This window comes from Loxodonta africana, chromosome 5, assembly GCF_030014295.1.
Source record: "Loxodonta africana isolate mLoxAfr1 chromosome 5, mLoxAfr1.hap2, whole genome shotgun sequence".
In the NCBI taxonomy this organism is placed as follows: domain Eukaryota; kingdom Metazoa; phylum Chordata; class Mammalia; order Proboscidea; family Elephantidae; genus Loxodonta; species Loxodonta africana.
Window position 1 is genome coordinate 69,979,824 of NC_087346.1, and position 144,179 is coordinate 70,124,002.

The 144,179-nt window shown below is 40.2% G+C and overlaps 2 protein-coding genes across 2 annotated transcripts; both read left to right on the top strand.

Annotated features, from left to right (window-relative positions):
• Positions 1-37,227: 37,227 nt before the first annotated feature.
• Positions 37,228-85,589, top strand: HPSE (heparanase). Its single transcript, XM_003414108.4, has 12 exons — positions 37,228-37,500; positions 48,364-48,509; positions 51,323-51,448; positions 59,801-59,974; positions 63,626-63,794; positions 64,293-64,340; positions 64,852-64,945; positions 65,412-65,518; positions 66,785-66,899; positions 72,563-72,681; positions 74,297-74,443; positions 79,845-85,589. The coding sequence occupies exons 1-12, from the start codon at positions 37,271-37,273 to the stop codon at positions 80,002-80,004; spliced, it is 1,635 nt and encodes a 544-aa protein (XP_003414156.1). The 5' UTR covers positions 37,228-37,270; the 3' UTR covers positions 80,005-85,589.
• A 23,137-nt stretch (positions 85,590-108,726) lies between these two features.
• COQ2 (coenzyme Q2, polyprenyltransferase) lies at positions 108,727-131,310 on the top strand. Its single transcript, XM_003414111.4, has 7 exons — positions 108,727-108,994; positions 113,054-113,220; positions 121,094-121,215; positions 123,564-123,649; positions 125,627-125,760; positions 127,643-127,831; positions 129,951-131,310. The coding sequence occupies exons 1-7, from the start codon at positions 108,742-108,744 to the stop codon at positions 130,113-130,115; spliced, it is 1,116 nt and encodes a 371-aa protein (XP_003414159.3). The 5' UTR covers positions 108,727-108,741; the 3' UTR covers positions 130,116-131,310.
• The last annotated feature ends 12,869 nt before the right edge of the window (positions 131,311-144,179 follow it).

Genomic DNA, 144,179 nt, shown 5'->3' on the forward strand with positions numbered 1-144,179 from the left:
AGCCAATATTGGTACATTATTATTAACTAAGAGCCACAGTTTGCATTGCGGCTCACTTATGTTGTACAGTTCGGTTCTATGAGTTTTGACAAATACATAATGTCACGTGTCTACCATTACAGTATCATACAGAATAGTTTCACCTTACTTTTGGTTTTTAAATAATATTTTTTGTGGAGGAAAGAGCTCTCTTTTTATAAAACTAATATTCACTGCCGAAAAACTAGAAAATAAAGAAACGCCCCAAAAAGGAAATGTTAACATTTTGCCATCTAGAAATAACACCTGCTAACCCTTTGGTATACAGTCTTCTGGTCCTCTTTTGCAAACATACACAGTTTAACAACGCAATCGAACGTGTTGCCTGTTAGTCCTGTGTAAGAGAAAGATCACGGTGAACATCTGTTGTTCAGACATACATAGTTCAGCAGTTACTAGAAGCTAACAAGAGCAATAGTGATCAGATCTTTTTAGCAGAATCATCCATCCTCATTAAGATAATGCTATAGGATGCTTGTATTTGTGCATAGTCAAGCCACCCAGCCAAAAATTAAAAAAAAAAAAAAAAAGACCTTTCCAAAGTCTTCAAAGAGGGAAGAGGAGAAAAGAGATGGAAGCTAAGGTCTTTTGAATCATGACACTGAGCTAGGCCCTTTACTCACAACAGTTTCTTGGAGTTGGTTTTTATTAATGCATTTTTACAAACAGCAAGCTCAAGGCTCAGAGGTTAAGTAATGGGTCCGATAACCTGAGCGTGTATTTCATTTGAGGGACTGCTTTTATTTAACACGCTTGCTTTTATTTATCAAACGTGTTTATTGAATGAATGCTATGTGGCAGATTCCATGCCAGACACTGAGGATGCACAGACAAATAAGAAATTGCCACTGGCCTTGAGGCATTACAGCCTAAGGAGAAATCGAAGCAAGCCTGTGATTATGTCATGACAAGTGCTATGCTAGAGACAGTACTGTGTGCACGGAGGCAAGCGCTGTGGATGCCAACTGCCAGGTCTCTGGCTGGATCCGCCTCTCTACCACCACGATCACCATCACCACCACCTCCACTACCATCACCACCACCACTATCACCACCACCATCATTTCCACCTCCACCACCTCTACCCACCGTCACCACCACCTCCACCACCACCACCACCACCTCCACCACTACCGTCACCATTACCATCTCCACCGCCACTACCACCACCATGTACAGTTGCCTTTAAGTTGACTCCAACTCATGATGACCCCATGTATGTCACAGTAGAACTGACACACAGGGTTTTCAATGGCTAATTTTTTGAAAGTAGATCATTACACCTTTTTCCCGAGCTGTCTGAGTGTGGGCTTGAACCACCAACCTTTCAGTTAACAACCAAGCATGTTAACCATTTGCACCACCCACGGATTTAAGTGTTAATCACATATAAATATTTCACAGCAACATCTAGACTAGTGTTTGACCAAACAACTGGACACCATAGCCTAGCCAAGCTGACAGATAAAATTAACCATCACGATGTCCATTTTGCCTTGCATGGTCCTCACCACTCCCTATTATTACATCTGGCCAGCTTCACTCATGTGCATTGCCTTCCTTCTTCCTTCGTCCTGTAGGCATTTGAGCTTGTGACCTCTGATTTAAATTTGATGGTGTAGGGTGCATCCTAGGGGAGGTCAGTTTTGAAGTATGAATGAACAGACATTAGCTTGGGGAAGAAAGGATGAACAGGCCCACTACATAGCATGGAGACATGAATGGCCACATGGCTATAGCAAAAAGTGTATGCAGAGAAATGGGAAGAAAATGAGATCAGAAAGACATTCCCTCCTCCCTTCCTTTATTCATTTATTGCTATACTCTAGCAATTGTGCCAGGAGCCTTGTGGGAACCATTCATGCCAAAATATTCAGAACTTTCTCCTAAAACCCACCCAAATCCACTGGCATCGAGTTGATTCTGACTCATAGTGACCCTATAGGACGGAGTGGAACTGCCCGATAGAGTTTCCGAGGAGCACCTGGTAGATTCGAGCTGCCGATCTCTTGGTTAGCAGCTGTAGCACTTAACCACTACGCCACCAGGGTTTCCTTCTCCTAAAAGATATTGGGAATTACCGAAAAAGTTTTAAGCCAGAAGAGTTGAGAGAAGAGCAGTCTAGACTGTTGTGAACTGGTGATGCAGAAAGAAAACATCATGTACGAAACCTTGAGATTAGAAGGGGCTTTGTTGCAGGAGCTGAAAAGAGGCTAGAAAGACCAAGTGTGGTTGAGAAAGAGCAGACTGGAGGGAGGTGAAGCTGGAAGTAAGAAGAATCTGACCCCATGGCACCTTTAGGATTTTAGTCTATCCAATAAGTGTTGTGAAGTCATGGAAGGGTTTTAAGTAGGGAGGTGGCATGACTAGATTTGCTTATGAACTGTATCAATCAGAACCAAATCTGAGACAGAAACCACACAGTAATTTGAGCAGGGAATATTTAATATAAAGAATTAATAACAGGATTGTAACTATAAAGATGGGGCAGTGGTGGTTCAATGGTAGAATTCTCGCCTTCCATGGGGAAGACCCGGGTTTGACTCTGGCCAATGCATCTCAACCGTAGCCACCACCTGTCTGACAGTGAAGGCTTGCATGTCGCTATGATGCTGAACAGGTTTCAGCAGAGCTTCCAGACTCAGACTAGGAAGAAGGTTTTGGCAATATACTTCTGAAAATCAGCCAGTGAAAATCCAATGGTCCAATCCATAAACAATCATGGGGATGGTGCAGGGCCAGGCAGCATTTTGCTTCATTGGGCATAGAGGTGCCATGAGTCAGGGGCCAACTCGACAGCAGCTAACAACAACTATAAAGATGTAAAGAGAACTCTAAAGAATACCCTAGAACTAAGGGAGAATGCCCAAGGAAAGAACAACTTAAAAGGGGGTCCTTCCCCAAGGCAAGGGTTCAGGCCTCATAGGAGAAAGTATAGTTGCAGCCCACTGATGGCAGAGAAGTCTACAGGGTTGCCTCCAGCAGAGCTCATCAATAGTCACTGAGTGAGGAGGAAACACCCCACCAGGATAAGCCGGAAGAAGCTGGTATGAGGACATACAGACAGAGCACAGGCATCCGGAGTCTGCTCGCTGGGAGAGTGGCATGAGGCCAGGCATGAGTGTGTGAGATCTGCATCAGGAGGGCCACAGCAAGGTGTTTACCACACTGGTAGTAGGGCTATTAGCTTGCAAGGGGCTGTACCCTCTGGGTGCACAACAGGGGCAGAGTGCCACTGAGTGTCCCCAAATGTGCACCTCTGGCAGCCATGCAGTAGGAGCAAGAAGAAATAAGATAGAAGAACCCAAACCAGAAGAGAAGCCCCTTCCTCTTGCGATGTCCTTCTAGCGCCCTCTACTGACAGAGCCTAAAAAAGGCTCACTGCAAAGGAGAAATGTTTAAAGGGTCCAGCCTATTATCACAGAGCAGGTAATGAAGGATGGATTTGGAGCTGAGAGGTAATAAATTGAAAACTAGCACACCCACTCAGGTCGTTTTTAGACACTAAACTTTCCTTTGCTTGTTTTCTCTTTCTCTTGAGTGTTTACAAAATTCACCAAAAAATAAGCAAAGGAAAAGAGAATAACATTATATTTTCCAAATAATGTCTCTTTCATTATCATAAAGAAAACAAAATATCATTATTATCCCCCCAAGATATAGAAGAGAACATACAAAGCACCATATAATGTTTTTTCATGTTCTCTTTCCTGTGTTGGTTGACCTTCAAAGTTAATTATAAATCTAATGTGCTTGCTCTTATGATGTTAGAGCTGAGTGAACTCATCAGCCAAAGAACTCATTTATACTCCTCAATCTTGCAAAAAAAATCCAAACCACTCACTGGTATTATACACTTCCTGTTCCTATATATTAATGAAATAGCTTTGCATTACTAGTATTGCTGGCTTTTTTTTTTTTTTTTTAGTGTTTTAATCGTGCACTTAGATGTACCAGAAAGGCTATTCATTTTCTCCAGTGATCAATAGAAAAATGTTCTAAAAATCAGCAATTGTCTCCATCTTTATGGGGTGATTTTAGAAATTATTTTTATTATATTCTTCTATTTCTGGGAACATTATCATTTAGAGGATTAATGGTAATTAGTGAAAACCATACCACAGTATATTTACTGAAGGACATCTTTAATGTTACTTTATTTATTTATGTCTACTTTTGTGAATGAAACAAATGCTTTAAAATATTTGTCAATTTGATGATATAGATGCATCTGGGTAAGTAGGTTGGGAAACGTTGAGTCTTTAAATACTGGTGCCTTCTCTGTAGTCACATTCAGTGGCCTGTTCTCAGTCCTCATTCTCTCTGATCCCTTTGAAATGCTTAATTCTGTTAATCAATCCCACATTCTTGTCTATCATCAGCTGCTTTGAAGGCACTGGCTCTCTTCTTCTCTGTTCTGTCCGCTATACTATACCCTCTGTTTGCTCCTCTTTCCGCTCTGACCTGACCTTACACCAGACAGTACTTTCTCTCCTCCTTTTCTCTATAATCATAGGATTAAAGTGCATCTTGCTGATCTTAGGTTCCAAATTCCTGAGCCTAAATCACTGTTCCCCAAAGGTTTACATGAACACCCAGAGAAGCTCTCACATCCATCTGGAAGTTCTCCCTGCAGCTCCGGACCAGGAATCATAAAACCTGTACTTAAGTCCCAGGTTTATTCACTCCTCATGTGAGCTCAAAGGTTTCACTTTGCCGCTCTGAACCTCAGTTTCCAAATCTATAAAATGGGGATATTGATACTGCCTTGTGAAGATTGCATGAGATCGTACATGTGAAAGCATTCTGTGAAGGAATAACTCCCTTTTATCAAAATCTTATAAAATGCAGGCATTAAGGATATTTTGTACTTATTATTTAATTTGATTCTAACAACAACCCTGTAAGTTATATATTATCATGCTTATTTTACAAAATGAGAAATACTGGGGCTTAGAATGCGTAAGTACCTTGCTTAAGGCCATAAAGCTAGTACTAGGGCTGAGATTAAAACCCTCTCTGCTTAATCCCAAAGCTGACCCCAACACACCAGTCAGGGTCTTGGTTTCAGGTGACAGAAATCGACTCTGGCAATTATAACAGGACAGCAGATAACAAGTGGTGATGGTTTATAATATTGGCATGGAGCCTGAGGACCAGACTTGGCGAATTAACTGGAACAGTTAGCTCCAGAGAACCAGAGAAAGTGTATAAAGTTATCTTTTAGCCATAACACTTGGGAGGGACACTGTAGAAACTGCTGATGTCTTCAGAGGGCAACCCTGCAGTTGCCATGAAAAGCTACTTTGCATCACTTTTCTGAATTGTCTATATCACTTGCCAGAAATTCAGACTGGTTTCAGAAGAGAACGTGGAACCAGGGATATCATTGCTGATGTCAGATGGATCCTGGCTGAAAGCAGAGAATACCAGAAAGATGTTTACCTGTGTTTTATTGCCTACGCTAAGGTATTCGACTGTGTGGGTCATAACGAATTACGGATAACATTGCGAAGAATGGGAATTCCACAACACTTAATTGTGCTCATGAGGAACGTTTACATAGATCAAGAGGCAGTTGTTCAGACAGAACAAGGGGATGCTGAGTGGTTTAAAGTAAGGAAAGGTGTGCAGTAGGGTTGTATCCTTTCACCATACCTCTTCAATCTGTATGCTGAGCAAATAATCTAAGAAGCTGGACTACATGAAGAAGAACGGGACATCAGGATTGGAGGAAGACTCATTAACAACCTGCGTTATGCAGCTGACACGATCTTGCTTGCTGAAAGTGAAGAGGACTTGAAGCACTAATGGAGATCAAAGACGACAGCCTTTAGTATGGATTATACTTCAACATAAAGAAAACAAAAATCCTCACAACTGGACCAATGAGCAACATCATGAAATGGAGAAAAGACTGAAGTTGTCAAGGATTTCATTTCACTTGGATCCACAATCAACAGCCATGGAAGCAGCAGTCAAGAAATCAAACAACGCATTGCATTGGGTAGATCTGCTGCAAAGGACCTCTTTAAAATGTTGAAAAGCAGGGATGTCACCTTGAAGACTAAGGTGCTCCTGACCCAAGCCATGATATTTTCAATTACATCATATGCATGTGAAAGCTGGACAATGAGTAAGAAAGACCAAAGAGGAATTGATGACTTTGAATTATGGTGCTGGTGAATATTGAATATACCATGGGCTGTCTCGGAAGAAGTACAACCAGAATGCTCCTTAGAAGCAAGGATGGTCTTATGTACTTTGGACATGTTGTCAGAAGGGATCAGTCCCTGGAGAAGGACATTGTGCTTGGCAGAGTACGGGGTCAGCGGAAAAGAGGAAGACCCTCAACGGGGTGTATTGACATAGTGGCTGCAACAATGAGCTCAAGCATAGCAACAATTGTAAGGATGGCTCATAACTGGGCGGTGTTTCGTTCTGTTGTGCATAGGGTCACTATGAGTCAGAACCGACTCGATGGCAGCTAACAACAACAACAGGTGAGGATCAGATTTGCAGAATGTCCAACATTTCTGCCTCACAAAAAGAGGGCATTGTGACTTGTTAGGCAGGGACTCTCAGTTTCTTGCACACAACTCCTGCCCCTACACACACACACACACACACACACACACATCCTCTGTCTTAGTTATCTAGTGTTGCCATAACAGAAATACCACAAGTGGGTGGCTTTTCACAGTAAAGTAGGCTAAAAGTCCAAATTCAGGGCATCAGCTCCAGAAGAAGGCTTTCTCTCTCTGTTGGCTCTGGAGGAAGGTCCTTGACCTCAATCATCCCGTGGTTGAGGAGATTCTCAGGCTCAGGGACTACAGGTCCAAAGGATGCACTCTGCTCCTGGTGCTGCTTTCTCGGTGGTATGAGGTCCTCAACTATCTGCTTGTTTCCCTTACCTTCCATCTCTTGAGAGATAAAAGGTGGTGCAGGCAACACCCCAGGGAAACTCCCTTTCAGGGAGGTGACCTGAGTAAGAGTGGTGTTACAATCCCACTCTAATCATTTTATACGTAGAAGTACAATCACAAAATGGAGGACAACCACTGAAAACTGGGAATCATGGCCCAGCCAAACTGATACATATTTTTGGAGGATACAATTCAATTTATTACACTTTCCCTTTCCTTTCCTCCCTCCTCAGGGGATGAAGTATGTTTTCTCTTCTCCAAGCTAGCCCTTTTATCTGCTTTCTGAAGCACATATCTTCCCATTTTCTCTATCTCTCCTCTGATTTCAACCTTTCTCACCTTACTTAGTGTTTTCTCTCTGCATATGAAGGTGGGCAAGTCTCCCCCTTTGCTACTGTAGAGACTCATGCCATCCAAGGGCTGGGCTCTGCCATAAATTCATAATCACCAGCCTCAAACAGGCCTCAGTGCTGCTCAGAAATCATACTACATTTCTCTGATCTACTCCCTCACCAGACAGGTTATTTCAAAGTTCTACACCTATCAAAGCCCTGAAGAATGTAAGGATCTGTTCCCTTCCTGGAATGGAGAGGAAACCTATCTTACCTGCCTGGGAAGCAAAGGACAAATGACTTCACAAGCCTCTGCCACAAGGACCAGTCAACCCCAACTCAGGGTGATCGCATGTGTGCCAGAGTAGAGCTGTGCTCCATAGGGTTTTCAGTGGCTGATTTTTCAGAAGTAGATAACCAGGCCTTTCTTCTGAGGGATGTCTAGGTGGACTCAAACCTCCAACCTTCTGGTTAGTAGTGAGTACTTTAACTGTTTGCACCACCCAGGGACCCCACCAACCACAAGGACTGGTAGAGAAATGGAGTCTGGACCCTGGAGGATAGCAGAGAAGACTAGATCAAAGAGGAAAGCAGATTTGCAAGTGACCTTCCTAAGCTGCCTCCAGACACACTAAAAATATAAAGATGTTTTGCATTTTCCTCTGGACTAAGACCATGTTCAAGGTTGCTGTGAGTAAAATTCAGTTCTTTGTGGTAATGGCCTGAAACTATACACAGGCCTTGGGTAGAAAGCAGCACAGGTATAAAAGAACACAGTTTTTTGTAAAGGAGGCATCATCACATGTCAAATGAAGAAAGGATGGCATATTCAGGAGGTGGTGTTGGAATAATTGGTTTAAAATTTAGAGAAATAGAAAATGTTTATCACCTGAAATCATACTAATGTAAGTTCAAAATACTTTGAAAAGGTGCAAATAAAAGGAATAAAAAATATAACTGAATAAATAAATTGCAGAAGAGTGGACATATTTGGCCACATTAAAATGTTTAACTTACATATGTAAAAATAAAATTAGATTTGGAAAAATATTTTGGAGCAAATAAGACAGTTCAAGAGTTAGTGTATTTATTATCAAAATTGTTCATGTAAATTGGTATGAAAATTATGCCAAAAACACAATAGCTTAATTAGTAAAGGGAATGAGCAAAAGAGATTACAATTAATGAACATATTCAGACTCAAAACGGAAATCTTCACAAAAGAGGTGACCCTTGAGTTTGACCTTGAAAAATGATGGGAAACTATCAACATCCAACGAGCTTTGTAACCATTAGTCAGAGTTTGTTTTTAAAGAAAAACAAATGACTTTTTGACAAAAATGAGTAAATGTGAAACACTAAATATTAAGTTGTTTGTAATTTTATATCTGGAGCCCCTGGGTGGCAAAAAAAGTTAAGTTCTCAGCTACAAACCTAAAAGTTGGTAGTTTTTGAGTCCATTCAGAGGCACCTCAAAAGAAAGGAATGGCAGTCTACTTCTGAAAGATCACAGCCATGATCAAAACCCTATGGAGGGCAGTTCTACTCTGAAGCACATAGGTCACCATAAGTTGGAATCGACTAAGCAACTAATAAAAGTGTAATTTTATATCTATAAAATGAACACAGCCAACAAACTAATTTGAGCCTTGTTCAAACAGGAATGGGTGCTAGATGCAATCTGGAAGTTGTCTATATTGCTTTGATAGGGTTTTGTGGTGAGCGATAGGATCGCTACAAGTTGGAATCAATTCAGCAGCAACGGGTTTGGTTTTTATTTTTGGGGGCAATCTGAGGGCAACAGATTAGATGCATTGAATGACCACTCACTGTTGCTGTGGCATTTTTGCTGAGATAAGCCCTGGGACTGCAGCTGCCTCACATAGACAGCTACACAGCCCGCATACCCATTCCCTTCCAGTGCCCCTTCAGGAGCTGCAGAGGTGGGAAAACCAAAAACTATACTTCCCAGGTTTCCCTGCAGCTAGGATATGCAAAGACCTGGACTTAGAAAACCAAAAGAGAAGAATACCCTTGGTATCTCTCAAGCTGAAAGACTTGAAGAAAATTTCAAGCCTCGAGTTGCAATAGTGAAGGATTTTATGGGCAAAAACTGGAACAACAGAGGAAGCATCAAAAGAAGATGAAAGAAATACACAGTCACTGTACCAAAAAGAATTGATTGACATTCATCCATTTCAGGAGGTAGCGTATGATCCAGAACTGATGGTGTTGAAGGAAGAAGTCCAAGCTGCACTGAAGGCATTGGCCAAAAACAAGGCTTCAGGAATTGACAGAATGCCAACTGAGATGCCTCAACAGGTGGATGCAATGCTGGAAACACTCACTTGACTATGCCAAGAAATTTGGAAGACAGCTACCCAGCCAACTGACTGGAAGAGATCCATATTTATGCCCATTCCAAAGAAAAGTGATCCAACAGAATGCAGAATTTATCAAGCAACATCATTAATATCACACACAAGTAAAATTTTGCTGAAGATAATTCAAAAACATTTGCAGTGGTACATCAACAGGGAAATGCCAGAAATTCAAGCCGGATTCAGAAGATGTCATGGAATGAGGGATATCATTGCTGATGTCAGATGGATTGTAACAAATTATGGATAACATTGTGAAGAATGGGAATTCCACAACACTTAATTGTGCTTGTGCAGAAGCTGTACGTAGGCCAAGATGCAGTCGTTCAAACAGAACAAGGGGATACTGTGTGTTTTAATGTCAGGAAAGATGTGTGTCAGGGTTGTATCCTTTCCCCATACTTACTTAATCTGTATGTTGAGCAAACAATCTGAGAACTGAACTATGTGAAGAAGACTGTGGCATCAGGATTGGAGGAAGTCTCATTAACAACCTGCAACATGCAGATGACATAATGTTGCTTGCTGAAAGTGAAGAGGACTTGAAGCACTTACTGATGAAGATCAAAGACTACAGCCTTCAGTATGGATTACACCTCAACATAAAGAAAACAAAAATCCTCACAACTGGACCAATGAGCAACATCATGATACACGGAGAAAAGACTGAAGCTGTCAAGGATTTCATTTTACTTGCATCTACAATCAATACCCATGGAAGCAGCAGTCAAGAAATCAAATGATACATTATATTGGACAGATCTGCTGCGGAAGACCTCTTTAAAGTGTTAAAAAGCAAAGATGACACTTTGAGGACTAAGTTGTGCCTGACCCAAGCCACGGTATTTTCAATCACCTCATGTATGTGTGAAAGCTGGACAATGAATAAGGAAGACAAAAGAAGAATTGATTTATTTGAATTATGGTGTTGGTGAAGAATATTGAATATACCATGAGCTGCCATAAGAATGAACAAATCTGTCTTAGAAGAAGTACAGCCAGAATGCTTCTTAGAAAAGAGGATGTGAGGCTTCATCTCATGTACTTTGGACACGTTGTCAGGAGGGACCATTCCCTGGAGTAGGACATCATGCTTGGTAAAGTAGAGGGCTGGCGAAAAAGAAGCAGACACCCAACGAGATGAATTGACACAGTGGCTGTCACAATGGGCTCATATCAACAGTTGTTAGGGTTGTGCAGGACTGGACAGTTTCATTCTGTTATACATATGATCGCTATGAGTCACAACTGACTCAAAGTCACCTGAAAACAACAACAGGATTCTGGATGTGAAATAGGTTCTACCAATAAGATGCATGTCCGTCTTCATCTATTGCTACTTGCTACCTGTGTGACCTTAATATTCTTAACCTCCGTTTACCTCACTTTCCTCATGTATAAAATGGGGATGATAACAACCCATACCTCATTGGGTTGTTGTGAAAGCTGAATAAATTAATTCATATAAATTGCTTACACTGGAACATAGTATCAACAGTGTTAGCTTTATTATAGTCATTTTTATTGTTGTCCTTGTTTTTGTAATTTTGAAGGTAGAAGTGAAGTATAGGCCATCTTCCTGATAGTCAGCTCTTTTCCTCTGGTAAGCACTGTCCTGGATCCATTTGTACAACACGGTTCTTGTACCCATCATTATCTTCATGAAGGTTCAGAGACAGTTCGTCATGGCTATAGAGGTATGTCCTTAAAGTCAGCATGTCCTGTGTCAGCCCCTGATTTCCTGGCCCGCCAATTCTGTAATATGTTCTTGAGAATCATCCCAAAGGCTCAGCCTGGAGACACTCTTCCAGCCCCTCCAGCAATTTGGTAAGCCCTGTATTAGAGTCCTTTCTGCATAAATCATGTGGAGTGTGTTTCCTACAATTGAATCCTGCGTGATCTGCACATGTGCACCCCTTTCTCGACTTCCCTTTGCCCCATTTCCAATTTTGAACATAAACAAGAAAACTGGTCTAGGAAAAGGCTTCTGCAGGCCAGATCTGGAGAAATATAGAGCTGTGTTAATACTGGCAAAGCCCAGCCTGGAACGCACGTCTCCATTCTCCTACCAGTGCTTTCCTGCTAGGTCAGACTCCAGGGAAGTGTGTGGGAAGTGGATTTCTTTTCAGTGGCCTGTTTAGATGAGTTGGCTGGCCCTGGTATAAGGGTCAACTCCTGCTCCCTCTCACCCCTTTCCCATCTCCCCATAGAGCCACAACAGCCGAGAGAGGGAAGGAAAAAAGCTTACTCTCTGTTTGTGTGTTGGCCACTCCCTCTAGCGGTCAGGGGCCATTTCTCATTGATTGTGTGTCCCCAGTGTCTGCACATTCTATTATATGCTCATTAAATGTCTCTTGTAAGATCCGAACTGAGCTGTTGAGCTGAGTATATTATGTTATAGAACTCACAAATCTCTACTGGAAAATGAAACTTTCTCAGGAAATCAAGGGAAAATTGCAATGTGATTATTTCTATGCATTTTCAGTTTGGTATTTTGGTATAATTAGGTTGAGTTAATTGTGTACTCTATTTGCTTTAAGGCAGGAATGCAAAACTAAAACAAACACAAAGTAACACAGTACAACTTAATTACCGTGTTTGGACCACAAACTTTTACCTTTCATTTAAGATTGCATTGCTTTTCTCCTAAATATGTTAGTTTTTTTTTTTTTTAATAGATTCAGATTGTGTGACTAATATTTAGTAAAAAGCTTTTATTTCTTAGTCAGGGTTCTTTGGTTTACAAGTAAGAGAATCCCAAGCAAAGTAACCTAGGATGAAAGACAGAATTTATTATAAAATGCAGGATATTTCATAGATTCCAAGGACAATCCTTGGTTCACAGGGTTCTGGAACCAGGAGCCAAAAGCTACTGAAAGTCAGGGCAACTGCTCTGTCTTTCTCCCGTGCTTATAGGTTCTCATCTACCTTCTTCTTTTTTTTTTTTTTTTAATTGTACTTTAGGCAAAAGTTTACAGCTCAAGTTAATCTCTCATACAAAATTTTATACACATATTGCCATGTGACTACTAGTCAAAATCCCCACAATGTGACAGCACACTCCCCCTTTCCTCCCCAGGTTTACTGTGTCCACCTAACTAGCTCCTGTCCCTTCCTGCCTTCTAATCCTGTGTCTTGGCAGGAGCTGCCCCTTTGGTCTCGTGTATCTGCTTGAACTAGGAAGCATACTCTTCACGAGTATTATTTTATGTTTTATAGTCCAGTCTGATCTTTGTCTGAAGAGTGGTCTTTGAGAATGGTTTTAATTCTGGGTTAATATAGTGTCCGGGGGCTATGGCTTCGGGGGTTCCTCCAGTCTCAGTCAGGCCACTAAGTCTTGTCTTTTTTTGTGAATAAGAGTTCTGTTCCACACATTTCTCCCACTCCATCAGGGACTCTCTGTTTTGTTCCCTATTAGGGCAGTCATTGGTGGTAGCCAGGCACCATCTAATTTTTCTAGTCTCAGGCTGATTGGAGTCTCTGGTTTATGTGACCCTTTTGTCTCTTGGGCTAATATTTTCCTTGTATCTTTGGTGTTCTTCATTCTCCTTTTCTCCAAGTGGGTTGGGACCAATTGACATTATCTTAGATGGCCGCTCGCAAGCTTTTTTTTTTAAAAAAAAATAATTTTTATTGTGCAATAAGTGAAAGTTTACAAATCAAGTCAGTCTCTCACACGAAAACTTATATACACCTTGCTACATATTCTCGATTACTCTCCCCCAATGAAACAGACTGCTCTGTCCCTCTACTCTCTCTTTTCCTGTCCATTTCACCAGCTTCTAACCCCCTCTACCCTCTCACGTCCCCTCCAGACAAGAGATGCCAACATAATCTCAAGTATCCACCTGATCCAAGAAGCTCACTCCTCTCCAGCATCCCTCTCCAACCCATTGTCCAGTCCAATCCATGTCTGAAGAGTTGGCTTCGGGAATGGTTCCTGTCCTGGGCCAACAGGAGGTCTGGGGGCCATGACCACCAGGGTCCTTCCAGTCTCAGTCAGAACATTAAGTCTGGTCTTATGAGAATTTGGGGTCTGCATGCCACTGCTCTCCTGCCCCCTCAGGGGTTCTCTGTTGTGTTTCCTGTCAGGGCAGTCATCGGTTGTAGCCGGGCACCATCTAGTTCTTCTGGTCTCAGGATGATGTAGTCTCTGGTTCATGTGGCCCTTTCTGTCTCTTGGGCTCGTAATTACCTTGTGTCCTTGGTGTTCTTCATTATCCTTTGATCCAGGTGGGTTGAGACTAATTGATGCACCTTAGATGGCTGCTTGCTAGTATTTAAGACCCCAGACACCACTCTTCAAAGTGGGATGCAGAATGTTTTCTTAACAGATTTTATTATGCCAATTGACTTAGATGTCCCCTGAAACCATGGTCCCCAGATCCCTGCCCCTGCTACTCTGGCCTTCAAAGCATTCAGTTTACTCAGGAAACTTCTTTGCTTTTGGTTTAGTCCAATTGTGCTGACCTCCCCTGTACTGTGTGCTGTCTTTCCCTTCACCTAAAGTAGTTCTTATCTACTATCTAATTAGTGAATACCCCTCTCCCACCACCCCTCCCTCCCCCCTCTCGTAACCACAAAAGAATGTTTTCTTCTCAGTTTAAACTATTTCTCAAGTTCTTATAATGGTGGTCCTATACAATATTTGTCCTTTTGTAACTGACTAATTTCACTCAGCATAATGCCTTCCAGGTTCCTCCATGTTATGAAATTTTTCACAGGTTCCTCACTGTTCTTGCTCGCAAGCTCTTAAGACTCCAGACACCACTCACCAAAATGGGATGCAGAACATTTTCTTAATAAACTTTGTTATGCCAATTGACCTAGATGTGCCCTGATACCATGGGCCCCAGACCCCCGCCCCAGACACTCCGTCCTCAAAGTATATGGTTGTATTTAGAAAACTTAGCTTCTGGTTTAGTCCAGTTGTGTTTACTTTCCCTGTATTGTGTGTTGTCCTTCCCTTTACCCAAGATGATTCTTGTCTGCTATCTAGCTGGTGTCTCATCTACCTTTGCATTGCTCTGCATGTTGCCTTTATTCTCCCTGCAGATGGGCTCCTCAGCCTCTACAGACATGTGGTGTAGGATGGCTGCCCCCCAACAGTAGCCTCAGAACACCCAGTTGAGTACCAGCAGACACTCTCCAGTATCTCTAAGTCTCGAATTCAAATTCCCAAGAAAGAGTGTCCAAGCTTAGATTACATTCCCATCCTTGGTTAATCAACTCTGGCCAGGAAATGATAGAGGTCATTAGTATAAAATTATTGTACAGAATCAACTGCTTGAATGGGTGGGAGGAGCAGTTCTTTGAGGCAAGAGGGGTGGCTAAACCTACCTTAATAAAGTGATGTCCCTAGGAGGGTGGTGGGGGGTGACACCAAAATGACTGCCTATAAAACATTTGTGCAGGGTTTCAACAGAAATTTATTATTTTTTATAAAAATATACCTGTAGTTGGTTATAACAACAGAAATATTTTTCGTAAACCCAGTTTACATGTATCAATATACCTACAAGGCTAAAAGTTTATGCTAGTTTACTTTTTTAACCTTCCAGTGCTTTCTGGTCAGAGCTGTCATTATCTCCCAAATACAAAGACACTTCAAATCAAGTGGTTTCATCTGCAAGTGCTACAAGCAGGCGCTGTTGTTTTCGTTGATGATGGTGTTTTTGGAGTCGCTGATTTTATCAAATTATCTGGTGTTTTAGCTAAAATATTGGGGGTAATTAGTATTTCTGAATCTATATCAATAACTATAGAGCCCTGGTGGCACAGTGGTTAAGAGCTCGACTGCTAATCAAAAGGTCAGCTATTTGAATCCCCCAGCGCTCCTTGGAAACCCTGCGGGGCAGTTTACAGGGTCGCTGTGAGTTGGGATTGACTCTACAGCAAGGGGCTTTTTTGATTATAAATAATTTTTTTGAGAATGAAGTAGTAATTAAAGGAATAGAAGGAGAAAAATCAAAAAAGGCTCTGCTCGGTTACTAATATTATAACTAATAATGTCATTCAATGTAGAAAGATTTTACACAACAGTTTTGTTGTTAGTGTTCATATAGTCTAGAAATATTACATTGAAGGAATTTGCAACTGTATTTACCACATATTTAGTCGAGGTGTTCACTAAGTGCTGAAATCCTTATTTGTTCCTGTTTATTTTTACGGTATTATTTCATTTATGAATATATTTCCATATGCATTTGTCTACAACTTTTACATTATTTGGGCTATTATTGATTATGCAAACCTAACCATTAAGTTATTTCATATAACGGTAAAGCTGAACATTAAAATGAACATAATTTTGATGTAGTTTTTAGATGTTTTAATTTCGAATTCTATTGTTTTCTCACTGAATTTTCACTTGAATCGCATGAAACAAACAAACAAACAAACCCATTGCCATCAAGTCAATTCCAACTCATAGCAACCCTATAGGATAGAGTAAAACAGTCCCATAGAGTTTCCAAGGAGCACCTGGTAGATTCAAACTGCCAACCTTTTGGTTAGCAGCTGTAGCTCTTAACCACTATGCCACCAGGGTTTCCACATAAACCTTTGTAAATGTGAATGCATTTGGTCAGTGCCTATTATATTGTAATTTAAAGGTGTAATTTTAATTTTGCTGGTTGTTTATGTCACTCCTACTGCCATTACATTCAGTGATGTACGGGAACCGCGCTTTATGAGTAACATTAGTACAGAAACATTACTAGGGATTTTGCATGGTCTGGTACTGGAGGGGAAACTCTGGTGGCATAATAGTTAAGTGCTACAGCTGCTGACCAAGAGGCTGGCAATTCAAATCCACCAGGTGCCGCTTGGAAACCCTAAGGGGCAGTTATGCTCTGTCCTATAGGGTCCCTGTGAGCCGGAATTGACCGGACGGCAGTGGGTTTTTTTGTTTTTTTGGTACTGGAGGAAGTTCATGGTGGGGGGGTTGACACCATGAGTTACTGCATTGGGTGACACCAGCCCTAGTGACAACACTGCCTTAACGTATGCATGAAAATATCCCCAGGAACAAAGACTTTATCAAGTGAAATTAGCATAACTAATGTGAAAATACCATAACACTTAAACTGCCTGCAGCCAGGAATAGCATGATCTCCACATTAAAAAAATGATGCTCTTTGCATATGAATATGTATTCTTATACCCAGCCAGTGCCATCAAGTCGAATCCAACTCATAGCGACCCTATACAGTAACTCAAATTAGCTCAGTGGCTTTAGTATTTTCCTTATCCAAGCAATATGATATGGCTACTCTGAGAATAGTTACCAAAGTAACTAGAAAGTTAATTAATGAGATAAATAAAAATAGAATTCTAGATGTTGCTGGGCGGCTAAATCATGCTCAGGAAGCGAATTAGGTAATTTGGAAGGGGCATCCATTTATTCAGGCCACTAGGGCACCACTTAAGGAATTATTAGTTCTGGTAAATGAGGGTGAATCGGACCCTAGTGACTGAAAGATTTGAAGCTGCTTCCAAAAGCTCTAACTTGCACCCAGGGAGTAAAAAGAAGAACCTGGATGGAACAAATAGCTGGATAAATAATGCAAAAGCAGGGCCTGGGCCACAGTGGAGGCCATATTTGAGCAATGACGTACTGATGGTAAGTTGTGTTTTATAGGAAGGTAGACATAGCAAACTGATTGACACAGGGCTCTGACACTGGAGTGCCAATGCCTAGGACATGTGCCATAAAAGAACAAGGACTTCACAGATACACATCTGAGTTTGAGCTTAGAACTGAGGCCCAAAAATGGCAACTATGAGGTCTGAGCAAGATGTGCGGACTCCTACTCTCACTTGGTGCATGGTTTCCCTGCTTTTCATAACCTGTCCTCCTCATGTCTCTTCTGAAGCAGGGTCCCTCCAATGTGGCAATATATATTGTTAATGTATTTTTTTTTTTTTTATGTCCTCACTGGTGGCTCTTGTGCACAGGGAGGGGGTTATTTTCATTTTTTAAATTAGTATTAAAATTCTTCAAAATCCCAAAACTCAAGAAAAGTTTTACACACAGAAGAAAACAATCTTATATGGTTACATGGGAGGGGAGAGGTTGGGAGGGAAATCACTAACTAGATAGTAGACAAGTGTTAACTTTGGTGAAGGGAAAGACAATACACAATATAGGGGAAGTCAGCACAACTTGACCAAGGCAAAGTCGCAGAAGCTTCCCAGACACATCCAAATTCCTTGAGGGACTGAGTTACTGGGGCTGAGGGCTGGGACCATAGTCTAGGGAAACATCTAGGTTAATTGGCATAACATAGTTCATGAAGAAAATGTTCTACATCCTACTGTGGTGAGTAGTATCTGGGGTCTCAAAAGCTTACAAGTGACCCTCTAAGATACTTCTATTGGTCCCATCCTGTCCAAAGCGAAGGAGAATAATTAAAAAAAAAAAAAGACACAAGGGAAATATTAGTCCGAAGGACTAATGGACCACGTGAACCTCAGCCTCCACTAGTGTGAACCCAGTAGAACTAGATGGTATCCGGCTACCACCACTGACCTCTCTGACAGGGACCTAAGTGGGAGAAAAATGTAAAACAAAATTCAAATTCACAAAGAAAGAACAGACTTACTCATCTGACAAAAATTGGAGGAACCCCGAGACTGTGGTTCTCAGACACCCTGTTAACTCAGAACTGAAGCCACTCCCAAAGCCTACCTTTCAGCCAAGGATTAGGTAGGCCTATAAAACAAACAATAACACATGTGAGGAACGTGCTTCTTAGTTCAATCAAGTATATGAGAACAAATGTGCAACACCTGCCCAAAAGCGAAGACAGGAAGGGACAGGAAAGCTGAACAAATGGGCACAGGAGACTGGGGTGGAAAGGGGGAGAGTGCTGACATATTGCCGGGATTACAACCAATGTCACAAAACAATTTGTGTATAAATTTTTTAGTGAGAAACTAATTTGTGCTGTAAACTTTCACCTAAAAAAGCACACTAAAAAAAAAAAACAAAAACCCTGCAAAGCAGTACATGTGCATTTTACAATGGTTAAATGAATTCCTTTCTTTATTAAGAAATAAAATTTAATAATCCTTCAAAAAATTCTTCAAAATCTTAATTATTTTTAAGTTTTTAAGAAGTAAGCCACAGTTTAAAAAATATATCATTCTTTTTATGAATCTAGAAAATTTTAACATTCATTTTTAAGGATGACTTTTAATTTAATTGAGTAAATTTCCTTGAGTATCTCAAAATATATTTATACATTTAACATATTTGGTTTTCCTTTTAAGTACTGATTAAACAAACAAAACCTTCCTATGCTCTTCATAAGTTAAAATATAATAAATTAAACTTACAACACTTTGACTCAAAATCACAAGCTAAAATAATAATTCAGTTATACATTTAATTGGGAATTACAAAGCTAAAATATTACTCCGATTTGTAGGCCAAATTCTCTTAAATATCACTTAAATGTCAAATATGTACAGTTTCCTTAACCTCAAAATATTTATGTATACGTGTGTTTCTCCTAAACGCTTCTATACTTAAAGCCTTCTGAGGTTGAAAGAATCTTATCCACCAAGGAAACATTAGGTCATTCCACACTATTTGGGGATTGCCTTCTCAGATGGTTGAGAGGTTTCAAGGTTGCATAACAATCAAAGGTTTCTGCCTAGGTCTGGACTGCAGAAAACCAGAGCAGCTTTTCTTGCAACCCTGATCTACACTGAGTCCTCTTTTTTATAATTATTCTACTTTTTTTCTGACATAATTTAAAGAGAGGTGGCCACTTACAGGACAGACTTATTCATTAGGCAAAGGCCCATGATACTTATTGTTTGTTTTGTTGTTACTGTTGTTGAGCCAGCTTCAATTCTTGGCAACCTTATGTATAACAGAATAAAAATTGCCCTGTCCGGTGCCTTTTTCATGATCACTGCTATGTTTGAGTCCATTGCTGTGGATATTGTGTCAATCCATCTCACTGAGAGTTTTCCTCGTTTTGGCCGACCATCTATTTTATTAAACATGATATCCTTTTCTAGCTACTGGTCTTTCCTGATGATGTGACCAAAGTAATCCAGTTGAAGTCTCGCCATCCTTGCTTCTAAGGAACGTTCTGTTGTATTTCTTCTAAAACTGATTTGTTCATTCTTCTGGTAGTCCGTGGTATATTCAATATTCTTCACCAACACCACAATTCAAATGCCTCAATTTGTCTTCTGTCTTTCTTTGTCATTGTCTAGCTTTCACACACATATGAGGTGACTGAAAAGACCATGGCTTGGGTCAGGCACGTCTTACTCATCAAAGTGACGTCTTTGCTTTTTAACACTTTAAAGAGATCTTTTGCAGCAGACTTGGCCAAGGCAATACAAAAAAAAAATATGCTGTTTGATTTTTTAAGGGCTTCTTCCATGGGTATTGATTGTTGATCCAAGTAGAATGAAATCATCAACACTTTTAATTTCTTCTCCGTTTATTATGATGTTAATTATCAGTCCAGTTGTGAAAATTTTAGTCTTCTTCACATTCAGGTGTAATCCGTCTTTGACCTTCATCAGTAAGTGCTTCAAATCCTCTTAATTTTTGGCAACCAAGGTTGTACCATCTGTATATCGCAGGTTGTTAATGAATCTTCCTCCAATCCTGATGCCCTGTACTGCTTCATATCGTCTGGCCTCTTGGGTTATTTGCTCAGCATACAGATTGAATAAGTAAGGCAAAAGGACACATACAAACTTGCCACAGGCCTTTTCCAATTTTGAACCACACAGTAACCCCTTGTTCTGTACAAACAACGGCCTTGTGATCCTGTACAGTTCTGCATGAGCACAATTAAATGTCCTGGAATTTCCATTCTTCACAATGTTATCTATAACTTGTTGCGATCCATAAAGTCTGATGCTTTCATGTAGTTATAAAACACAAATAAGCATCTTTCTAGTATTCTCTGCTTTTGGCCAAGATCCATCTGACAACAGCAGTGATATCGCTCTGTCATGGATTGAATTATGTCCTCCCAAAATGTGTGTATCAATTTGGCTGGGCCTTGATTCCTGGTATTGTGTGATTTTCCTATATGTTGTAAATCCTGCCTGTATGATGTTAATGAGGGAGGATGGGCGGCAGTTGTGTTAGTAAAGAAGGACTCTGTCTACAAGATTGGATTGTGTCTTGAGGCACTCTCTTGAGATATAAAAGAAAGAAGCCAGCAGAGAGACAGGGGACCTCATGGCACCAAGAAAGCAGTGCTGGGAGCAGAGAGCATCCTTTGGACTTGGGGTGCCTGTGTGGAGAAGTTCCTAGTCTGGGGCAAGACTGATGAGAAGGCCGACAGAGAGAGAAAGCCTTCCTGGGGAGCTGACACCCTGAATTTGGATTTCTAGCCTACTTTACTGTGAAGAAATAAATTTCTGTTTGTTAAAGCCATCCACTTGTGGTATTTCTGTTATAGCAGCACTAGATGACCAAGACACCCTCATTCCACATCCTTTTCTGAATGCAGCTTGAACCCTGTCAATGAACAGTTGCAGTTGTTTTTGAATTATCTTCAGCAGAATTTAGCTAGCATGTAGTATTAAGGATATTGTTTGATGGTTTCTGCATTCCATTTGATTGCCTTTCTTTGGAATGGGCACAAATATGAATCTCTTTCAGTTGGTCGGCTAGGTAGCTGTCTTCCAAATATTTCTTGACATAGACGAGTAGGAACTTCCAGCATTGCATCCATTTGTTGAAGCATCTCAGTTGGTATACTGTCAATTCCTGGAGCTTTGTGTTTCACCAGTGCCTTCAGTGCAGCTTGAACTTCTTCCTTCAGTACCATTGGTTCGTGATAATATGCTACCTCCTGAAATGACTGAACATCGACCAATTCTTTTTGGTACAGTGACCCTGTGTATTCCTACCGTCTTTGATGCCTCCTACATCATTCAGTTTTTTTACCCATAGAATCCTTCAGTATTACAATGCTTTTCACTATCATGTTCTCAAAAATGTCCAGTGCAGTTTTCCAGAGGGTAAGTGATGTGTGAGGTCATAACAGGTTGACTGCAGATGGTCTGAGAATCCAGCTGTCTTCTATTAAGCCAGACATTAAGAAGACATATGAATATAAAATAATGCCAACCTTCTCTCTAATTTTTTGCTTTGGAAAATATAGTTATTTTTCAAAGAATATGTTATTTATATTAATAGGTGTCTTAGTCATCTAGTGCTGCCATAACACAAATACCATACATAAGTAGATGGCTTTAGCAAAGAGAGATTTATTTCCTCACAGTAAAGTAGGCTAATGGTCCAAATTCAAGGCGTCAGCTCCAGGGGAAGGCTTTCTCTCTCTGTCGGCTCTGGAAGGAAGTCCTTGTCCTCAATCTTCCTGTGGTCAAAGAGCTTGTCAGGCACAGAGACCCCATGTCCAAAGGACATGCTTTGCTCCTGGTGCTGCTTTCTTGGTGGTATGAGGTCCCCAACTCTCTGCTTGCTTCCCTTTCCTTTTATCTCTTGAGAGATAAAAGGTGGTGCAGGCCCTACCCCAGGGAAACTCCCTTTACACTGGATCAGGGAGGTAAACTGAGTAAGGGTGGTGTTACAACCCCACCCTAATCCTCTTGATATAAAATTACAATCACAAAATGAAGGACCACCACACAATACTGGGAATCACGGCCTAATCAAGTTGGCACATATTTTTGGGGAGACACAATTTAATCCATGACAATAGGAGACATTTGTCATTGTTATTTTAAAATGAGTTAGTAAATAAATGTATTTTTTTATTTCTCAATTTTAATCTGTAGTCTGTCAAATATCGAAGGATATAAAGGACATTAAAAAAATTATCTGGACTCCCAATTATTTTCAATAGTGTAAAGCTATCTTGAAACCAACAACTTTTAAAACTGTAGCTCCAAAGTTTTATTCTGCCACACATCTAATATGGTGGGAAACTCTGTAGCCAGTAAACTAGAACATGATAACATGTTGATTGAATGGAGAGGTATCCTCTTTATTATTAAATGGGTATGGTGTGGCCCCATTTTTAATAAAATAAATTAGTGAGTGTGCCCACAGGAAAATGTATGGAAGGACATATATATCAAATTAGTGCTAATTTCTAGGCTGTAAGATTACAGAGTTTTTGTTTTGTTTTGTTTTGTTTGAGCCCTGATAGCATAGCAGTTAAGAGCTCAGCTTCTAACCAAAAGGCTGGCAGTTTGAATCCATCAGCTGCTCCTTGGAAACCCTATGGGGTAGTTCCACTCTGTCCTATAGGGTTGCCATAAGTCAGAATGACTCGATGGCAGTGGGTTTGGTTCTTTTTTTTTTTTTTTTGAGTCCTTTTTTGTATAAATATCCTACTTTTTTTTTTTTTTTTAAGAGCATGTATTCATTTTATAATCTGAAATAAAATAAAGTTATTTCCATTTTGGAAAAAGACAAAACATCTTCCCTCAGGAAGCATCAGTAACAAAGAGAAGAAAACTGAAATACCAAAAAAACCCAAAACCCAGTTGCCATTGAGTGGATTCTGACTCATTGTGACTCCATGTGTTTCAGAGTAGAACTTTGCTCCACAGGGCTTTTAAGGCTGTGACCTTTTGGAAGCATATCACCAGACCTTTCTGTTGAAGAGCCTCTAGGTGGGTTCAAACCAAAAACATTTCGGTTAGTAGTAGAGCACATACTCATTTGTGCTACCCAGGGACCCCAACTAAAGTACAAAAAAAAAAAAAAAAAGCCAAAAAACTCAGGCCAGTTGCCTTAAGTCACAAAGGCCTTTAATTTAGTTGATCACCCTGTTTTGCAAGATTCCTGGTAAGTAGAGGCTTGGACTGCTTCTCTGCACAAACTCTATCCAGAAGCTGCAATTTATTCTTAATTTGACCCTTTTATTTTTAATATTAGAGTCTTCTTACTGGCCATCTCACCATATTCTCTCCTTTCCAATTTAAAATAAGAAAATTCATGTAGACAGTCTCCAACTTTCACACAACACATGCTGCATGTGTATGAGTGAGGATAATCTGTGAGAAGTTTCCATATTATGAGGAGGACTCTGCCTCCAGAGAACTAAAAAAAAGAGACTGGTAAAATCTCTACTTGCCTCTCATCTTTTATACAAGCCTGATGATATATTTCTAGAATTTTTTTTAAATGACCCTATAATTTATTTTTGACTTTTTATTGTGGAAAACTTCAAAAATATGCAAAAGTATGTGATTCCTGTTTTCATTCATCTATTGCTGTGTAAAAAACCACCCCAATCTGTGGTATAAATCAAGAATGATTTTGTTTATGCTCATGAACCCTGAAGATTAGGAATTTGGACAGTACATAGCAGGAATGGCTGTTTCTGCTCCACAATGCCTAGTCCCTCAACTGGAAAGACTGGAATGGCTGATGTGACTTGAGTCACTAGGGCTGGAGTCATTTGGCAGTTTCTTCACTCATATATCTGGTTCCTGGGCTGACTTGAAGGCAAGGCTTAGTTGGGACTGTCACCTGGAGCATCAACGCATGACCTCTCCATTTGTCTTGGACTTCTCACAATATGGCAGCTGGCTTCCAAGAAGGGGCATCCTGACAAGAAATATCTGGACAGCAAGTGTACCAAGGGAATCAGGTGGAAGCTGCATAGCTATCTATGACTTGGCCTGGGAAATCACTTCTAATGTACTGTATTAACTGAAGGAGTTATAACCTTAATATTCAAGGAGATCAAGGGCTTCATACATGAAGAAAGCAAGATGTCATTAAAAAGACAAGAAAGAAAGAAAAGACCAAAATGGGTGTCAGAAGAGACTCTGAAATTTGCTCCTGAATGTCCACTAGCTAAAACAAATGGGAGAAATCATGAAGTAAAAGTGCTGAACAGAAGATTTCAAAGGGTGGCTCAAGAAGACAAAGTATTGTAATGACATGTGCAAAGACCTGGAGTTAGAAAACCAAAAAGGAAGAACACTCTTGGCAGTCCTCAAGCTGAAAGAACTGAAGAATAAATTCAAGCCTCAAGTTGCAGTGTTGAAGGATTCTATGGTGAATATATTAAATGATGCAGGAAGCATCAAAAAAAAGATGGAAGGTGTCTTAGTCATCTAGTGGTGCCATAACATATACCACAAGCAGATGGCTTTAACAAAGAGAAGTTTATTTTCTCACAGTTTAGTAAGTTACAAGTCCAAATTCAGGGTGTCGGCTCCAGGGAAAGGCTTTCTTTCTCTTTCGGCTCTGGAGGAACGTCCTTGTCCTCATCTTCCCCTGGTCGAGGAGCTTCTCAGGAACAAGGACCCTGTGTCCAAAGGACATGCTCTGTTCCTGGTGCTTTTTTCTTGGTGTTATGAGGTCCCCAGCTCTCTGTTTGCTTCCCTTTTTTTTTTTAATCTCTTGAGAGATAAAAAGGTGGTGCAGACCACATCTCAGGGAAACTCTACCTTAGATCAGGGAGGAGACCTGAGTGAGGGTGGTATTACAATCCCACCCTAATCCTCTCAACATAAAATTGCAATCACAAAATGGAGGACAATCACACAATACTGGGAATCATGGCCTAACCAAGAAGACACATATTTTTGGTGGGACACAGCTGAATCCATGACAGAAGGAATACACAGAGTCATTATACCAAAAAGAATTGGTTGATGCTTAACCATTTCAGGAGGTAGCATATGATCAGGAACCAAAGGTACTGAAGGAAGAGATCCAAGTTGCATGGATGGCACTGGCGGAAAAACAAGGCCCCAGGAACTGACGGAATACCAATTGAGATGTTTCAACAAACAAATAGGGTACTGGAAGTGCTCACTCGTCTATGCCAAGAAATTTGGAAGACAGCTACCTGACCAGCTGACTGGAAGAGATCCATATTTATGCCTATTCCCAAGAAAGGTGATCTATCCCAATGCGTAAATTATCAAACAATATCACTAATATCACACCCAAGCAAAATTTTGCTGAAGATCATTCAAAAGCAGCTGCAGCAGTACATTCACAGCAAATTGCCAGAAATTCAAGCCAGATTCAGAAGAGGACTTGGAACCAGAGCTACCATCGCTAATGTCAGATGGATCCTGGCTGAAAGCAGAGAATACCAGAAACATGTTTACCTGTGTTTTATTGATTATGCAAAGGCATTAGACTGTGTGGATCATAACAAACTATGGATAACATTGAGAAGAATGGGAATTTCAGAACTCTTAACTGTGCTCATAAGGAACCTTTACATAGACAAGAGGCAGTCATTCAAACAGAACAAGGGGATACTATGTGGTATTAAGTCAGGAAACGCGTGCATAAAGGGTTGTATCCTTTGTCCATACTTATTCAGTCTGTATGCTCAGCAAATAATCCGAGAAGCTGGACTACATAAAGAAGTATGAGGCATCAGGATTGGAGGAACACTCATTAACAACCCATGTTATGCAGATGACACAACCTTGCTTGCTGAAAGTGAAGAGGACTTGAAGCACTTACTGATGAAGATCAAAGACCACAACCTTCAGTATGGATTACACTTTGACATAAATAAACAAAAATCCTCACAACTGGACCAGTAAGTGAATCATGATAAAAAAGAGAAAAGATAGAAGTTGTCACAGATTTCATTTTACTTGGATCTACAATCGATGCCCATGAAAGCAGCAGTCAAGAAATCAAAAGACACATAGCATTGGGCAAATTTGCTGCAAAAGTTCTCTTTAAAGTGTTGAAAAGCAAAGATGTCACCTCAAAGACTAAGGTGTACCTGACCCAAGTCAAGGTGTTTTCAATCACCTCATATGCATGCAAAAACTGGATGATGAATAAGGAAGGCCAAAGAAGAATTGATGCCTTTGAATTGTGGTGCTGGCAAAGAATATTGACTATACCATGGACTTCTAAAAGAACAAATAAATCTGTCTTGGAAAAAGTAAGGCCAGAATGCTCCTTAGAAGCAATGACAGCGAGACTACGTCTCACATAGTTTGGACATGTTATCAGGAGGGATCAGCCCCTAGAGAAGGCCTTCATGCTTGGTAAAGTAGAGGGTCAGCGAAAAATAGGAAGACCTCCACCAGATGGATTGACACAGTGGCTGCAACAATGGGCTCAAGCATAACGATTGTAAGGATGGCCCAGGACCGGACAATGTTTTGTTTTGTTGTGCATAGGGTCACTATGAGTCAGAACTGACTCAAGGGCACCTAACAACAACAACAACATTCAAAGAGGAGTCCTTGGGTGATGCAAATGTTTAATATGCTTGGCTGCTAAATGAAAGGTTGGAAGTTCGAGTCTACCCAGAGGTGCCTTAGAAGAAAGGCCTGGTGATCTATGTCCAAAAAATCAGTCTGCGGAATGGCTATGGAGCACAGTTGTCCTCTGGCACCCATGGGGTAGCCATGAGTCAGAATTGACTCCATGACAACTGGTTAATGGTTTTTAATATTGAAGGGGAAGGGACATAAACCAACTTTTTTATTGGAGGATGGAAAGGTCCAATTACAGAAGAACATGTGGGATCATTGAGGCAATTTTTAGAAAATAAAATCTACCACAACCATTATGCACTCATCATCAGCTTCAATCATTGTCAACTCAAGATCAAGCTTGTTTTATCCATGATCTTTGCACTTCTTTCCTTCCTCTGAAATTATTTTGAAGCACGACTCAAACATTATATCAGTTTATGCATAAACATTTCAGCATATATGTCTAAAACTTAAAGATTATTTAAAAATAGTCACAACGCCATAATCCCACCTTAGAAAAATTAACAATAACGTATTTAATATCATTAAATATCTAGTCTATATTTCCCTGATTGCCTCATAAATACTTTTTAATAAAGCTTATTTGTTTGAGTTGGGATGGGAATAAGGTTATTTCCAGCATCTCGAATAGGTTCTCTAATATAATTATTTTTCCCTTCAGAAGTGGTTGCACATTTGACCCGCTTAAATCTGAAGAGCTTCAGTCTGAGAATGAAGATATATCACTATCGGCACAACTAATGATTTCCCACCTGGTTGCAAATGAAGTAAATTAGTGAGACCCATGTTTCTTATCATTAGTAGTTTCCATTTGCTATCCATTTTATGAAATGAAGGCAAAGTATAATACCCTATTCAAATAATTGCACAAACATTCCTGAACTGACTATTCAATAAAAGCTATAGAAGCAATTTCCTACCCATTTGGGGGAAAATTCAACAATTACAAAAACTAGGTCCCTAATTCATACCTTTCACACAAATTCCATATGGATTAGAGACCAAAATATAAAAATCAGAACGATGAAAGTATTAGAAGAAAATATACCAGCTGCGGTCAAAGCCACTTCCAACACATGGAGACCCCATGTGTTTCAGAGGTGTGTTCTATAGGGTTTTCTTTTTTAATTTTATTTTGTCATTGCTGTTGAGAATATACACAGCAGAACATACACCAATTCAACTGTTTCTACATGTACAAGCCAGTGACACTGATTACATTCATCAAGTTGTGCAACCATTCTCACCCTCCTTTTCTGAGTTGTTCCCTCCCCCATTAACATGAACTCACTTCCCCGTAGGGTTTCTATGTACTCTTTCGAGTTGCTGCTGTCACTTTGATCCCATATACATCGTTCTTAAAAGAGCATAATGCTCAAGACAGATATTTTTTTACTGATTAAGATAAATTACTGTTTGGTTTTAAGAAGACTTCAGGGAATATTTTTGGTTTAAGTTTTAAAACATTGTTTCAGGGCAGTAGTTTCAGGGGTTCATCTAGCCCCCATGGCTCCAGAAAGCCTGGAGTCCATGAAACTTTGAAATCCTGTTCTGCATTTTCCCCTTTTGATCAGGATTCTTCTATAGACTCTTTGATCAAAATGTTCAGTAGTGGTACTAGTATGCAAGAGAAATGCCAAGCCACATGAAGATTGCCCAGGAGCAGAAGCTTAGAAGAGACAAGGAACTCCTCCAGGGTTAACAGAGAAAGGAAGCCTTCCCCTAGAGCTTGTACCCTGAATTCAGACTTCTAGCCTCCTAAACTGTGAGAAAATAAATTTATGTTTGTTAAAGCCATTTGCTTGTGGTATTTCTATTATAGCAGCACTAGGTAATTAAGACAGAATTTGGAACAACTAGTTTAGCAGGTCAGTAAAAAAGAGGAACACCCTCAAAGAGAGGGATTGACACAGTGGCTGAACAATGGGCTCAAGCATAGCAACAATTGTGAGGATGTCACAAGACCAGGCAGTATTTCGTTCTGTTGTACACAGGGTCGCTGTTGAGTTGGAACCAACTCGAGGGCACCTAACAACAACACAGTTTGGAGAGCAACTGTCGCATCTAAAAAAATTTTCAATGGGCCCACTCCATTATGTAATGCTTCCACTTCTCTGTATTTAATGCCAGAGAAATACTCACACATGTGCAAAAGGAGGGTAATTGTTTTTGATGGGGAGAATTTTTAAAATTTAAGTATTCATTCATGAAGGAATGGGTAACTACATCACATATACAAATCTATATGCAATTACAGAATACCATAAAGCACTTAAAAAGAATAACGAAGACCTGTATGTCCTGATCCAGAAAGATCTCCAAAATGTTGAGTAAGAAAAGCAAATTAGAGAACTAATTTTAAGGTATGCTACAATTTATACAAAACACACATGCACACATGTTTGCAAGCATTGTCATGTATCAGAAATCAGCACATTTTTTGTATAAAGGGCCAGGTAGTTTACAGTTTAGGCATTGTGGCAAAATTGAGGATATTGTGTAGATGCTAACATAACAAAAGGGAAAGCAAATTTCCACAAATTATTAATTGACAAAATTCAAAAGGTAATAGTCATAGTTGAGTACAAGTCTTTTTAATACAGGCCTATCCCCAAATCGGGAATGGAGTTCTCTTTTGGAGGATAGTGTTTTGCTTAATTGAAGTTCAAAGTTAATGTTCCCTATTATCAAATTGATTGCAAATGTTCATATGTTGAAAACATGCTTAGCTCATAGAATATATAAAACAGGAGGCAGGCTAGATTTGGTCCACGGGCCATGGTTTGTCAGCCCCTGCTGTATATCATCTATGGGTACACGTATACAAATGTAAATGTGTTAGGAAAGGAGTAGGAAGGTGCACATCAGACTTATAAGAGTACTGTTTTTTTTCTGGGTGCTAGAGTGGGTTACAGTGGGAATGGAGCCCTGGTGGCACAGTGGTTAAAAGCTCGGCTGCTAACCCAAAGTTCGGCAGCTCGAATCCACCAGCCGCTCCTTGGAAACCCTATGGCGCAGTCCTGCTCTGTCCTATAAGGTCATTATGAGTTGGAATTGACTTGATGGCAACAGGTTTTGGTTTTTAGAATGGGAGAGAGGAGAATCACTGGGGACTTTAGTCTTACCTGTAATGTTATAATTTTAAAAGGAGAATGTATTAATGAGTTATTTTTCTTTTAACTTCATGGATCCTTGATTACTCTCTAAATATTTATTTTTACTGTACAATTGTACTTCTCCTGGAAAAAAAAAAACTTCCCATTACAATTTTAAGCACCATTTTAAAAATACAAAAGTTATATATTTCTGTTTAACAAACTAATACTACTTACTGCAGAACATTCAGAGAATATAGAAAAGTATGAAAAAAAAATTGATAATGTCAACACCCAAAGATAACCCAAAACAAACCAAACCCACTGCCATCGAGTCAATTCCGACGCACAGCGACCCTATAGGACTGCGTAGAACTGCCCCATAGAGTTTCCAAGGACTGCCTGGTGGATTCGAACTGCTGACCTTTTGGTTAGCAACCATAGCACTTAACCACTATGCAACCAGGTTTTCCACCCAAAGATAAACATTGTATATTTTGAAATTTTTGATATTAGTCTTTTAAAGTCAGCATGTAATTAGTTGCCACGGAGTTGGTTCTGACTCATGGTGACCCCATGTTTAGCAGAGTAGAACTGTGCTCCATAGGATTTTCAAGGGCTGAGTTTTTGGGAGCAGGTCATCAGACCTTTCTTCTGAGTGCCTCTGGGTGGGTTTCAGTTGACAGGCAAGCACTTAAGCACTTGCCCCACCCAAGGACTCCCAAGTAACTATGAATGAATGAATAAATAAATGAACAAACAAGCCAGGAACTAATCGTTTTGTTCAGGCTGAATGAAATATTACAGCTAGCCCAGGATACCTTCACCAGAATCACAGGGAGCTGGTGAGAAGCCACAGTGCCCCAGAGGAAGCAGGGATGTTGTTACCAGAAATGTGAAAAGAGATGCCAGATGGGCAGCAAGAATAAAAGCAAATATCTCCCCTTTAGCATTTTGGTTTTTATGCTAAGAATTATAGGGGGAGGGACAGATAAAGAGAATACAGAGGATAAAAAAAGGCATGAAGATTTAAAATCTATACTCTGAAAGCATTGATACAATTTTAGTGATGCATTAGATTTGGAGATAAGGCAGAGTGACAAGCATTACCCTCAAATTTCTGGCATAATTCATTGGGTAGAAGGTGTTGACATTTACTAAAATTAGGACTCTGGAGGATTATTTAAATGATGCCTTGGGAAAAGACCATGAGTGAATCTGGTTTGTCCAGGACTGTCCTGGGAACCCCCTCCCAGTTCTGGGCACACCTGGGTGGTTGGCCACTCCTATTTGAGATGCCTGTGAGACATCCAAGTGGAAATGTTAAGCAGACAATGGTGTGTAGAGGATGAATCCACAGAGGAAACCTCTGGACTGAAGAAAATGTTTGAGAGTCCATAGCATGGCGATGAGATTGAAGACAAAGGAGTGAATGAACTCACGTAGGCACTCATGTAGGCAAAGAGTAAGTAGGGAGAAAAACAAAGGGCTTTGAATAGAGTTCTGAGGAATTCCAACAGTTAGCAGTTGGTGTGTGGAGGAGAAGCCCCAGAGGAATATGAGAGATAGACCAGAAAATGAAGAAGTACATGAAAGGGAGGAATCAAATTGAGCAAGTTAACTTAACATTTATAACCTTTGCTTTCTACATATGAAAATTAGGATTATAGCAATATTTACCCTGCAATGTTGTTATGATGATAAATGATATCCACATAACTATTGGACAAGTGCTGAATGTCTCAAATTCAGTATGTCCAAAGTGAACTGACAATCTTTCCACCTAAACCTGGTTCTCTACCACTGTTTTCTGGCCTCATGATTAGCACCGCCAGTGATCCATTCAACGATGCAAGTTAGAAATTCAGGGCTTATTCTATATACTGCCCTCTTCTTGGCCATTTAGAGAGAGCCAATCCAAGTCATGTTTATCTTATGAGTTTAGCTATTAACCTCTAAATATTAAAAATAAAAAACACTCTCGAACCCTTCTGTTCTGCATCCCTACCACCCTCACTCTATTCCAGGCTGTCCCATCTCTTGTCCAGATCTCAGTGACAGCCGCCTCTCTTCTGACCACATCTGCTTGCCCACCTTCTTCCCTTTATCCTCACTACAGTTTGTTGACCACTCCAACATATCCTTCAGACGAAATCTGGAGGCAAACAGTAACCAATTACAAGGGTTCAGTCACTAATAGTAAACTCATTCTGTCTCAAGTACTGTTTCCTACACAGGCCACCTCCTTTATTAACTCCTCACTGAAGCCAACAAAGCAGGAAATACTTCATCCTACTTCAGAGCACTTCATTTCCTGAGAGGCTCCAATACTAGCTGACTCCTGATCAAAAGTCAGAACACAGTTGACTCTAGTCTACATATAATATTGTTGTTGTTGTTAGGTGCCGTTGAGTCAGTTCTGACTCATAGCGATCCTATGCACTACAGAACAAAACACTGCCTGGTCATGTGCCATCCTTACAATTGTTGTTATGCTTGAGCCCATTGTTGCAGCCACTGTGTCAATCCACCTCGCTGAGGGTCTTCCTCTTTTCCGCTGACCCTGATTTACCAAGCATGATGTCCTTCTCCAGGGACTGATCCCTCCTGACAACATGTCCAAAGTATGTAAGATGCAGTCTTGACATCCTTGCTTCTAAGGAGCATTCTGGTTGTACTTCTTTCAAGACAGGTTTGTTCGTTCTATTGGCAGTCCATGGTATGTTCAATATTCTTCGCCAACACCACAATTTAAAGGTGTCAATTCTTCTCCGATCTTTCTTATTCATTGTCCAGCTTTCACGTGCATATGATGAGATTGAAAATACCATGGCTTGGGTCAGCACACCTTAGTCTTCAAGGTGACATCTTTGCTTTTCAACACTTTAAAGAGGATGTTTGCAGCAGATTTATCTAATACATCTTTTGATTTCTTGACTGCTGCTTCCACTGGTGTTGACTGTGGATCCAAGTAAAATGAAATCCTTGACAACTTCAATCTTTTCTCCACTTATCGTAATGTTGACTATTGGTCCAGTTGTGAGGATTTTTGTTTTCTTTAGGTTGAGGTAGAATCCATACTGAAGGCTGTGGCCTTTGATCTTCATTAGTAAGTGCTTCAAGTCCTCTTTACCTTCAGCAAGCAAGGTTGTGTCATCTGCATAACAAAGGTTGTTAATGAGTCTTCCTCCAATCCTGATGCCCCATTCTTCTTCATATAGTTCAGCTTTTTGGATTATTTGCTCAGCATACAACATATAATATTAGACTAGGATATCTCCTTGCTGTCTCCCCACTCAACCCCATTACAATTTCCTTTGCTAGAACTTTCTCTTCTCTGTCCCGTGTTTGTCAAGTCTTTCTGCTGCTTACATTGTTTATTCATTCAGTTTACTTTATTAAGTGTTTTTGGCACTAGTATGATTAGAAGGGTTTTCCAGAACCTTGATCACTTCAGAGACAGGTGACCAAATCTGGGCAGATGCCTTTCTCTGGGGACTTTTGAATAATCCATCAGCCTACAGCACGGTACTGAGCTGTCTTCCTACCTGGTTATTGTGTGTGACTACAGTCTATATCTGTAGAGAAATGCACATCCATCTTCTATAGACAGGACTCTATACAACAAAATAAACAGAACGTTCAAAGACTGCCTTTTAAAAATACAAATTTGATTATGTCACATCCCCATCTCTGGCTTAAAGCTGTTTCAATAACTTCCCATTGCTCAAAGAATACCACAAAGCCCTGCACTGGTGGCCCGTTTCTATGCTCCCCTGACTCTCTCTGATCCTTCTCGCAATTCTCTTGTTCTCATGTTCCCTCATGCCCCAGGATCTTTGCACATGTCATTATCTTAGCCTTGAATGATTTCCTCCTATCTTTGCCTAGTTCTTTATTTTATTTTTTTGGTGAAAAGGTACACAACAAAATGTGTGCCATTTCAACAAATTTTACATGTACAATTTAGTGACATTGTTTAAATTCTTTCAGTTGTATAACCATTCTTGTTATTCTTTTTCAAATTATTCCACCACCATTAATGTAATCTCACTGCCCCCTACGATTCTTATCTAATCTTTTGAGATGCTGTAGTCAATTTGATACAGCATAGATAATTCTTTGAAAGAGCACAATGCTCAAGGCAGACATACTTAACCCAGTGCCATTGATAAGGTTCAACTGTTGATGGTTCAGAGCAGACCTCAGGGGATAGTTTTTGTTTGAGGTAACCTTGGAGCAATAGTTTCAGGTGTTTATCCAGCATGAATGGCTCTAGAAGGCCTAGAGCAGATTAAGACGTGCATTCCATTTCCTCCTCTAATTCCTGTCTCTCCTTCTTCCTCTTCTGCTCCAGGTGAGTGTAGATCTATTGTAGTTTGGATGGCTTCTTGCCAGCTTTTAAGACCCCAAGCACTAAGCAACAAACTGCTTAGTTACTTTCTACTCATATTTCAGATCTCAACTCAAGTGTCGCCTCCTAAGGAACTACCCCCTACTCTGAACATCTTCTTTGGAGCACCTACCATAATTGCAATTTTACTTTTGTGTGATTTTTTAAATATGGTCTTCCTCCCCAGTAAGACTGGAAGTTCCAGAGTGCAGGGACAATTCCTGCTTACTGATTATTATTGCCTAGCTCAGTGCTTGGCAAGTGGTAGCCACACAGTGAATATGTGAATGAATAGATGAATAAATGAACATGTAAAAGCGCCTTGATAAACAGTATGTACTCAATAGCTGTTAGCTTCCTTATTTCTAGCCCTACTTAGAAATCAAATCCCGTTCCCACTTCTCTAATGCCAAATGGTAAAGACCAATTGCAGTCAATCTCAAATCAACGTATCTACTCTATTTCCAACTGCACATGCAGTATTTCTTCCTGACCCTAACCATCTGGAGTTAAGTCAGATCTCAAAAGTCAAAAGGCACAGTCCTTCAGACTGCCAAGTCTGCGTAAGACTTCAGAAGCCAGTCACAAGTTGGGAGTTTCCACAACACCCTCACTTCTGACCTGCTGCCTACAAATTCAGGATTTTCCTACTACTCCTTCAGGATACCAGCCACAAACTCAGGTCTCCTCCAGGACCCCTCCACTTCTGACCTGCTGGCTTTCACTACTCCCTCAGGTTTGATAATTTGCTACAATGACTCACAGAACTCATGGAAAGCACTATACACACGATTACAGCTTTATTCTAGTAAAAATAATACAAAAGAAGAGACACATATGGTGAGGTTGTGGCGGCTTTCTAACTTGGAGTTTTCATGTCCCAAAAAGCAACACGCTGTCCTCCACATATATCAACGTCTATCACCAACCAAGAAGTCCCTGGAGCTTCCATGTCCAGAGACTTTATTGGGCCTCATTTTTTTTTTATATAGGTATGATTGATTGAACTCAACTTTCAGTTCCCTCCCCCAAAGAAGTCAGGCTGATATCACATGGTGGGCCTTTCTGGCCTCGTTAGCCCCCACCAGAGAGGACCTCATTAGCATAAACTCCTTGGTCATTGGGGAAATTCCAAAGTTTTAGAGGTTATCTCTCAGGAACCAAGGACAAAGATAAAATTATTTGAGTAAAGTTAAACCATTTACCCTACAAGTCCCTAGCACCTATTTACTTTTACTTTATCCATGTTTTAGAGTATAGTTTGATCACCAAAATATTAAAACTAAAACTTAACTTTAGTATGTCATAACCCAGTACTTAAAGCAACACACTATGTATGCTGTTTACAGAGCCTGGAGGTAACCAGTCATGCCAAAGAGGGATGTTCATATCAGGAAAATCTTAATTATCCTCATTTTACATATGAGGACCCAATTCACACTTGAGACATTAACTTATCCTAGTGTCAGAACTGAGACATGAATGCAGTTACACAACCCTGAGCAGATGGCAGCTTGTCTCAGTTGAAATGTAACTTCCTCAAGTAAGCTTTCCCTGAACCTGCAGGTGCTGAAGTCTCCCATGACACACTCTCACAGTACCCTGAACTTCGTAGAACTCAGCACATCTGCTATTATTGTGACTGTTTGCTCAATGTTAGCCTCTTCTGCTACATTGTAAACGCCATGAAAGCAGAGTTGAAGTCTGTGTTGTACATCTCAATTCCGACACTTGAACAAGTTAATGTCTCATGTGCAAAATGGGTCCTTATGTAAAATGTTAACATGTAAAATGAGGATCCCCAAAATGAGGATAATACGCACTTTTCAGGGTTGTTGTGAGAATGAAGAGATAATATAGGTAAAACACCTCTCACTAATCAGTTGCCTTTGAATTGAGTCCAATTCATGGTGAACCCCATGTGTGTCAGAGTAGAACTGTGCTCCACAGGATTTTCAATGGCTGATTTTTCAGAAGTAGATGCCCAGGCCTTTCTTCCAAGGTGCCTCTGGGTGGACCTGAACCTCCAATCTTTTGATTAGCAGCTCAGCGTGTTAATAGTTTGCAAATGCGCTAACTGTATGTTATATATTAACACATGCATCAAAGGCAAACAGGAAAAGCAGAAGATAAATGTACAGCAGGGACAATCCACAAACGCTCCAAATTCAAGGGGCAGTCACGACCACACACTGTATGAGGGCTGGCTTGGTCTCTGGATTTCAGATGTTGGAGCACCTGACATGTTTTCATGAGAACTTGATAAGGAATTTTTGGTGGCAGATCTCTTTCTAGCTCTACTTTAGCAGGTGCAGGCAAAATTAAGATGCCTGGGACACAGCCCTCTGGCCAATGGACCCATGGTCAATCAGATTTTGGCAGTCTCAAGTGACAAACATGTGTTTATAAGCCAGATGGGAGGGGAAACCACGAATGTCCAATTGCAGGCATTAGTTGAGGGTGGGAAGAGGGAGACATAATGTCACCTGGACGGGACCTGAAAGAGGGAGACTGGCACAGAGTCACTGTGTATCCTGAAGGCCAATCCAGGATGCTCACCGCTCATGCCCGGGCACTCCTTGGGCGCTTGGAACTGGGCCATCTCAGCAACCTTCAAATGGGTGTGGGTGACTTCCTAAGTGGACATGACCGCAGCCGAGGGGAAAGCCAGCAAGGAAGTGGGAGTAACTGCAGGGGGAGGGCGGGGCGTGGAGGACAGGGAGCAGTGGGAGGGATGTAGGGGAGGAGCGGAGGGGTGGAGGCGAGGAGGAAAGGGAGCAGCGGCTAGGCGGGAGGAAGTGCGCGAGGTCTGCCTTCTCACTCGCGGCCGCTTGTGGGGCGGTAGCCAGGTGACCCCGCGATGCTGCTGAGCTGGAAACCCGGGCTGCCGCTGCCGCCGCAGCTGCTGCTGCTCCTGGGGACGCTCGGTCCCCTCTGCCCGGGCGCCCTGGCGGGACCCGCGCAGGCCGAGGACATCGTGGAGCTGGACTTTTTCACTGAGCGTCCGGTACACCTGGTGAGCCCTGCCTTCCTGTCCTTCACCATCGACGCCAACCTGGCCACGAACCCGCAGTTCCTCACCTTCCTGGGGTAAGCGCCGACCCCCCGGGCCCCGTCTCCTCTCCTGTCCTCCTGACGCCTACACCCGCCCTGCCAACCTGAGCTGAAATAACTTCACACTCCGCCTCGGGAACCTCCCCGCTTCTCTCTTCCTCTCCACTGACTCTCTCTAGGGACGCCCACTCCCAAACCGCCCTTTCCTTCCTCCATTCATTCAAGAGCAAGAGTGGGCTGAACGCCTCCAAAAACCAAACCTTTGCTGCCCATTCAGATTCATAGCGACCCTATACCTACCCGACCCGACCCTATAGGACAGAGTAAAACTGCCCTGGAGGGCTTCCAAGGGGAGGATGGTGGACTCGAACACTGCCGACCTTTTGGTTAGCAGCTGAGCTCTTAACCACTGCGCCACAACGCCTCCACAATGGCTGGGTATTAAGAGGAAATTTGGTAAAGAACTGCCCACCTGCCTCGGCCTCGCGTCAGGGGGCGGCACCCCACTAAATGGACCTGGGCAGCTGTGAGAGCTTGAATTTGCTGCTCAGTGTAGGGACAAAATTTTGCATCAGGCTTCCGTCTTTTGAACTCTGTTAGGCTGATTAAAAAAAATAAAAGTCAGATGGAGAAGTTCTCAACGTTACTCCTTTTATTTAAAAAACCAACCAACCAACCAACCAACCAGAACTACGTACTAAATAAACGAAACCTAGGAGACTATTGCAGTGACTTACAGAGCCCTAATAAAAAGGTAATTATCCAAATGAAGCTGCAATACGTAGCACTCTTTAACAGTTGTGATTTTTTTTGTTTTTTCTCACCTGAGGAAGACCCTGGTGCAGGTTATGGCCCCTACCCGGGTGTGCTCTGGCTGACTCCAAGGTAGTCGTGGGGTGGGGGTGGGGGGCTAGGGCCTGGGGGGAGGCTGCAGGGAGAGGCTCCAGTACCTCCAGGGATGGACACTTCTCAACCAGCCCTGGCAGACGAGAATCTCGAGAATCTCGGTTGTGGAAACTTAGATGCTGCCCTTCTTGTGCCAACGCTGTTAGCTGCCATTGCTAATTTTCATCGTTTATTCTGCAAATAAAGTGGGCAGCCTAGTAGTTAAGAGCTTGAAAGTCATAACACCCCGGCTTGATTCTCAGCTCTGCCAAAGCTGAGTGACTAGGTTTTTACAGGTTGCTTGGCAATCGCAAGCCTCAATTTTTTCATCGGTAGAATGGAACTTCTAAAACTTACCTGGTAGGATTGCTACGAGATCTGACGATGTAATAAGTACCTAGTACAGTGTTTGACAGAGTAAAGTGTTCAAATCTAAATTTAAGCTAACTGAGCATTTCTGGGATATGGTGAGAATTTGCTAACCCTTCACCAGTTCTCTGTGTCTTGTGGCAGTGGGGAGAGAACTTCCTGGTGGAGAGGAGTCCTCAATTTTTGTCCTTCTCTTAGTGATGGGAAGTGCTGAAATACGGGCTCCAGATCTGAGGACTCCAGGGCTAGCTTGGTGGTAGGGGAGGATGATGGGGAAGAGTGGGTCTGAGGTGCCTTCCTCCAAACAGAGATTCAGTAATGTCCATTTATGAAATGTGAGAACTCAAGTCCTCTTCTGCTACAGCACCCAGTATGTACTCCCCTGACTCCCTCCATTCCAGGAAGGGCATTTGGGGTTTCCTCCCTAGAGAAATAAGTGCAAAAGAAGAAATCGTGTATGACTTTCAGGGTCCAGGCCCGATCACTCTCCGGTCAAGTCCATCAGTTGACTAGCGCTCCATACCCCAAACACAGACACACATACAGAGCTTCCAGTTTGCAATGTAATTTGCTCTTCTTAAAGCATGTCTCTTAATATCCTACTAAAAAGAAAAAAAAACAAAAAACAAAAAAACAGTTACTGTTGAGTGGATTCCAACTCATAGCGACCATATAGGGTAGAGTAGAACTGCTCCATTGAGTTTCCAGGGAGCAGCTGGTGGATTCAAAGTGCGACCTTTCAGTTAGCAGCAGAACGCTTAAACACTAGCGCCACCGGGGCTCCTAATATCCTATAGTACTTCCTTTTTTTTTCTAACCCCTTATTTTTTAAAGACTGGAGGATAATGAAAAACCAGGAGAGTATAGCATGCAACTAGATAATCTGATTTACAAAACGCAGTTTATTCCTATTCATATGGGCCTCCCGCCCAGACTGGCTCTGGACCCTCTGCAGGCCCCTTCCCATGGCAGAGGCTGTATTCTATGCCTGCTCCCTGGGAGTGTCTGCAAGCACATCGACATATTCCCTGCTGACACCTAAAAGACTGCAGATCAAAGAGCTGTGGGAACACCCTCTCCTCACCTAAGACCAAGCTTCCAAACTCTGGCGTGAAGCTCCATTTCCCTAGGACGGTTAGCACTGTGCCGAGAGTAGAAGACTCCAGTCTCACAGGATCAAACTAAATTGAATATGTGTTCACAGGAGCAAATATGAGATGGGTGCTACTTTTGTTACAGTTCCTCAAAGGTGAAGATATTTGGGTGACATAATTTAGATGCAAGGATGGCAAGAGCTGAGCAGATAAAAGCTGAAGTGATGAGGAAAGAGAAGGTAACTCAAATGGATGACAGTGAACCCTTGTCATGCGCCAGACCTTGTTCTCAGCACCTCATAGATACTAACTCACTTATTCTTTGCTACCAAACTGTGAAGTGAGCACTATTCTTATCCCCATTTTAAAAATGAAGAAATTGAAGCTCAGAAAGATTAAATAACTTGCCCACGGTCCTCCAGCTAGTAAATGCAGCAGCCAGTGTTTGAACCCAGATACTCTGATGCCAGAGATAACAGTACACAAAAAGAAAGTAAAGCAATTTATATTTTTTTAATTATTATTTCAGAACAGATTTTTTTTTTTTTTACTACTGTGTATATATATATATATATATGTATGGAAACCCTGGTGGCGTAGGGTTAAGTGCTACAGATGCTAACCAAGAGGTTGGCAGTTCAAATCCGCCAGGCGATCCTCGGAAGCTCTATGGGGCAGCTCTACTCTGTCCTATAGGGTCGCTATCAGTTGGGATCGACTTGACAGTACTGTTTTTTTTTTTTTTTTTAATATATATAACACAACATTTGCCAATTCAACATTTAATTTATATAATTTTTAAAGAAAACAGGGTAGAGTCTGGTAGAAAAAGGTTGTACAGAAACAAATCGAGAAGAAACATTGACGTGAGAGAATAAGGGCCCAAACCTCTAAGGTACTTCAAAGGAGGCCTAAATAAATTTAATCTGATGGCATGATTCTGCCTTCCCACAATGGCAAACAGGTTTTTTCACATTTGCAACTAGAGAACATAGAGCATACAAAGCTTATATGCCAATGCTAGAAAAATCTAAGATTAGAAATAAGCATCTTTTCAACTTGCCCTCTTCCCAGAGGTAACTAATCAATAAACCAATTAAAATACTTCCTAAAACTATATGCAGAGCCCCAAAAAGGCCTCGGTCTTCAATGATGGGAAGCTTTACATCAGTGCTGCCCAATAGACATAACGCGAGCCTCATATGCAAGCCACATACGGAATGTTAAATTTTTTTAATAAACCCGTTGCTGTCAATTCTGACTCACGGTGACCCTATAGATCAGAGTAGAACTGCCCCATAGAGTTTCCAAGGAGCGCCTGGTGGATTTGAACTGCCAACCTTTTGCTTAGCAGCCATACCACTTAACCACTACACCACCAAAGTAAAAAGAAATAAGAAATAGGGGAAATTAATTTTAATAATATATTTTATTTAATAAAATCTATCCAAAATATTATCATTGCAATGTGTAATCAGTTACAAAGCATTATTTATGAGATATATAAAATTTTTTTGTACCAAATCTTTGCTATCCAGTGTGTATTTCACACTTAAAGTACCTCAATTCAGACTAGCCACATTTCAATGGCTCAATAGCCACATGTGGCCAGTGGCTGCCATATTGGACAGTGTAGCTCTAGATTTTAATTAAGTCACGGTTAACCAGTACAAGGTAAAACTATGTAAGCACTGAGTCAGCTGTAGAGAGCTTAAGTATTACAGAGCAAAGGTGGTACTTAGCAGCAATGATAGTAATAAAAATGCAGTTGTGCTTGCTTTTTCTTAACAATTTGCTTATTTTTCTTCAGCAAAGTTCATCTCTCTGCCAATTCAATAAAAATTTATTAATAATAATTTTCAATAATCAGATTTCTACATCTTTATTGACAAAGTTGCTTTTCATCTTTGGAAAAGCACTTATTTTCAGTGTTAAATACATATTTTCATGACCAACATTGGAGAGAGCCAGGCCCTTCGTATGCCTTATGCTGACAGAAATATCCTCGGCCAAAGAGAAGCGAACTGAGAACAATCACAAGCCCTAGACTCACATTTTTTACCCCCAAGAAGTGCTCCCCTCCCTCCCACATGGAGCTCCCATTCCCCCTGCCCATGCACACCTTTTCACCGTGCTGCCTGGAGCTCTTTGTGCAGTAAGTGCTACCCTCTTCACACAGTATTCCCTCTGCCTACTTGTTCTAGGAAAACTTGGCTTTTTAATGAAGACACTTTCCCCCTGTAGCCCTTTTGAGTAAAGATTGCATGTTGTCCCGGACTACAACCCTTTTCTCACTTTCCCTGAGCATCTTGTAGATGATTGTTTACTGCTTCGACCCCCAGAATGCGGTAGTTCAAATCCCTTTCTGCCGTGTTACCTTCGGCGAATTACTTAGCCTCCCTTTCCTTCAGGTTCGTCGTTTGTTAAATGAAGACAACGATGCCTACCTCATGGGGTTGCCTGGGGGATTAAGTGCAATGATATATGTAAACTGCCAAAAACATTCAATTCAGACTAACCTGATGCATGTTAGAGAGGATCGCCCTGACTCCACTCTAAGGCTCTCTGACACCATTATCTGCCTCTCGTTCTATGGTCCTTGTCTCTGTGCTCTGATCCTTTCATTCTCAATTCTTGTTGATTAAAAAGTGGCACTTATCTCATAGTCACCTCTCCACCCTCCAAGTCCTTTCATTATCTTAGATGACTTCAAGTTCACCTGGATAAACTGCCTCTCAGTTTTTGGCCTTCACATTTTTTTGATGACCTTCCACTCCGTGCTCAACTGGAGCCAGCTTGCACCACCTTGTAAGATGTACGCATTTCTTCACAACTCCTCATTCAGTGACATCCTACTGGTACCTTGAAATCAGCCACGGTGGAAATAGTTACACCATGGAAACTGGCAAATGCAAAAACGCAGGGCACTTCTTTTCTGAGAGCCATCCTACCAGCACGCACTGCCTCATTCCATTTTGACCACCTAAAGCTATGCCTCACCTTGACTATTTCCATCACAGAGAACCTTTCGACAGCTGAAATCTTCAATGCAGAATCCCACCCTTGAACTGCAAGTCCCTACCCTCCTAGCTCTTTTTCCCTTACCACACCGTTTTATAAGTACCTCCACTGAACATTTTACTAACCTCCTCCTCTCTCTCTTTCTTCCATAGCTGACTTGCACTTCTTGATTTATCACAGGAACTTTTTGTGATAATATTCCCAACTCCCTACCCCCTGTTCTTCCTGCTAAAATCTCAAACCTGGTTTAGTCTGATTATATTTTCCCTCCTTGGAATCTACAGGATGGCCATAAAGTCTGGAATCAGAAAATATTATTTAATCATAAATTGTAATGCATCTTAGTAAACCACGTTTGGAGCCCTGGTGGCACAGTAGTTAAGAGCTCAGCTGCTAACCGAAAGGTCAGCAGTTCGAATCTACCAGCCACTGCTTGGAAATGCCTTGCGGCAGTTCTACCCTGTCCTGTAAGGTCACTATGAGTCGGAATCAACTCAACAGCAGTGGGTAACCACGTTTATGTGTTTGCCCCTGTTTCTAGTCTTAGTCGTCACACTGTATAGCTGGCCTATTGAGCTCTTGGAGGAAAAAATCTCAGGGCCATATAGATTGATGTTATACTGGAAATTCTTGGCTTCAGACTTACTTCACCCTTAGTGCTACCCCTTAACTCTTAATTTCCCTGACTCTCTTATTCTCTCCTTTCTTCAAAACTCTAATCCCACCTCCACCCCCATCACTCTTAGATTAGGACCCAATTTTTGCTTCCCAAGGAAAATGAAGTCACTAGACAGGAACTTCCTATTCTTCTTGCCATCCAGCCTGTGGACATGCCATGTCTTTGTCCACCTGCCTTCCTTCCTCTTGTCTCAGACCAGTCCTGTCACCTTTTCTCTGGATATCATGCCCTCCTTCCTCCTCAGGACTTTGCTCTATCAATCATCTCTTTTCTAGATCTTTAGTTTCTCCCTTTTTATTGTCTTCTTCCTCTCACTATAGAAACATCCACAAGTCTCTCCCATCTCACACACCTCCCTGCACACCTGCCTCTGTAGTAACTGCCCTATTTCTCTCCTCCTCTTCATAGGCATCCCTATCGCCCATTCCCTCCGCATTCCACCCACATGGTGTCACCACCATTGTGTCACTAAAACCAGTCTCTCCAACTGGTTTGGTTGCTATATCCAATGAACACTTTCTTGTTTGATTTGTTGGCAGTATTTGGCATGGTTGACAGTATTTGGCATGGTTGAAGCACTTTCTCATTCCTTCGAGTCTGTGTCAATTCCATTTCCTGAGGTTTCTCCTATACCTCTGACAGATCTCAGTCTTTTTTTCTGGCTTGTCTTAAATGTTGATGTTCCTCAGAATTCTGACCTAGGGCTTCTTTTCACCCCACATGGTCTCCTAAGTGGTCTCACCCATTTCCATGGCTTCAATTACTATTCGTGGAGCGGTGAGCTGGGAAGTGTTTAACAACTGGCTCTCTGGGAGTGGGAGGACTGATTTGCGGTAGTTGTTGATTTCTGTGGTGTAAGTAGTCCCATCATGGCTGACTTCAACTCCCCACATTTTAACAACTGGCTCATAAAATTTCTCAAAATTTAACAATTGGCTTTCACAAGCTGATGTGAGCTGGTACAAGCTGGCTCCAACACACCTTTCGTGTCAGACATAAACAGCTTATTTTTGCACAAAAAGGTAAAATAAAAATAACCTGCAGACTTTTTCCCCTCAACAAACTGCTCCAGAAATGGAATATCTGCAGCTGCTTTTATGGTTTCCTTTGTTGCTTCCATATCACTGTGATGGTGTTATTTTTTTCTTTTCTGTTTCCTGTATGTGATTGAAATATTGCACCTTTGATCAATTTTGTTTTTGTGATATTTTATAGCTATTTTAAATCTGGTTTTTCTCAGAGTTCATCAATAGTGTATTCTCACAGCAAGAAAAAGTTCCATTGCAAAGGAGATAAGCAAAAATATCCTTAATATCAATGTTTTGAAACAGGTTATTTCCCTTGACTTGGCAGCAGCCGCAGCACTGGGTTTTAATTGTACTCAGAAAACAGACTTTGTCTGACCCCACTTGCCCTTTTGTCAGGCTGGACTTACTTGTTCATTCAGTTAACAAATATTTATTAAGCGCCAGCAGCATGCCAGGCAGTTATCTAGGTGCTGAGGAGTCTCTGGTGAGTGAGATAGACAAGGTCCCTATTCTCATCTGGAGCAGGGCTGGAAACGGGAGAGGTAATACCAAGGAAACAAAGAAGAAGCTAATTTCAGAGAAGGGTGAATGTTACATGATATGATGGCGGAAGATCCCTGGGTGGCTTTGTACTCGACTACTAACCTAAAAGTTTGGAGTTCAAACCCATCTATCTGCACCATAGAGGGAAGGCTTAGTGATTTACTTCCAAAAAGAATACAGCCAAGAAAGCCCTATGTAGCAGTTCTTCTCTATAACACACGGGGTCACCATGAGTCAGAATTGACTTAAGAGTAACAGGGTTGGTTTTTTTGGAATGTGGTGGAGAAGTCGCTGCATGATGCAAACAGTTAACACACTTGGATGCCAACTGAAAGAGGTTCAAGTCCACCCAGAGCCACCTCAGAAGACAGGCCTGGCAATCTACTTCTGAAATATAAGTCACTGAGCCAAGTTCTACTCTGACACACATGGGGTCTCCATGAGTCAGGATCCAGTCGGGGCAACTGGTTAATGTGATGGGGAGTCCCAAGGTGGTACAGTCAATACTTGCCTCTGGGAATCAGGCTCTGGGTCTCAGGCATCTGACTCAGGCCAGGGACATCTTGTGATATCGTGGCTCCTTTTTCCCAGATGCTAGTTTCCTTCCCCATGATTGATTATGGAGTGGACTATTGTGATTCATAGTGTTTTTACTGGCTGATTTTTAGAAGTAGATTTCCAGGCCTTTTTTTCTAGTCCTTCTTCGTGTGGAAGCTCTGCTGAAACCTGTTTAGTATCGTAGCAATGTGCAAGGCTCCAATGACAGACAGGAGGTAGCTGTGTATGAGGCACGTTGGCCAGGAATTGAACAAAGGCCTACTACATGGAAGGCAAGAATTATACCACTGAACCACCAAAAAAAAAAAAAAAAAAATGGCCCCTATAATTTAAGTATTATGTGCTTATGGAAAACTTATAAAATACTAACAAGTAATAGAAAAGACTTTATCACTCATCTCACCACACAATCATGACCACTGTTATCAATCTGTTTTTCTCCTTCCGTAGATATTATTTTCATTGTTGATATCACGTGATGTGTATAGTTTTCTTTGTTTGTAGCAATGTGGAAACAGCTTCCTTCTTCCTTAGTTGAGTTAGCATTTCTGTTAAAATTTCAAGTGGCTTTGAGGATTCCATGACACATGCCATCTTCCTAGAATTCTTTGGCATTGTCAGGTATTTCAGCCAGAGTGGATTCCAGGATGATAACATTTCTGAAGTCTCACTTTGTGTCCATCTCCTAGTACCAGGGCTCGTAATACTTTTAGAGGCCCATGAAAATATTTTGATTTCTTTTAAGATCAGAAGAAAATGAATTTTTAGGCCATAGAAACTGTTTTAATGTATAATATTAACATATTCGTCTTTATACCAATGCAGTCATAAAATAAAATTTTACTAGTTTTTGAGGAGGAAGGAGCCTTTGAAGGCAAAAGTATCTAGGAGTCAAAGCCACAATGCAGCTCTTCCTTGTGCATTTAAATGCTCTCAACTCACAAACCAAAAAAAACAAAAAAAATGGTGAGGAGGAATCACTGCAGTTTTAAATGCAGAAGACCTATCCTTTGGTCAATTACTATCTTTAAAGTTCTCTTTCTTAAGCATAAACACAGACAGCTTCTGGAAATTTCACTTAAAAAAAAAAAAACCTGTTGCCATGGAGCCTCTAGGACAGAGTAGAACTGCCCCACAGGGTTTCCAAGGCTGTAATCTCTGCGGAAGCAGACTGCCACATCTTTCTCCTGCAGAGTGGTTGGTGGATTTGATCTGCCAACCTTTCAGTTAGCAACTGAACCCTTAACCACTGCATCAGCAAACCAAAAAACCCATTGATGTCGAGTCAATTCCAACTCATAGTGACCCTATGAGATGGAGTAGAACTGCCCCATAGGATTTCCAAGGAGTGGCTGGTGGATTCAAACTGCTGACCTTTTGGTTAGCCTCCAAACTCTTAACCACTGCACTACCAGGGCTCCACTAGGGCTCCTTAATATATAGTTAAGCAAGAGCACATCTTAAAAATTTTAATTTTCGGTCAGGGTCTTTCATTTCTAGGATGTTAAGAAGTATTGGCAATTGGATAGTCCTCCTGGAATAATTTTCAAATTCAGAATAAATCCATATGTAAACTGATTCATTGAGACATTCCGAGAACTATGCAGCTTTGGTTTTATGTGTTTTAAGGGCATTCCCAGAAGCGATAAGGAAGTGTTGGCCAGGATCATGTGTGCAAAACTTCAGAAATGTGTAGCAAGTATTCTTGTCACCTGGGTCTTGTTACCCAAGTTTTGCAGTTTAGATATTTATGTACAACTTCATCTTTCCAAGGGAAGGGACCATAGTTCTAATTCCATTCCATAGCATTTGGTACCCTTCCAAGCACATAATAGGCACCTACTGGAAACATTTTTGGCTTGGCAGGACATACATTTAGAATTGCTCAACCTGGAGGTGTTGATGATAGGAATTAGAATCTAATACATAATTCCAAGTCATTTAACTTAAATTCAAAAGGATTATCTTTCTTGGAATTAGGTCCAGTCCTGAGCAATTTGCAAAAATATACGGCATATCCACTGAGCTTTCTAAAAGAAAAACGGTGCGATCTAATGGTTACCAGTTGGCACCACAGTGAAGAAGGCCTCCAGATCTGCTCTTCATAATAATTACTATTTCTGTTGTAAATCTAAAGAATTCCATTTCTAAAAAGTGACTGTAATTATGTCTAAGAGACAACAAAATTGGACTGGCAAAAAAAAAAAAAATCAGTCTGGCTTCATTTGCTTCAGCCGGTACCATGGGAGGTACCAGAAGCTTTGGTCTGGCACTCATGTCTTATTCAAGTGATGTCAGATGAAGTAATTTATGAACTTCTCTGGAAATACAAATTTTTGAAGACTATTTTTCAAAAGAGACAATCATCACTCAGTTTTTACCTCCTTATCTCTCTTTCCTTTCCAGCATAAAAGCATATGGCTTTTTTTTTTTTTTTAAAGTACTGAATACTATCCTACTTGTCAAATATAAACTCTTTCCAGAGTTCCATGTTGCTTTTAGGTGCCTAGAAGAACAACCTTGTAATTAGAAAGATTCAAAAGGAGATTCTCCCTTTATAGCAGTATTATTTCATATATGAAATGTTTTTCTTCTATTTGTCTTCTTCAGACAACTGGATATTAAAAATTAGATCCACCAAGGGAGAAAGGAGTCAAAATATTTCACTGGATTGTCTTGGTGGAAAAAGTAATTTTAACTTGTTGCTTGTCTTCAACGACAGTTCTTCAAAGCTTCGCACTTTGGCCAGAGGCTTGTCTCCTGCATACCTGAGATTTGGTGGCTCCAAGACGGACTTCCTAATTTTCGATCCAAAGAAAGAACCAACCTTTGAAGAGAGAAGTTACTGGCAGTCTCAAGTCAATCAGGGTGAAATTTTATAAATACTTATCTACATATATTTTAATTAACCTGAGTCAGTGATTGGAGTGGTTAGAGAAATAGGTTATTGTTCACACCTAACAATTAATGGAAACCCTGGTGGCGTAGTGGTTAAGCATTTGGCTGCTAATCAAAAGGTCATTAGTTCAAATCCACCAGCCACTCCTTGAAAACCCAATGGGGCAGTACTACGCTGTCCTATAGGGTTGCTATGAGTTGGAATTGACTTGACAGCAATGGGTTTGGTTTTTTGGTTAACAATTAATACTTAGGTGCCTCCAAATGACCTTCAGAGGTACCTAAACAAAAGATGGAAGCAGTGGGCAGGTTTCCTCATAATGTTTTCTTAATTTTAAGACCTTATAAAAAAGGTGTGCTGAGCAAGAATGAAAGTTAATTGTGCTGTAAAATAAAACAATGACTGTAGCTGAAGGAGAGAGCTGTGTAGAGGGAACATATTGGGCAGAAATGGGTCAAACTAAAGAGGGTATTTTCAGCTGAAGACACAGCAATGGATCAAAGCACATTTATCCTGGAAATAGAGTGTGGATGAAAGGTATAACAATGGAATGTGGAGAAATACACTGCTTCTAAGAATGGATTTTAAGACTATTTGTTGGGCAGTGGTTCTCCAACTTTGTTGACTATGTGTAATCACCTGGGGTGCTTTTGAATTTTGAGAGTTGTGGGCTTCACTCTTCGTTGTTGTTAGCTGTCATTGAGTTAGCCTCTGACTCATGGTGACCTGATGTGCTGCAAAGTCGACTGCTCTAGAAGGTTTTCTTGGCAGTAATTTTTATGGAAGCAGTTCCCTAGGCCTTTCTTCTGTGGTGCTGCTAGGTGAGTTCAAGCTTCCAGCCTTTGGGTTAGCAGCTGATCACAAACCTCTTGTGCCACCAGGGCTTCACTCTTAGGTTCCAATTTTAACAAGCTCCTCAGGTGATTCTGATATTAGAAGGCTAGGCCTCACCTGAGAACCCTGTCCTAGGGAGTCCCAAGAATTTGCCTTGCGTCTTTCTAAGTGTTATTCAGACATCAAATGGAAGTTCATTTGTAATAAAAATAATAAATATTTTTATTATTGCTAGCAATAAAATATTATTTAAATTATTTTAAAATATTTAAAATATTAAATACCATTTAAAAGATTGTATGTACCATTTAATTATGTGTGTATCATGTATATATTAATAATATTTCATTAACTCATATATTAAGTATTTTTTTTAGGAAAGAAGAAGTAGTTAGAACAGCTAATCAGCTGATCAGAATAGTAATTGGAAAAATAGGAAAAAAGCAGAGTAACTTGAATAAGTTGGAAGCAATTTATGTTTAGATTTGGCTCTTTCCCACCAGTCACATGCTTTCAAAAGACCTCTTAAGCAGGAAACTGTCCTTTGCTCATCAGTCTCCTTCATCCTGTGTGGGTTCACTGGAATTATCCTAGTGCCTCTGAAACATCCTTTCTGAGCACAGGGATGATTGAGGCTGCCAGAAAGCCAGAATGTGCATCTTCCCAGAAAGGAAGTCACTGGCCGGTTCAGCCAGCCCTGGCAGTGAGTGTGGGCAGCCCTACTGTTTTATGATAAAGAAACCTAGTCTGCCTGACAGGACAGAGGCAGGTTTTCCAGATCTGCCTGTTGTGATCCCAGAATCTTTGATGATACCAAATTTAAAGGGAAAAAAGTCAACATTTCTGGGCCTACCTTTCATTATGATGAGAGGAAATTACCAAAAAGCAGATGTAGTCCAGCTACAGTAAAACTGGAACCTGTGTGTCATGGATTGAATTGTGTCCTCCCAAAATATGTGTCAACTTGGTTAAGCCATGATTCCCAGTATTGTGTGGTTGTCCTTCATTTTGTGATTGTTATTTTATGTTAAAGAGCATTAGGGTGGGATTGTAACACCCTCAACCAGGTCACATCCCTGATCCAGTGTAAAGGGAGTTTCCCTGGGGTGTGGCCTGTACCACCTTTTATCTCTCAAGAGATGAAAGGGAAGGGAAGCAAGCAGAGAGGGGGGACCTCATACCACGAAGAAAGCAGTGCAGGGAGCAGAGCGAGTCCTTTGGACCTGAGGTTCCTCGGCTGAGATGCTCCCAGATCACGGGAAGATTGATGACAAAGACCTTCCTCCAGAGCTGACAGAGAGAGAAAGAAAGCCTTCCCCTGGAGCCGATGCCCTGAATTTGGTCTTGTAGCCTACTAGGCTGTGAGAGAATAAATTTCTCTTTGTTAAATCCATCCACTTGTGGTATTTCTGTTACAGTAGCACTAGGTGACTAAGACACTGTGTAAGGCAGAAACCTGTCAGAGAAGGAAAACTAAGTATTTTCCATTAACTGAGTGCGACAGAAAAGTGGAAAAAAGCCTTACCCTGTAAAAGGTGAAAAACTTGCAAGACCCCAAAAACAAGGCAGTCCCGTTGACTGTGGCTCTCACAGGTGTCACTGTATTTTGAAGATGAACCTTAGGAGAACTGAGCTACATTTTCTTCTGTAGTTCCTCTAGGAAATCAGCCTTCAGAGGAGACTTGTGAATTATTACATAGTTTGAAGTTATGTCCACTGTACCTGGCTTCAGTGTATGTCCAGTGTGTCCTAGGAAACCTACCCCTTGGTTAGTTTTTGTGGTGACTGGTTCATCAGCAAGATTATATCTTTCTCAGATCTCATACCTAATAACCAGAAACTTAATTATCCTGCGTTAGTCGAATAAACAGTTAAGTAAATATATGTACAGAATTTCAACCTTACCACTGTGAAAGTAGATTCTCTAAATTCTTTTTTGAATTTGCAGATATTTGCAAATCTGGATCCATCCCCTCTGATGTGGAAAAGAGGTTACAGTTGGAATGGCCCTTCCAGGAACAGCTGCTACTCAGAGAAGAGTATCGGAAAAAGTTCAAGAACAGCACCTACTCAAGTAAGAAATGAAAAGCACCCTGCAGGTGTCCCAGCCCTCAGAATATTTGGATAATTTGGACTAGGGCTTGAATCTAATAATCCTTGAGTACCTATTGTATAAAGCTGTAACCAGTTGTCACCAAGTCAATCTAACTCTTGGTGACCCCATGTGTGTCAGACAACTGTGCTCCATAGGGTTTCAAGCTGCTTTTTTTGAAAGTAGATCACTAGGCCTTTCTTCCGAGGTGCCTATGGGTAGACGCAAAGCAAACCTCCAACGTTTTGGTTAGCAGCTCAGCACATTAACCTTTTGTACCATCCAGGGACTTTGCACAGTGCTTAACCACTGTGCCACCAGTGCTTCTACGGTAAAACTGTATAGTACTTAAACGCTATCTGGAGTTAATGGGAAATCTTGAACTCAAAAACTTTGTCTGTTTTTCTTTTTTTAATCTGGCTTTGTTTGTTGCCATCAGGTGAAATACAGAAATCCAACATTCACAAGCTGATAATGATCTTCACTGCTCTGTAGAACTAGGGAGTCAAGGAAACTGAATATATTCCTCATACCTATACCATACATACTGCTATAGAGTCAATTCTGATTCATACCCTATAGTGACCCTATAGTGATCCTGTAGGACAGTAGACCTGCCCGATAGGGTTTCCATGGAGCAGCTGGTAGATTTGAACTGCCAACCTTTTGATTAGCAGCCAACCTCTTAACCACTGCACCACCAGAATTCCATATGCCTCACAGAAAAGTAAAATACAAGAAATATATAAAGGCTGCCATGTGAAAGTCCTTCACAGCTCCTTGCCCAGCCCATCACCCCTCCCCAGAGAGAACCCCTATTATAAGTTGGTGTGTATCATTAGCCAAGGAATCCTGAGTAGAGTCCTGGCCATCAGACGTCTTTCTCGTTTTCTTTCCTCTAGCTTTCCAAATACAGGACTAGCTCAACTAACTGGACGTTTATTTCCATTCACTGATACAGTCTTCCAGTCTTTGAAATCAGACGTATTGTCACCTATGGTCTTTAAGGCATATGAAACAAACAATTCTTATTTAACTCTGAAATGCACTTTTATTTGTAAACTGGTGTTTTATATCAATTGAGATGTTTCACCAAATGGATGCAGCCCTGGAAGCACTCACTCATCTAGGCCAGGAGATTTGGAAGACAGCTACCTGGCCAACTGATTTGAAGGGACCCATATTTATGCCTATTCTCAAGAGTGGTGATCCAACTAAATGCAGAAATTATCAAATAATATCATTAATATCACACGAAAGTAAAATTTTGCTAAATATCATTCAAAAGCAGCTGCAGCAGTATATCAACAGAGAAATTCAGGCCAGATTCAGAAGAGGACATGCAACCAGGAATATCACTGCTGATGTCAGATGGACCCTAGCTAAAAGCAGAGAATACCAGAAAGATGTTTACCTGTGTTTTATTGACTACGCAAAGGCATTTGACTGTGTGGACCATAGCAAATTATGGATAACATTGCGAAGAATGGGAATTCCACCACACTTAATTGTACATATGAGGAGCCAGTACATAGATCAAGAGGCAGTTGTTCAAACAGAACAAGGGGATACTGCATGGTTTATAGTCAGGAAAGGTGTGTGTCAGGGTTGTATTCTTTCACCATACCTATTCAATCTGTATGCTGAGCAAATAATCCAAGAAGCTGGACTATATGAAGAAGAACAGGGCATCAGCATTGGAGGAAGACTCATTAACAACCTGCATTATGCAGATAACACAACCTTGCTTGCTGAAAGTGAAGAGGACTTGAAGCACTTACTGATGAAGATCAAAGACTACAGCCATCAGTATGGATTACACCTCAACGTAAAGAAAATAAAAATTCTCACAACTGGACCAATAAGCAACATCATGATAAACAAAGAAAAGGTTGACGTTGTCAAGGATTTCACAATCCACGCCCATGGAAACAGCAGTCAGGAAATCAAGAGTTGCATTGCATTGGGAAGTCTGCTGTGAAAGACCTCTTTAAAGTGCTGAAAAGCAAAGATGTCACCTTGAAGACTAAGGTGCACCAAGCCATGGTATTTTCAATTGCATCATATACATGGGAAAGCTTGACAATGAATAAGGAAGACTGAAGAAGAATTGATGCCTTTGAATTACGGTATTGTAGAAGAATACTAAATATACCATGGACTGTCAAAAGAACAAACAAATCTGTCCTGGAAGAAATACAGCCAGAATGCTCCTTAAAAGCAAGCCTGGTGAGACTACATCTTACATCAGAGATGTTATCAGGAGGGATCAGTCCTTGGAGAAGGACATCATCCTTGGTAAAGTAGAAGGCCAGCTAACACAGTGACTGCAACAATGGACTCAAGTATAACAACGATTGTGAGTATGGCGCAGGACGGGGCAGTGTTTCATTCTTGATGACACCTAACGGCAATGACAACAGGGGATGTTGTTTCCCTAAATCTTCGTTAAGGAAATTACTTGCTCAGATACTCTAAAATTGTCTTTTTTTACTTTTGAAAAATAAATTATCTTGAAGTTAACTTAATTTGGGTTACGAAAACCAAACCCATTGGAAAAAAAAAAAAAAACCATTGACATCAAGTCAATTCCAACTCACAGCGATCCTATAGGACAGAATAGAACTGCCCCATAGGGTTTCCAAGGCTGTAAATCTTTACGGGAGCAAACTGCCACATCTTTCTCCCTCAAAGCTGATTGTGAGTTCCAACCACCAATCTTTCAGCTAGCAGCTGAGCACTTAACCACTCAGCCACCAGGACTCCTTTAATTTGAGTTACTCAAAAATTTTAAAAGTACGTTATTTAAAGTGAAGCCCTTGTTCTGCAGTGCTTAGAATGCTTGCTTGCTAACCAAAAGGACAGTGGTTAGAACCTACCAGCCTCTCCATGGGAGAAAGATGTGACAATCTGCTTCTGAAAAGATTATAGTCTTGGAAGCCCTATAGGGCAGTTCTACTCTGTCTTATAGGGTCACTATGAGTTGAAATCAACTCGACAGCAATGGGTTTTTATTTAAAATAAATTATTTGTCTTTGTAAGATTTTACTGTACACTGCCTGAATTTCAGTGTGTCAGATGGATTTTTTAACATATATATTATTTATTCATGAAGCGTAGGACAAATATGACACATGAGGAATCAGAAAATAGGTTATATGCTAATAGATGGAGCTCTGGTGGCTCAGTGGTTAAGAGCTCGGCGGCTAACCAAAAGGTCAGCAGTTCAAATCCACCAGATGCTTCTTGGAAACCCTATGGGGCAGCTCTACTCTGTCCTATAGGGTCCCTATGAGTTGGCATCGACTCAATGGCAATGGGTTGCTTTTTTTTTTTTTTTTTTTTTGGTTACTAATAGCTAGTGCTGGAAACTCTACGGGGCAGTTCTACTCTGTCCTGTAGGGTTGCTATGAGTCGGAATCGACTTTACATCAACCGGTTTGGTTTGGGTTTTTTTGGGAATAGCTAGTGTAGTCCTCTAAAATATTTTTTGCCTTTTAAAGAGGGGGCAACTACTCTGACGCTTTAATAAACGTGATCTGCAAATGAATGGACTTTGGTATAAGGCAAGGCATTCTCAGATCCCATTAGAAAAGTGACAGAAAGTACAAGAAATACCCCCAGTAATAAGGCCTCATTTGTAAAAACTCATTATGGTGCAAGTCTACAGGAGAAGAAAGGCCGTCTTTTGCTAACCATGTAACCGGGTCAGTATAACTCTAGCCGCCCTGTTGGCTGCTAAAATGTATCACAAATACAGATATTTTATTTCTGCAGTAAGATACTTTCATATTTGGAAACAATTAACTTCTGGTTTAAAATGTTTTATTTTAATCTGCACGTGTCAGAAACAAAAAGATAGAAATCTACTGTGTTTAGCCTGAGCACCTACTCATTATAGTGACAAGTATCTCAGTGTTTTCACACATTGTTCTGGATCCATGGCTGAGATTGGTAATGGCCAAGTAACTTGGAGTGGCATCGTATGACAGAAGATGTAGCAAAAGTGTGTGGCGAGGACGTTGTTCAATCAGTGGCCTGCATCTTGCATGCTTCGTCAGGTGTCCCAGAGGATATGGGTAAATTTTCTAATACAGATCCCCTTAGATAGTATGTTCATGAAGCCATAAACTCACATGACAAACCTGTTTGGGCAGGAAAAGGAAGCATCATTACAGATGTAATTTCGGGTGTGACTCCTTTATTAATAAAAAACAATTTTATTAATATAATCATATTTAAGGAGATAATTCTTTGTTCTCCTTCCTCACCTCTCTTCCTCATCACCCCGCTCCTCCATCTCCAACACCCACTCCCACACTGGATCCTGAACACACTTACTTAAGCATAGACAGAGATAATGCAAGAGAAAGAATCAGCACCATTTTTAATGTGTCATCTAGATTATTTTCATCCCAGGTTCTTCCTACTCTCATTTTTAAGAGATAAGAGTATGGAAAGTGACTGGGGATAGGGCGTTTAGTGTCAGTTTTGTTTCATTTTGGGTTTTTTGTTGTTGTTGTTATTGTTCTTTTTATTTGAGGAGGGGAGGAAGAGGGAGACTGGGTGATTTTTCTAGTTTTTTTTTTTTTTTGAAGAGTAGATTTGAATTCAGTAATATAGTGCCCTTATTCTAGAAGATGTTATGTTATTTGTTTTTGTTGTTAGGTGCCATCAGATCAATTCCAACTCATAGCAACCCCACGTGACTGAGTACAACTGCCTCATAGGGTTTTCTAGGCTGTAATCTGTATGGGAGCAGATTGCCACGTCTTTCTCCCTAGCCTTTGGGTGGGTTCTAACTGCCAATCATTTGGCTAGCAGCCAGGCACTTAACCATTGAGCCGCCATGGCTCCTTTATTATGTTATAGGTGACTATATTAGAATTTCAAGCTACATAAATTTCCAAGTTCATTTGGAAGAAGGAATAGAGAGGGGTAAAATACGAATTGAATAAATACTCTAAAATGCAAACCTCCCAGGAGTTTTGAAAATGCCGTAATCTTTGTGAACGGGTGAGGCAATAATGGTGCTTTATGTTTGTGAGACCTTTTACTGTTTAAAAACTGTTTCACGTGTGTTGATTAAACCTCAGCTACGTGAGGCAGGCAGAGTGATGGTGGCTGTTCCAGTACTGTAGATCTGTAACTGAGGCTTATGCAGGCTAAAGGTATTACCCCTGATCATACAGCTTATAAGTGGGAGAACCAGACCTGGAATACAGGTCTTACAATTCCTGAGCCAGGGCACTTTCTACAACATGACTTTGCAATATATAAGCCTAAAATGTAGTTGTGACTAAGGTAGTTGAGTCACCCCTTTGTAACAAGTTCTAGTGATGGCGCTGTCACCAAATAGATCTGTGATACAGGGCGAATCACTTAATTTCTTGTCTCCGTTTCTGGTAAAAAAAAAATGGAGGCAGAGGGTACAAATGACCCCAAAGGCTCCATATGAGCTAACCTGTGGCTCTAAAGTCCTGTGCAATACTGGGCCACAGGACCCAGGAGAGCTTTTTAAACGGTAATGTCTATAGCTCCTCGATGATAGGAATAGTCCTGTGGGAGCGGTGACACAGCCAATATCAAAAACCCCAAAGCAGCTTCTAGTTTCTGCCCCTCGGCTTTTCTAGGCAACATTAAATTCAGGGTTTCACTTCTACGGCTACTCAAGTGATTCAGGCCGAAGACTTAGAAACAAAATAAAAACAAAGCTAATGTTAATAAGGAAGGGTGTAAGTTGGCCAGATAGATAGGTAGGTAGGTAGGTAGAGAGATTTTTTTAAACCAGGAGAGTTCAAGAGTGAATTTCTGTTTAACAAATAAATGGGCAGGAAAATTGCATGGGCTTATTATGCATATGATAACTGATTTAAAGACAGCGCTGAAGCGTACCTTGGCACCACTCTCAAAAAGCAATCACAGACTACCAACAAAAACCAGCTGCTGCCCAGTGGATCCCGACTCATGGCACCCATGTGTGTCAGAGCAGAACCGTGCTCCGTGCCGCTTTCAATGGCAGATTTTCTATTTTTTCAGAAGTAGATCGCCAGGACCTTCTTCTGAGGCTCCTCTGGGTGAACTCGAACCATTAGCCTTTCAGCTAGCAGCCGAGTACGTTAACCGTTTGTACCACCCAGGGACTCCTAATCATAGACTAGATAATGGTTAAAAAATAAAAAAAGAAAAAGCTGAATACAGAAGTTTCCAAACATTTATGGTACCTTTTTTTTTTTTTAATATCTCAGTAATTTTCTTCATAGCACACCTAGGCCAAAAGAAATTCCTAAAAGAAATACCCAACAGTTTCGATTAGTAAATTGTTAGATCCAAACAATCTGATTGTAATAGTTCCTGTCATGTCCGACAGATGTTGATGTGTTTCCCATGAAAATGTCACAGATCCTGCTATGCCCCTGTAAGTGTGGTTACCAGATAAAATACAAGACGACTAGTTAAATTTGAAATTCAGATAAACAACAAATAATTTTTCAGTCTAAGTATGTCCCAAGTATTACTTCGGATATACATTCACTAAACAATATTAGTTATTTTTTGGAAGTTCAAATTTAACTAGGTATCCTGTATTTTTATTCGCTAAATCTAGCAATCATATCTGCAAATTTACTCTGGTTCCCTAGGGTGCCTTGGCACACAGTTTGGAAACAACAGCTTTAGTGTCTTCTCATGGCTAATTAAAAAAAAATTTGTTTTTGGTTAAAGTACACGTAGTCTAAGATACACCATTTCACCAATTTCTACATGTACAATTCAGTGACATTCATTACATTCTTCAAGTTGTACTACTCTTCTCACTACCCTTTTCCCAATTATTCCACCATTATCTTAAACTCACTGCCCCCTAAGCTTCCAATCCAACCTTTCCAGTTGCTGTTGTCAATTTCATCTCACAAAGATAATTCTTTAAAAGAGCGCAAAGCTCAAAGCAGATGTACTTTACAAATTAAGATAAGCTATTTTTGGCTCAAAGAAGATTTTAGGGAATAGTTTTAGATTAAATTTTAAGCTTCAAAAATTATATCAGAGAAATAGTTTTGGGCTTCATTCAGCCTCAGTGGCTCCAGAAAGCTGCATAATGGCTCCAGAAAGCTATGTTCAATTGAGAATTTAAAATTCTGTTCTACATTTCCCCCCTTTTGATCAGGATTCTTCTATAGAGTCTTTGATCAACATGTTCAGTAATGGTAGCCAGGCACTATTCAATTCTTCTGGTCTCATGACAAAGGAGGTTATTTCGTGGAAATAACCAGACATGCATTCAATTTTCTCCTTCAATTCCTGACTCTCCTTCTTATTTAGAAAGACCAATTGTACTTTGGATGGCCACTTGCTAGGTTTTAAGACCCCAGTCACTGTGTAACAAACTAGAAGGTAGAACAGAAGTACTGAGAAACAATATTTAGGCCAATTGATTGGGATGTCTCTCGAAACCATGACCCTAAACCTCCAAACCAAGAAAGCAAATTTCGTGTGGTGTTTGGTTGTACATAAGCAACCTCAACACCTACTTTTTTTTTTTAAATAAGAATATATATAACACAACATTTGCCAATCCAAAAATTTTGAGGTGTGCAGCTTAGTGATGTCAATTACATTAATCAGTTGTGAAGCCATTACCTTTAATTGATGTTCTCATGGCTAATTTTTAATGTAAAATTCTATTCCCTTTAAATTAATAAAATAATAAATCAGGCACAGGAATTTTTCAAAAATTTGTTTTAAATAGAAATAAATTTACCCAAATAATTTGTGAGTAAGTTTGTGAGTAGAGAGATTTAGATTATGAAGAGTGGGGTTTATGTTGACCAATAAAGGCCTGGCCTATGTATATTGAACACTGCCTATTGAAACCACCGTGTGGTTTCTAATTCATCTGGGTTCACTTAAACAAAACCTGAGTGTCACACCAAAGCTTCTGGTACCTTCCATGGTGTCAGCTGAAGCAAATAAAGTCAGATTGATTTTTTTTTAATTTGCCAGGCTAATTTTGGAAACCTTGGTGGCATAGCGTCTAAGTGCTATGGCTGCTAACCAAAAGGTCAGCAGTTTGAATCTACCAGGCGCTCCTTGGAAACTCTATGGGGCAGTTCTCCTCTGTCATATAGAGTCGCTATGAGTTGGAATCGACTCGAGAGCTACAGGTTTGGTTTGGCTAGTCCAATTTTGTTATCTCTTAGACATAATTATGGTCACTTATTAGGACTGGAATTCCTTAAATTTGACAAATAGCAATTATTATGAAGAACAAATCTGGAGGTTTTCTTTACAGTGGTGCCAGATAGTAACCATTAAATTGCAACATTTTTCTTTCAGGAAGTTCAGTGGATATGCTCTACAGTTTTGCAAATTGCTCAGGACTGGACCTGATCTTTGGCCTAAATGCGTTATTAAGAACCCCAGATTTGCACTGGAACAATTCTAATGCGAAGTTGCTGCTGGGCTACTGTTCTTCCAAAAGTTATAACATTTCTTGGGAACTAGGCAATGGTGAGTATTTCCAGGAACATTTCATTAGTAGGGAGATTCTCCTTTGGCATTAAATGATTCATGACTTTCTTTTTAATATTAGCAAATATACTTCTGCGTGGGCACATTCTTGACAGTGCTCAACAATACAACTTTTAGAGGCACTTATGGCAGAAAACACCTTTATGTATCCGAGCACGTACTGTTAAACCCAGTTTATGTTATGTTTGAGTTGAAAACAGCCAGCTGGAGCCAGCAAACTCTACAGCTCCCAGGTTCTCTTGAGATTTTTGGAGCCTCTTCAACCTGTTATGCTTAGCAGGCTGGACGCAACAAAACTGTGAAGTGGGCAGTTTGCTTTTACCTTTCCATTCCTTTTTCTGTTTCTCAACGTGTCAGTTAATCTGAGCAACCCCATCCCAACCCTCAGGAAGTACTCACTCTGTCAAGAAGTTTCCAGTAAAGAATTCTACATGGTCAGGCTCTTGGTCGTCTCCTTCTTCCCTCCTTTTATAAGGAATTTATGGATTCTAACTAAAGTGTTAATGACTAATCACATTCACTCAAATGTGCTCTTTTCATATACCAGCCAATGGAACCGAAGATATAAAGGGAAATGAGCTATAATAATATGATGAGCACATACTATATGCCAGGCACTGTTCTGAGCATTTCATAGGTATTAACTTACTCTATCTTTATAATCACCCCTGAAGTGGATATAGAGGAACCCTGGTGGTACAGTGGTTAAAGCACTCAGCTGCCAACTGAAAGGTCAGCAGTTAGAGCCCACCAGCTGCTCCTAGGGAGAAAGACGTGGCAGCCTGCTTCTGTAAGTATTACAGCCTTGGCAACCCTATGGGGCAGTTCTACTCTGTTCTATAGAGTCAGTATGAGTCAGAATTGACTTGAAGGCAACTGGTTTTTGTTTTGTTTTATTTTTGAGGTGGATATAATTATGACCCTCATTTTATGGATGAGAAAAGAGGCACAAAAACGTTAGGAAAATATCTGTATGATGCTGTGCAACTAAGTAGAGGACCTGGGATTTGAACCCAGCAGTCTGACTCCAGAGCAAGGCCCTTACTCTCTTGGAACTTTCTCTCTAGAAATAGGGAGCCAGACCAATGAGAAAACAAGCAAAGTAAGATACATGTCTATGTGTTATATGTTATGACAAAGTCTACCAGCAGACTTTGAGATCAGGTTGCAGAGAATAACTGGCAAGTTGAAGCACAGAAAACAAGGTTGAAGGGCAGAAATGGCAGCAGCAGAGAAACAGAAGCAGCAGGACCAGGAGACCAGCACGAGACAGTGCTGGAGCCCAGCCACAGAGGGAGAGAGCCGAGTGCCTTTGGCAGGAGGCTTCCTGGCAGAGTGGGGTGCCTCTGAGCACTTATAGGTGGAGTTAGGCCTGCCGACCCACGGAGCAAGAGAGCTGAGTGCCTTCCGGCTGAAGTTTACTTGTGGAGTAGGGTGCCTCCAGGTACTTACTTGTAGAACTAAAGAGCTTTGGAACACTTGCCCCAGCCGGGCGGAATTGGGTGGAGAGGCCCCAGGGCTCCAGATACCAAGGAACCAGGAAGCAGAAGCTGAACAGACAAGGAACACAGGAAGCAGAGCTGCCTCAGCCTCAAAGGGTATAACCACGACCTCTGGGATCTCAAAGGGCGGAGTTGCCACTCAGATGGACGAGGAGAATGGGGCCACCCAAATTCGAGGCAGTAGAATTGCTTGTCCTTCCAGTGAGCCTGGAAGGCAGAGCTGAAGCCCAGGGCCCAGGGGCCTCCACTCAGAATCCGGAGAATGTGGCCAATACCTAGAGTTTGGAGGGCAGGGCCGTTGTCTAAATGGTCTCAGAGAACAGAGGATTATCTTCAAGCCTTGAAAGTTAAAGTAATGTGTTCTGCAGACTTGCTTGCTGCCTGTTATCCCTTCTTTCCCTCCAGTTTCTCCCATTTGTAGTGAAGGTGTCTAGCTTGTGCCTTCCACCATTGTAGTTTGGAAGCAGATAACTTCTATTCTTGGTTTCATGGATGAAGACAAATTTTTGGATTTTGGACTTGGAGTTGATTTAAGAGTTTTGCTATGATATGATGAGGTAAATGTGTTTTACCTGTGGCAAGGACATGAATTTTGAGGGACCAAAGGGTGGAATGTCATGGATTAAATTGTGTCCCTCCAAAATTTGTGTCAACTTGCCTAGGCCGTGATTCCCAGTATTGTGTGATTGTCTACCATTTTGTCATCTGATATGATTTTTCTATGTGTTGTAAATCCTACCTATATGATGGTAATGAGGCAGGATTAGAGGCAGTTATGTTAATGAGGCAGGACTCAATCTATAAGATTCAGTTGTGTCTTAAACCAATCTATTTTGAGATATAAAAGAGAGATCTAAGCAGAGAGATGGGGGACCTCATACCACCAAAAAAGCAATGCTGGGAGCAGAGCGTGTTCTTTGGACCCGAGGTTCCTGCTCTGAGAAGCTCCTCCTCTGGGGAAAGATTGATGACAAGGACCTTCCTCCAGAGCCAAGACAGAGAGAAAGCCTTCCCCTGGAGCTGGCACCCTGAATTTGGACTTCTAGCCTATTAGATTGTGAGAGAATAAACTTCTGTTTGTTGAAGCCATCCACTTGTGGTATTTCTGTTATAGCAGCACTAGATGACTAAGACAGAAGGGTAGAGGCAATCAGATCTTAGCCAAGTGCTGAACAATTTTGTTACAACCATATAAATAGATGTCATTTTAACTCATCCTTACCCATCTATGTACCCTTCCTTCCTTACTTTTCTACCCTACCCTCCCAACTCCTTCAGATCTTCAGAGCAAGATAACAGAGTGATACCATCATGTTTCCCTCTTTACTGGGCCCCATTTACAAAGAGAAGGCCTAGTTTCCATGGTGAAGGGGAAGGGAGCAGGAAAGAGCCTATATTTGTGAAGTAAATTGGACACTTACCTCCCTTCTGCGCCTCTTTTTTATCTCTTCATCTTTACTACTTCCAGGCCTACTTGCACATATAATTTGTGAGCACACATTCTCAAGGCTTTTAATTCTATTGTAGAAATCAGTTTTTAAATGTCTCCCTCCTGCCTGAGGAAACCCTGGTGGTATAGTGGTTAAGAGCTATGGCTGCTAGCCAAAAAGTCAGCAGTTTGAATCCTCCAGGCGCTCCTTGGAAACCCTATGGAGCAGCTCTACTCTGTCCTTTAGGGTCACTATGAGTTGGAATCGACTCAATGGCAATGGGTTTTTTTTTTTTTTTTCTCCCAATAGACTTTTTTTTTCTTAAGGAAATTAGGTTATTAAGTACTGGATACAGACTATTTTCGAGATTTTTTTAGATATTAAGCTATTATATCCATTACCAAAAACCAAACCCATTGCCATTGAGTAGATTCTGACTCATAGTATACTCATTATTAACTTCAAATTCGTTTAATACTCTCTCACATTCAGTTACATAATTTCATTTTTTTTTTTTCTGAAATACCTTCGTTGTAACTAGATGTTTTACTTTTCTTTCTTTTTTTTTTTTTTTGCCTTTGAATTCTAAGGTTTTGTAATTTGGAAAATATTTTGTTACTTTTAAATGTTGCTGTGTATTTTCTTTTCAATAAAAATTTTCTAGATAAGGGATTATGTTAAGAATTGCTGTCTTTCAGAACCTAACAGTTTTCTGAAGAAGTCTGGTATTTACATTGATGGATTCCAGTTAGGAGAAGATTTTATTGAGTTGCACAAACTTCTAGGAAAGTCCCGTTTCAAAAATGCAAAACTCTATGGCCCTGATGTTGGTCAGCCTCGAGGAAAGACTGTCAAGATGCTGACAAGGTAAGAGCTGGAGGAGGCAGAACTACTTTCAAAAATAAATGTTTAGAGTTTATGCTAATGTTGGTGGAATGATTTGGAAAAGGATAGCGAGAATGGTTGCACAACTTGGAGTATGTAATCAGCGTCACTGAATTGTACATGTGGATATTGTTGAGATGCCATGTTTTGTTATGTATATTTTCACCACAGGAAAAAAAAAGACACGTTTCTCTCTGATGAAGAGTCCACGCGTTATTAACTGCCTGACTAGATTTTTTTTTTTTAACCAAAAAAATTTTTTTTATCAATGTTTACCAACACAGGAAACATTGATTCAATACCAAGGGTTCTGGGGCCAATGACACCTATGATAAAATTTATATTAGAATTAGGGAATTAGTGTTTGCCTGATCCTATAGTAACCAGCCTGTTTCAAGGGAATAAAGCTCTTGGTGCATATATTCAGTTATTTTCATATGAGGACTAAATAATGACATAAATGGAATTTTTTTTTTCTAGTTTCCTGCAGGCTGGGGGAGGTGTGATTGATTCAGTTACATGGCATCAGTAAGTATGTCTCCTGTTCTTTCACTAGAAAAGTATCGCTAGCTCTGCTTATCACTTATTTCTCTAAAAATTATTTCCATTTAGCTGCTAATTGAGTTTTTAATTCAAACAAGAAACAAATAGTGTCTCAAGCAATATAATACTAGAATTTTTATATTAACAAAAATTAAAATTTATTCTCAAGAATGTGGTGGTTTCTATAAGACTAAAGCACTTTTTGTCACTTGACCCATGGAATCAATAAACATAATTTCCAAAGGTTGGGTAGGCCCACAAGTATCTGCACTGTGATCGTGTCTTTTCAAGACAGAGTAACTATTTTCTAGTTATTTCGATGGAATGGACTCTTCTTCATGTCCTCCTTCCGTTTTAGTCTCTCCCTAGTAGAAATTCTGCCTTTTGTTTCTAAATTGCAGGGGGGTGGGGGAGGTAGGAAAGAGAATAAGGTCAGCCAATTAACTGAAAAATAGAAAGTAAAGTTTGTTTTCTGAATATTTTATGAATAATCTAGCTACTATTTGAATGGACGAATTGCTACCAAAGAAGATTTTCTAAACCCTGATGTACTGGACACTTTTATTTTATCTGCGCAAAAAATTTTTCAGGTAACAGTCTGTTTTTAAATATAAAACCAGAGTCCTTATTTTGTAGTCTAGCTAGTTCTAAATTCTACAGGTATCTAAATTTGCATGTTTTTCTGATCTTAAAGTGTGAGCTCATTGAGGCCAGGCACTATGCCTTATTCACCTTTGGTTCCCCTTCAGCATAGGGCCTTACCCATATATGTTGATTAGAAGTCAAAAACGCTTTCAACAGCCTTTTAGTAGAATTAACTATCATAAGCCATCAAAACAGGTTTGTTTACATTCTTTTCACACCCTAGTATTCCAGTAAAAGCAAATTGCCCAATACCTAAATGACCTTTTTTTTTTTTTAAATGACGGTAAACGTTTTTTGTAACTATATTGGACAGATGAGTGCCGTTCACGATGTTTTGAATGTCGTTAAGTCTTCAGCATTGTGGTTGGTCAGTTTATTTGCAATTACCATGGAGACTTTCCTGTTGCGTAGGTTGTTGAGGAGACCAGACCCCACAAGAAGGTTTGGTTAGGAGAAACAAGCTCAGCATATGGTGGGGGAGCGCCCTTGCTGTCCAACACCTTCGCAGCTGGCTTTATGTAAGTAAAACACTCGCCTCCGAGATCAGATTGCAGCCATTCCCCTACTTTCTGTTCAGTTGAAATAGCCCATCAGCCAAAAACCAGATCAAGAGGCTGTTTGTGGCTGAGCCCCAAAATCTGTGCCAGATTTTGCAAGGCATTGATTTACTAAATCTTGTTGGACATCTTTAATGTGTCCTAAATTAATCATTGCAAGAATGAGTTGGTTTAGAAATTTTGTTCCTTAATTAACCAAGCCAAACCAGTTGTCATCCACTTGATTCAGATTCATGGCAAAGCACATTGTAAAGAGTGCATCTTAGAGCTTTGAGTCTGAGAAGGATACTTATTATACATAGCTGTACTCAAAGATTCCCAAGAAGTTTGGAGCCTCAAGCATGAGCTCACACTAAAGGGCTTCCAATGAATTAAGAGATTTACCAAATCAACTCATTATCCAACCAGCACAAGTTGATTGCTTTAGAATACTAATTTACCTACATTTAATGATCTTCTAAACACTCTTAAGAGACCTCGTGGCACAGTGGTTAAGAGCTTGACTGCTAACCAAAAGATCGGCAATTCGAATCCACCAGCTGCTCCTTGGAAACCCTGTTGGGCAGTTCTGCTGTGTCCTGTAGGGTCACTATGAGTTGGAATTGACTCGATGGCAACAGGTTAAACACTCCTAGTTTATAGCTCTATATCCTACTTGAGGGTTAAGACGTATTTTTCTTCCTCTCCCATTCTCATTCTTAGAAGCCCAAAATAAAGCACAGTCCTGTTGGGATGGGGGTGTGGGGTTACAGCAAAGAATCAAAGTGTTTGTTTTAGCATTAACCAAAGATGCAAGGGGGTTCATCAAATTTTAGGTGTGATACCATTTATTTCACATTTTATTACTCAGGCCTCACGCGGGAAGCAGGGGAAGAGTCGGACTATCCTCACAGGATGAGGAATTGTCTTTTCAGACGGGAATTTGTCTACTGTGCTTTGTAGAAGTTGTATTGCCCTGCCTGAGATTCCCTGCTTTCTTAATGGTATATATAGAGGCTTCTAGGATTTGTTATCATGCTGAAGTATGGGAAGATGAGAAGGGAAGGATTCTACTGCTGCCCTATATAGCGTCCATTTCGTTCAAATGACTTATTTATACTTAACGTCACTTTTTCTGGCTGGCTTCCTGTTAATGTCTCCCACATAGATGATTAAATCAGGATAGCATGTTATTAGAATGATTTTGTTTTCCAAAGCTGAAGAAAGCTGGGACTCTCTCTGTTCCAGGTGGCTGGATAAATTGGGCCTGTCAGCCAGAATGGGCATTGAAGTGGTGATGAGGCAAGTGTTCTTTGGAGCTGGAAACTACCACTTAGTGGATGGGAACTTCAAGCCTTTACCTGTAAGTGATCGTCACTTCCCTATTTCTGTGAGTAGATTAGAGGATGCTGAGGGCCCTCGGTATATAACCAGATCACAGATGATGAGTTGGAAGAGACCTTAAATACCCTAACATTTTTGGTTTTCAAGAGAAGAAATTAAGACCCAGAAATAACTTGTTTAATCTGGGTCATTTTGGGCATGGTATGTTTTGCAACAATCACCACTATTTATTTCCAACACTTTTTCATGACCTCAAACAGAAACTTTGTACCCGTTAGCCAATAGCTCCCCATTCCCTTCTCTCTCCAGCCCCTAGTATCCACTAATAACCTTTTGCTCTATACAGTCAATTCTAGCTTGTGGCGAACCTGTGTGTTACAGAGTAGAGCTTCTCTATAGGATTTTTTTGGCTGTAATCTTTATGGAAGCAGATCACCAGGACTTATTTTCAGCAGTACTGCTGGGTAGGTCCAAACTACCAACTTTTAGGTTAGTTGTTGTTGTTGTTAGGTGCCATCGAGTAGGCTCCAACTCACAGCGACCTATGTACAACTGAACGAAACACTGCCCAGTCCTGCGCCATCCTCTTGATTGTTGCTATGCTTGAGCACATTATTGCAGCCACCGTGTCAATCCATCTCATTGAAAGTCTTCCTCTTTTTCGCTGACCCTCTACTTTACAAGGCATGATGTCCTTCTCTAGGGACTGATCCCTTCTGATAACAGTTCCAAAGTATGTGAGATGTAGTCTCACCATCCTTGCTTCTAAGGAGCATTCTGGTTTTACTTCTTCCAAGACAGACCTGTTCTTTTGGCCATTCACGGTATATTCAAAATTCTTCTTCAACACCACAATTCAAAGGCATCAACTCTTCTTCGGTCTTCCTTATTCGTTGTCCAGCTTTTGTATGCATATGAGGTGATGGAAAATACCATGGCTTTGGTCAGGCGCACCTTAGTCCTCAAGGTGACATCTTTGCTTTTCAACACTTTAAAGAGGTCTTTTGCAGCTGATTTGCCCAATGCAATGTGTCTTTCGACTTCTTGACTACCGCTAGGTTAGTAGTCAGGTACAAACCATTTGTGCCACCCAGGAACCTCCTTCATAAATAGTAACAGTTATGTTACCCAAATCTGTCCAGTGCCCAAACATAAACCTTTGTACATGCATTAAATATGCTTCTTCCTCAAGGTTTATAGTCAGCTAGAAAAACTTGCAAGAGTAAATTGTTGTTGTTGTTGTTAGGTGCCGTCGAGTCGGTTCTGACTCATAGCAACCCTATTCATAACAGAACGAAACACTGCCCAGTCCTGTGCCATCCTCACAATCATTGTTATGCTTGAGCCCATTGTTGTGGCCACTGTGTCAATCCACCTCGTTGAGGGTCTTCCTTTTTTCCGCTAACCCTGTACTTTGCCAAGCTTGGTGTCCTTCTCCAGAGACTGATCCCTCCTGACAACATGTCCAAAGTATGTAAGACACACTCTTGCCATCCTTGCTTCTAAGGAGCATTCTGGTTGTACTTCTTCCATGACAGATTTATTCGTTCTTCTGGCAGTCCACGGTATATTCAATATTCTCTGCCAACGCCACAATTCAAAGGCATTAATTCTTCTTCGGTCTTCCTTTTTCATTGTCCAGCTTTCACACGCATGTGATGTGATTGAAAATACCACGGCTTGGGTCAGGTGCACCTTAGTCTTCAAGGTGACATCTTTGCTCTTCAACATTTTAAAGAGGTCCTTTGCAGCAGATTTACCTAATGCAGTGCGTCTTTTGATTTCTTGACTGCTGCTTCTGTGGCTGTTGATTGTGGATCCAAGTAAAATGAAATCCTTGACAACTTTAATCTTTTCTCTGTTTATCATGATGTTACTTATTGGTCCAGTTGTGAGGATTTTTGTTTTCTTTATGTTGAGGTGCAATCCATACTGAAGGCTGTGGTCTTTGGTCCTCATTAGTAAGTGCTTCAAGTCCTCTTCACTTTCGGCAAGCAAGGTTGTGTCATCTGCATAACACAGGTTGTTAATGAGTCTTCCTCCAACCCTGATGCCGTGTTCTTCTTCATATAATCCAGCTTCTCAGATTATTTGCTCAGCATACAGATTGAATAGATATGGTGAAAGAATACAACCCTGGCGCACAACTTTCTTGACTTTAAACCAATCAGTATCCTCTTGTTCTGTCCAAACAACTACCTCTTGATCCATGTAAAGTTTCCTCATGAGTACAATTAAGTGTTTTGGAATTCTCGTTCTTCGCAACGTTATCCATACTTTCTTATGATCCACACAGTCGAATGCCTTTGCATAGTCAATAAAACACAGGTAAACATCCTTCTGGTATTCTCTGCTTTCAGCCAGGATCCATCTGACATTAGCAATGATATCCCTGGTTCCACGTCCTCTTCTGAAACTGGCCTGAATTTCTGGCAGTTCCCTGTTGATATACTGCTACAGCCGTTTTTGAATGATCTTCAGCAAAATTTTGCTCGCATGTGATATTAATGATATTGTTCTACAATTTCCACATTCGGTTGGATCACCTTTCTTGGGAATAGGCATAAATATAGATCTCTTCCAGTCAGTTGGCCAGGAAGCTGTCTTCCATATTTCTTGCCATAGACAAGTGAGCACCTCCAGCGCTGCATCTGTTTGTTTAAACATCTCAATTGATATTCCATCAATTCCTGGACCATTGTTTTTCGCCAATGCCTTCAGAGCAGCTTGGACTCCTTCCTTCAGTACCATCGGTTCCTGATCGTATGCTACCTCTTGAAATGGTTGAACATCGACTAGTTCTTTTTGGTGTAATGACTCTGTATTCCTTCCATCTTCTTTTGATGCTTCCTGCGTCATTTAATATTTTCCCCATAGAATCCTTCATTATTACAACTCGAGGCTTGAATTTTTTCTTCAGTTCTTTCAGCCTGAGAAACACTGATCGTGTTCTTCCCTTTTGGTTTTCCATTTCCAGATCTTTGCACATGTCATTATAATACTTTACTTTGTCTTCGCGAGAGGCCCTTTGAAATCTTCTGTTCAGTTCTTTTACTTCATCAGCAAGAGTAAATGGTTCCCATAAAAACAGTAGGATCCAAGAGAATTGACCTTAAACAGATGTATTTCTTATTTGACCTGCATAGCAGTCCTGTAAGGTGGCAAGGCAGGTATTGTGTAACTCTATTCTCAGATGAGGACATTCAAGTTGAGAAGAGGCTGCATAATTTCCTAGAGTCCAGTTGTCCAATGTTACCCTAAAGAAATCCATTCAAATCCTGCCTCTGAGTTCTGTATACTTTCTACTCTACCATTCTCTGAACCATGCTAATGTTATGTCACTTTTAAAAACTTTTAATTTGCCTCTTGTCTCCAGTGAGAAGTTTAAATGTAAACAGAAAAGCAAAACCCACTTTTCCCTGTTGAGTTTACTTTTCCTCAACTTAAGAAGAGTTGGCATATATATTGAGCTGTTTGGGTTTTTTTTTTTTTAACTTTTATTACAGAAAATGCCAGTCATATACAAAAGTAGAGATAAAAGCATAAGAATTCTCATGTATCTATCACCCAACTTTACCAATTATCAACTCATGGCCAATCTTGTTTAATCTAAAATCCTACCCACTCCTCGCCTCTCATTTACTGGATTATTTTGAAGCTAGTCTCAAATATATCATTTTATCCATAAATATTTCAGTATGCATCTCCTTTTAAAAAGCATAACAAAACACCACTACCTTAAACTGTAAACAAAACTTTCTTAATATCAGATATTTACTGAGTGTTTTACATCTTCTTGATTATCTCAAATATATTTTCATAGTTGGTTTATTCAAATCAGAATCCAAATAAGATCCATATATTGCATTTTGTTGATATGTCTCTTAAGTCTATAAATCATTAAGTTCTCTCTCCCTTTCTTTTTTCGGTCCCTTGTAATTTCTTAAGTAAAGAAACCAAGTAATGTCTTGTAGAGTTTCCCATGTTCTGGATTTTGCTAAATTTATACTTGTGCTGTCATTTAGCATGTACCTCTGTTTCCACATTTCATGTAAATTGATAGTTTGTCCTAAAGGATGGGATTCAGGCTTTCTTTTTTTTTTTTCCTTTCTTTGTTATTTTGCAATAATTCACCATAGGTGGTGATGTGTGCTTCCCTCAAGAGGCACATAATGTCTGATTGTCTTTCCTTTCTTTTTTTTTACATTAATACCTATTGATGATCATTGCCTAGATCCATATTTTATTAGGGAGATTATTAGATTTTAAAGAAAATTATTTTAACCTCATAAACAGGTAAAAGCTTTGTTTTTAAAACTTGTCTTTCTGTGTGTGGCTATTGAGAATAACACTGCATTGAACACTGATGTGTATGTAAAAGTTCTGCTTTGGGCTTTGGTTTGAGTTCTTTGACGAAAAACAACCAAGAATATTTAAACTCTTTCTGAGTAGTGGATAGAATTCTTGAAACATACCTTCTATCAGGTGTGACCCTCTGAATTATTGAAAAACTTTATACTACAGAGTGTGGCTGTTAGTCTAGGGGTATTTAAATGGCATTTGTCTTTTCTCCAGTGATAAAATCAATTAAAAAGCTATTGCATTGGTGAGTAGCATCTGGGGCCTTAAAAGCTTGCAAGTGACCATCTAAGATACAACTATTGGTCTGTACTTGTCTGGAGCAAAGGAAAAAGAAGGAACCCACTTAAAGAAGAAACCAGTCTATAGGACTAATAGCCTACATGAACCACGACCTCCTCTATCCTGAGACCAGAACTAGGTGGTGCCCGGCAGCCACTACCAACCATTCTGAGTAGGGACACAATAGATGGGCCCGGATAGAATGGGAGAAAAATGTAGAACAAAACTCAAATTCCTAAAAAAGACCAGACTTACTGGGCTAGTAGACACTAGAGGAATGCCCGAGACTGTTGCCCTAAAACACCCTTTCAATTTGGGACTGAAGCTACTCCCAGAGGTCACCTTTCAGCCAAATAATAAATTGGCTCAAAATAAACAGTATCCCCCGTGGAGGGGGGCGGGGATTAAATTGCAGATTAGGCATAGAGAAGCTAGCAGAGATGGGGAACATAGAGGTCATGCCACATGAAGATCACCAAGGAGCTAAGAAATAGAAGCTGAGGAGATAAGGATCTTCCCCCAGAGCTGACAGAGAGAGATGCCTTCCCCTAGGGCCTGCATCCTGACTTCGAACTTCTAGCCTCCTAACTGTGAGAAAATAAGTTTTCGTTTCTTAAAGTCAAAAAAAAGAAGAAAGAAAAAGCTGTTGCTGTCAGATTCATGGTGGTAAAAGCAAAATAGCAAACGTGTCACCATCAAGCCGATTCCAACGCACGGCAACTCCATGTGTCGCAGAGCAGAACTACTCCATAAGGGTTTCTTGGCTATAATCTTTACAGAAGCAGATTGCCAGACCTTTCTTCCATGGCACTGCTGAGTGGGTTGAACCACCAACCTTTAGGTTAGTAATTGAGTGCAAACTGTTTGTGCCACCCAGGGACCTTTCATGGTGGTACCATGAACCAAAAAAGACAAATGCTATTTAAATACCCCCAGGGTAACAGTCACACTCTTTGTAGTATAACGGTTTGCTTATCACTGATTTTGGTAAATAAGAGAAATAAGTAAAGATCTATTTTTGCCCCCTTCTCTCAAAACTAGGATTATTGGCTATCTCTTCTGTTCAAGAAACTGGCGGGCACCAAAGTGTTAACGGCAAGCGTGAAAGCTGCAGACAGAAGCAAACTTCGAGTGTACCTTCATTGCACCAACATTAATCAGTAAGTATGAAAAGCAGCATTTACCAATTATGTGCGTGATCAGTAAGCAGATAACTTCCTACTCTAACACCCTGTTGTCACATTATCTATATAGTAGGCCTAAGATGTGTTAATGGGTTTTTTTCCTTCATGTTCATAATGATACAGTGCCGGAGTCTAAAGAAACATAGCTTAAATATAGCCATTTACAATCTACCAAGATTTGTAAAAGAGTTTTGTCATAATCTATAATGGATATATATATATATATAGGATTTCAATAAAGAATAGTACTAATGTAAGAAAATGTAACTATTTTTATATGAGTGATCAATTCATTGAATGACTATGGATGAATATAAATATTAATTCATACCAATGAATGATTATAGGAATATACTTATCCTCTTGTATCATACTTGATAACTTGAATGTATTAAAGAAGAAGAACAACAACTTTATTTTCAAAAGGTTCAACCACCATTTCTGTAGCTGAGAGACCATAGAGATTTCTGTGAGCCTGTCCTCTGGCCTCAGGTAGCAAAAAGTGTTCCTAAATCTCAGATGTTTTCTTTCTCTGTTAGCTTCAATCTATCCTTACTGACAGAATGGTAGTAAAATACTCATTCTAGCCCATTTCTGGTGAGTGGGAGCTCTGTGAGTAGTGAGAGCCCTACTAGGGAGTGAGGGGAGAATGATTTGGATGGATAAATTCTGCAAAACATCAGTAGATTCAACTTTTTTGTTTGTTTCAAGTATTTTTAAAAGACTAGAAAAAGTCCCTGTTCATGTGGTTTGTAATTTGAATTCACAGGAACCCACAAAAATACAGTTACTAGTCTTCCTAAGTCATGGGTGACTAAGCAAAACCGGAACAGACCTGAATGTTTAAAATTCAGGTGATCCAGAACAATAACCAGATCAGGAAAAATTATGCATTGAAGCCCTGGAATGGGAGGCTTGGAAGAGGCGTAGTGAGCCCATTTAAGAGCCTGATGTGTGAGACTGGATCATTGGCTGGGATGTGGAGAGCTACACGCATTCACAGCAGCACTGTTGGCTTTAAGCCAGACACCACTGTTTCCCACTCTGCTGCAGATCCAACAGGCAAGACATTTGGTTACTATGAAACTCATACAATGCCATTGTTTTGTAAGAGGGAGATTAAGTTTCCAGCAGGGCTTCCACCTGTAATTTTTCCTGTTCAGTTATTGTTCTGGTTCACCCAAAATTTGAAAATTCGGGTCTGTTCCAGTTTTGCTTCCTCAGCTATGACTGAACCAAGAAGGACTGGTTCAAAGCCCTGGTTTGAATATCCAAGGGCTAATTGAAAAAAAAAAAATTTTTTTTTTTTAATTGACTTACTAGCAACATAGAGCCAGGCAAAGGGCTGCAGGCAAAGCAGCAAAGACTCAAGAGTGCACTAGCCCTGAAAGTGGTACTGTGAAGAACAGTATTTTTTATCACATTTTCAAAATAAGACCACACCAGTGGTCTAATAGTATCATAAAAGGGAGGACATTAAAAGAGTTCGTCATCATTATGGATACTAATATCCACGATCATATTTGTAATTGAGCTTTTAATTGCTGAAATTAGATAATTATTTTTATTGAGTTAATCTATTTGCTTTTAGCCCAAGGTATAAAGAAGGAGATTTAACTCTGTATGCCTTAAATCTACATAATGTCACCGTACGCTTACAGTTACCATATTATTTATTTGACAAACAAGTGGATAAATACCTCGTACAACCTTCAGGTCCTGATGGATTACTTTCCAAGTGAGTACTCTTCCTTGTTCATTTCTAACTTTCCCCAAATATGTTGGCATTTTCAGTATTGATAGACAGTATAGATAGGGTTCACTTAATCACATTCCTACTGTTCATAGCTTTTTTTTTTTCCCTGTTGTAAATAGTGCACCTTTGGGTAACAGATACTTTTCTGTATTTAGGTTCTGACCTTTTTAAAATGGGTTATTTTTGCTTGATGAAAGCTTTTCTAAAGTAATTGAATAATAGTTGTAGAGTTGAAACTGTCTTGAGAGGTCTTGTTAATCCAACCACCCATCTAAGGCCAGCCGGCTCTGTTTGATCCCTCCTCTGTTGGAGCTCATGGTCTCTCAAGATGGCTATTCTCGATGGGAGGTTAAGGTGAGCCTCTGTGCCTTTCACCTGCTGGTCTCTGTTCTAGTCTCTAGAGCAGAGGTTGAAAACTATACCTCATGCCTACAGACAAGTGAGTTTGTTTTTAAGGGTCTCCACCTTGTTTTTAGTAGCAGGGGTTGGTATGCACTCTATTAATTTTTATTTTTAATTGGTAGCCAACAATTAAAACTTGACAACTAACAAATCTGTATTTCTACCTTTTCTAAAAAAAAAATGGGTACTCTGGGAGGGCAGGGAAAAGGGAACTCATTGCTTAGGGGCACTGAGCTGCTTCTGTTAAGGGTGATAGAAAAATTTGGAAATGAATAATGGTGAAAGGTTGAACAACATGATAAACATAATATCACTGAATTGTACATGTGAAGAATACTGAAATGGCAATGTTTTGTTACATAAATTTACCACAATAATTAAAAATAAATAAATGACCTCTTTTGGTTTAGCGTAAGAGGGACATTGCATATGCCTTATATGTGCAAATAAGCAATATTAAGTCTAATTCATGTTGTATCTCTCATTCCTTGCACGTTGCCCAACAATTTACACATTCAACAAATATTTGTTGAATGAATGAATGAATAAACCAATCAATGAGATGTTATAGCTTTAAAAAATAGATACTCCGGCAATTCCGGGCTTTCTTTCCCAATTAGTTGGGGTTGAATTGGGGTCATTTAGTTTAGGTAGGCCATGTGCTTTCTAATTCTCCATAGCCCCCACCTGACCCTGTTATTTTATGCCTGTCTTACTGTATTTGCATGTATAACTTTTTTGGTCCTTGTGGGCATTTCAATTTGTAATCCCTAATCTGGAGCAATGCGGAAAACCTCATTTTCTCCAGGGTACTCTCAAATATTTCAAGGACATTTGGGTTATCTCCAACTAGGCTAAATATGCTTCATTTTTTTTCTTCCCATATTCTTTTTTTAATTTTATTTTAAATTTTTTTAGATGAAAGTTTACAGAGCAAACTAGTTTGTCATTAAACAATTAATACACATATTGTTTTGTAACATTGGTTGCCAACCTCACATGTCAACGCTCTTCCCTTCTTGACCTTGGGCTCCCCATTATCAGCTTTCATGTTCCCTCCTTCCTTCTTGTTCTTTCCCCTGGGCTGGTGGGCTCATTCAGTTTCATTTTTTATTTTTTTATGGGCCTGTGTAATCATTGGCTGAAGGGTGAACCTCAGGAGTGACTTCATTACTGAGCTATAAGTGTGTCCGGGGGCCATATTCTCTAGGCTTCTCCAGTCTCTATCAGAGCAGTAAGTCTTTTTGTGTGTGTGTGTGAACTAGAATTTTGTTCTACATTTTTCTCCAGCTCTGTCCAGGACCCTCTATTGTGATCCCTGTTAGAGCAGTCAATGGTGGTAGCCAGACACCATCTAGTTATGCTAGACTCAGTCTGGTGGAGGCGGTGGTAGTTGTGGTCCATTAGTCCTTTGGACTGATATTTCCCTTGTGTCTCTGGTTTTCTTCACTCTCACTTGCTCCAAATAGGGTGAGACCAGTGCAGTACCTTAGATGGCCACTCACAAGCTTTTAAGACCCCAAACGCTAGTCACCAAAGTGGGATGTAGAACATATTCTTTATAAACTATGTTATGCCGATTGAGCTAGGTGTTCCCTGAGACATGCCCAATTTTTTCAACTATTTCTTTGCTGTAGTTATCAGACTCTATTGCATTCTGCTCCCACATTTCATGCTTTATCACTGGAAAATTGGTGAAATTATGGATAATGTTTTAGTCCTCTAAATTCTCTTTGATGGATATGTATTACCTATAATATTCTCTTTTTAAAATGTTTTGAAAGTATCCCATATAAATTTGCTTATACTAATGACCTCTGAGAATTAAACGATGGTCTTCTTAAAAAAAAAAAATTCTTTTTTACCTGAACAACTTACAAAGTGCCTATAAAGACCCCTACATATTGTTTAAAAATATTTGAATGCGTATATTTTCTATTTACCTCAGATAAATTTGCCCAGCATCTTGATTCTGCCGCATCTGTTGTTCGCTAATTCCTTCCAGCTTTGTGTCACCTGAAACTTGAGAAGCAGGCTTCTGTTTCTTTATCATCCTGTTACTGACTTCAAAACATGAAACAAGATGCTGCCCTCAAATAAAGCCTCACCCTCATCACCTAGCCTGATGCGGAAATAATAAGCATACTTTGAGCTTACACTCAGTATATTTATATATTATAGCATCCTTTAGTTATATGTAAGGAACCGTAGTGGTTTAGTGGCTAATCACTCAAATGCTAACCAAAAGGTCAGTGGTTTGAACCCACTAGCTGCTCTGTGGGAGAAAGATGCAGCAGTCTGCTTCTGTAAAGGTTTACAGCCTTAGACATCCTATGAGGCAGTTCTACTCTGTCCTTTAGGATCTCTATGAGTTGGAACTCACCAGAAGGCATATGGGCTTGGTTTGGTTTTGGTTAGTTATATGTAGGAGGCTCTGGGTGGTGCAAATGGTTAAGCACTGGACTACTACCAGAAAGGCTGGCAGTTCAAATCCATCCAGAGGTTCCTTGAAGTAAGGCCTGGTGATCTGCTTCTGAAAGGCCACAGCCTTGAAAACCCTATGGAGTAGTTCTACTCTGCACCCATAGGATCACTACAAGTTGTAACCGTCTTGACAGCAGCTAATAACAACTTTAGTTGTATGTGTAGATGATGAAGCAATATAACCTGATGGCATTAATAGCTTGCCCATGTATTGTTATCTTAAAACAGTATTGTTTCACAGTGATCAGCAAAATACCCTCTCTAAATGCATTACAGAAACTTTTATGTATACTCTTGCAAATGGCCTTTAATTTCATGCATAATTGACTCTTGCTACTGTTTTTTTACTATCATTTAGAGATATTTTCGAAGTCTGTTCTTATTTGTGGTTTCCTGGTGATGGTTATGGCATTTCCTCCCCCACTGCATCTAAAAATTGATGTGATGTAGGTGCTAAAACCAAAAAACAGGTGTGTGAACTGAGTACAACTGCAATAAGGCTTGTTAGCCTCCGGCGCAGTCATGGGTATGTTGTTGACATGTCTGAAGTTACAGTACCCAGAGCTCAGCAGCCAACCAAGGTTCAATGGAAACCAGTTTTTCTGCGGACTGATACTTAGTGAGGACAGAGTGTGAGAGGCTTTTAAAAGTGAAAACTTTAGAATAATGCTAAGCAGGAAATGGCCAAATGTGTGGCTATAGAGGATTAAGTAAACAAACTAATACTCTCACACAATGAGATCCTGTGCAGCCATTAAAATGATGTATTGGATGAATGTTTAATGGTATGGGAAAGTATTAGGATGTGTTAAGTGGAAGAAGAATCAAGTTTTAAGAAAATATTACAGTATACTCATTTTGTTTAAATAAAAATGTCTATGTTTAGAACATAGAACAGAGGTGGATATACACCAAATTATTAAAAATTTATTAAAATGATTTAATAGGTTACCTTTGTTATATTTATTTACCTGAATAATAATAATGACATAATACTGTTATAGTGCTTACTGTATGCAAGACACTGTTGTAAGTGTTCTGCATATATTACATATATGACATATATATAACTCTGGTATTAAGTATATCCTCTAAATTTTCAACCATAAAAGAGTGCTAACTTTAATATAAAAAGCATTTGAGAAAAGGGTAATAGAGATATAAACATTGTTTATGATTATGATGGTAACTATTAGTAGAGCTAAAAGCAGATTACTTTTTTTCATAGACTTGTTTATATTGTATTTGTATCTGAGAGCATGTATTAATTTGATTTGAATAATAATAAGTACACATAAGAAACAATACTTGTAGAACAAAATTCTAACTCACAAAAAAAGACCAGACTTACTGGCCTGACAAAGACTGGAGAAACCCGAAGAGTATGGCCCCCGGACACCCTTTTATCTCACTAATGAAGTCACTCCTTAGGTTCACCTTTCAGCCAAAGATTAGACAGGCCCATAAAACAAAATAAGCCTAAAGGGGCGCACCAGCCCAGAGGCAAGGACTAGAAGGCAAGAGGGGGCAGGAAAGCTGGTAATAGGGAACCCAAGGTTGAAAAGGGGAGAGTGTTGACATGCTGTGGGGTTGGTAACCAATGTTACAAAACAATATGTGTACTAATTGTTTAATGAGAAGTTAGTTTGTTCTATAAACCTTCATGTAAAGTACAATAAAAAAAAAAAAAGAATATGGCAAGTTCACAGAAAAGGCAGCGTGGCTAAAGCCTGGAAGAAAAAAAAATAATAATAACACTTGTCATTAACAAGGTTTTTTTTTCATTTTTTGACTCAATTTTGAATTTGAATTCCAACAGAAAAATACAAAGGAAACAAATTTTCTGGAATCTGTGGTTTAACCAAACAAAAATTTTTTTGTTTTACTATAGCAATATATATGCTAGTGAAATATCTTAACAGCATAAAAAAGTGAATGCTCACCTTCTGTAGGGGCTTAGAAGGTTTATGGTCATAGTTACAAGTCAGAAATCTATTGACTATCATTTTTTATGTTATATTAATGAGTTTTACGTCACATTAAATATGCATATGTATGTATATGTGTATTCTTTTTACATTATTTCAAAATGTTTTCAATTATTTACTATCAAGTAAAATTGCAACAACTCTACCTGACCCGTTAAACCCATTGCCATCAAGTCTGTTCTGACTTATAGCAATCCTATAGGATAGAGTAGAGCTGCCCCATAGAGTTTCCAAGAAGCAGCTGGTGGATTTGAACTGCTGACCTTTTGGTTAGCAGCCAAATACTTAACCACTGCCCCACCAGGGCCCCATCAACTCTACCAGTATAGCTTAAAGATCACTAGGTTAAAAACCTAATTGATAAAATGTTGAAATAAAAATTATGGTATAATATAGACTGTCACCAAAAAAAAAAAATGGGGGGCTAAAAAAAAAATCTCATGACTTTTTGTAGGGTAGGTGGAACGTGCACAACTTGGCTAACTTGGGTGTGTCTTTCCTCTTTGCAGATCTGTTCTACTCAATGGTCAAATTCTGAAGATGGTAGATGATCACACCCTGCCAGCTCTTACGGAAAAACCTCTCCGCCCAGGAAGTTCACTGGGTTTGCCAGCTTTCTCATATGGGTTTTTTGTGATAAGAAATGCCAAAGTCGCTGCTTGTGTCTGAAAAAAAAAAGGCATAACACTAGTCCTGAGACTGAAGTTTTCAAGCGTATTGACAAGAATACCAAATGCAGAACTCAGGCTTCAGGAAGGAAGACACATTACAAATGAGCTTGTGGGAGCTTCGGAAACATTGGGACATTCTCAGTGCCAAATTTAGTACAGTATTTTGGTCTCTCTAAGTAGACTACTGCTCATAATAACAGTTAATAATCCCTTTTGTCAATCACTATGCTTAGCACTGTGCATGCCCTATTTTTAAGTTATGTATGAATGCTCCCAGTATGGCCAGGAGGCAAATAAGTGAAGGCTATATTATTAGACTTAAGAAAGTGCTTAGTTGTTTTTATTTTTAAAAAGTTACTAGAAGGTTGTTGCATTCTTTCCTGCATATGCTGTCTCTTTGGGATCCCACTGGAAAAAGTTTATTGCCATACTCTTCAAAATGGTTATGAAAGTGGGACTATCTCTTTGCACCTAAACAGAGAGCTGGAATTGAGCTGCTGCTTCTCTTCTCTGTTCCGTTTGTCTTCGTCAGAAACAATATGTGAGAGGACAGATGGTTAGATGCAATAGTATAAAAAATGATTAATGAAAATTCAGAGGAAAGGGATTATGTAAACTTCAAATGAAATAAAAAATGACTATAAATGAAATGGGTTTACCAATAGGAGACATTTAGAAAACATTCAATGTATTTTAACCATCTATCAAAATTTACTTTAAACCTTCCTTTAGTTTTCATTTTAGTTGGGAAGCATTTGACTGTAAGTAACAGAAAACCCTAATTTAAAATGGCTTAAATAGTAAGGAAATTTATAATTCCACACAACGAGAAGCTCAAGTCAGGTTGGGCTCTGGTAGGTCAGTATGCCACAAAAGACCCAAGTTCCTTGCATCCCTCTGCTCCACCATCTTTAGTGTTGGCTTACATTCTCAGGCTGGTAGCATGATGGCAGCTATAGCTGTTCCAAGGACCCATTCACATCTGGCAGCAGCCAGAGAAAGATGGACAGTTTTTTCTGTGTCTCCTTCATAGACTTGAAGAATCCTTTTTCAGAGGCTTTCCCATATCTTCTCGTGTTTTACTGGTCAGGAATGAGTTGCATGGCCATTCTTTCCTCCCTCCCCTCCTCACCCCGCCATTACTGAGATTCCTGTAATTGTTTCAGAGTAATCCTTTGGAGTACAGTGAATGATGTTGGGTCATCTACAGCACTGACCACTGTATTTCCATGCTTTTTATCAGTGATAGAATATATTATTTTCTTCTTTATCATAATTTTTTAGGAAATCATAAATTTTTAGGAAACCCTGGTGGCGTAGTGGTTAAGTGCTACAGCTACTAAGTAAGAGGTCAGCAGTTCGAGTTCACCGGGGCTCCTTGGAAACTCTATGGGGCAGTTCTACCCTGTCCTGTAGGGTCGCTATGAGTCGGAGTCAACTCGACAGCAGTGTGTGGTGGGTTATAATTTTTAGAAATATAATCCTCTCTTTATATTTATGCTTGCTATGAACATTGCCTCAATTAAATTTCAGTATATTTATAAGGAGCTAAAGCTGGAACTTATAGTTTGGATGCTTCAATACCCTTATATTTTATATATAAGTGGTTTTTATATTTTCACATTTGAAATAAAGTAATTTTATAAACTTGATATTGCATGATTACTCTTTTAATAAAACTTAAACCTCCAGATCCTGACACTTGGAAGCCTTGTTTTCCTTCACCTCTGTGCTTACACCTCCTATGTTTGTTTGTTTGTTCTCCTCAACACCAAGAGTTGACCTAGAAGAAAAAAGATCAGCCACCAACATAATTTACTTCATCATGTACATTCAATCATGATCGAAGTCTTATCCTGTTTTTCTTTTTCCTGTCCCCTCTGCCACTTAATAAATTTGAGGCCTAATTTCTCACTTCTATTCTTATATTAATCTCCTAATTATTCATCCTGAAATATGTTGACTATTTTTAAAATGGCTCCCTATTTCTTTTTTTTTTTAATATGCTATTGTACTTTAGGTGAAAGTTTACACAGCAAATTAGTTTTCAATTCAACAGTTCATACACAGATTGTTCTGTGACATTGGTTGCAATCCCCACGATGTGTCAGCACTCTCCCCATTTCCACCCTGGCTTCCTGTTTCCATCCCTTCAGCTTCCCTGCCTTCTCAACCTTGCTTTTTGGCAAATGTTGCCCATTTAGTCTTGTATAGTTGATTGTTCTCAGAAGCACATTCCTCTCAAGTGTTATTGCTTATTTTATAGGCCTATCTATTTTTTGGCTGAAAGGTGACCCCTGGGAGTGGCTTTAGTTCCAGATTAAAAGGGTGCCTCGTGGGGATAGTCTCAGGGATTCCTCCAGTGTATCATTTCAGTAAGTCTGATCTTTTTTATGAATTTGAGTTTTGTTCTACATTTTTCTCCCATTCTAACCAGGACCTTCTATTGTGTCCCTGGTCAGAGCAGTCAGTAGTGGTAGCCAGGAATCATCTAATTCTTCTGGTCTCAGGCTAGAGGATGCTGTGGTTCGCGTGGGCCATTAGTCTTTTGGACTAATTGCTTCCTTGGGTCTTTGGTTTCCTTCACTCTCCTTTGCTCCAGACAGGAGGAGACCAACAGTTGTATCTTAGATGTCCCTGTTTTTTGTAGGCACATGATGTTTTCCATAACCTGGCACTGCCCTATTTCTTCAGCCTCCGATCTTGTCACTGTCTTCATAAGCTCTCTTCTCCAACCACAGATCAACTGAGAAGTCTGAACACACATGCTCTTCTACCTGTTGCTCCTGTATGCCTCGTGCTGTTCCCTCTGCTCTGCCCAGACTATCCTTCAAACTCTCCTCTCTATGTGGCAAACTTTCAGATCTAGCTCAAATATAAGGTGTTTCATTTGTTTGTTTATTTTGTTTTTTATATGATTCTTTTTTGTTGTCATTTTTTTATTGTCGTAAATATACGTGTAACAAAACATTTGCTATTTCAACATTCTTCACATATACAATTCTGTAACATTAATTATGTCTATCATATTGTTCAGTCATCACCATTATCTGTTTCCAAAATTTTCCATCACCTTTAACAGAAGCTCAGTGTTCCCTAAGCAATGAGCCCTCTTTTCCCCCTTTCCACCTCCCTCCCCTGATAACCACTAATAAATTTGGTTTCTATACACTTGCCTAATCTAGATCTTTCATGTAAGTGGAGTCATATGATATTTGTCCTTTTGTGTCTGTCTTATTTCACTCTGCATAGTATTTTCAAGGTTAATCCATGTTTAGTATATGTCAGGACTTCATTTCTCTTTATGGCTCTTTATTATATTTATATATATTATAAATATACTATATATATTATATTATACATTTACACCACATTTTGTTCATTCATCTGTTGATGGATGGACATTTAGGTTGTTTCCACCCTTAGTTATTGTGAATAGTGCTTCAATGAACATCAGTCTACCTGTATCTGTGTTCCTGCTTTCAATTCTTTTGGGTCTATACCTAGGAGTGGAATTGCTGGATCACTTAGTAATTCTATGTTTTAACTTTTTGGGGAACCACTAAACTATTTTCTACAGCAGCTGTATCATTTCACAATCCAATAGCAATGGACGAGGATTTCAATTTCTCCATATCCTTGCCAATGCCCAGGTTTTCCGTTTTTTAAACCATAGCCATCTTAGCAGGTATGAAGTGATATCTTATTGTGCTTTTGATTTGCATATTTTCCCCTAATGTCTAATGGTGTTGAGCATCTTTTCATATGCTTGTTGGTCATTTGCATTTCTTCTTTAGTGAAATGTTCATGTATTAGTTTTAATATGCCCCCCTATAATTCAAGCAAATTTAGTCATTTTTCTTTGTTCCCACAGCACTTTGTACATTTACTGTGGCACTTATCATGCACTTTATTACATACATAATAAATCTCACTTGACTCTAAGCTTATAAGAAGGAGATGCTGTATCTCATACATTTTTTAATGCCTTGTGCGTAGCATGTTGTCTGGCACACAGTAGCCACACAGGTATTTCCTTAAGGACATAAAAGAGCATTCAAATTTCAAACCAGTTTAAGTATTTTGATTCTGAATATATAGAAAATTTAATGAGCATTCAGACCAGGGCTTGGAAGCAGTTTGTTCTGGTTCAAACCCCTGCTAAGAATTTGCATTTCCACCCCAGATATACTGAATCAGAATCTACAGTTTAACAAGATCCCCAGGTGATTCTTATGTATAATAAAATTTGAGAACCATTGCTCTATTAGTGGCCTCTAACCAGCAGTATTAGCATTGCCTGGGAACTTGTTAGAAATGAAATTCTCAGCAGGGGTTTGAACTGGAACAAACCGGTTCAAAGCTCTGATTCAAACTTGAAAAAATATTGTCTACTACTTTTCAAAATCTTTAAAAATATCATTAGTGGTTGAAATGGCAAATATTTTTATGTTTTTCACCATAATAACAAAATAAAAAAAATTCCTTTCTTCCTCAGAAACTGTTTACCAGTTTTAGTACTGTATTTGCACTGACTTGTTAAGGACCACATTAACCTCTCTCTATGCTTCAATTTTTTTCCAGCAATAAAATGGAAGTTTTAATCTAAGGTAGAAAGACCAAAAATAAATAAATATACATAAAAAAACAAAGCCATTGCCAGCGAGTTGATTCTGACTCAGAGCAACTCTATAGGACAGAGTAGAACTGCCCCACAGGGTTTTCAAGGAACAGCCAAGCTCCTAACCACTACACCACCAGGGCTCTGGAAATATAAATATAGGCATATTAAAAAAAAAGAAAAAAAACTAAAACTAAACTTGTTGCCTTTGAGTCGATTCCAACTCATAGCGAGCCGACATAGGACAGAGCAGAACTGCCCCATAGAGTTTCCAAGGAGCAGCTGGTAGATTCCAACTGCTGACCTTTTGGTTAGCAGCTGAAGCTCTTAAGCACTGTGCCACCAGGGTGGATTTGAGCTGCTGACCTTTTGGTTGGCAGCCAAGCTCTGAAGCACTGTGCCCCCAGGGCCCTGCGGTATGGGTATAAAAAAAAATAAAATTTGTTGCTGTCGAGTGGGTTCCAACTCACGGCAACGCCATGCGTTAGCAGAACGGCTCCATCGGGTTTTCTTAGCTGTACTCTTTACAGAAGCAGATCACCAGGACTTCCCTCCATGGCATCACTGACTGGGTTTGAACTGCCAACTTGAGATCTGTAGTCGAGTGCCAAGCACAAACCATTTGTACCACCCGTATATAATGATATAGTATGTGTCATTAGTTTTATATCTACATGTATCTCATTAGTAAGCTTTTGCTAATGAGAGGCGGTTATATGCAGAAAGGAAGGCTTTCAGTTATGGATTAAAATTAAATGTATTAATATTAAGTTTTTCTTAAACTTCCTTAGAGTAAGCTGTTAATCAAATACATTTATTTTCTGTAACTCATTACATTAGCTCAAAATTATTTGTCATTTAGTGTCTTTGGTCCTAGTGGTTCAAAGACAAAGAAATGAGTGCAATTACAGAACTGTAAGTCTTCAACATAGAAGTTTACAAAAAAAAAAAAAACAAACCCAGTTCTGTCAAGTCAATTCCGACTCATAGTGACCCTACAGGACAGAGTAGAACTGCCCCATAGAGTTTCCAAGGAGCGCCTGGCGGATTTGAACTGCCAACCTTTTGGTCAGCAGCCGTAGCACTTAACCACTACGATTTGGAAATTCCCATTATTACGTGTTGTAAATCCTGCCTCTACAATGTTAATGAGGGAGGATAGGCTGCAGTTGTGTTGGTGAGGCAGGACTCAATCTATGAGACTGGATTGTGTCTTGAGGCAGTCTCTTGAGATATAAAGAGAGAAGCGAGCAGAGAGACAGGGAGACCTCAGACCACCAAGAAAGCAGCTCCAGGAGCAGGGCATATCCCTTTGGGCCCTGGGGTCCCTTTGAGGAGAAGGGACCTAGTCCGGGGAAACTTGATAAGAAGGCTGACAGAGAGAGAAAGCCTTCGCCTGGAGCTGACGCCCTGAACTTGGACTTTTAGCCTACTTATACTGTGAGGAAATAAACTTCTGTTTGTTAAAGCCATCCACTTGTGGTACTTCTGTTTTAGCAGCACTAGATGACTAAGACAGAATTCAATCCGTAACAGGTGCTTCATGTGTTTTATCTCCTAGAATAACACAATGTGCAGATTTCCATATTCACTCCACCTCTAAAAACTAGGTCAGAGTTAATATTTTTTTCTTTCTTTGAAGGATAAAACATTCCTGTCATATTCTTTTCCAATTTTTACCACTCTCAATTTTACAGATTTATGGATTAGAAAATCCTGGAGCAATTTACGTAATTAAATATTTAAAAGTGTTTTTTTTAGATTATTCTCTTTTATTGTCCTTAAATACTATGGGTTTTTATGACACCTTTGATCTCACTTAAATTTCCTCTTCACTTATTTTCACACGTTTGACACAAGTCCACCAGTTTTTGACTTGGTTTTAGGTAGCTTTTTTACATACAACTCATATATTTTTTCAAATTCCCAGAGACCTTTCAAAGGACAATAACAAATCTAAGGTATCTGATTCCGTAACACTTCAAACCTAATAAGCCAAACTTGCAAATTTAACAGAAGCTTCCTAAACACATTAAAAAAAAAAAAAAACTCTTATAAATCTAATAAACCACACAAAATTTAGTAGATCAAGTTCCCTAATAAGTTAAACATCTTAAAAAACAAGCATTGATAGCAAAACCTATATAAATGTCATGACTTGTACAAGAATATAATTTCTTAATTCCAAAGTTACAAATTTACTCCCCTAACCAGAGTTAGCAGGACTACGAACTCAGGTCCACCGCACTGACCAAGGTAACAGATTCCAGTTTTTGTTAGAGAGTCGGGAAACAGGATAGAGAACTACTAGTGCCCTGGTGGAGCAATGGTTAAGTGTTCAACTGCTAACTGAAACCCACCTAGAAGCTCTTCAGGAAAAAGACCTGGCAATATGCTTCTGTAAAGATTACAGGCCAGAGAAAGACCTGGCGATATGCCTCTGTAAAGATTACAGGCTAGGAAACCTATGAGATGGTTCTACTCTGTCACATGGGGCCACTCTGACTATCAAAAGTGACTCCATGCCCCTAACAATCTAACAATGGTGTATTAATGTGGAGCCTGCCTTTGAATTCTAATTCTAATGCTGAGGGGTCAGAGTTGGGGTTCTGCCAAACCAAAGCCTGAGACAAGGGCTTGGGGCCAGATAGTTTATTTGGTAGGTGATCCCAACAAGCAGAAATCAGAGAGAGTGAGACAGAGATGGAAAAGCCAATAGTAGGGTGTGTTATTGAGTTTGTTGCTATAGGTAACGAGGCTCAGTTCTACCACAACCAGTCAGAAGCATATGGAATGTGTTTCAGACTTTTTCTCTCACCATTCTCTTATTTCTTTTCAGCCATTATTTTGTAGTCACTTTATTGTCAATTACGATTTCTGTATAAAGTAAGCCAACTTAACATAAAATGGTTTTAAGGCCAGAAACAATTATAGTTGGTGGTTATACTACTGAAGTTTGCAAATCACTTTTACACTAACATCCCATTTTGGGAGTCAAATTATATTTTTTTGAAACTTAAAACACTTTCTCCAGGGCCCACCCCCAAAATCAGATGAAAATTGTTTGTAAGGATCAAGTATTATAATGAACGTGGAAGTTCTTCCAAAGAGTAAATCTATGCAAATGAAGGGTACACATAGAGTGAAATATTCTGGTTTATTCGCCATTTAAACAAATATTTGTGGAATGAATTAATTTATGCAACACCTGCTTGGTAATGTTCCTGTGGGCAATACTTGTACAGAAAAAAGAGTCCCTGCTCTCAGGGACTCATGATCTAGAGTAGGGAATCAGAGCTTTGCAAGTCCTTTTAGAGATCGTCTGTTGTAGCAAGTTGCTGTTCAGTCAGCTCCAACTCATGGTGACCCCATGTACAACAGAACAAAACATTTCCTGGTCCTGCACCTTCATGGTCGTTGGTATGCTCGAGTCTACTATTGTGGCCACTACGTGTTTTGAGTGCCTCCCGATCTACGGGGCTCATCTTCCGACACTAAAATGGACAATATCCTGGTGTGATCCATAAGGTTTTCATTGGCTAATTTTCTGAAGTAGTTCGCTGGGCCTTTCTTCCTAGCCTGTCTTAGTCTGGGAGCACTGCTGAGACCTGTCCACCATGGGTGACCACGCGGGTATTTGAAATATCAGTGGCATAGCTTCCAGCATTACCGCAATCCACAAGCCACCATAGTATGACAAACTGACAGACGGGTAGTGAAGAGATCATCTAGTCCCTGTTTTTTTCTGAAAAGCTTGCAGAGTTGTGTGGCTTCTCTGAAGCATACAGAGCCTTGGCAGTCGAGTATAGATGGGACCCCTGAAAACTGGGGCTCCACTCTATGTTACTGTTCTATTGGACTGTATTCTATTGTTCTGTTGTAAATAAACAGAATGACATTTGGGTGCCCTCAGCCTTAACTTATGTTTCTTGGGGTCACACCACTTCCAGGCAGGGCCAGCTTCATGGTCATGCAACCTGTGTAGTTGCTCTGGGCCCTGTGTTCAGAAAGGCCTGGCACTTGGTTTAATGTCCTGCTGTAGCTGTCTTGAAATTCTTAATTTTTTATTTAACAAGGTCCTTTGCATTTTCATTTTGCACTGGGTCCCCCAAATTACATGGCTGATACTGCCTCTGGCATTGGATAAAGAATGAGGCACTGGACCTTCACATCTGAAGTTCCTATTGAGCCTTTCTCCCAGCACCTGTATTCTCTGATAGTTTTACTTGTGACTTGCTCTCTACCAATTTTGAAAACACCTCTCTTGGTGTCTTTCTCCTGCCATTTTTTGAATTCTTCCAAGGCACTGGAGTTTATAGCATTTTTATAGCTTTAATAAAAATCAGCCATACAATTGAGCAAAAACAGAAATACGTGATGCTATTTTAGGAATCTAGCCCAAGGAAATAGTGTGGCTTAAAATTTACCAACAAGAATAATCAGGGGAAAAAGTTATTTCTAGTAGTGAAAAATTGAAAACCATCTAAATGGCCCTCAGAGGATATTTAAATAAATTAGGGCATATCCACATGAGGGAATATTTTGCAGTCGTTTACACCATTTTTGGAAGAATATGGCATGATAGGAAAGATGCTCACAACACTTCAAGTGAAGGGAACAGAGAAAGCTTTCTGTATAAAGGCTCCATATTGATGGAAAAGGTTAAATTCCCAGAATATGAAGTATATTATGTACTTAGAGATAGAATCAGTCACAATTAAAACTGAGATGCTCAATCTTGTCCTTTACTTATAGTCTACCCTACATTTCTCTACACTTCAGTTCAGCAAATACGTACAAATTCCTACCGTAAGAAAACACCGTGAATTATCTTTGTGGGATCAAATAGACAATAGCAACTCAAAACATTAGATGAGCTTAGGGGGCAGTGAATTTATCTTAATGGTGGTAGAATAATTTGGAAAAGGATGGCAAGAATGGTTACACAACGTAAAGAATGTTATCAATGTAAACTGAATTGTACGTGTAGAAATTATTGAATTAGTGTATGTTTTTGCTATGTATATTTTCATAGAAACTAATTTAAAAAAAGAAGAAGAAAGAAAGACACTGTGGCAGCTGCTACCAGAGATTCAAATACAAATATGACCCGCAGACATTTTATAGTTATCTTACTTGAAGCATTTGACACCGTTGACCACTTCCACTTCTTGAAATAATCTCTCTAGGCTTTCATGACACGGTTCTCTCCCAGTTTTCCACTTATCTCTCTGGCCGCCCCTTCTCTATATCCTTTTTTGGTTTCTGCGCCTTTGCCTGTCCCCATATGATGGAGTTTCTCATGAGTCAATTCCCAACTCTCTCGTCTTCTCCCTGAACACATTTTTCCTGAGTGGAGTCACATACTATAACACCTGCAGTTTTGGGAATGAGCCATGGTCTTTCTTGCTCTCTGTTGAATTTTTAATATTCTTATTTATTAATTTTATACTGAATGTGCACATGAGGTGTTCCAGATTAGAAACAGATTATCATTATTTATTTAAAAAGCAAATATTCAGGTTGGCTATTTTATCAAATCTGGGATTCTACAATGCTCCCAGCATCCCCTTGCCACTCATTCTTCCATATTTTTGGTTGTGAATCTCAGTGGTCAATAGAAAAGTTCTTTTTATAGGCAGAAAAAAAAAGCAAATACTGACCTGCATGGTTCCCCATACGCTGATTCTTACTCCTGGGGAGATGTAGCAAAAGTCAGTCAGGTTGAATGTACTATGCATACAAACCTGGGAGTTCATATCATAGGCAAGGAATGGAGGAAAATGGATTTTCTCTGCTCATGAGAAAACGAAGCAGCTGCTTCCCCTGCCCCTCCTGAAAACAGAGAGGAAAGCCTTAGAGACGTGATGGGAAGAATTCTAAGTTCTCAGGCTAACCTTTGGGGATGTAAATAAAATCTCTCTGGGGGCCAGATAGCCCCACGTGTCCCTGACTTTTATGACCCAGAGATGTCACCATGCTCCTCAGCCTCGTTCCTCCTCGAAATGTCAACACCTAGGGAAATAGTGCTCCAGTCTTGTTGGAGACTTGCGAGTTTGACCTAGGTGGCTAGTGTGGGCTGTAAACATTTGACCCTCTTGGGGAGATAATAGATGTTTTATTACCCTTTTGGATCAGAGTAATTACTTCGACAAATGGTTATAGATCTGATTTCATGGTATTTGAAAAGTAAAACATTTCTAGGGGAAGGGAAGGCAAGCATTTTCTATCTTTATATCATATGCATCTCTGTGTCCCAGGAGGCTAGGGCTTTTTACAGGAACACTGAAAAATCCAGGAAGATTTATTTCTCTACCTCAGGATTTTGTATGTGCTCTTTGGGCAAGAGCATCCTGCCTCCTTCCACTCATCTCCTACACCATCTTGCTTGGTTAATTTGGACCTGAACTTCAGAATTCGGGCTACACATCACTCTTTCTGGGAAAGCTTTCACGACACCCTACCACTGCCCCAAGCTCGGTGAGATGCTCGTCTGTGAGCCCCGATGGTGCCCCAGGCCTGTAAAACATAGCCGTGTCACCTAATATTGAACAGTATTTTCCCCTCCAGCCCGTGGACTCCTTGAGAGTAGGACTCTTTCTCCTTGACATGCCCTGTGCTAAGCAATGTGCTTTTATAAAACAAAAATTCAATATACATTTTCTTAAATGAAGTTTTTATGTTGTTAGATGCCATCAAGTCGGTTCCAATTCATAGTGACCCAGTATGCAACATAACGAACCACTGCCGGGTCCTGCACCAAGCTCACAATTGTTATGCTTGAGCCAATTGTTGCAGCCCCTGTGTCAATCCATCTTGTTGAGGGGCTTCTTATTTTTTGCTGGCCCTCCACTTTACCAAGCATGATGTCCTTCTCCAGTGGCTGATCCCTCCTGATAACACATCCAAAGTATGTAATACATAGTCTCGCCATCCTAAGGGGCATTCTGGTTCTACTTCTTCCACGACAGATTTGTTTGTTCTTTTGGCAGTCCATGACATAGTCAATATTCTTCACCAACACCACAATTCAAAGGCGTCAGTTCTTCTTCAGCCTTCCTTATTCATCATCCAACTGTTGCGTGCATATGAGGCAATTGAAAACACCATGGCTTCTGTCAGGCACACCTTAGTCTTCTGGGGGCATCTTTGCTTTCCAGCACTTTAAAGAGGTCTTTTGCAGTACATTTGCCCAATGCAATGCATCTTTTGATTTCTTGACTGCTGCTTCTGTAGGTGTTGATTGTGGATCCAAGTAAAATGAAATCCTTGACAACTTCGACCTTTTCTCTGTTTATCATGATGTTGCTTATTGGTCCAGTCGTGAAGATTTTTGTTTTCTTTACATTGAGGAGTAATCCATACTGAAGGCTGTGGTCTTTGATCTTCATCAGTAAGTGCTCAAAGTCCTCTTCACTTTCAGCAAGCAAGGCTGTATCATCTGCACATCACAGGTTGTTAATGAGTCTTCCTCCAATCCTGATACCCCGTTCTTCTTCATATAGTCCAGCTTCTTGGATTATTTGCTCAGCATACAGATTGAATAGGTATGGTGAAAGAATACAACCCTGACACACACTTTTCCTGACTTTAAACCACGTAGTATCCCCTTGTTTTGTTCAAATCACTGCCTCTTGATCTATGTAAAGATTCCTCATAAGCACAATGAAGTGTTTTGGAATTCCCATTCTTCGCAATGTTACCCGTAATTTGTTATGATCCACACAGTCGAATGTCGTTGCATACTCAATAAAACACAGGTATACATCCTTCTGGTATTCTCTGCTTTCAGCCAGGATCCGTCTGACATCAGCAATGATATCCCTGGTTGCATGTCCTCTTCTGAAACTAGCCTGAATTTCTGGCAGTTCTTTGTCGATATACTGCTGCAGCTGCTTTTGAATGATCTTCAGTAAAATTTTACTTGCAAGTGATATTAATGATATTGTTCAATAATATCCACAATCAGTTGGATCACTTTTCTTGGGAATAGGCTTAAGTATGGATCTCTTCCGGTTGGTTGGCCATGTAGCTGTTTTCCAAATTTCTTGGCATAGACAAGTGAGCACTTCCAGTGATGCATCTGTTTGTTGAAATATCTCAGTCGGTATTCCATCAATTCCTGGAGCTTTGTTTCTCACCAACGTCTTCAGTGCAGTTTGGACTTTTTCCTTCAGTACCATTGGTTCCTGATCATATGTTACCTCCTGAAATGGTTGAACGTTGACCAATTCTTTTTGGTATAGTGACTATGTATTCCTTTCATCTTCTTTGATGCTTACTGCATTGTTTAATATTTTCCTCATAGAATCCTTCAATATTGCAACTCGAGGCTTGAATTTTTTCTTCAGTTCTTTACGCTTGAGAAATGCCAAGTATGTTCTTCTCTTTTGGTTTTCTACCTCCAGGTCTTTGCACATGCCATTGTAATACTTTAGTTTGTCTTCTCGAGCCACCCTTTGAAATCTTCTGTTCAGCTCTTTTACTTCATCATTTCTTCCTTTCACTTTAGCCAGTCAACATTCAAGAGTAAGTTTCAGAGTTTCTTCTGACATTCATTTTGGTCTTTTCTTTCCTGTCTTTTTAATGACCTCTTGTTTTCTTCATGTATGATGTCCTTGATATCAGTCCACAACTTGTCTGGTCTTCAGTCACTAGCATTCAGTGCATCAAATCAATTCTTGAGATGGTCTCTGAAGTCATGTGGGATATGCTCAAGGTTGTACTTTGACTCTTGTGGACTGGTTTAATTTTCTTTAGTTTCAACGTGAACTTGCTTATGAGCAATTGATGGTCTGTTCCACAGTTGGCCCCTGGCTTTGTTCTGACTGATGATACTGAGCTTTTCCATCAACTCTTCCTAGAGATTTAGTTGATTTGATTCCTGTGTATTCCATCTGCCAAGGTCCATGTGTATAGTCACTGTTTATGTTGGTGGAAAAAAGGTATTTGCAGTGAAGAAGTCATTGGTCTTGCAAAATTCTATCACGTGATTTCCAGCAGTGTTTCTATCACCAAGGCCATATTTTGGAACTACCAATCCTTCTTCTTTGTCTCCAACTTTCACATTCCAATCACCAGTAATTATCAATACATCCTGATTGCATGTTTGATCAATTTGCATAAGTTGGTAAAAATTTTCTAATTCTTCATCTTTGGCCTCAGTGGTTGGTGCATAAATTTGAATAATAGTTGTATTAACTGGTCTTCCTTGTATGTGTTTGGATATTGTCTTGGTCATCTAGTGCTGCTGTAACAAAAATACCACAAGTAGATATCTTTAACAAAGAGAAATTTATTTTCTCACAGTCTAGTAGGTTACAAGTCCAAATTCAGGATGTCAGCTCCAGGGGAAGGCTTTCTCTCTCTGTAACTCTGTCTCTGTCTCTTATATACACACATATACACGCCCTCCTTGAAATTCTCTGCTTTCTGAAGTATTGTTGGAGAGAACAAACACCAAACCATACAATAGACAACAACATGTTCTAATCTATAGAATGTGCTCAGCTAGTCTTTAACTACCTATTATAACAACATACAGATATTATCCTATCACTGACAGCATTGTGCTTCAGGATAGATCTTGAAATGTTCTTTTTGATGATGAATGCAACATCATTCCTCTTGAATTTGTCATTCCCTGCATAATAGACCATATGACTGTCTGATTCAAAATGGTCAATACCAGTCCATTTCAGCTCACTAATGCCTAGGATATTGATGTTTATGCATTCCATTTCACTTCTGATGATTTCCAATTTTCCTAGATTCATACTTCTTACATTCCACGTTCTGGTTATTAACGGATGTCTGCAGCTGTTTCTTCTCATTTTGAGTTGTGCTACATCAGCAAATGAAGGTCCCGAAAGCTTGACTCCATCTACGTCAATAAGGTCAGTTCTACTTTGAGGAGGCAGCTCTTCCCCAGTTGTATTTTGAGTGCCTTCTAACCTAAGGGGCACTATATCAGACAATGTTCCACTGCTATTTATAAGGTTTTCCGTGGCTAATTCTTTTCAGAAGTAGACCACTGAGTCCTTCTTCCTGTCTTAGTCTGGAAGTTCAGCTGAAACCTGCCCACCAGGGGTGACCCTGCTGGTATCTGAATACCGGTGGTATAACTTCCAACATCGGAGCAACATGCAAGCCCCCACAGTACAACTAACTGACAGACCCATGGTGGGAAGTTTTTATAGTCTCTGGCTGTTAAGGAGTTAACAGTCAAAATGAGAAAAGCATGAAAATTACAATGATACAAAGGAAAAAAGAATTAAATTCCATAAAAGAGATTTAAAAAAAAAAGTTTGACTGGTGTCTTAAAGCGGGGCAGGATTGGGGTAGGAGTGGGAATCACCTACGAGTGGAGGACTGTCTACAATCCCAAATGCCCATGACAGTAGTGGTGGGAAAATTGTAAATGTCAGTGGCGGAGAGAGTGGTTAAACAAACAAGAAACTCAGAAACTCAACTTTTACTCCCACTCCTCAAATGGTGCAGTGGTTAAGAGCTACAGCTGCTAACCAAAAGGTCTGCACTTTGAGTCCACCAGCCTCTCTTTGGAAATTCTATGGGACAGTTCTACTTGGTACTGTAGGGTTGCTCTGTGTCAGAATTGACTTGATGGCAACTGGTTTGGTTTTTTTGGTTTAGGGAGTCTTTCTCTTGCCAAACACCAAAACCATTCTGATGACTTGTCTACAGCTGCGCCAAAGATAAAAGAGGACACCAAGTACGCGAGAGGAGGCCTAGCTCCTGATAAGAGCTCCCACTGATGGTGAGGACTACAGGACCGGATCTGGGACTAGCACTTCGCATCAAGCTGCAGGGCAAGGTCTGACAACTCTGGAAGTTCCAGAATCTTCTGGATGAACTCTGAATTCTTCTCGCCAGAGTTAGGACAACACATAGCATTCTCGCTCCTAATCTAAATCTCCTAAAAAAGATGAAAAGGTGGATTCTTTCCCCCAAATCTGTGGAAATACACACAGGGAGGCTTCCAGGTAGTATAACTAAGAAATCACATCACGCAGATATTTTCGACTTTCTGGACAATCTGAATGCTTGATGTGCCTACAGAAAGAATGTATTCCCATCTTTCCAAAGGCCAAAGGCAATGTGCTCGTTGAGTTTGAGAATCTAGATAAGAAGGCATTGAAACACGCGGATGAAGATGGTTGGACAGCCAGGAAGTACCCTCACAGTGATGCTGGCCCTTGGCCTAAAGGTTTTATCTCTCCCCCATCCTCACGAGACTCTTCATGAAGACCCAGATCCACAGAGGGCACTCTGATCCCAGGGCCAATGCAGCCTCAGAAGCTCCCAATGTCCCCCAGTAAAACAGGGTTGCGGGAACACCTGTCCCTCTGTTGCAGACCAATACAACAAAATAACATAACTTCTATAACTGGGAGAGGACAGGGAGGAGAAAAGCCCACCCCAGGTGCCTGGGATCAGCAAGGACTTCCATTTTAGAGCTCTCCTCACCCCCAGAAGCCGGTGTCCAAATGATCAGTTGAGGCATTTTATCTGAAGTCTATTTATTTTGGCTGCAGGAGAGTGGCAGTCAGTCTCTGGATTACTGTTTATCAATGCCCTCCAGTTGTTCTGGCCTTAAAAGTGAATTCATTGGTGTCTCAGGCTGGGCTCCCTAGAGGAGCAAAACCAATAAAGCATATACATACAGCATATACATACAGCATATACATACAGCATATACATACAGCATATACATACAGCATATACATACAGCATATACATACAGCATATACATACAGCATATACATACAGCATATACATACAGCATATACATACAAATATACATAGAGAGAGATTTATTTCAAGGAAGTGGTTCTTGCAGTTGTGGAGGCTGGCAAGTCCCAAATCCGTGGGTCAGGTGTCAGGCTGGGGGCTTCTCCTGACTCTCAAGTTTGCAGGGATTGACGATCCCAAAATTGGCAGATCAGATGGCAGGCTGCTGGCTTGTGGGGCTGCAGGAGCTGGTGATTCCCCAAATCTATACATCAGGTGGTATGCTGCTGGCTCACGTCCCAAGAACCAGAGGTCAGATGATGACAGTTGGATGCACTATTGAGAGAGAGAGAGAGCTTTGCCAGAACATCTGTGTATATTGGATGCAGGCCACATCCCCCAAGAAACTCCCCTTACATCAGATCACAAAATGGAGGATTACGTAATACTGAGAATCACGGCCTAGTCAAGTTGACATATAACATTAACCATCACAATGGATTTTCAACTTCTAGGAGTCAGTAAGTTGCCAGCTGGGGCAAGTGAGCATCAGGATGTCACTGCTGTGTGCCAGCCTTAAAGCACTTGTTTTCTTTTCACAAGACATATCCTAAGGTAAGTCTAGTCACCTAAGTGCAAATATTGCCTGTTGGTCTGTCTAATCCTTTAAGAGGGAGGAAGAGAGTATGCAGGTAGAGTTTCTGTTTGGCCCAGATTTACTATACCTTTAAGGACTCTTCTGTAGATATGCCTTCATCCATCACTGCTGTCAAGGGCGTCTGGAATTGTAGACAGTCCTCCAACTGTAAGTGAATTTTCCCCCTCTCCTTAAGACACAAATTTATTTTCTCTCTTTTATGGAATTTAAATGTTTTCTTTTCTTTGTATAGATACTAATTTGTATGCTTTTCTCATTTTGGTTGTTAACTCTTTCAAAGCCAGAGACTATTAAAACTTCTTTTAACAAAATACATACTGAATTTTTTATTTTATGAAAGCACCGGGAATTTTCATAAAATTGGTGGATGAATTACAGGATAGTTTTGTAGAACTATCAAGGACCACCCTGCGCTCACTGCCATTTGAGACTCAAGCAGATGGTTGCCCAAAAGTTTATCTGTAATGTGCACATTGCATTCTTGCCTTTTATTATACCGTATTGCTGTGATGTAGTCCCTGGGTGGTGCAAACAGTTAAAGCACTCAGCTGCTAACTGAAAAGTTAGAGGTTGGAGTTCACCCAGGGGTGCCTTAGAAGGAAGTCCTGGTGATCTACTTCTGAAATATCAGACCCTGAAAAGCCTGTGGAGCATAGTTCTATTCTGACACACATGGGTAACCATGAGAAGGCAGCTGGTTTACTGCTCTAACACTTGGTTTGAGCTTTGTAACTTTGTTGCATTTTAGATTCTAATTGTGTTTGTACAGTGTTATCGTGCAGAAAAGAGTTAACATAGCAGACCTGAGACTGCTATCCTTAGAAAGTACTGCTTATAAGGTTGGTTCTTGACTAGTATTTATGAACTTGGATTTTGAGAGGATGCTCACATTCCCAGAACTGATGGGAGTGGCTCCCTGTGCCAAAACTATTTTACAAACAATATGATTTATGCCAATCACCTGCTTTCCTTCTAGGAGACTGGAATTTTCGTGCAAGGGTGCCCGTGTGACCAGCCTCCAATAAACCCTGGGCACTGAGTCTCTAATAATCTGCCCTGGTAGACAACATTTCACACAATTCATTGCTGGAGGGATTAAGCTTGTCCTGGGTGACTCCACTAGGAGAGGACTCTTGGAAGCTTGAGCCTGGTTTCCTCCAGACTTCACTCCTTTTGGTGATTTGGTCCTGTATCCTTTCAGTGTATGAAGTCACAGCCGTGAATACAACTATACTGAGTCCTGTGAGTCCTCCTAGCAAATCACTGAACCTGGCGGTTCTCTAGGGGACCTCTGACACAGTTATCTAGAAAGATAATTGTACTGAACGAGCTTCTAAGATTGGAATAAAAATTCAATTAAAAAAGATTTAATGCTTCCTTTCACACATCAGTTGGTCCTGTTTCCTGGAGAGTTCAAATTTCACTGACCATTCCCGTTTCTAACTCCTAAATAAGGGGAAATTGCAGTTTATCAGTTCTGAAAATGAGTCTCAAAAATCTCCCAGTAGGATTTATTTATCTTTATAAGAAATGACAATGTAGTTCTTAGAATATTACTAAAAAAAAAAAAAAAAAACAACAACTTTTTATCAAATTTTTTTCAAGTTGGAAAGCACCTTAAAAGTTCTAAAACTCGAGGCGGGGCCAAGATGGCAGACTAGGTAGACGCTACCTCGGATCCCTCTTGCAACAAAGACTCGGAAAAACAAGTGAATCGATCACATACATAACAATCTACGAACACTGAACAACAAACACAGATTTAGAGATGGAGAACAAACAAATACGGGGAAGCAGCAACTGTTTTCGGAGCCTGGAGCCAGCGTCCCAATCAGGTAACCTTGGTGCCGGGCTTAGGTCTGGGCCCAGGGGAGCTGAACTCAAATTCTTGTGACGGGGTGAACAAGGGGCGCAGCCCTACCCCCCTGAACTCACCCCGGGAGGGGACCCAGCCAGTCAGCGCGGGCGGCGTGGCAACGTGGCTGGTGGGAGAAGTCCCGGGAGGCAGTGACCAGTTTTGGACCCAGGAGTGCAGCGTCCCAGCCGGGGAACCTTGGCGCCGGGCTTTTGACTGGGCGCTGTCATGGCACAAGCATGGGGCGCAGCCCTAGTCCCCTGAACTAACCCTGCGAAGGGGCCCAGCCAGTCCACGGGGGCGGCGCAGCGACGCAGCTGGTGGGACGAGAAGTCCCCAGGAGGCAGCGACTGATTTTGGAGCCAGGAGTGCAGCGTCCCAGCCGGGGAACCTTGGCGCCGGGCATTTGACTGGGCGCTGTCATGGTGCAAGCACGAGGTGCAGCCCTACTCCCCTGAACTAACCCCGGGAGGGGGCCCAGCAGGTCCGCGGGGGCGGCTTGGTGACGCGGCTGGCAGGACAAGAAGTCCCTGGGAGGCAGTGACTGATTTTGGAGCCGGGAGTGCAGCGTCCCAGCAGGGGAACCTTGATGCTGGGCTTTGGACTGGCAGCGGAGGATCTGACCGTGGCTTCAGCGGGCCAGACCCTCGGGGGCAATCTCCACACAGCCAGCACACATAGGCGACACGCCCCTCGGGAATCTCAGATAAAATAGTCATTCCAAGCAAGATAAGCAACTTTGGCTACATTCCGAGGTGCTACTCTCCTATTTCTCTGAACCCTCCCCCACCCTTCCCAGGTGGCTTCATTAACATTGGAATTTCCTGAGCCAGAGGGAGAACGGCTTCGGCTCCGTGAGGGCTTTGCTTCCCCCCCCTTTTTTTTTAATCTTTTCCTAACCCATTCTTCTGGCCTGAGAGAAGGAACCACAAAAAACCCAGGGACCAAAAATCCATCCCTAATTGGACTAAAAACACAGAACTAGCTACAGCCAAGCATATATGATCCAAATCTCGGACTTTCATCCTTACAGGGAACAAGGTGGCAGTTATAATCCAAAGGCAGTTCTGATAGGGATCTGACTGCATTTTTTTTTTTTAGCGGATTTTCTGGAAAAACAAGTTTCCCAGGGCTGATATCTCTGCTTATTCAACAGAGCCCTAACTGACCCACAACAGGGAACTGAGGGCTGAAGCTCCCCCCAGACCACCTAGCCTCTTGCCTTAGGGGTCTAAGGAGGGCGACATCTACCAATCAGTAGAGGTACTTGCATTGGGGGCCTAAGGTACACCTGCAGTGCCCTCCCACCAAGGTGCTATAGGAATAGAGACACACCTACCTCACTGACACTTGGGGGAACCCTGTCAGCATCCTGCCCCCCCAGAGGGTGAACCCCAGCTGCTAATAGAATCTGGTGCACACAACTATCACCACTACTTCTCGAGGTGGATAGGTGTTAGGGTGCACCACACACTTGATGACCGAAAATCAGATTCTGCTCAAGAATAGTGAATAGACTCAGGCATATATATCTGGCAACAGCCCAAACCAGCTGGTAATAGGTCATAAGTAAGTCAAGGGCTACAACAAACAAGACAGCACAATCTAGTAGCCCATCCACGTATATTGAAAGAAAACAAAACATGATAAGACTCAGTGAGCAAATATAGAATAAACCACTACCATATCTTTTTTTTTTTATATCTTAGTGATGGCTCGGAGACAGCAATCAATATCAAACCACATAAAGAAGCAGACCATGACAGCTTCTACAACCCCCCAAACAAAAGAATCAAAATCTTTCCCAAATGAAGATACAATCCTGGAATTATCAGATACAGAACATAAAAAACTAATTTACAGAATGCTTCAAGACATCAGGGATGACCTCAGAAACCAAATAAGGCAAACTGCAGAAAAAGCCAAGGAACACACTGATAAAACAGTTGAAGAACTCAAAAAGATTAGTCAAGAACATAGTGGAAAAATTAAGAAGTTGCAAGAATCCATAGAGAGACAGCATGTAGAAATCCAAAAGATTAACAATAAAATTACAGAATTAGACAACGCAATAGGAAGTCAGAGGAGCAGACTCGAGCAATTAGAATGCAGAGTGGGAAATCTGGAGGACCAGGGAATTAACACCAACATAGCTGAAAAAAAAATTGAATAAAAGAATTAAAAAAAAAAACGAAGAAATCCTAAGAATCATGTGGGACTCTATCAAGAAGGATAACTTGCGTGTGATTGGAGTCCCAGAACAGGGAGGGAGTACAGAAAACACAGAGAAAATAGTTGCAGATCTGCTGACAGACATCATGAAAGACGAACGGATATCTATCCAAGATGCTCATCGAACCCCATTTAAGATTGATCCAAAAAGAAAAACACCAAGACATATTATCATCAAACTTGCCAAAACCAAAGATAAAGAGAAAATTTTAAAAGCAGCCAGGGAGAAAAGAAAGGTCTCCTTCAAGGGAGAATCAATAAGAATAAGTTCAGACTACTCAGCAGAACCCGTGCAGGCAAGAAGGCAATGGGATGACATATACAGAGCACTGAAGGAGAAAAACTGCCAGCCAAGGCTCATATATCCAGCAAAACTCTCTCTGAAATATGAAGGCGAAATTAAGATATTTACAGATAAACACAAGCTTAGAGAATTTGCAAAAACCAAACCAAAGCTACAAGAAATACTAAAGGATATTGTTTGGTCAGAAAACCAATAATATCAGATACCAGCACAACACAAGGTCACAAAACAGAACATCCTGATATCAACTCAAATAGGGAAATCACAAAAACAAATTAAGATTAATTAAAAAAAAATGCTCATAACAGGGAATCATGGAAGTCAATATGTAAAAGATCACAATAATCAAAAAGAGGGACTAAATACAGGTGGCACAGAACTGCCATATGGAGAGTGATACAAGGCGATATAAAACAATACAAGTTAGGTTTTTACTTAGAAAAATAGGGGTAAATATTAAGGTAACCACAAAGAGGTATAACAACTCCATAGCTCAAGATAAAAGCCAAGAAAAATGTAACGACTCAACAAACATAAAGTCAAACACTACGAAAATGAGGATCTCACAATTTACTAAGAAAAAAGTCTCAGCACAAAAAAGTAAGTGGAAAAATGAAATTGTCAACAACACACATAAAAAGGCATCAAAATGACAATACTAAACACTTATTTATAATTACGCTGAATGTAAATGGACTAAATGCACCAATAAAGAGACAGAGAGTCACGGACTCGATAAAGAAACACGATCCGTCTATATGCTGCCTACAAGAGACACACCTAAGACTTAGAGACACAAACAAACTAAAACTTAAAGGATGGAAAAAAATATATCAAGCAAACAATAAGCAAAAAAGAAGAGGAGTAGCAATATTAATTTCTGACAAAATAGACTTTAGACTTAAATCCACCACAAAGGATAAAGAAGGACACTATATAATGATAAAAGGGACAATTGATCAGGAAGACATAACCATATTAAATATTTATGCACCCAGTGACAGGACTGCAAGATACATAAATCAAATTTTAACAGAACTGAAAAGTGAGATAGACACCTCCACAATTATAGTAGGAGACTTCAACACACCACTTTCGGAGAAGGACAGGACATCCAGTAAGAAGCTCAATAGAGACACGGACGACCTACTTACAACAATCAACCAACTTGACCTCATTGACTTATACAGAACTCTCCACCCAACTGCTGCAAAATATACTTTTTTTTCTAGCGCACATGGAACATTCTCTAGAATAGACCACATATTAGGTCATAAAACAAACCTTTGCAGAGTCCAAAACATCGAAATATTACAAAGCATCTTCTCAGACCACAAGGCAATAAAAGCAGAAATCAATAACAGAAAAACTAGGGAAAAGAAATCAAATACTTGGAAAATGAACAACACCCTCCTGAAAAAAGACTGGGTTATAGAAGACATCAAGGAGGGAATAAGGAAATTCTTAGAATGCAACGAGAATGAAAATACTTCCTATCAAAACCTCTGGGACACAACAAAAGCAGTGCTCAGAGGCCAATTTATATCGATAAATGCACACATACAAAAAGAAGAAAGAGCCAAAATCAGAGAACTGTCCCTACAACTCGAACAAATAAAAAGTGAGCAAGAAAAGAATCCATCAGGCACCAGAAGAGAACAAATAATAAAAATTAGAGCTGAACTAAATGAATTAGAGAACAGAAAAACAATTGAAAGAATTAACAAAGCCAAAAGCTGGTTCTTTGAAAAAATTAACAAAATTGATAAACCATTGGCTAGACTGACTAAAGAAATACAGGAAACAAATAACCCGAATAAGAAATGAGAAGGGCCACATCACAACAGAACCAACTGAAATTAAAAGAATCATATCAGATTATCACAAAAAATTGTACTCTAACAAATTTGCAAACCTACAAGAAATGGATGAATTCCTGGAAAAACACTACCTACGTAAAGTAACACATTCAGAAGTAGAACAACTAAATAGACCCATAATAAAAAAAGAGATTGAAACGGTAATCAAAAAACTCCCCACAAAAAAAGCCCTGGCCCGGACGGCTTCACTGCAGAGTTCTACCAAACTTTCAGAGAAGAGTTAACACCACTACTACTAAAAGTATTTCAAAGCATAGAAAATGACGGAATACTACCCAACTCATTCTATGAAGCCACCATCTCCCTGATACCAAAACCAGGTAACGACATTACAAAAAAAGAAAATTACAGACCTGTATCCCTCAAGAACATAGATGCAAAAATCCTCAACAAAATTCTAGCCAATAGAATTCAACAACATATCAAAAAAATAATTCACCACGACCAAGTGGGATTTATGCCAGGCATGCAAGCCTGGTTTAATATTAGAAAAACCATTAATGTAATCCACCACATAAATAAAACAAAAGACAAAAACCACATGATCTTATCAATTGATGTAGAAAAGGCATTTGACAAAGTCCAACACCAATTTATGATAAAAACTCTCACCAAACTAGGAATTGAAGGAAAATTCCTCAACATAATAAAAGACATCTATGCAAAGCCAACAGCCAACATCACTCTATATGGAGAGAACCTGAAAGCATTTCCCTTGAAAACGGGAACCAGACAAGGATGCCCTTTATCACCGCTCTTATTCAACATTGTGCTAGAAGTCCTAGCCAGAGCAATTAGGCTAGATAAAGAGATAAAGAGCATCCGGATTGGCAAGGAGGAAGTAAAATTATCTCTATTTGCAGATGACATGATCTTATACACAGAAAACCCTAAGGAATCCTCCAAAAAACTACTGAAACTAATACAAGAGTTTGGCAGAGTCTCAGGTTATAAGATAAACATACAAAAATCACTTGGATTCCTCTACATCAACAAAAAGAACATCAAAGAGGAAATAACCAAATCAATACCATTCACAGTAGCCCCCAAGAAGATAAAATACTTAGGAATAAATCTTACCAAGGATGTAAAAGACCTATACAAAGAAAACTACAAAGCTCTACTACAAGAAATTAAAAAGGACCTACTTAAGTGGAAAAACATACCTTGCTCATGGATAGGAAGACTTAACATAGTAAAAATGTCTATTCTACCAAAAGCCATCTATACATACAATGCACCTCTGATCCAAATTCCAATGTCATATTTTAAGGTGATAGAGAAACAAATCACCAACTTCATATGGAAGGCAAAGAAGCCTCGGATAAGCAAAGCATTACTGAAAGAGAAGAAGAAAGTGGGAGGCCTCACTCTACCTGATTTCAGAACCTATTATACAGCCACAGTAGTCAAAACAGCCTGGTACTGGTACAACAACAGGCACATAGACCAGTGGAATAGAATTGAGAACCCAGATATAAATCCATCCACATATGAGCAGCTGATATTTGACAAAGGCCCAGTGTCAGTTATTCAGGGAAAAGATAGTCTTTTTAACAAACGGTGCTGGCATAACTGGATATCCATTTGCAAAACAATGAAACAGGACCCATACCTCACACCAAGCACAAAAACTAACTCCAAGTGGATCAAAGACCTAAACATAAAGGCTAAAACGATAAAGATCGTGGAAGAAAAAATAGGGACAACCTTAGGAGCCCTAATACAAGGCATAAACAGAATACAAAACATTACCAAAAATGACGAAGAGAAACCAGATAACTGGGAGCTCCTAAAAATCAAACACCTATGCTCATCTAAAGACTTCACCAAAAAAGTAAAAAGACCACCTATAGACTGGGAAAGAATTTTCAGCTATGACATCTCCGACCAGCTCCTGATCTCTAAAATCTATATGATTCTGTCAAAACTCAACCACAAAAAGACAAACAACCCAATCAAGAAGTGGGCAAAGGATATGAACACACACTTCACTAAAGAAGATATTCAGGCAGCTAACAGATACATGAGAAAATGGTCTCCTTCATTGGCCATTAGAGAAATGCAAATTAAAACCACGATGAGATTCCATCTCACTCCAACAAGGCTGGCATTAATCCAAAAAACACAAAATAATAAATGTTGGAGAGGCTGCGGAGAGATTGGAACTCTTATACACTGCTGGTGGGAATGTAAAATGGTACAACCACTTTGGAAATCTATCTGGCGTTATCTTAAACAGTTAGAAATAGAACTACCATACAACCCAGAAATCCCACTCCTCGGAATATACCCTAGAGAAACAAGAGCCTTCACACAAACGGATATATGCACACCCATGTTTATTGCAGCTCTGTTTACAATAGCAAAAAGCTGGAAGCAACCAAGGTGTCCATCAACGGATGAATGGGTAAATAAATTGTGGTATATTCACACAATGGAATACTACGCATCGATAAAGAACAGTGACGAATCTGTGAAACATTTCATAACATGGAGGAACCTGGAAGGCATCATGCTGAACGAAATTAGTCAGTGGCAAAAGGACAAATATTGTATAAGACCACTATTATAAGATCTTGAGAAATAGTAAAAACTGAGAAGAACACATACTTTTGTGGTTACGGGGGGCGGGGAGGGAGGGAGGGAGGGAGGGAGAGGGTTTTTTACTGATGAATTAGTAGATAAGAACTGCTTTAGGTGAAGGGAAGGACAACACTCAATACATGGAAGGTCAGCTCAATTGGACTGGACCAAAAGCAAAGAAGTTTCCGGGATAAAATGAATGCTCCAAAGGTCAGCGGAGCAAGGGAAGGGGTTTGGGGACCATGGTTTAAGGGGACTTCTAAGTCAATTGGCAAAATAATTCTATTATGAAAACATTCTGCATCCCACCTTGAAATGTGGCGTCTGGGGTCTTAAATGCTAACAAGTGGCCATCTAAGATGCATCAATTGGTCTCAACCCACCTGGAGCAAAGGAGAATGAAGAACACCAAGGTCACATGACAACTAAGAGCCCAAGAGACAGAAAAGGCCACATGAACCAGAGACCTACATCATCCTGAGACCAGAAGAACTAGTTGGTGCCCCGCTACAATCCATGACTGCCCTGACAGGAAGCACGAGAGATCCCCTGAGGGAGCAGGAGATCAGTGGGATGCAGACCCCAAATTCTCATAAAAAGACCATACTTAATGGTCTGACTGAGACTAGAGGAATCCCGGCGGTCATGGTCCCCAAACCTTCTGTTGGCACAGGACAGGAACCATCCCCGAAGACAACTCATCAGACATGAAAGGGACTGGACAGTGGGTAGGAGAGAGATGCTGATGAAGAGTGAGCTATTTGTATCAGGTGGACACTTGAGACTGTGTTGGCATCTCCTGTCTGGAGGGGGATGGGAGGATAGAGAGAGTTGGAAGCTGGCAAAATTGTCACGAAAGGAGAGACTGGAAGGGCTGACTCATTAGGGGGAGAGCAAGTGGGAGTACGGCGTAAGATGTATATAAAGTTATATGTGACAGTCTGACTTGATTTGTAAACGTTCACTTGAAGCTCAATAAAAGATAGTGAAAAAAAAAGTTCTAAAACTCTAGATGGAATTTTTAACAGGTACAGACTATGGTACAAACTCCAGGCAATGGGAATAGCAAGCAGGTGCCAAGTGTCCTGTGTGGGATACAGTAAGCATCTGGGTTACCTGGAGAACGAGCTTATGCATGTACAGGAAAACAGCAGGAGCAAGGTTTGGAAAATTAAGGTGAGACCAAAGGCCTCAAATGCCCAGCTGGGGAATTTAAACCTAGTTTGGTAAATCACAAGGTGCCACTGGGTGACGCAAATGGTTAAGCACTGGACTACTAGCAGGAAGTATGGAGGTTCGAAACCAGCCAGATCCTCAGAAGACAGGACTGGCAATCTGCTTTCGAAAGGCCACAGCCTTGAAAACCCTAAGGAGTGTAGTCCTACTCTGCACAGGTGGGGTCGCCGTGAGAGGAAATGGACTCCACTCTGGGGCAAATTAATCAGAGGGCAGGATATGCAAAGGCTTACTTGTGTTTACTTACTAATCTGTAGTGCACAATTTCACATGGGTTTCACTACATCCTTGATATGGTGAAATTGTGCACCACAGGTTAGTAAATAAGCACAAGCCAACTCGTGAGTACCTTGCTTATTGACTACTCCCTCCGAGTCCACCGCAACTAACAACTACAAGGAGGAAACAATGTGCCACTGAGGTCAGCTGACCAGCAGAATAACAAGTTCACAAGTTGTACTTTTGGAATATGAATCTGGGGATGGCCCCAGCTAACCACCAGACATGTGAGTGACGCCATCTTGGACCTCCCAGCGGAGCAGTCACATGAGAAAGGCCAGGCAAAATGAGCCAAAAAACCTGCCCTGTCAACACACGAAGCCACAGAAGTTTGGCTAACCGAAAGTCCAGCAATGCAAATCCAGCAGCTGCTCCTTGGAAACTCTATGGGGCAGTTCTACCCTGTTATACGGGTCGCTATGAGTTGGAATGTGACCCTACGGCAACAGGTTTGGTTTTTGGTTTGTTATATTGCAATAAAAAAAAGTTAACCGATAATACATTGTTTCAGGGTTTTGGGCAGGTCTAAATCATCTCCAGTCTTTTTAGGAGTGTCTCCCAGATTACCATCTGCTCTTTGGTTTCCAGGCACGGGAAAGGCTGGGGCGCCCCCTCCCTTTACACCTGAAGGTGCCGCGTAGTCGATGTACTTGAGACAGGCAAGATATCTCATGATCACTGTAGAGGCTTTAAGGAAAGGAGCTTAAAGGCTGATCGAATTCCCCAGGATACTAAGATCCAGAGGAGTGACCTGCCCAGGGTCACGCAGAAAGGAGCTGAATAGGGTAATACACGTTAACAGACTTGAACAGCGCCTGGTGCACAGTGCTATCTATACAAGCGTTGGCTGAACAAGAGCTCCGACCAGTTGTAGCTCAGGCGTTTAGCATCACACACGCGCTCAAAATTATACAAGCCCCTTTAATTGTCAAATCTAAGGTTTTTACTTGTGTAATGAATGTTCCTTAACCCTGAATACGGTTTTATTTCATATTCTGAGATTTGGTCTCTTGGTGCTTTTTTAGTTTTAAAAAGGAAACACCCGTATGCAAATTGTATTTTGGGGTTCAGTGGGTTCCCTCTCCTGGTACACCTGTTCCGTGTAAGTAAACACTTTTTCCATTTGTTGAGAAAGCAAATAGGTTTTGTTTTGTTTTGTTTTTTACGCTAAGGATCCCGTGGAGCCTCTCGGGGTAAGGTGACCTATACAAGCCTCAAAAAGCTCACACTACGCCACGGCCCGCTCGGGGAGGCCCCGTACGCACTACCGCAGACGGCACTGCGCATGCCTCCCCGCCATGACGTCATCCCGGACCACGCCCCCGCGAGCGCCATGCTAGTTTGCCGGGGCGCGGGGCTCACACGGGGCTTGCGGGCCCTGACGCGGCCTTGGCCGCGGGGCTCGGGAGGCCGCTCCCTGGCCCTGGTGCGCGCGGCTGGCGCGCCTCCCACTGGAGACTGGTGGCCCACCGCCCCGCCCGGGCTGCGCGGGCGCCCGCTCAGCCTGTCGGCGGCGGCGGTCGTGGCCTCGGCGCCCCGCCCTCTCCAGCCCTACTTGCGCCTTATGCGGTTGGACAAGCCCATTGGTGAGTGCGGGCGGGCGGGCGGGCGGGCGCGCGGTGCCGGCGACGGCGACCAAGGGGTCAGCGGGCCGCAGCCCCGGAGCAGGCCCCGCGGAGCTGTCGGAGGTGGCCGGCCCCGACGTGATAAAAATCCGAGAGCCGGAAAGTCCGGGCTCACATACCTCGGGCGCAGCACCCCGGGAAACCGGGGACGGGACGATCTCGGAGGGGACCGCCAGCTCTCAAGCCTCTCGGAATGCAGAACCTCCGAAAACCAAAACCAAACCTGTTGCCGCCGAGTAGATTCCGGCTCATAGCTGCCCCATACGGTTTCCAAGTAGTGCCTGGTGGATTCGAACTGCTGAGCTTTTGGTTAGCAGCCTTAGCTCTTAACCACCCCAGCAGAGTTTCCAGAGCCTTCGAGGAGGGGAGTAAATTCACTCGTTCCGCAAATCCTTGTATAAATGGTGGATCGAGGTGGACATTCCATTTTCTTTACTTGCAGGGATTTACAGTATTTAAGCACTTGCACATTCATGATGATATTTGATCCTCACCACTCTCCCATAGAGCCCCCAAAGCAAATAATTAAGACGATGTGAAAGCTGAGGCTCTTCGGCAGAGCCAGACCAAAAGAACCCAGTGTTTTAATGCTGAGTCCAAACTCTATTACCTGGGTTACTCCAACCCAGAGATTTAATTCATTAGAATGCATCAGGTATGATGCTTATGGATTACCCATCAGCTCACTGTCGCCTGCTAAGGGAGGATTTCTAAAATAACATACCACCGCACTATCCTGTTGTTCGCCGTTTTTTTCATGGTATTCACCATAACTAACCTTACACATTTATTAGTTGATTGACGCCTCCAATACAATGGAAGCTCCACGTCGATGGGACTTTTTTTTTTTTTTTAACCTTCATGCCTAGAACAGTGGCTAGGATTAGTATTAAATGTATTAATAAATTCCAGTTGTTGGTTGCAGTTGAGTCCAACTCACGGAGATCCCATGTGTGCAGAGTAGAACTGCTGTGTAGGGTTTTCGAGGCTGTGACCTTTTGGAAGTAGATTGCTAGGCTTGTCTTCCAAGGCTTCTCTGGGTGGGTTCAAACCGCCAACCTTTCAGTTAGTAGTCAGTGCTTTATCATTCGTTCTATCTAAAAAAACAGAAAACCAAACCCACTGCCGTCCAGTCGATTCCAACTCATAGTGACCTTGTAGGACAGAGTAGAACTGCCTTACAGAGTTTCCAAGGAGCGCCTGGCAGATTTGAACTGCCGACCTTTTGGTTAGCAGCCGTAGCACTTAACCACTACTCCACCAGGGTTTCCATCATTCTATCATTCTATCTAGAGATTCCAAATAAATGCCTGCCATATCCCTTAGGCTTGGGGTTGGAAAGAGCTAGGGAAATGTCTTGCTTTCAAGGAACTCCCAGGCTAGTTGGAAAAAGACAGTTTGGTGAGCTAGGAAAGCATAGAATCAAATATGAGAGGTACAGACTAAGCACTGCAGGAAAAAGAAATTACTGTTGATCCTCCTTGCTGGGAAAGTTTCCAAAAAAAATTGTACTCCAGAGGCTGGTTAGAGAAGGGAAGAGACCTTCCTGGTGGCGGCAGTATCTTTGCTGAGTCCCAAGGGTGGCATGTTGGATATGAGCCTGATCCAAAAGACCAGGTGTGTGTGAAAAATAATGGGAGACTAGGCTGGGTAAGGGGCCCTGGTGGCGTGGTCAAGTGCTCCACTCTTAACCAAAAAGTTAGTAATTCGAATCCACCAGCCATTCTTCAGAAACATGGGGCAGTTCTGCTCTGTCCTATTGGGTTGTTATTAGTCGAAATCCACTGGATGGCAACCAGTTTAGGCTGGATAAGAGCTGTACTCAAGAAGAATGGATGGTGGGGAGGAAGGGGTTGAATCTGAACTCCAGCTAATTTAGATAATTACATTTGCCATTCCTGTGCATGGAAATACATTTAAACGCCCAAATACATTCACTCCACTTTTGCCCAATGAATACCCCCAAATTAGGTCTTGTTTTTGGTGTTCTAGGTTAATGCACTGCCTATTTGGGATCAGAGCACTAACAGAACAATTGCTGTTTAATTGTCAAGTTAATTGATAGGCACAGTCACACCATCATTGGGGCCAGATATAGTTTGGTGGACACAAGTTTGTATGCCAGTTCTAATCTGAAGCTTGGCTGTAGTTCTTTTCTTGGAGTCTGCATCAAAAAGCTGCAGTGTAGGTTTACAGGAATTCAAGACAGATCAACAGCTGCCATTATTTCCAGTTCCACAATTAAACCTCTGGCTTCTACTGTAGGGACTAGGCCACCCCACCACATAACCTGTAAATCCATTACCATTAAGTCAGTTCCAACTCACGGCGACACCCTGTGTTACAGAGTAGGGTTGCTCTGTATGGTTTTCTTAGCTATAATCTTTATGGAAGCAGATCACCAGGCCTTTCTTCCATGGTACCCCTAAGTGGGTTTGAACCACTAACCTTTAGATTAATACTCGAGCATTTGCACCACCCAGGGACCTTACTACATAACCAGAGGCTACAGAGGAGTTATGAATAAAGCTGGAGCCAGACCTCTTGGGCTTGAATTTTCACTACCCAGTTGAGGGTCCTTGGTTAAGTTACTTCAGCTCTCTAGGCCTTCGTTTCTCATCTATAAAGTGAAGATACTAATTATACTGATTTCTTTGGGTTGTCAAAAGTTGGTTAATATGTTTTAAATGCTTAGAACGGTGCTTGGCATAGAATAAATTTTCAAAAATGTTAACCATTATTACTTCAGAAGTGGGGATTGGAGAATATTGTGTGAATACTTATGTATGTTAAAAAGATACCAGCCTGCATTATTCGATATTAAATAAGGTGATAATTGCAGGATTTTTCAAACCAGCAATTAATAGTACTATGTTACAGTTCATTCAGCAAGCATTTTTTAAGCTCCTGCCATATGCCAGGAACAATAAATTGACAGGAATAGAATTTGAAGTTTGATTTTTCTGTATTTAATTTCTCTCTTTGTTGGGTAATTTTATGTTCATTGTTTTATGTTCATTGAAGTTGGGTTTTGTTACTACCTTCATAACCACAGTAGGTTTCATTGTTCAGAAAGGACTGCAACTTCTTTCAAATGAGCTGTCGACCTCCGTTATTTCAGGAAGTTTCAGCAGGTGGCACCCTTTCCACAACATTGGCAGGGTAATTTTTGTTTCACTGCTTTTATGGATGATTGTGTTGCCCTTTCTGACATGATCTATGACGTTTAAATGTGTATATTTGTAACATATACATATACGTTCGCAACACAAATGGTAGCTGTTATAAGGCTGTTTTATAATTTTTTTCGTTTAACAGTGTAACTTGCAGTTTACTCCAAATCAGTATATGTACTTAAAGAGTTGCCTATTTTTTTAATGGCTATATTATAACCCCCTGCATTGATGTACAGTAATTTATTTAGTCATCCCTATTGTCCATTTAGACTGTTCCTAATCTTTTACTAGTAAAATGGCATAAATATGCATATATTATTATTATTAAGTGAATTCTAAGAGAAGAGTTGCTGAGTCAACAAGTATGTGTAATGTAATTTGGGTAAAAATTTCCAAATCATCCTGCGTGAGAGCTGGACCATTTTGCAACCCCATGAGAAATACAGGAGACTGCTCAAGTCCCCAGGGTGTGTCCTGAGACCTTCGGGTTTTGCCAGTCTGATAGGTACGAAATATTATCTCAGTGTAGTTTTAATGCATATTTCTCGACGTTAAATACCTTTTTGTATATATATAAGAGCTACTTGTTCTTTATTTTTTGGGTACTTCCTGTGTATGTTTTTTATCAGATCATTGATTTCATCATCTCAATTTCTAGGAGCTCTCTTTACTTATTAGGAAGAATAGCCCTTTGTGATATGAGCTGCAAATTTATTTTCTCAGCTTGTCATGTGTTTTTTGACTTGGCTAGTAGTGTTCTTTACTTTTTTGGGATGTGGTATTTTAAACAGAAGAAAACAATAACTTGAATTTGTACCTTTTTGGTCTTTTTATTTTTGCTTAGGAACCTGGCTGCTGTATCTGCCATGTACCTGGAGCATCAGTTTGGCAGCTGAACCAGGTTGTTTTCCAGACTGGTATATGCTGTCCCTCTTTGGCACTGGAGCTGTTCTGATGCGTGGAGCAGGCTGTACTATAAATGACATGTGGGACCACGAGTACGATAAAAAGGTAGTTTCTTCTTGGAAAGAAACAGGGGCGCCTCTAATTCTGCAGAGTGACATGGTGGCATCACTTTTAGATACTAGATAAAGCGACAAGATCATTGAGTGTCCTCACTGAAATCCAACAAATGCCGGTAACAGTTGAATAGCTGGCCTTGCGAAGTGCAACATACCTGCTTTCTCAGGACAAGAGCAGCTGTGGGGCAAAATGTATACTTGCTTTTTACTAAGTGAATTAAGGATTTGGAGGGCCAGGGGTAAGGACCTTAGGAGTGAAGCTGAAAAATCCATCCTGAACCTTTGAGTGTCCAAAAGAGCTCCCACCTGGTCCTTTGAGATATATTTTGGAGTCATAACTCTTCTGTAAACCCACTCTTAATTTAAATGAACCAAGACAGCCTTATCAGAATTTGGTATAATTGTTTCTTTTAAATACATAATTTTATTCTTTTTTTCTCCTTAGAAAAATTATACAGCTTATTTTGAAAAATTCAGACAGTGCGAACATGTGAAAAATAGAAAATGAAAGTCCCTCTTATCCCTTCCTCCAAACCTTTAAAAAAATAAACTTCAGTGAACAATTTGATGCATTGTATTCCTCTAGATTACTACCCTAGCATTTTCTAATACATGTATAAAATTATTCCTTTGTTCCTGTCTTAGTTATTTAGTACTGCAACAGAAATACCACAAGCGGATGGCTTTAACAAACAGAAGTTTATTCTCTCACAGTCTAGGAGGCCAGAAGTCTAAATTCAGGATTCCAGCTCCAGGAGAAGGTATTCTCTATATTGGTTTTGGGAGAAGATCCTTGTCACCAACCTTCTCCCCTTCTCAGCATAGGAATCCCAAGTATAAAGGATGCCGACCTCTCCTGGTGCTTCTTTCTTGGTGATTTGTAGTTCCTCTCCTCTCTGCTCAATATTCCCTTTTATATCTCAAAAAGGATTGACTCAAGATACAACCTAATCCTATAGATTGAGTCCTGCCTCATTAACATAACTGTCTCTAATCTTGCCTCATAACATCATAGAGGTTAAGATTTACAACACATGGGATAATCACATCAAATTACAAAATGGTGACCAACTACACAATATTGGAAATCATGGCCTACCAGAGTTGATACATATTTTGGGGGGTAGGGGGGGACACAATTCATTCCATAACAGTCTCTCCCAGATAGCTATTTTTCAAGGGAAGAGACCATCTCCTTTGCCTTTTATCTTAGTACTGGTGTCATAACAAATACAAGATCATGAAATTCTTGAGTAAATAATCAAGTGAACTTTCCATTTAAAAGAAATCCATACTGGACTCTTATAACAAGTGAATAATCACCCCCGGTTTGCCTTCCATGTAAGTATGAAATTTCTTTAAACAAGGTCACCTGCAGTAATTTTTAGTTTATAGAACCAACCCAAAACCTGTTGCTGTTGAGTCCACTCTGACTCACAGTGACCCTATAGGGCAGAGTAGAACTGCCCTGTAGGGCTTCCAAGGAGTGGCTAGTGGATTCAAACTGCCGACCTTTTGGTTAGCACCCGTAGCTCTTAACCATTGCCCCATCAGGGCTTCAGCTTATAGAAGTGCCACATTAATACATTTTTTAATTCAAAAAACATTTATTGAGTACTTGCTATGTGTGAGACACAGTGACAGGTTCTAGGATTGAATGGGTTAAACGTATCCCTCATCCACAGTTTAGAATTATAATACAGTGGCAGTACCATGGGAATGGTATCCTGAAGGGGCTGTGAGCAGTTACTGAAGACTGCCTACCTCAGCCTAAGGGAGGGGCTGAGAGAGAACTTCCCAGAAGAGGACACCTTTTGAACTGTGTGAGAATAAGATGACAAAAAATGAGTGGACTGGAGGGTGCTGGTCATTCTAGGCAAAGGGAATAGCAGATACAGAGGCATGGCTATGAGATAAAATATACTGTGCTTGGCAGCTGCCAGATACCACAGAAAAAAACTCTGACCTCACCCATACTTACAGAGGCCAAGTGGGAGCCTAGATTTCCACCTTTGTCTGACTATAACAAGGCAGTCCAACCTCGCTGGGGTGATACCAGGGAAGGCTGAGTCAGGAGCCACGACTTTTATCCCCACCTGGCAGTAGGGAATTGCTCATTTTCTGCAGTGTCAGTAGAGACCACATGAGGAGCTTGGCCTTCCACACTCACCTGGCAGTAACTGGGCTTGTCTCTCACTCCCCACTGGAATGATGAGAGGAGGCCTGGTGAGGAGTCAGGACTGCCACCAGCAGTAACAGGGCCCCATGCACCCCATGGTGTCAGTGGAAGCTGCATAGGAAGTACTAAAGTAGCACTGTATCCCTGCCTACCAGGGAGGTATCAGTGGAGACCTATTGGGGAGCCAGAACTCCCAGCCCTGATGAGCAGAAATGGAGAACCCCTCAACTGAGGCAGTTGTCACAGGGAGCTAGGTGGGGAACTTGGACTTCTACACCACCTGGTAATAACGAAGTGGTGCTCCTCCTTTTCCTTGCTGGTCAAGAAAAGCCAGGTAAACAAAAGGTTTAAATAGCATCCAGAATCTCATGGCATAGTACCCAGAATGTTCAGGTTTCAACCAGAATAACCTCTCACACCAAAAACCAGGAAAATCTCAACTTGAATGAAAAAGACAGTTAATAGATGCAAATGCTGAGATGACAGAGATCTTAGGAGTTACCTGACAAAGATTTTAAGGCAGCTGTCATAAATATGTAATTATGGACATAGTAGAAACATGAAAAAATATCAGGTCCCAGCAAAGAAGTAGAAAATCTAAAGAACCAAATGAAGTTTTAGAACTGAAAAATACAGTAACCACAATAGAATACTGAGTGGATGGGCTCAGCAGCAGAATGGAGGGGACTGAACAAACAATCAGTGAACTGGGAGATAGAACCATAAATTATCCAATCTGAAAAATTACATGGTCATAACGATCAGTGTAAAAAAAAAAAATTTGGCAAAATTCAACACCCATTCATGATAAAAATTTCCAGAAACGTAGGAATAGAAGGGAACTTCCTCAACTTGATGAAGAACATGTACAAAAAACTTACAGCTAACATTGTACTTAAAAGTAAAAGACCGAATGCTTTCTTCCTAAGATTGCAAGGGTGTTTGCTTTCACCACTGTCAGTCAACGTAGTGCGGGAAGTTCTAGCCAGTGCAGTCACCCAAAAAAACAAGAAATAAAAAGCATAGAGATTGAAAAAGAAGAAATAAAACTGTTCCTATTTGCAGGTGACTTGATTGTCTATGTAGAAAATCCCAAGAAATCTACAAAAAAACCTATTGAAACTGATAAATGAGTTCATCAGGGTTGCAGAATACAAGATAAACATGCAAAAAATAAATTGTCTTCCTGTATTTTAGTGATGAACATGTGGACATCAAAATTAAATATACAATACCATTTGCAGTTACTCAAAAACTTAAATACTTAGGTATAAATCTAACAAAACATACAGGACTTATGTGCTGAAAACTAAAGAACACTAATGAAAGAAATGAAAAGTTTAATAAGTGAATAAACATACCAGGTTCAAGGATTGGAAGACTCAACATAGTAAAAATTGATACACAGGTTTAATGCAATTCCTGTCAAAATCCCAGCAAGATGTCTTGTGGATAAGAGTATTCTGAAATTTATATATAATAGCTAAAACAGTTTTGAAAAAGGACATTAAAGTGGGAGGAATCCATCTGATATCAAGTTCTGTTATATAGCTACAGTAATCAAGACTGGGGGGTGTTCGTGGAGGTAGACATATATATCAGGGAACAGAATAGAAAACCCAGAAATAACTCACAAATGTGCTGAACTGGTTTTTGTCAAAGGTACGAATTCAATTCAGTGGAGAAGAGATAGATAGCCTTTAGCCTTTTCAACAAATGGTGCTAGAATAAGTGGATATCTATAGACCAAAACAATGAAGGACCACAACTTAAGTCTTAACACCTCATAAGAATTAACTCAAGATGGGTCATGAACTTAAATGTAAAACTTAGAACTGTTAAAACTTTTAGGAAAAAAAAAGGAAAAATCTTTGGGATATAGAACTGGGCAAAAAATTCTTAGGTTTGACACCAAAAACACATCAGGAAAAGGGAAAGACTGATACTGGACTTCATCAAAAGTAAAACGTTTGTGAAAGACCATGGAGGAGGATAAAAAGGCAAGCTACAGATTAGGAGAAAATATTTGCAAACTATATTCAACAAAGGACTAGTATCTGGAATATGCAAAGAACTTTCAATCTGTACGGTAAAAAAAAAATCAGAAGATGGCTGAAAGACACGAAGAGACATTTCACTAAACAGGATATAAGCAAATAAGCACATGGAAGATGTTTGACATCTGTAGCCTTTAGGGAAGTGCAAATTAAAACTACAATGCGATGTTATCACACGCTTATCAGAATGGCTAAAATAAATAGTGATAACAGTGCTGGCAAGAATGCAGAGAAACTTGAGTCACTCATACCTTGTTCTTGAGACTGTGAAGTGGTACAAGCGCACTGTAAAACAGTTTGGCAGTTTTGTCAAAAACTGAACATGCAGCTACCATAACTTGTTGCCATCGAGTCGATTCTGATTCATAGCGACCCTATAGGATAGAGTAGAACTGCCCCATAGAGTTTCCAAGGAGCACCTGGTGGATTCAAACTGCAGACCTTTTGGTTAGCAGCCGTAGCTCTTAACCGCTGCGCCACCAGGGTTTCCGACTACCATAAGACCCAGCAATTGTATTCCTGGGCATTTATCCTGGAGAAATTAAAACTTGTGTTCACACAAAAACCTGTACACAAATCCTTACAGCAGCTTTGTTTGTAATAGCCCCAAACTGGAAACAATCGAGATGTCTTTTCAATGGGGGAACGGTTAAAGTATGGTGCATCCGTGGAAAACTACCCGGCAATAAAAAGGAACGAACTATTGATACACAAAACAACCTGACAACCTCGAGTGCTATACTGAGAGAAAAAAGCCAATCTGAACAGATTGCATACCATATGATTCCATTTCTACAGCATTCTTGAAATGACAAAATAAGAGAAATAGAGAACAGATCAGTTGCCAGGAGTTAAGGAGGGCATGGAGCCAAGAGGTCAGTGGATATGGCTGTAAAAGGACATGAGCAATCCCTGCTGTGGTGCAAATGCTCTGTATCTTGACCATCAATGTGATGATGCACTATAACTTTGCAAGATGTTACCGTTGAGGGAAACTGGATAAAGCATACGTGACCTCTCTGTATTATTTCTTAAAGCTGTGTGTAAATCTTTAATTATCTCAAATTAAAAATTTTAATTAAAAAAAAACTAATTACGCATCTTAAATAGACCAGTATTATGTGAGTACAATATATTCAACGCAACCAATTTCTTCTTTTTTTAATTAACAAAGTGTGACAATTTTAGTTCCCCCTTAAGTTATTCTCTTCTCCTGTGATAAAAGGAAACAGATATCATATACCTCCCTCATACAGCTTTTTCCTGATTAGTAGAGTTCAGATTCTTTGTTGACATACAAAAAGCACTAAATGAATGTTCTATAGCTATTGAAGTGGCCAAATAACATTTAGGACATGATTATGGCTCAGGGCTTTACTTAACACATATGATAAATAGATTGCCAGTACATTAAATGACAAGTAGATTGCTATTAGGGTATTGGGTTGAGGATTTTATTGATGTTGCGTATGATCTACTAGCCATGTGATTAATAGCATTATGTCTACAACATTACAATTATCAACACATAGGTGTGGATGATTTGGTTTTACCAGCTGTGAGCATTCTGGTTTCATGGAATGTATTTTTATCGTCGTGTTACATCATTTTTAGCCTTGACTTGTTTATCTTCGGCTTTCAAATTTAGCTAGGTAATTATCATTGTACTGCATGGGTAGTGTAATTTTTTGGTTAGTAGTGTGGTTGGTGGGGCTGGACTGACTGCTACCACTTAACATCTGTGACCTTAGAAAGTTACTGAGCCTCTTGGTACCTAAATTTCACAAAATTTGGACATGCCAAGAACTTCTGAATGGTTGACAGACAGGGTGGTTATGAAGATTCAACAATGTGATACGTGTACAGCTCTTAGTAGAGTGGCACATTGTAAACACTCAATAAATACTAGCTGGAATAATGACAATATCCTGGAATAAATAAAAGAACATAAATGTTATTTCCAGTTTGAAACTAAAGGAATCAGATTAGGGGGAAAAGATCCCCTTCTGGCACTTTAACCAGGATATGAGTCATTACTCGCAGTTTTTGACAAATTGTCTTACTGCACATGATATAAATCAGAGCAGACTAAGACTTGTTACCAGCGAGTCGATTTCAGTTCACAGTGACCTTATATCACAGAGCAGAACTGCCCCATAGGATTTCCAAGGAGTGGCTGGTGGATTCAAACTGCTGACCTTTTGGTTAGCAGCTGTAGCTCTTAACCACTGTACCAAAAGGGATCACGTATTAAATATTTTAGTCTTTCTGAGCAATGTGGTCTCTGCTGTGTGAGAAGCAGCCATAGATAATGTGTAAACAAATGGACATGGTTGTGTTTCAATAAAATTTATTTACAGACAACAAAGTTTGAGTTTCATATTATTTGTATGTGTCACAATACATTACTCTTTTAAAATCTATTTTTAGGCATTTAAAAATGTAAAAACAATTCTTCGCTCATGGGCTATACAAAAACAGGCAGCAGGCTAGATTTGGCCCACTGACCCCTGATATAAATCGTACAAAAATTTGTTAAATTAATAGATAACATCTGCTACATACTTATATGCCTCAGACACTGCGTTTACCCTCAATGTAGGTGCTGTTACTCTCTCGCTCTTTTCTTTAACTGGTAAGTAACTTAATGCTGAGAGAGCTTAAGTATTTTGCCCAGATTCACACAGCCGATAGTGGAGTTAAATTCAAATGCTGGACTCTCTCGTCCCAGGTCCTGGATCTTAACTTAAAAGAAACAAACAAAAAAACCTATTGCCGTCCCGTTGATCCTGGCTTATGGCAGCCGCACATGTGCAGAGTAGAAAAGTGATCCCTAGGGTTCATAAGGCTGTGACTTTTCAGAAGTAGCTTGCCATACCTTTCTTCAGAGGTACCTTTGGGCAGGTTCAGATCACCTACCTTTCAGTAAGCAGTTGAGTGCTTAACCGTATGCACTACTCAGGGACTTGTAACAATGTTGAAATTTTTGGTTCTGTTCTTTGAGATATTCATATTTTATCTTCAGCTGAAGGAAAAGGACAGTTAGTGTATATTATTTGTCTACATAGCAGCTCCATTTACATTCTTACAATGAGTTTGCCCTTTGCATTTGAGTGCAGATTTGAATCAATTTAAGGTTACAGACCCATTCCAAAATAGCCTGGCAAAAACGCCCCCACTTACAGACCCAGGTTGTCTGTCGCTTCTTTCATTCTTCCCATCTGCTCAAAACGTTCATGTGATACCAGCCTTGTCCAACATCTGCTGCAATTTCCTCCTCCCATGTTTCCTGAGAATTCTCATTATTGTGGTCTCATCTTTCTCTGGAAATTGAATATATACTTGCTAAGCCGAGTGGCTAGATAGCTCCATAAGGAAGCTTTGTTTTGTTTGTTTGGAGATGGGGATTGGAGATGGAAAGAAAGGGGAATGATAGGAATTTGGAATTTTTCAGAGCTATTTTAAATCTGAAATTTTTATCCTTGGCAGTACTTCAAATGTTGATTTCAACCTTTATTCGTATTTGCATCCTTGGTGCCTACCGTGGGCCAGTCTCTTGATGTAAATGTTTAAATAATGATTGAGTCATTATATGAGACTCAGGTATCTGTTTTTTATGTGTTAAGGTTACAAGGACAGCAAATCGCCCAATAGCTGCTGGAGACATTTCAACTTTTCAGTCCTTTGTTTTTCTCGGGGGACAGCTGACCTTGGCCCTGGGTGTTCTTCTCAGTCTGAATTACTACAGGTATGTTAAATGTATTTTTCATAATCATGTAAAAAAAAAATCTTTCCTTTGAATTGGAGGAAATAGGAATAAAATAAAATTGAAATATCTTTATCACAAAGTTCTTTGTTGGCTACATATTGAGTATCTATAAAATCAAAATATCTTTATCACAAAGTTCTTTGTTGGCTACATATTGAGTATCTATAAAATCAAAATATCTTTATCACAAAGTTCTTTGTTGGCTACATATTGAGTATCTATAAACTAGCAAGTGTGAATAAGTTAACACACATTGCAAAATCTGCTTCGAGAATGCTCTCAACCGAAGGAGTTAAGAGATCAGAATTTAATTTATTCTGAACCATCTTCAGTGTCTGCCCTAGATGGTCCCTAAGAGACAAAGAGCTCTTTCACGGGTTTTCTAAGTAGATACAGAAGGTGTTTGTGTGTGTACCTACGTGTATATGTATAATTTTATGTATGCTGACAGTATTTCTGAAGTAGATAGAAGGAAAAGTGATTGTATCTCATTTTGCAAAAAGGAATTATGTCTTTCTCAGGGTCATGCTACTAATCAATGACAGAAGAAAAAAATGGGAGGACTAATTCTTACATTTCAACAACAGAGTCAAAATTAAACATTTATGCAGCAGATAGCTGTTTACAAAGTGCTTTGGTGAGAAAGAAACAGACCAAAACAAGGGGGTAGTGGTTTCTGCAGATGAGACCCAGTTGCTTGCCTTATCCCGACAGCATCAGTGACACAAAAACACGTTGGAAGGTGATCTCAGATGAGCTTTGAAGTACCTACGAACATCTTATTTATCATTTTTTCACAGGTGCTTTGTGACCTCAGGAAACCGTGGTGGCATAGTGGTTAAGTGCTATAGCTGCTAACCAAAGGGTCAGCAGTTTGAATCCGCCAGGCGCTCCTTGGAAACTCTGTGGGGCAGTTCTACTCTGTCCTATAGGGTTGCTATGCGTCAGAATCCACTTGATGGCCCTGGGTTTGGTTTTTTTGGGTTTTTTGTGACCTCATCTTTTTCTAGAAAAATAACACCCAGTCATGCATATAGGGAGGGGCGTCTTGATGTCAGGAGCCCTGGTGGTGCAACGGTTAAGTGCTCAGCTGCTAACCGAAAGGTCAGTGGTTCGAACCCACCAGCTCTGTGGGAGAAAAGGCTTGGCGATTTACTCCTATAAAGGATTACAGCCTTGGAAACCCCATGGGCAGTTCTACTGTGTACTATAGGGTCCTTATGAGTCAGGATTGACTCGATGGCACACAACAACAATCTTGTTGCCAGGAGGCATTGAAGTCTCTGTGGTAGATTTCTCCCTTTCCGTGTGGGAGACCTGGTTCGATTCCTGGCCAGTGTGCCTCATGTGTAGCCACCACCTGTCTGTCTGTAGAAGCTTGCCTGTTGCTATGAGCTTCCAGACTAAGATGGACTAGGATATAAGGCCTGGTAATCTACTTCAGAGAAACAACTGGCAAAAATCTTACAGATCAGCAGCTGATCATGAGGGTGATACAGGACCAGGCAGCATTTCGTTTAGTTGTGCATGGGGTTGCCATGAGCTGGGGATCGACCCAACAGCAGCTAGCAACAAATTGATTCTAATTCTCTGGTAAGACTCCTCAGTTTACTGGATGCCTTAATGTTTGAAAACATGATTTAGAGAGGCAGTAGCATACAGTGTTAATAGGATAGACTCTGGAGTCAGGCTGCCTTAGGTTTGAGTCCTGGCTGTGCTACTGACTAGCTATGTGACAACGGGCAAATTACTTACTTTCTTTGCTCTTTATTTTCCTCCTCGGTAAAGTGAGGAGAATAAAACTACCCACCTCTTTGGATTGTTGTGAAGATTAAAATGAGTTAATATATGTGCAAAGTACTTAGAACAGTGCCTAACAAATGAAAGCACTGACTCTATGTTTTAGCTATTATTATTTTGTTTGATTGTGTTGTAACACTGAAAATATTTTCTGATCTCTTATAATAGGAAAAGTCAAAGTCTAGGAAGAGAATTTTACATAACAAAAAATATAATTAAAGATAAAAAAATGTCGTTTTCCAGTTAGTATCATTATATTTGTTGTCTTCAAGTATTGAATGATTCTAAGAGATGGTGACATTAATCTTTTTTTTTTTTATATTGTGTTTTTGATGAAAGTTTACACAGCAAGATGGGTTCCTATTTGACAGTTTTTACATAAATTGTGACGTTAGTTACAATTTTCATAATGTGTCAACATCTTCTTTAATTGTGTTCTGATAGTTAAATTTCCAGTGCTCTAACTTCCCTCCCTCTTCTCTTCTCTTCTTGACATTAATGTTTTGAATGGTTTTTTCGGATTTTAGCATAGCTCTGGGAGCAGCATCCCTACTTCTTGTCATCACCTACCCGCTAATGAAAAGAATTACGTACTGGCCTCAACTATTCTTGGGTGAGCTTGAAATAACTATTTCCTTTGATACTCTCAAACTGTACATTTTTAAAATTATGTGGCAGAGATAAAATGTCACGTCAGTTGTGAAATTTTCCAAACCAAGAACAGATTTTCATATTTTAAAGGAGGGCGATTAGCTGGTTTTATTGGCACAAAATCTTGTATATTTATTAAGATTATTATCATCATTCTCTGACATACTCTTTAAAATCTAGGTATGTCATGAAAAACAAAATTAGCAGCCTTGACCCTACCACTCTGTTCAGGTGGTTGATCTGGATTGATTGGGTGCCAGCACCCCAGAATTTGGGGTTGGGGTATGAAGTACTCTAAAGCAGGAGAAGAAGGGTTTAAAGTATGTGCAGTAGCTCAAACAACTCTCTGTGGAAGACTTTTTGAAGTCTCCCTGTCAACAAATTGTGAATGCCTCAAAGATAAGACATTGTTTACATTTGGCCCAGTGTCAGGCATAATACTTGGCCTATCACAGGTATTCAATAAATATTTGTTGGTAGAAAGAGAGGAAGATAAGTAGTAGGTAAGATAAAGTCTATTGCAAACATATCTACTCCCAGGCTTCTCTATTCTCTTCCATTCTTAGTTCTTAAGCCCTTTTTGCAGTAAATAAAAGTGGAGCCACAAGGCATTAGAAAAAATTGTGCAAGGCTGACTTATGGGAAAGTTGTGGTAAAATATTTATCTTTTTCTAAAAAATTATATTGTCAACTGACTTGTGAATCTTCTGGTGAAAAAAACATGAGCACTTCCTACCCACAAGATGATATTAAGAAAGCTGCTATATTTACTTCAGACACTTACTGAACTCCTACTTTGTCCCTGGAACAGCATCAGGTACCAGGAAAATAAAAAGAAAACACATTCCCCATCTTTAAATAGCTAGAGAAGGAAGCAAGAGATAAACAGGTAATTGCAGTACACTGTGGCATGCAGTGGAACCACAAAAGAGAGGCAACCAGTCGGGGACCCTCCTGAGCAGAACGAGGCGGTATAACTCCAAAACCAAACCTGTTGTCATCGAGTCGATTCAGATTCACAGTGATCCTACAGGACAGAGTAGAACTGCCCTGTAGGGTTTTCAAGGAGCAGCTGGTGAATCTGAACTGCCAACCTTTTCGTTAGCAGCCAAGCTCCACCAGGGCGCCATAAGTGATATAGGAGGAGAAAAAGGGTTTCTGAGAGGAGTATTTGGAAACATTGAGTTTGGGGTAACGGAGGGACTAGCAGGTAGAGATGTCTAGCAGACAGTTCAATATTAAGTCCGAAGCGTAGGGAGGTGATGAGGCTTGCAAAGACAGATTGAGGAGTTGTCAACATGTAGTTAGTTTATAGTTGTCACAGGATGCACTCGTAAACAAGTGTTCCTAGCTATACTTCATTGTTCGTGGAGCTTGTCATGGCGGGGAGAGTGGTAATGGACAGAACATAGGCTTTTGAGTCAGATAGATCTAAGTTCCAACCCCATAATCTACTATTTATTGGCTGTGCCAGTACCATCCTAGGATAAATGTTGTTCTCATTAAACCTATTTACTTTATATCCAAAAAAACCCAAACCCATTGCCGTTGAGTCAATTCCGACTCATAGCAACCCTGTAGGACAGAGTAGAACTGCCCCATTGTGTTTCCAAGGCAATAATCTGTATGGGAGCAGACTGTCACGTCTTTCTCCCACGATTTACTTCATAAAAAAAAAAAAAAAAAGGGAGGTGTTATTCCTTCTATTAGCTATGCTATTGTAATCATCAATTAACCTCTCTGGGCCTATTTCCTTAAAATGGAGCTAATAACTACCACAGAGAATTGAGAGAATTTACTGAGGGAAGATATATAGAAAACAGCGCACACAGCCTTATACGTAGTAAGCACGTCACACGTGCTGACACCCCTTTCTTTCCCTTTGGAACCTTAAAGTGCATTTACACTTAATCCCATCTTTGTCTTTTACTAATTGTAGGGTTGACTTTTAACTGGGGAGCATTACTTGGATGGTCTGCTGTCAAGGGCTCCTGTGATCCATCTGTTTGCCTGCCACTTTATTTTTCTGGAATTATGTGGACACTGATATATGATACTATCTATGCCCATCAGGTAAAGAAATGATATCTTTTTCTTAACTTTCATTTAGCTGTTGTTGTTTAAGAACTTTAAAATAAGAAGCAAATTAGAAGGAAAGTATTTTTCTGAAAAGAAAATGGTTCACAACAATTCACACCTTCACAAAATATTTTTGTTTCAGGTTTATATGTATTACAGAGTTATTTTATTTTATTTAGAAGCATTTAAATTTTTTTTTGTATATGCCAGACAGTGTTTTAAATACTTGACAAACACACTTAATCTTCATAATAACTTGTTAGGAAGATACTATTGTCCCCATTTTATAGATGAGGAAACATGCACAGAGAAGTGACTTATCTGTGTCACACAGGTCGTGAGTGGCAGAGCTGACATTCAAACCCAGACAGTCTCTAGAATCTGTCCTTTTAGCCACCACACTCCACTGCCTCTTTAATTGTGCTGCCCCATTTTTTTTTTAACTAAGTATTAGATAATAAACATTTTCCCATGTTTTTACTAATTCTTTATAATTGTTGATTTAAGACTGTGTAATAGCCCATTGAGTTAATATGCCATAGTGTATTTTATTCGTTTAAGTTTGCCTATTTTGGCCATTTAAGTTGTTTCTGAATTTTCACAGTTAGAAATAATAGTATACTAAGCACTAACGTCTTTATAAATGTGAGTATTCGGGATAAATATTCAGGAATAGTATGACTAAGTTAAAGGGTATAAACATTTATAGCTTTTGATACTGCTTTTTTAAATAAGTTTAGTAAAAATAAACTATCTTTTTTTACTCTTCTTATGTTCTTAATTTCCTTTTACATTTGTGAGCTTTTCATAAAAGGGGTTTTCTCAGTATTTCCTAAAATATGACTAGTATGTATTTTATTCTCCATCATTTATTTAAAGAATATGTCATAACTTAACTCTAAGGTTTTTCTAATATTTCAGTCTGGATTTCATGCTGATTTATTTTGTTACCCCCTCACACACACACTGTATTTGTGTCATCATGGAAAGGTTCACCATATCTGTAGTGAGCCCAAAGTAAACAGGACTGACAGTTGAGGAGAGTTGCCTGTATTTATTGCAGTGAGGTTTGGAACCAATGGTTAGGATAACTGTATTCCAGTTTGATCAGCTTCTTCAGTAAAATGGCATTCTTTGACACTTTTGTGGGTCACATAATTACACAGTTTGCATTAAAGGAGCTTGCAGAATGAAAGGAAAAACAGATAACGCCAACCCCATAAAAAACCCCATAGATCGTTATTATTTGGATTTGGATATCCTATGTCTCAAGTCGCAGTCATTGTGAAACCTAAAACAGCCTTTCAGATAGGCTGTCTGCCTGCAGGTCAGTGCAGAGAAGTTCAGCATGTAGCCATTGCTGTCACAGGACCACGTTTACAACAGTCTATTCAAATGCTTACAAACTCGGTGAGCTAGGTACAGTGTTTCATCAGGACTTACTTCTGTTTAAGCAGAAAGGATTGGATGGGAGAGGTAAGGAATAAATTGGGCTTAAGTGAAATGTTGAATTGGTGTGGTTAGGGGGCAATTGAGCATTTTTCTACATCTATGATTTTATGAGATTTAAAGTAAAATGTATAGGAAATTATTGAGATATGAAAACTCTGAGATAGAGAGGCCCTCTGTGAGGAATTAGAGTTGAGTTTTGATCCTAATGTACTACAGGTGTAGTTGGTCGTTGTAGCGTTATAAGAAATACACTGACATGTAGAAATAGAACTAGAAGATGATTTTAGCAGTTAAATTAACTTTGATTTGGCCTTCACATTCATTACTGACTGACGTGTGTGTCTGAGTTACTGTCATCTTTCACAGCCGATGGTGTGTCTACATGTCCTTTAAAAGACAATGTCTCACTGCTTTCTGATATTAGGACAAAAAAGATGATGTGCTCATTGGTCTCAAGTCAACAGCACTGAGGTTTCGTGAAAACACCAAGCAGTGGCTCAGCGGCTTCAGCCTGGCAATGCTGGGGGCCCTGGGCCTAGTGGGAGTGAACTGTGACCAGACCGCACCCTACTACATTGCCCTGGCTGCTGTAGCAGGCCATCTGACTCACCAGGTTGGACATTGTTCTTATTTTTTTCTCTCACTTTTTTCTTAGTATAAATTAGAAAAACATTTAACTTAAATGCCATCTGTGTTGATCAAGCAAGATACTTCTTGAGACAAAAAACTACTTTGCTTGTACTACCCTAAACCATCCCCTTTCTGCCCGTCCTGGGTTGTCACATAAAAAAGCTAACCATATTATTTTACAGAAATAATATAAACCTAAGCCTGAATTTTTTTTAAGAATATTCTCCAGTTTTCCTGGAATTACTTCTGATGCATATCTGGGAAAATTTCAGCTGCATCCAAAGTTGGTTGGTTGAATTGAATTACTGTAAATGCAAGCTGATGAACAAAACTGTTTTTAAAAAATCCCAGCTTCTAGTGATAGTAAACAAAGTACTTATTCATAGCTTTGGGTCCCACTGACATAGAAACCAAGCCCAGAAAGAACATGTTAACATGTCAGGGTTCTGCCTAGACAGCAGGAAACTGTCAATGCAGGCCATTCACCCAGCACCCCATTCCCCACCCCCTGCAAGCTTATACTGAGCATCTATATTCTTGATACTTTTATAAAATGAATGGACTAACTCTAATTTTAATTAGATTGCTAGAAAATGGACTTTATTTTTGTATGCATGTTACTATTTTCATTGAACAGAATCCAAAAGATCATAGTGAACCCCTATTTAGATCATCTGTTTTATATAGGTTATTGCAAGTCACATTCTGTACAGTCAAGACTTCCACAAAATGGTATGAAAGAAACTAAAATCTGATGTCCACAAAATAAACCACATGCTGTATCACCTTCATTGTTTTCCTTTCTGGGGAAGATAAAAGATATGAATTGGGGATTCTCCAGGATTTCACCATTTCCCTTTTCAGAATTTCTAAGCACCTCTTTTTAGTGATAACTCAGCTCCATGAAGGCTTTAGTGTCTTGTGATACAGAATTGTCAATTATTTGCTGAGAATGGTGGATAGAGTCCTTGGGTGGGGCAAACGCTTAAGCCCTTGACTGCTAACTGAAAAGTTGGCTGTTCAGACCCACCTAGAGGCACCTCAGAAGAAAGTCCTGATGGTTTGCTTCTGAAAGGTCACAGCCTTGAAAACCCTATGGAGGACAGTTCCTCTCTGGAGCACATGGGGTCGCCATGAGTCAGAATCAACTTGATGGCAGCTTTGTTTGTTTTCAGTTTTTTAAGCAACATTTAAGTACCTGAATATTAGACAGCAAAAGAAGGCAAAATCTATAAGGACAATCACAAATATTATAAGAAATATTTAGAACTCACTTCATATTTTAAACTTCATTTGTGGTCCTCTCTCCAGCCTTTAATGCAACATTTTATGATGGACATAGCCCAGTGGTATTTGAAAAGAAAGGAAAGCATGATGATTTTAAGTCTGCAGACTATATAATAGAAGATAGCTGGGAAAATGAGGGGTGCTTAAGCCTAGAAAAGAGTAAGACAGGCACATGAGACTTTTTTTTGATACATTTGCAGGGCCGCCATAGGGAACGGGGAGCATGTTTCGCCTCGGTCGCTAGTGGTGGTTTCCCACCCCCCCGCCCTTCTCTGTGTGGTACGGGGAGCATCTGGAAACATACAAGGCATTTTGGTTCTCATGGTAAACTGGAGAGGCGGCTCTCAGGCACTGAGTGGGTGAAGGTCAGACATTAAATGTCTTTCAGTGCACCAGCCAGCCCTGCACAGTACGGAGTTGTCCTGCCCAAATGTGACTTGTTCTCCTGTTGAACAGTGTTGTTCCAGAGAATAAATCTAGACCCACTGGCTAGGAGTTGCAGAGAAGCAGATTTTAGATCAACCAGGGTAAGGAAGAGTTTTCTAAATAGTTAGGGTGAAATAGCTTCTCACAGCATTTACGCACCCTTCAACTGGAAGTTTTAGGACACAGCTTAGGTAATATCCAGTGAGAGGTATACATTTTTCTACACTGGGAAACAGTTTGGACTACACTGAGGGACTTCCCATTGCTTAAAATTCTATAACGAGATGCTCTTTTCTTGTCTGGAATGTGTTTATGTGTGTTGCCAGAAAAATTATTTCCATTGTGTGCCATCCTAGATAATAAAGAAGCATTGTGTTCTTTTCTTACAGATTTCCACTCTAGATATCCACAGACCTGAGGATTGTTGGGATAAATTTGCCTCCAACCGAACAATAGGACTAATAATATTTTTAGGGATTGTCCTTGGAAATTTGCAAAAAGAAAAGAAAACAGAAGAAACCAAGAAAAATATAGGTAGTAGATTAGAAAATTAGCAAATGAAGCTCATCTAGGATTTTTCTTAGAACAGATTTTTACCACACACTCTCAGGTATTGTTTCCACATAATTACATTTGAACAAACAGTCTGATACAATATGTTAAATAATTAAGAACCAGGAGATGAATATTTGTTTGCCTGGATTTTAATTCAACTATTCTTCCCCCGTCTCAGAAACCAAGGGCTCTTTAGGCTTTGAGGTGACCTCGAGGGTTTAAGTTGATTCATCCTTCTGCACACTATAATTCTCAGGTGAAGTGATCGGAATTGTATGAGTTTTGGCACTTAACATGCATATTTCATCTAAATTAATGGATCTGTAAGAAAATGCGTTCTCTTTTAAGGAAAAATTAAAGTTGCTGTAGGAAGTTTGGGCTTATTATTCTTTATTGTGATCTCTACTCATTGCCCAGCAGTTCTAATTCAGGAAATCATTCTGTTTTTCATGTTTTATGACAATTTAAGGTCCCTGGGAGTCAGAATCGACTTGACAGCAACGGGTTTGGCTTTTGGTTTTAGGTGATTCAGACCCATCCAGTGGTATTGCAGAAGAAATGCCTGGCAATCTGCTTCCGTAAAATTACAGCCAAAAAAACATCATGAAGCAGTTCTACTTTGTAACACATGGGGTCACCATGAGTCAGAATTGACTCAATGGTAGCATTTTTTTTTCTTTTTAGGAGAATTTAAATAAACAAATAAAATTTTACCAACTATATCCATACATGGAGCCCTGCTGGCACAGTGGTTAGGAGCTCAGCTGCTGAGCAAAAGGTTATCAGTTCAAATTCACCAGCTGCTCCTTGGAAACCCTATAGCACAGTTCTACTCTGTCCTGTAGGGTCACTGTGAGGGAGAATCAACTCAACGACAATGAAATTTCTGTTCTATAGCCACATTTAAGGAGCCCTGGGGGCGCAGTGGTTAAGTGCTCAATTGCCAACCGAGAGGCCTGTGGTTTGAACCCACTGAAACCCATCCACCATGGGTGACCCCGTTGATATTTGAAATACTGGTGGCACAGCTTCCAGCATCATAGTAACACAAGCCACCACAGCACCACAAACTGACAGATGGGTAGTAGAACCTATATGTAACCCACACAAAAACAAAGGAGAGATGATGATGATTTTAATAAATTTCCAAAATAAAGGATAGGATTGAGTACTAGAAGAAGGCCTATAACCGCAGCCTCAGGCTTCCTTGTCTTCATTTGCGTAATAATCCTTGCCCACATCTGAAGAAAGAAAGTAAACTCCAAAGTTCCAAAGTTCAGGCAGCCCTTTGACTACCAGTAGTCACACTGTAAAACAGTCGTATCCCATCGCACTTTGGAGCCAGCTGAACTGAGGTAATGCTGAATAATGAGTTGCCACACCCTGCTCATTCTCAGAAACAAGGTTGGGAATAGCAATGTCACCTTGCTTGTCCTCAAGAATAAAAATTGATGAAGGACATGAAATAAAAATTGCCCATAGATTTCTTCTGCCTTTTGAAAATAATATTTACTGCATTTTTTTCCTAATGGAAAACTTAACATGTATATCATGGTAAGTTTAGAAATAGAGAAAACCACAGAGGGGAAAGTAAAAATTGTCTATAACATTATCCAAAGATATGCACAAGGAACAAGGAATAGTCTTCTAGATTTTTAATAGGCATATAAACATTTTTAATAAAATGAAGCCACAGTATACTTCTTTTTCAAAATCTACTTTTCACCTCACAGGATTATTCCATGTCATTAAATGTTCTTTCAAAATATTGTGATATAATTGCCAAAACATATCAATGACCATGGAGGTGGCACAGGACCAGACAAGGTTTCATTCTGTTACACATAAGATCACCATGAATTGGTGCTGACTTGATGGCAACGAAGAACAATAAGAACATTGGCTGTGTAGGCTTTTATCATATAGATGTACTATAATTAATCATATTGAGCATTTTGGTTTTTTACATCTTATTCCTCACAAACAGTAGTGCTATGAATAGATCCATATATTTGGACACCTCTCTGATTATTTCCGTAGGATGAATTCCCGGAGGTGGAATGTCCGTGTGCATATTTCCAGGAATGGTAGGGTTGGAGTGGAGAGTTGGGTGTGGTGGTGTGCCCATTTTTAGGGCTTTGTATACATTTTCTCGGGTTACCTTCCGGAAAGTTTTCATGTCTACGTTCCTACCAGCAGCTTATGAGTGCCTCTTTCCTCAGACCTTCCTCCACACTAAGAGATACATGTTTTTTTTTTTTTTAATCCATGCCAATTACATGGGCAAGAGCAACACATCATTCCACTTATATTTCTGTGATTACTAGCATAGTTGACTATTTTTCAAAATGTTTATAGGATATTTTTATTTCTTGTTTTGTGAGTTGCATGTTTTTGCCCATTCGGTTATTGTTGATGTATGCTGCCTGGTTGATCATATCCCCAAGATCTGATATCTGACATATTTAGACTGTGTTCTCATTTTAAAAGCTGTAATTATTTTACTAGTAGTTATGAGACTTCAACTTTTGTGCCTTACACGGAACTATCTCTTCCATGGGAGGGTGACATGTTTAACATCTTCATAGTTGTTCTCATTAATGTGTGCAGTTCATTTAGTCAGTCATCAAATATTTGTTGAACACCTGTTTCCCAGGCGTGGGTTAGTTGCTGTAGACACACAAAGGAGTCAGGCAGTTTTTATCTTCCGAAAGCTCACCATCTAATACACAGAGCTGAGTTGTGCTGTCCAGTACAGTGGCCACTAACCATATGAGGCTATTGAGCACTTGAAATGTGACTAGTCTGAACTGAGATGTCCTGTAAATATAAAACGTACCCCAGATTCCAAAGACTTAGTGTGAAAAAAAAAATGCAAAATAATATATCAAGTTAAATACAATATGTTAGTAAAATTAATTTCACTTTTTTTCTTTTTTACCTTTTTAGTATGGCTACTAGAAAATTAAAAATTACATCTGTGGCTCACATTTTTGTTGAACAGTGCTGGTATATAATAATGCACTATATGTGATTTTTTATATGTGATTTTAACCTACAAAAAAGACGGTCTCATATGGTTCAACCAAATAATAAGATTTTCCGTATTTGTACAAGTTAATGATAAATTAAGGAGAATATCCTAATTGCTTTAAGGAAATAAGCAGTTGGTTGGAAAAAATCAATAATGCTAGATGATAATTTTAAAAAGCTTCTGTTTTCTCTCCCTTTCTTGTTTTTTCTTCTTCAGTCACAGATTAATTTAAGCATCCACAGTGTGGCCAGCCTCTTCAGTGTTACAATTCTTCCGTATTACACAAGTTGGGGCCTAATTTAGTTTTATAGAACATCATCATTTTTTAAGCCCTTTTACATATGCAGTTCTTGTGAGATAATGTTAGGCAGATGAGAGAAAATACAGTAAGCTAGCAAACATGAAGAAATGTGCAAATCCACTAGAAAACAAAGATGAAATAACTGAAAATTAAAACAACCAGGTGAGTTTTCTGCCTGTTACAGATAATACCCTGTTAAAATGATAATACCCAATGGTGACAAGAATGTGGTAAAATTGGCATGTTCATCTCTTGCTTTTGGCAGTAAAGTTAGTACAGAACTTTTGGAAAGCAATTTGGCAATATGCAGTCAAAGCAATAAAACTATGAATTAGAATGTGAAAGAGAAAGGTAAGCTCTTGAAGACAAACACTGAAATTGGTGTGCAAACAAAGACTTTATGGTCTTGAGTTGCAAGCTGGTGACAGCATGGAATATACAAGTGCTGGCTTTGGTGACAGATCTGGATGTGAATCACTGCTGAGTGACCTCAGCCAAGTACATAAACTCAGAGTTTTAGTGTCCTTGTCTCTTAAACATAGGGAATAAAATGTCTCTTAAACGTAGGGAATAATTGTTAGGTGCCATCAAGTCGGTTCCAACTCACAGTGACCCTATGAACAACAGAACAAAACATTGCCAGATCCTGCGCCATCCTCACAGTTGTTGCTCTGTTTGAGCCCATCGTTACAGCCACTGGGTCAATCCATCTCGTTAAGGCTCTGCCTCTTTTTCACTGACTTGCTTTGCCAAGCATGTTGTCCTTCTCCAGGGACTGGTCCCTCCTGATAATAGGGAATAATACTTAACTTCATTTGGTTGGTCTGAAGCAAAACCGAGGTAAATTTCCTGGCATGTTAGAACCTAAAAAGAGATGTTAATTTCAACTGTGTCCTTTGCTGTGAGACCAGAAGAACTGGATGGTGTTGGGCTGCCATGACTGAACATTTAGATTGAAGACTCCATAGAAGAGTCCTGATCAAAAGGGGAGACATACAGAACAAAATTTCAAATTCTCACGGACTCCAGGCTTTCTGGAGCCATGGAGGGTGGATGACCCCCTGAGACTATTGTCCTGATTGGGTAGTTTGTTTTATTGACTTGTAGGAGTTCCAGATATTAAACCTTTTCAGGTGTATGGTTCCCAAATATTTTCCCCATTCTGTACATTCAGCCTCATTCTTTTGCATGTGGATATCCAGTTGTCCCAACACCATTTATTGAAGAGACCCTTCTTTCCCCATGGGGTAGACTTTGCACCCTTGTCAAAAATCAATTGACCGTACATGTATGGATTCATTTCTAGACTCAATTCTATCCCATTGGTATATACTACTATCATTATACCAGTACCAGGCTTTATATTACATTTTGAAATCGGGAAATATGAATCCTCCTACGTTGTTGTTTTTCAAGATTGCTTTGGCTATTTGGAGCCCGTTGTCATTCTATATAAATTTGAGGATTGGTTGTTCCATTTATGCAAAGAAAAAAAAAACTTGGAATTTTGATAAGGATTGCATTGAACCTATAGATTGCTTTGGGTAGTATCGACATCTTAACAATATTAAGTTTTCCAATACGTGGACATGGATTGTCCTATTTATTTAGGCCTTGTTTAATTTCTTCCAGGAATGTTTTATAGTTTTCAGTGTACAAGTGTTTTACCTCCCTGATTAAATTTATTCCTAGGTATTTTATTTTTTTAGATGCTATTATAAATGGAATTGTATTCTTAATTTCATTTTCAGTTTTTTCATTACGGAAAATAATTTTAACATCAAGTCCTAAGCCTGAGTTTCTTAAACAATTTCAATTTAGTGGGGGTGGAAGAAAGTGGAACAAAAATGGACAACTTGTTCAAATTGTGGATGAGTATAAGTTCACTGTAAAGAAATTGAAAGGAATTATGCAAATATTAACCAGATTTCTGTTTGCCTACTTACCAATTTAGAACTCTTTTAAAAAACTTCTTTTTAAAATTAAAGTTATTATTCAGTTTTTTTTCCATAGGCAGCATGGAGCATTGTAATAAAAGCCAAAATTACCATGACTTACTTGCTTCATACTTAGTAGAAACTCTGACACTGTCCCTTTGAGGGAATTGCTGGGTTCAGAGTTCAGGTCCCCTTGTGGAAATGCCTCATAAACACAAATTGCTTTGGGTTTACGTTATTTCCTGGAAGACTGCTAAAAAAAAAAAAAAAAAAAAAAAACCCAGTTGCCATGGAGTCATTTCCAACTCATAGCAACCCTATAGCTAAGACACCTTTAATACTTTACAATCCAGAGTAACTTTGTTTCTGATCAGTGTGTTAATACTAAACACCCATGAACATTTTAAACAAATACACTTGAAAACATGTTACAAGTAAAGTTTTTGACACGAATTATTAATTGAAAATTACCAAGATTGTTAACAATGAATAATTTCACCATTTTGTTTTTAGCTGGTTAGGCATATGTATATTTTTGTTCTTACACATGTGTAGCTAGGCCATTCTCCAAAATCAAATGTGGGTGGAAGTTACAATAACAAGTGCTAGCAAGAATGCAGAGCAACTGGGAATTCTCCTACATTCTGGTGGAAATTCAGAGTGGTATTGCCACTTTGGAAAACAGTGTGGCATTCCCACTCTGAGATTTTTTTCCAAAAGAAATGAACACTTACATTTGTATAAAAGTGTCTAGAAATGCTTATAGTTGCTTGCCTCATAATCACCCCAAACTGGAAACAAACCACATGTCCTTCGGCTGGTGAAATAAACTGTGGTACGTCTGTATGATATGATACTACTCAACAATGAAAAGCAGCAAAGCTCTGATACAACAGCATGCAGGAATCCCAAAAGCATCATGTTAGGCAAAAGAAGCCAGATTCAAAAGGCTAGATATTGTATGATTTCACTTACATGGCATCCTGGAAAATGCAAAACTATGGAGTCAGAAAATGGATCAGTGATTGCCAGGGGTTGGAGGTTGGGGGAGGTGTTGATTACGAAAGGGCACTAGGAAATTTTGGGGGTCATATAACTGTTCAGTATCTTGATTACTGTGGTTTTGTATACAATTTGTCAAAATTTGTAGAACTATACACCAAAAAGGGTGAATTTTACTGTATATAAATAAAACCACAGCGTGGCAGGCTGAATAATGACCCTCCAAGATGCCCATTTCCTAATCCCTGCAACCTATGTATGCTACTTATATGACAAAGACTTTGTAGATATGATCAAGTTAAGGATCTTGAGATTACCCTGGATTGTCTGGGTGGTCCCTAAATGCAATCACAAGAGTATTTGTAAAGAGAAGACAAAGGGAGATTACAGATAGAAGTGGTTATGTGATAGAAGCAGAGTCACAGAAAGGAGATACTACACCAGTGGATTCGAAGACAGAGGAAGGGCCATAAGCCAAGGAATGCAACTCTAAACCAAACCTGTTGCCGTTGAGTTGATTCTGACTCATAGTGACGCTATAGGACAGAGTAGAACTGCCCCATAGTGTTTCCAAGGAGTGGCTGGTGGATTCCAGCTACCCACCTTCCAGTTAGCAGCCAAGCTCTTAACCACTGCTCCGCTGGGGCTCTAAAAAAAAAAAAAAAAAACCAAAAACCCACTGCCAAGGGCCCTGGATGGTGCAAAAGGCAAGGAAACAGATTCTCCCCTACAGCCTCCAGAGGGAGCATGGCCTGCTGAACCTTGATTTTAGCCTTGTAAGACTCATTTCAGATTTCTGGTCTCCAGAGCTGTTAAGAGTGTTACGCTTCTGCTGTTTCAAGCAACCACATGAAACTAAAACATGGAAGTCATTTTCATCAAATTGGGGTAAAAATAATCAAAATACAATCGAGTTGTTGTCATGCCAATGAACTTAGAAGAAAAAATTACATTGCTGTTGATCTGTCTGCATATAGACTTATGTTTGGGAAAAGCCACCCATTTTCCGACACCTACAGTCATTCATTTAATCCATATTTATTGAATATCTACAGTATTAGTTCCTAGGATTGCCATAACAAATTACCACAAAGTGGTGGTGTAAAACAACAGAAATTTATTCTCTCACAATTCTAGACACTAAAAGTCTAAAATTAGGTATCGGCAAGTGTTTTCAGTCATCTAGTGTTCTATAACAGAAATATCACAAGTGGAAATTTATTCTTTCACAGCCTAGGAGGCTAGAAGCCCTAATTCAGGTTGCCAGCTCCAGAGGAAGGCTTTCTTTCTCTGTCAGCTCTGGCGGAAGGTCCTTGTCATCAATCTTCCCAAGTAGAGGAGCTTCTTAGTGAAGGGAGCCGGGGTCCAAAGGACATGGTATTCTTCCGGCTCTTGTTTCTTCGTGGTATGAGCTCCCCATGTCTCTCTGCTTGATTCTCTCTTTTCTACCTCAAAATAGATTGACTTAAGACACAAGCTAATCTTATAAATTGAGTCATGCCTCATTAACATAACTGCCACTGATCCTACCTCATTAACATCACAGAGATAGGATTTACAACACACAGGAAAATCAGATCAGATGACAAAATGGTGTACAATCAAACAATATTGGGAATCATGGCCTAGCCAAGCTGACAGTTTTGGGATACACAGTTCAGTCCATGACAGCAGGGCTGTGTTTCCTCCAAAGGCTCAAGGGGAAGATCCTTCCTTGTCTCTTCCAGCTTCTGGTAACCCCAGGTATTCCTTGGTTTGTAGCAGCGTAACTCCAATCTCAGCCTCCGTCGTCGCATGGTGCTTTTCCCCATCTGTTTCTCTGTTTTATCTCCTCTTTTTATAAGGACACCAGTCATATTGGATTAGGACCTTATATCAGTTTAATTACATCTGCAAAGACCCTACTTACAAATAAGGTCACATTTCCAGGTACCAAAAAACATCAAACCCGTTGCCGTTGAGTCAATTCTGACTCATAACAACCCTATAGAACAGAGAAGAACTGCCCCATAGTGTTTCCAAGGAGCAGCGGGTGGATTTGAACTGCTGACCTTTTGATTAGCAGCCAAGCTGTTAGCCACTGAGCCACCAGGTACCAGGGTTTAGGAATTCAACATATCTTTTGGGGGGCGGGGGACACAATTCAACCCATAACATCTACATATATGCCATGCATTATTCTAGGGTCTGAGGATACCTGAATAAACAAAACATGTTTCTGCCTTTTTAGAGTTCACATTTCAATAATAAAAAAGTAAATATATGTGTAGGTAAATAAATAAACATTATTTGAAATAAAATAATTTGACATGGTTATAAGTGTGTTATGAAGAAAAGGCTGGATAAAGGGAAAGAGAGTTATGGGAAGGGAATGTATTATACAGGGTATATTTTAGGTAAGGAATTCTAAGTAATAGTTTAACAGAGGCTTAAATGATATAACAGAGAAAGCTATGTGAGTATTTGGAAAAGAATGTTCCAGGAATAAGGAACAGCTAGAAGGAGGCTGCAGAAGGAAGGAGCTTCTCTTCCTCGTTCAGGTACACTTCCATTTACTTCTTATTGGTCCTATATGTGGCAGCCAGCAGCATGTGGAGGGGACATCCAGTGGTGCTCCTCTCTAGCTGTGCACCTATAATGCACACTCCCATGGCAAGCCCTCAGCCCCAGCCTGGTCCAGTGACCACCTTGCTACAGCCCTACTGACACTATGTTTTATGCCACTCAGACAGAAAATGGGTTCTTGATGGCCCAGATCACTCGGATGCTCATCCATTGGCCTTGGTCCTCCTACACCTTGCAGTTGTTTGCCACCCTTACCTTCCTGCACCCCAGGAAGTGTTCCCGATTGCCTGATTCTGAACCAGCTCTGCTCTAGGACAACCCACCAAACTTCTCTACCAGCCAGTGGGCTACAATGATATCTTCTCCAATAGGATTTGAATCCTAGCCTTGGGGAGAGAGCCCACTTTCCATTTTGGCCTCTTCCCTGGGGACTTGTCTCAGCACTAGGATATTTCTTAGAGTTCTCTTTACCCCTTATAGTTACTCATCTGTTTTAGTTAATGTCTTAGTTTTCTAGTGTTATAACAAAAAAATTCCACAAATAGGTGGCTTTAAACAACAGAACTTTATTTTCTCACAGTCTAAAAGTCCAAATCAAGGTCTTAGCCATGTTGTTTCCCCTGGGGGCCTTTCTCCTAGCTTCTGGTGGCTGCCAGCAGTCCTTGGTGTTCCTTTGCTCCTTATACATTCATCTGCCTCTGTCATCATCACATGGCATTTCCCCCTGTGTGTGTCTATGTCTAGTCTGCTCCTTTTCTAAGACAACATTCAAAAGGGATTAGATTTAGGACCCACCCTACTCCAATATGGCCTCATTAACATGACACAAAACTCTATTTCTAAACAATCGTATTTACAGGTTCAGGGTTTAGGATTTTGACATAACTTTTGGGGGGTTACAGCTCAATCCATAACAGTTAATGATTCTTTATATTGAATCTTCCATGTTCAAAGTATGCTTGGACCCTGACTGGTTCAGAATTGGTACTGGAAGTAGCCCCAGGAGATAAACCTACAAAGATGGGATTTGGGATTGGTTTGCTTCTTTTTAGCTGGAAATAGGAAGCTCATAATCCACGTCATGCAGGGATCGCACAATCAATCTATCACCTGTGGATGATTGTAATGGAGTTCCAACTGGAAAAAGTGCCTTAGGAGACCCAGTGGCTGTTGCACTTGACTGTTAATGGTAGTAATGATGACTAGAAAAAATGTGGCGTGGGATAGATTTTTCTCAGTGCATTTATGTACTTACAGAAAGAAAATGACAAGCTCAAATCCCTTAACTCTCAGCTCAAGTCACAGTTGGAGAACCAGAAAGCTTCCATGACAGGCCCAAAAGAATCTATTTCCTGTAGTTAAGGATCTCGTATTGCTAAAAACTTAAATATAAAATTTAATTGTGTGAGTTGTTGAATTACAAAGAGAGTTGAATTCACAATTTCTGAGCTTCTGTTTCCTGTGGTAGTAGCTTGCCCTCTGGTAGGAGACTAGACTTCTTTTGCTGAAATACCTGTGATAAGCACACCTGGGGCAGATCTCTTAAAAGAGATTGCCCATTCTCCTAAAGACTCAAAACAATCACCCTCTGTTGCCATAGACACATAACTAGGGTCAAATCTCAGCATGTTCCAACAGGACAGCTGTATGCTATGACCCAGGAGGAAAAAGTTTATACTTCAAAAGAATTGCAACACTTTTCTAATATATAGTGTCAGAAACCTGGAGAACAGGTATAGAAGTGGATTCAAAAGATGTTAGTCCAAGGAGAGTGTTAAGTATCATAGAGTCAGTTCCAACTTGTAGCAACCCTTTGTACAACCGAATGAAATACTGCCCAGTGCTGCGCCATCCTCACAATCGTTATACTTGAGCCCGTTGTTGCAGCCACTGTGTCAGTCCATCTCATTAAGGGTCTTCCTATTTTTCACTGGCCCTCTACTTTACCAAGCATGGTATCCTTCTCCAGGGCATGATCCCTCCTAACAACATGTCCAAAATATGTGAGACAAAGTCTTGCCATCTTTGCATCTAAGGAGCATTCTGGCTATACTTCTTCCAAAACAGATTTGTTTGTTCTTTTGGCAGTATCAATATTCAATATTCTTCACCAACACCAAAATTCAAAGCCGTCAATTCTTCTTTGGTCTTCTTTATTCATTGCCCAGCTTTCACATACATGTGAGGCAATTGAAAACACCATGGCTTGGGTCTGGCACACCTTAGTCCTCAAGGTGACATCTTTGCTTTCTAATACTTGAAAGGGGTCTTTTGCCACAGATTTACCCAACACAATATGTCATTTGATTTCTTGACTGCTGTATCCATGGGTACTGATTGTGGATCTGAGTAAAATGAAATCCTTGACAATTTCAATCTTTTCCCTGTTTATCATGATATTGCTTATTGGTCCAGTTGTGAGGATTTATGTTTTCTTTATGCTGAGGTGTAATCCATACTGAAGGCTGCGGTCTTTGATCTTCATCAGTAAGTGCTCCAAGTCCTCTTCATTTTCAGCAAGCAAGGTTCAGTCATCTGCATAAAGCAGATTGTTAATGAGTCTTCCTCCAATTCTGATACCCCTTTCTTCTTCATATAGTCCAGCTTCTTGGATTATTTGCTCAGCATACAGATTGAATAAGTATGGTGAAAGGATACAACCATGATGCACACCTTTCCTGACTTTAAACCGTGCAGTATCCCCTTGTTCTGTTCAAAAGACTGCCTCTTGATCTATGTTCAAGTTCCTCATGAGCACAATTAAGTGTTCTGGAATTCCCAGTCTTCAAAATGTTATCCATAATTTGTTATGGTCCACACAGTCGAATGCCTTTGCATAGTCAATAGAACTCAGGTAAACATCGTTCTGGTATTCTCTGCTTTCAGACAGGATCTGTCTGACATCAGGAATGATATTCCTGGTTTCATGTCCTATTCCAAACCTGGCTTAGAATTTTTGGCAGTTCCTGGTCAATATACTGCTGCAGCTGCTTTTGAACGATCTTTGGCAAAATTTTACTTGTGTGTGATAATAATGATATTGTTTGATAATTTCTGCATTCAGTTGGATCACCTTTCTTTGGAATAGGCATAAATATGGATCCCTTCCAGCTGGTTGGCCAGGTAGCTGCCTTCTAAATTTTTTGGCACAGAGCAGTGAGTGCTGTGATGCTTGAGTGTTGCAATATAATGTTAGCTCAGACAAAATTCATTGATAAGGGTATACTTACTAGAAAGCTTTTCTGGCATAATATAAAGGAGGAAATCCAAAGGCTTAGGAAGATAAGAACATTGGACTGGGTTTATCATGTGTGACCTGCACATCTACCCACCAACTACCTTCCAAGAAAATTCTCAGAAGACACTCCCTTCACTAAGACATTAGTAAGGGGAGTAATTTGTATTTGCTCTGTGGTTGCTCTCTTTTGTAGGGCAGATATAACTGTACAGGACATCACCATTGAGGTGGACTCATTGATTATAATGGGACCACGGAAATCCCAGAGTAGCAGAGGCCATATGGCAGTATTGAACCACCAAAAACACGGTGATGGACACATTTTCAATAAAGAGTATACCTTTGACCTCATAAAGATCTCTGGCAGTGGCTACTTGACCACAGTATTTCTAGGAACAAAATAGATGGGCAGCCTGCCACATTACTTGACTTTTATTACAGGACTGCCAGTCATCTGTCAGTTTGTCTTACAGTGGTGGCTTGCATGTTGCTGTGTTCTTAAAATAAAGAGGGAATATTCAAGGTCCCCTAATTACAGGCCTGTCAGGAGAAACAAATCATGAAAATAGCCAGCATCTATATAGTACTTTTCACTACCCATCTATCAGTTTGTCTTACTGTGGCGGCTTGCGTGTTGCTATGATGCTGGAAGCTATGTAACCAGTATTTCAAATACCAGCAGGGTTACCAGGGTGGACAGGCTTTAGCAGAGTTACCAGACTAAGACAGGCTAGGAATAAAGCCTAGCCATCTACTTCCAAATATTAGCAAATGAAAATGCTGTGGATCACAATAGAACATTGTCTGATATAGTGCTGGACGATGAACCTTCTTGGCTGGAAGGCGTTGAAAACACACAGTAGCCACAACAATGGACTCAAGCATACCAATGATTGTGAAGATGGCACGGGCAACATTTTGTTCCATTGTACATGAGGTCAGCATGAGTTGGAACTGACTTGATGGCAACTAACAACTACATTTAGTATTTACTGCTTGCCAAGTGTTTCACATCACAGGTGAAGAAACTGAGAAAAAGGGAAGTTGAGTAACATGTACAAAGTCATACAGGAGGGAAATGGCGATATTGAGATTCAACCTCAGAGTCCAGAGCCCTTACTTTTAACTATTAGTTATTTTGACTCTTCACAGGTGACAAGCAAAGGAATTAATAAATATGCAAAGGATAAAGATTCTGTGGTTGAGGACTATATTTTGAGCCAGGACTGAAACAAAAAAGTAAAAACTACTTTCATTTATAATAAAGGTCCAGAAACAGGAAGTGAACATGCCCATCCAGTGTGGGTTGAAAGTAGCAAGTACACCAAAAAGAGGATCCAGACCATCCTGGAAATAGTCTCCTGGCCACCGAGGTTAACCATCATGACCAGTTCCTTAGAGAGGGGAAACAAAATTGACATCAGGATCATTAGAATTTTGTAAGGGCAGTCATTCTTAACAAATCCGTTTGTCTTCTTCATAAAATGCTAAATTATAAAATCCCTCTGAAATATTTACATTGATAGCTGGGCAGAATGGAGCCTACCTAATCATTATCATTTCAATTCTAGTGCCTAGTCTTTTGTACTTTCAGTGTATGTGTGTGTGCGTGTACGTACCTGTGTAAATGTTTTCAATATGTATGAAATGTGTGAGCATGGAGGATGTGATGTCTTAGTCATCTAGTGCTGCCATAACAGAAATACCACAAGTGGATGGCTTTAACAAAGAAAAATTTATTTCCTCACAGTAAAGTAGGCTAACAGCCCAAATTCAAGGCATCAGCTCCAGGGGAAGGCTTTCTCTCTCTGTCGGCTCTGGAAGAAGGTCCTTGTCCTCAATCTTCCCCTGGTCAAGGAGCTTCTCAGGTACAGGAACCCCGTGTCCAAAAGATGAGCTCTGCTCCTGGTGCTGCTTTCTTGGTGGTATGAGTTCCCCAACTCTATGCTCGCTACCCTTTCATTTTATCTCTTGAGAGATAAAAGG

What these genes read in the sequence shown, in the direction of transcription:
- HPSE (XM_003414108.4), top strand. Translation starts at nt 37,271, where the DNA reads ATGCTGCTGAGCTGGAAACCCGGGCTGCCGCTGCCGCCGCAGCTGCTG. An exon ending in CAGTTCCTCACCTTCCTGGG is followed by an intron (nt 37,501 to 48,363) that starts GTAAGCGCCGAC and finishes CTTCAACGACAG; the next exon opens with TTCTTCAAAGCTTCGCACTT. An exon ending in CAAGAACAGCACCTACTCAA is followed by an intron (nt 51,449 to 59,800) that starts GTAAGAAATGAA and finishes TTTTTCTTTCAG; the next exon opens with GAAGTTCAGTGGATATGCTC.
- COQ2 (XM_003414111.4), top strand. Translation starts at nt 108,742, where the DNA reads ATGCTAGTTTGCCGGGGCGCGGGGCTCACACGGGGCTTGCGGGCCCTG. An exon ending in CTGGCCTCAACTATTCTTGG is followed by an intron (nt 123,650 to 125,626) that starts GTGAGCTTGAAA and finishes TACTAATTGTAG; the next exon opens with GGTTGACTTTTAACTGGGGA. An exon ending in ATACTATCTATGCCCATCAG is followed by an intron (nt 125,761 to 127,642) that starts GTAAAGAAATGA and finishes TTCTGATATTAG; the next exon opens with GACAAAAAAGATGATGTGCT.